Genomic DNA, 144179 nt, shown 5'->3' on the forward strand with positions numbered 1-144179 from the left:
AACATGTTCACTGCCAGAAGTATTTCCCTATAGGTGCAAGCAGAATAACGCGTCTCATGAAAAACTGAATAATCCCCTAAAGAAATTCAAAGGTGTGGTGCTTATGCTAAGAAAGTGAATGTAGGCGCCGGCCGTTGGATAATAGTACCTGTCGGTGGGAACGACACCTATGGGATCACTAGGATCCCGTCTACGATCGGCGGGCGCGGGGTCGTGAGAAGAGCAGGTTTAGGAGCTAGCACACAGATTGTTTACCCAGGTTCGAGCCGCGAGGATGCATAAAACCCTAGTCCTGCTTTGGTGGATGTATTGAGTGTTCTTGAGCTTTTTGAACTAGCTATGGTGGTTGTGCTGTTCCAAAAAGCTGAATCCCTCTCCTGGTCGTCTCGGGCCTCCTTTTATAGGAAAAAGGGGCTCCCATAGTGGCACACAGGAGGTGGAAAGACCTACATTGCACGAGCTTATCGCACGGCATTACGAGACAAAAGCGCATTAAATGCGCTACGTAGGTGTCCATTAGCTTTATCGGAGACGGGAACGAGGCCCATCCCGTCCGTCGCCGCTCCACCTAGCTTTGACACGTGCCCAGACCAGTGATGCATGCAGCTCCATGTAGGCAATCAGGCAGCTGAGGTGGTGCGGTGGTAGGGCCTTCATGAAGATCTGCATGCCGCCACGCAGGTGCTTGGTGATTTGGCCTGGAAGCTGCATGTTTCCACACAGGTGCCTGCCCAGCTGGTTGGGCTGGCAGCTGCATGCGAACGGCAGCGTAGTCTTGGCTGGTGCGGGCCTGGCAGTGGCCCTGTTGATGCCCTCGGCAAGGGGCTTGCCGGGGGCCCGGCAAGGGTCTTGCCATGGCGTTGCTGTCATCCCCGGCAAGGGTCTTGCCGGGGGTCTTGTGGATTTCCTTGGCTAGGACCCTGCCGAGGGTCGCCGTCTTCTGGTCCTCATCCGAACTCATATGTTTATGAGCTTGACGAAGATTTGCATGCCACCATAGAGGCGCCTCACGAGCCTTGGCTCCAACACAGTTGGTTAGGTTGGAGCTAGTGGGATCAAGGGTGGCTCACTCCGCTGGCATCGGGCAAGTTGCCTCGGCAAGGCTCTTGCCGGGGCTGCGGGGGGTCACCTTGGCAAGGACCTTGCAGAGGGAGTCCACCTCGTCCTCTTGCCCTCCCGCGCTTCTGGTCTTCGCGTCGCCTTGGTTGTCTTGTGCTTTAGCTTCTCTCCGGCTTCCCTCCTCTGCCATGCTAAGTGTGGCCACGGCGCCTGGCTCCGACTGCCCATGCACAAGTAAAGGGGTCAAAAGGGGAGCCCCTCACTACTAGGGAAAACCTTATACACAGAATCTTAGCAGCAGCACGGCATAAAAACAGGCACTGCTGCTAAGTAGTAGCAGCGCGGCTAAGGAAAGCACGCTACTCGTGCAAACTTAGTAGTAACGCGTGAGGCTTAAACCGCGCTGCTACAAAAATCCACCGATAGTACACAACGACATAAGTTTACCAGTAGCGCGGCACCAGGGAGCCCGCTGCTGCTAATGCCATAGTAGCAGCGCGCTTTTTTGTCACCTCGCTGCTGCTAATTTTGAAATTGTGCACAGGGTTGACCCGTTTAGCAGTAGCGCGTGACAGGAAAGCGTACTGTTGCTACGCTCTTAGCAGCAGCGCGCTTTCTCTCCCGCGCTACTGCTAAGACGCAGCACCCACCACCTTTTCCACCTCCCCGTCCCCATCTCCTCTCCTCCCTTTCCCCTACCTCCCACATCCTCCCTCTCTCACTCTTCTTCTTCCTCAATACTTCTCCCCCCATTACTCTCCCTCTTCTACCTACCTTTCTCTCTCTTCATTACTCCTAGCTATAACTACACCACCTCCATTAATTCATCTCCTTTCTCTTTTTCCTCCCCCCTCCACTAGTTGAAGTTGTCTCCTCCCAAATTAGCTAGCTAGGTAGATGTAGCATTTAGTTAAGTGACCTATTTGCCCCCTAACTAGATCTTTCTTTGTCAAGAAGAGCTTTCTACACTTTTGACCTCCCTACATCATCATCTCCACCGTGTGCTCGATCTCGAGATAGAGGTGTGATTAATATTTCATGCTTTTGCAAAATGGAAATATGTTTATGCATGTGTGTGTGATATTTTTATGGAAATTGTGTGTGTGGCATGAGTTGACGCCAAATTGTGCATTTGAGTTGCCTATGTTTTGCCGAAATGTCGATTTATTTTCGTTTCGGCGAATTCCGGGCAAACTCTAGATCTATATATGTCCTATTTTTAAGGAAGGTCATGCCGAATTTTTGTATGACTTTGATGAATGCATGCATTTTTATAATCAATTTGTTTATTATTACCGTGCAGAGTTGACGATGGTCAGTGGAACGATGGTGGACAGGTGGTTGCGGTTGGCGGTGCAGGACATGAAGGAAAATAACCTGACAGAGGTTTTATGTCCGTGTCGAAAATGCAAAGGAATAGTTTGGCTTGACCCCCATGTCGATGGTCGTGTCAAAGCGCACCTGCTCATGACTGGTTTCATGGATGGCTATACTCGGTGGATAACTGAAGATGAGGATGACGATGTTGAGGATGCCCACGGGGCAGGCAATGATGACACGGGGCAAGACGGAGAGATGATCGATAATGGCGGCGGGGAAGAGGCCGGACATGGCGGCGGAGAAGGGGCCGGACATGGCGGCGGAGAGAACGACATGGACTCCACGCAGCAGAGTTCGTCGGTACTAAGTTCAATCGTGCGGGACCCTCATGTTCAAGCATTGCTTCGCAAGGAGACGAGTACTGAGAGAGCTGCTTCTATAGAGGAGGCTAAGCTGGAGCAACTGGTGGTAGACTCGAACACTCCATTGTATGATGGTTGCAATCTTGAGGTGACCCTCTTGAGTTTCACGCTCCAACTGCTGAAGACGAAGGCTAAAAACAAATGGACCGACACTAGCCTCGATGAGCATCTCAAGTACCTAAAGGATGTTCTTCCCGAGGGTAATCTATGTCCTAGTAGTGTTGATGAGGCCAAGAAGATCGTGTTCCCTCTTGATCTGCCACACGTTAGATACCATGCATGCATCAACGATTGCATAATTTATCGGAAGGAGCACACGTAAAAAACAAGTTGTCCGTTGTGCAATGCTTCTCGATTCAAGAAGGCCGGGAAGAAATGTCCCCAGAAAGTGGTATGGTACTTACCGATCACTCCCCGTCTCCAGAGGTATTTTGTAGATCCCAAGGAAGCCAAGCTAATGCGCTGGCACGTGGAGAGGAGGAAGCCCGACGATGGAGATGATTCGAAGCTGAGACACGTCAAGGATGGAAGCCAGTGGAGAGCGTTGAACAGCTTCTATCGGTATTATGAATGTGATGCAAGGAACATCATGCTCGGCGCGTGTACCGATGACATGAATCCGTTTGGCAACCAGAGCACCAACCATAGCACATGGCCCATGTTTGTATGGATGTACAACCTCCCCCTGGTTGTGCATGAAATCGAAGTACATTCACATGAGCATGCTTATTCAAGGGCCGAAAAAAACTAGGAAATAATATTAATTTGTATCTGGGGCTACTTCAGGAGGAGTTAGACACGTTATGGAAAACACCAGCCAAGACATGGGACGCCAGCAAAGGCGAGTATTTCAACATGAGAGCCGAGCTGATCACGACAGTGCACGACTATCTTGGTTACGGATATGTGGCAGGCCAGGTGTGCCATGGATATTGCGAATGCACGCGGTGCATGGATGATACGACATCTTAGCAGCTAACGTCAAGGAAAGATGGCGGGTCTGGGAAAATCATGTACATGGGGCATCGAAGATGGCTCGAACAGGACAACCTGTGGTGAAACCGTGGAGATCTATTCAATGGTCACGCTGAGCATCGAGGACCTCCACGTAAGCGGAGCGGTGCCGAAATCGATGAGCTGTTGAAAAACTGGAAGGAGTGCCCCGCGCCGGGAAAGTGGTTAAAAAGGCACCTGAGCCACTTCTGAAGGTATGGAAGACAAGGTCTGTGTTCTGGGACTTGGAGTACTGGCACAAGCTCGATACACCTCATTGCCTTGATCAAATGCATATCTGTAAGAATGTCCTTGAGAGCTTGCTCGCAACACTGATGAACATGCCGGATAAGACCAAGGATGGGCCGAAGGCAAGAAAAGACTTGCAAGATTTGAAAATCAGGGAAGATCTGCACATGCCGCCCCGTAAAATGTCAGACGAGACAGAGACGGAGACAGAGGCACGGAAGAAGAATGGCAAGAAAATAAAGAATGAGGATTATTACCCCCCTTCATGCTTCACCTTAAGTCAGGCTGAGATCAATCAATTCTATAAGTGCCTTACCGGAGTCAAAGTTAGTTCCGGTTACTGTGGCAAGATAAGTAGATATCTAGACACGGACAAGAAAAGGTTCAGCGGGATGAAGTCTCATGACTGTCATGTGATGATGACGCAGATAATACCTGTTGCCCTTAGAGGGATAATGGAGAAGCACGTCTGTGACACGCTTATTGGTCTCTGCAACTTTTTCGACGTCATCTCTCGAAAGTCGATCAGTGTGAAGCAGCTTCGAAGGCTACAGGAAGAGATCGTTGTGATACTGAATGAGCTTGAGATGTACTTCTAGCCCGCGTTCTTTGACATGATGGTGCATCTGTGTGTCCATATTGTGGATGACATAATAGACATGGGGCCGTCATTCCTGCACAACATGATGCCGTTTAAGAGGATGAATGGGATCATCAAAGGATTCGTTCGTAACATGTCCTGTCCGGATGGAAGCATCGTCCAGGGCTATTTGACACAAGAGTGCATCTCTTTCTATGAGAATTTTCTATATGGCGCAGACCAGCCGCCTGGTGTTAGCGTTGGTTTGCCAGTTAACAAGCACGATGGGAGGCTCGACGAAGAAGGTCACTGCAACGGTCGCAGGGAACTGCACGTGGCATACTCAGATCGACGCAGCGACTTTGACAGAGAAAACTTGGTAGTGCTACAACACCTAGACACGGTAGATCCTTTCGTGGCACTGCACAAAGAAATTATCGCAAAGAAGTATCATGACCGGGGGGTATGTAGGACGGACGCTGAAGTTACTAGAGAGCACAACTCCACTTTCTTGCATTGGTTCAAAGAGCATATTATTGCTAATCCCCCGGAGGAGGGCTCTAAGGATGTATTGCTCATATACGCCTTAGCACATGGCCCCTCCCCCAGCCTCGTAACCTATCAGGCATATGATATCAACGGATACACGTTCTACACGGAGGCCAAAGATATGGTTAGTGATGAATATCAGAACTCAGGGGTGACGATGGAATGCATGACCGGCAGCGAGAACGGCGCAACTGAACGATTTTATGGAAGGGTCGAGGAGATCTGGGAGCTTGACTACTCTGGACTGCACAACACGACGATGTTCCGTGTCAGATGGGCTAAGAATGTCTAAAGAGAAAGCCGAATTTTCACTACCATGACTATACCCGACGCCAAGAGCGCTACTGTGAACGCTATCGCAAAAAATGAGCCATGGGTACACGCTAAGCGCGTGACACAATGCTTCTTCTTAACCGACCCATGCAATCCCAGTCATGTTGTCATGAGGAAAGGCAAAAGAAACATCATTGGAATGGATGGAGTCGCCAACGAGGAAGACTATGATCAGTACGGCAACCCAATGAGGGAAGATGACGATGATGATGAAGTATACGTCAAAAGAAGAATCAATACTACATTACCAAAGAAAAATCGTACTCCATGGAAAAGGCAAAGTCACAATGAGGGGCTCAATTATTCTTCGACGAACAAGAAGGGAAAGAAGCTGACTCAAAAACGAAAACGTCAGCGCTGAGGAATCGGTCAAATGATGTAATATATATATATATATATGTTCCTATTTTGTATACACACTTAATTAGCCATTATTATGCATGGGTCCAATGATGTAATATATATATGTTCCTATTTTGTATACACACTTAGCCATTATTATGCAAGGGTCCAATGATGTAATATATATGTTCCTATTATGCTGAGGAAAAGAAAAAAAAGGAAACTGGTTATAGCAGTAGCGCTTTAGTGAAAAAGAGCTACAACTAGTCAAGGTAGCAGTAGCAGTTTCTGCAGAAAATCGCTATAGCTGCTTGTAATAGTAGTAGCGCGTTTCGTGTAAACGCGCTACTGCTACGTCCACTTAACCCAAAATTCTCCCTCTCCCTGCTTCATCCCGCCTCTTTTCCCCCAAATCCCCACTCTCTCTTCCCCGGCCCCGTCGCACCGCCGCGCCCGCCCCCGACCTCGGCGCGCTCGCCCCCGACCCCGCCGCCCCCGACCCAGGCGCGCTCGCCCTCGGCGCCGACGCTCGCCCCCGACCCGTCGGCCCTCGCCTCCCTCCTCTGCTTCCTCCCCTCCCAACCTCGACCGTCATCGGGCCTACCTCCTCGCCTTGCACCCTCTGTGAACCACCCCCTCTCTCTCTCTCTGCTAGCTAGGGTTAATTTACTTAGGTTTTAGTTATGTTAATTAGGTTATCAATTTAGTTATGAATTTAGATAGGTTTCAAAATTTGCTGAATTTATATGAAAATTTGAACTGGACATGTGATATGTGGATATGTCATGTTTTGGACATGTCATGTTTTGGTAAATGATCCGAGTTGCCTATGTTACGCCGGAATGTTGATTCATTTCTGTTCTGGTGAATTTTAGGTGCTCGATATGTCCATTTTTTAGCAAAGGTCATGCCGAAATTGTCCTCGTGCCTTATCATCCAAAGTAAGTCAGTTTCGAACAACCCTTTCATACATTTCAATCATTCCTTCTCTCTCTATGGGGAATAATTTGAGGTGTCTTTTCCCCGCAGCAACGGGCGCGCCGTCCTTATCGTTCTTTATCCGCAAGTCTCCCACGCCGTGTATTTTGACCCTTCCAGAGACTACGAGAAAAAAGACTACACCCACATAATGAATATTCTAGATGATGCTCTCCAAGGCTTCAGCTTTAGAGGTGGCCACATGCAGATCAGGAAACAAAGGAACAAGAAGATGGGTTTCGCGCATAAAACTAACTTCTCCTGCATCCAAGTCCCAAAACCAAGCAAGAAGGATGGATTCTACATCCTCCATCTCATGATTCAGTTCAACACGAATCACCAAAAGCTTCGCATGAGAAGTAGAAATGATGATCATATCCAAAAGTGGCTAGAATCTCATGGAGAAGCGGATTATAAACTTAGAGATGACTTCTTTCGCATCCAGAGCGACATTGCGACGATCATCATGAAAGAAGTCGTCGATGAGAAGGGGGTATTCCACCACGGCCCTATATCGCGAGCTGACGTCCGAACTCGCATAGGCATGCAACGTCTAGACCTCACGCCATTCAAGAAGCTAGGGCCCATCCTCGATGATATGGAAGGATGGAACTTCTAGTGATTTATGATGCCGATGATGATGATATGTGTCGGTTGAACTTGTATACTATTTGTAGCGATGCAACTTGCTGATGTCCATGATCCCTGCCGAACTTGCGTAACGCTACTTTGTTAGTTTGCGTACGATGACCTGCGTACCTCTAGTTAATTAATTTGCATACTGTATGTTGCATCTAGTTGCTAACCCTTCCTTTTTCGGTGTTCTCTAGTATATTTTGTTGCATATATATGATTGTACATCCTCTTCATGAACATGCATCTCTAACAGGTACCTAGTTTCTTGATGGCGAGATGGAACTGCTATGTCGTGTACAAAGGGAAGGTTCCGGGGGTGTACAACGAGTGGCATGAGTGTCAGGCGCAAGTGAATGGGTTCTTGGACGCCAGCCATAAAGGCTTCAAAAGCAGACAAGAAGGAGAAGATAGTTACTTGAGGTTCACGCTAGCGCGAGAGAGGACTCGTAACCGCCATCTTATGTATTGCATAGTTCCGTTCTCACTCATAGTGATAGCTCTTCTTCCGTATACCTTTGTTTAGATGGATGACGCTGTAGTTGGAAGTATTCGAGACTTGCATGTATCGCTATTTTCGAGATGATGACAAGATACCACTTTGTGTTGGATGATGATTATGACGAGACTATTTGTATGTATATGCTATGATTACATTTGTGGTCTCGCAGGCATTTGTATGAGTATCATGATGACATTTGTATGTGCTAAAGATTCTTCTATAAAGCCTGTTCAAATACAAAACAAATATGCCGAAAAAAACAAAAAACAACTAAAATTAGCAGTAGCGAGTGGAGAAAAGTTAGCAGCAACGCGGTTGTAGCAGTAGCGCGCACAGGGGAAGCGCGCTATAGCTATTAGCAGCAGCGAGGTTCCTTTTAGCGCGCTGCTGCAACACTTGTGTAGCAGTAGCGCGGGTGGACCAGCGCTACTGCTATACGTTAGCTGTAGCGCCTTATTAGTAGCGCCGGCCCCTGCGCTACTAAAAGGCCGAAAACCCGCGCTGCCGCTAGGCTTTTCCCTAGTAGTGCCTACTTTTGTACACCGACAGGAGCCCCCGGGCCTGGGCCATACATAAGCGTGACGTGTTGTTGGGCTAGGCCTAGAACGGTGCGCGGGCAGGTGGGGCGGATTTTACCGTAGTAACTTCTCGTCCGCTGCGCTTCCCCACGACCCGCGTTGAACGTACGACGTGGAGGGTCGTGCGTGATGTGGGGGTCATGCGTGGGGCGGTTTTCGCATGCATGCGTCACATCGTGGTAAAGAGGTGGCTCGCGCCTTCCCCATAAAAGGAGGGAGGCGTAGAGGCACGGCCCATTTACTTGGCTGGACTCGGGTCATGGTCTTCAAGGCGCCTACTCCACACGATCACAGGGTGGGGAGCGGCCGCTTTGCCTGTCCCTTCAATGTTGCTCGCTCGCCATGTGTCCCTCATGCAGGTGGTAGGAGGTGGAGGCCGGAAACCGGGCCATCGCTGATTGGGGCAGCAGATCGGTCCTGATTCCCTGCGCCCCTGATGACCAGATTGGTCAAGTGGGGCGGCCGAGCCTCGACTCCGCCCCTTTATAAGAAGGGGAGGGGCGGAATTCCACATTCTTCCATCATCTGTCTCCTTCCATCTCTGCTTCTTTCTTCCATTCGTCATGGCGAGAGGAAGCATTGGCCCTTCGACGGTGGCGGTGAGGGTTGCTGCTCATCAGCGTGTTCCTCCTCCCCAAGAGCTCGTGGCGGCGGAACCGACCACAAGGGGAAGGGGAGGGGGAAAGGCCGAGGTCGTCGTGGCGCTCGGGGGAGAGGAGGATGGGGCGGCACATCGGCCTCACCTCCGCCAGCGATGCCTCCCCCGATGGAGCGCCACGGCGGGGACCAGCCGCACGAGTTCTTCATCAGGCTGCGCCGGCCACTGCGTCGCCACCTCCGTCTCCCTATCGCATTTGCTCGGGAGATGGAGCTCGATCCACCCCAGACCTTCTGGTTGCACATGAAGGGCTGCGGGAACGGCGGCACACGGGTCGATGTCGACTTCCCTGCTCCTCACGTCATGTACCTACGCCATGGATGGAAGACCTTCACACGCAACCACAGCTTGACGGCGGGGCTTGTCCTCTACTTCAAATTAATAGAGGGCAGCCTGCTTTGTGTCAAGGTCTTTGGAGATCTGGGAACTCGCCTGAAGTGCTGCGTGGAGAGCTCCTCCGACGATGAAGATTCCTCCTCGAGCGGGAGTGACGAGGAGGACAGGGACAGTGACGACGAGGGAGTCGAGCAGCAGGATGCCGACTTCGACTTCGACTGACCACGCCGCCGCTCCCTCGGCCACGCGCCTTGCCGAGGGCCATCCTCACCAAGCTCTCCATCGGGGTGCTCCCTGTTGTCTCCTTGGGCGGATGGCGTAGGAGGGTCAGTGAAGGCGAAGAAGGCAGTTGGTAGCCGTCAAATCGGAGTACGCGGGCACCGACGCCTTCGTCGCGTATTGCCGGCTCGCTGCCTCGTCTTCCAGCTCCTTTCCAAGCACCAAGATGTTCTCTTGGTGCCTTATGCTGCTCGTGCCTAGGAGCTCTTTTCGCCCTCCCGGTGCCTCGTTCCACCTTCTGTGGAGAGGGACAAGAGGTGGGCACCTTATCTCTTTTTAGTTTGTAAGCCTGCGGGCACTTATTAATTTTAAGACTTGTAATCCCCTTGCTCATGTTTTTAATCCTGTATGAACTATACCTGTATGGGATGTTTTTAATGAAAAAGGGTGCTTGCCGGGTTCTTTGTGTGTGAGCGAGGCCCATGCCAAGGATGAATCCTTGTTATCCTTAAGATAAACATTGTCGCCCGGCAACAGGCCTTGTCGTCTCCCCACTTCGGTCGACCATTCTCGTGCTCTTGGTGGAGGTAGGGGCGAAGTAGAGTTAGGCCCCTCGTTCATCTCCTCACCACCGCGACTACTACCAAATTCCGACCCAGGAGGTAGCTCTTGTGTACAGGAAAGGGGGAGCACGGTGGTTTTAAAAACATAAATGAGGTTTCACGTGTCCTAGTTATATACGGAAACACATAAAAGGGGGATGAAAGACTTATCTGAACCCGCAGCCCCCGGCAACCTTGGCTTGCCATGGTTGGATCCTTGTATCATCAGCCCCCGGCAGTCTTGGCCTACCGGGGCCGGAGCACTGGTTTGTCCTCTTTTTCCCAAGCGGCTCAACAGAAGTGTCTGTGTACCCTGCGAACCAAAGAGAATAGAAAGACGCACACTCGACCTCTAGGCTAGGGGTTAGTCGCTGCTAAGAACTATCAACCCTAACCGAGGGAAAGACTTAACCTAGCATGCAAGCTATAACTTAGGGCGCCAGTGCTTCATTTACTTATGCTCAGGCTCTGCGCCTGGCTTTGTACAGAGAGTTACATGCCTTGCCGGCAAGGCTCGTACAAAAGGTGGTTCCCTGGGAGGCCCGGCAATCGCGCCTTATGGGTAAAACTTGCGAAGATGTTCGATGTTCCAGGAATTGCTTACTGGGTCAGCATCTTTGGTCTCCAGGTGGCTGCGCTGGGCCTGGTGACTCGTATTACCCGATAAGGGCCTTCCCACTTTGGCCTCAACTTGTTGGAATTCTTGGCCGACTGAACGCGCCGAAGAACAAGGTCGCCTTCCTCAAAGCTTCGGGCATGAACCTTGCGGCTATGGTAGCGGCGCAAGGCTTGCTGGCAGTGTGCTGCTCTCACAGCCGCCCGAGGACGATCTTCCTCAAGGAGTGTTGCGTCATCTTGCCGCAATTGCTCTTGCTCAAGCTCGTCATAAGCGAGCACTCGAGGTGACCCATATATGAGTTACATGGGGAGACCTGCTTCTGCCACGTATACCAGGGCAAAGGGTGTCTGGCCTGTGGCTCCATTTGTCTTCGTTCTGATCGACCAAAGAAACGCCAGCAACTCATCAATCCAGCGTGCTTCTGCTTTTGTGCAGCTTGTCAAAAGTCTTTGTTCTCAGGCCTCGCAGTACTTCAGTATTTGCCCTCTCCGCCTGGCCATTGCTCCGTGGGTGTGCCACGGAAGCAAAACAGACCTTGCTGCTGAGGTCTCGGATGTACTGCATGAAGGCGTGGCTTGTGAACTGCATGCCGTTGTCGGTGATGACTCTGTTTGGCACACCAAAACGGCAGACTAGTCCCTTCAAGAACTTGACGGCTGACTGTGCTGTCACCTTCCCCACTTCTTTCACCTCCAGCCACTTTGTGAACTTGTCGATTGCAAATTACAAGTACTCAAAGCCCCCGACAGCACGGGGGAAGGGGCCTAGTATGTCGAGCCCCCAGACAGAAAACGGCCAGGAGAGAGGAATTGTTTGAAGGGCTTGAGCTGGTTGATGAAGCTTCTTTGAATGGAACTCGCATGCTTCACACCTGGTTACTAGTGCCGTCGCATCCTGGAGGGCGGTGGGCCAGAAGAAGCCTTGCCGGAATGCCTTGCCGGCAAGGGCCCTCGACCCTATGTGAGAGCCACATATGCCTCCATGTATCTCTACCAATAGCTCCAGTCCTTCCTCCCGGGGGATGCACTTCAATTTCAGACCATTCGGTCTTTTTCTGTACAGGACGTCATCGACGAACTGGTACAAGGCAGACCAACAGGCTACTATTTCCACTTCTTCCTGCTCCTCAGGAAGTTCCCCTGTTTGGAGGAAACAGACGGTATGTTGTGCCCATGCCGGAGCCTGGGGCTCGACGGCAAGGACCAAAGGCATCTCTTCCACCATGGGGGCAGCCGTCTCTACGGCCAGGGCTTGGCGCCCTGCCGCAGTGAGCTGCCCCTTGGTAGGCTCGGAATCCGCGGCAACACCCTTGCCGGTGGCCCATGGGGGCTCGGCGGGAAAGTTCTTGCCGGGGTCCAATTTCCTCCGCTTGTTCTCCTGTCGTTCCAAAGCTTGCTTCCTGACCCTCTGCTTGACGGGTCGCGCATGGGGACAGATAGCAAGGTGGTGCTCAATCACTTTCTTGGGAACGCCGGGGATGTCAGATGCTTGCCACACAAACACATCGACATTCGCCCGCAGGAAAGTGACGAGCGCGCATTCCTATTTGTTGTTGAGGGTGGAGCTTATGGTGAAAGCGCCTCCCGTGCCATCCTCCTTGACGAACACCCTCTTGGTCTCTGGTGGTGCAGCTCTGGATTTCTTGCTCTTCCCGGTAGAGCTCTCAGGCACGTCCTCGACGGTCGCACAGCACTCCGAAGAGGTGCGCTTGCCGGAGTGGGTGTGAGAGGTCTTGCCGGTCTTCTTCTCCCCCCCCCCCCCGGGGCCTCAACGGCAGGAGCAAGTGCCTTGGCGGCAGCTGCTGCAACTGCTTCTTGATAGAGTTGGTTAGCGCAGATCAGCGCATCCTTCTTGTCGGAGGGGACGGTGATGATGGTCATCGGCCCAGGCATCTTCATCGTATTGTAGGCGTAGTGCGAAGCCGCCATGAACTTGGCTAGTGCCAGGTGGCCGAGGTTCCTGTTGTAGGCCAAGGGGATCTCGGCCACATCGAAGACGATCCTTTCCGTCCTGTAGTTCAACTCACCACCAAACGTCACGGGAAATGTGACCTTCCCCTTCGGCTGGCTCCTTCCCGGACTGACCCCTTGAAACGTACCCATTTCCTCAAGGTCTTTGTCAGGAATTTGCAGCCTTTTGATCACTATGGGTGAGATCAAGTTCAGGCCGGCCCCGCCATCAACCAGCATCTTATTCACCTTGAGGTTGCGTATCGTTGGTGAGTTGTGCGGTCAGGGTGGTCCTCGGCGTCAAAGATGAGGGGCGTGCTGGACCACTTGAGTGGCTTCTGAGCATCGAACGATGGCTATGCTGCTGTAATCTCATGCGCCCACTGCTTGAGCTGGCGGTGAGAAGTGTGCAGCGAGGCGCAACCATCGACGCACATAGCCTCCGTAGCCTTCTGGAACTCATGCTCACCGGACTCGTCATCCTCGTCACGATCATCATCTTCTTGCTTCTTGTCGCGGCCTCGAGCGGGCCTCTCTTGCTGGTTATCCTTGCCGCGGCGACCTCCTTGGCCGCCACGCTTCTTGTCGGATCCTTCGGCACCATCCCGACCCTTCTCCTTGTCCCGCCTCTCATACTCGGCTTTTTGCTTTTCAGCAAGCAGCTCAACTTGTCGGCAGTTCTGGAGGTCGTGGCCCTTGGTGCGGTGGATCTTGCAGTACTGCTTGTCGGAGCCCCCTGGCTTGTCGGCAGCCGCCAAGGCTTGGCAAGCGGCGCACCCGGCAATCTCCTTGCCGGGGTCGTCTGCCTAGGCTTTCTTGGCGGCCGTGTTGTCGCCGGATCCCTCGACGGCAAGCATGGTCTTGTACTTGAGTTTCCTGTTGCGACGTCGGCCCTTCTTCGTCGGGGCGGCGGTGTCTTCGTCGGTAGAGTTGGTTTCCGCACCGGCGTCTTCGCCAGGGTACTTCCTTCCCTCTTCAGCCCAGGCGCATCTATCAGCCAAAATGTAAAGTTCAGCCACGTCCTTGACCTTGTTCATTGCCAGCTCTTCACGCATCTTGCGGTTACGCACATTCTGATGGAATGCACTGATCACGGCGGCAGGATGAACATCTGGGATGTTGTATTGCACTCGGCTGAACCTCGGTATGTACTTGCGCAGGTTTTCACCTTCCTTTTGGGGAATGATATGCAAATCACTTGCTTGGCCATGAGCTTGGTGGCCTCTAGTGAAGGCACCAATGAACTAGTGGCACAGATCTGACTTAGAAGAAATGGAATCCGCCGGCAAGTGCATCAACCAAGACATGACATTGGGTTTCAGGGCCAACGGGAAGTAATTGGCAAGCACCTTGTCGTCACGAGCTCCAGCGGCTTGCATCGCGATGGTGTAGATGCTGAGGAACTCTGATGGGTGGGCCTTGCCGTCGTACTTCTCGCCAGTGTTGGGCTTGAATGTGCGGTGGGACGGCCACTAGAACTTCCGCAGCCTACGGGTAAAGGCTGGGCAACCCACCTCGTAAGATAGGCCACCGGAGCCTCCCGGTGCTGGGTGGTCCATAGAGGGCCCTGCCCGCCTGTGTGACTGGTGGCGCATATCGCGCCGGCGCTCGATGGTGGTCCGAGCGTCTTCATGGGCTCGCTCCCGAAGAACCTGGCATTGGTTGCGACAGGTCCATGGGTCGGACGATGCTATGGAAATGTCATCACATGAATCATCACGACGGACCGACATCTGCGGTGCTTGGCGTGGAGGAGGAGGGTGCACCGTGGCTGCAGCGCCTCCGGCCCTTCCACCGCCGGCATGCAGTGGCTCAATGGAGCACCGGCCTGAGGGCCCCGCCGGCCGTGGCTCGTATTTATTGGCGATGCTGATGAGGCTCCTGATAGTGGCTCTCCACTCATCGAGTTTCTCCACGGCGGGAGGGAAGTCGAGGAGAAGCTGCGCGCGCGCCAAGTCTTTTGCTGGCGTGGGTGGCGGCGAAAGCTGCGCGGACCGTGGCACGCTTCGACTTCTAACCATGTTAGAAGGAGCTCTGTCATGGCCCAGTAGCTGTGCGCCGTCCTCGCCAGCACTTCGGCGGGCATGATGGCCTCCTTCGTCCCGCGGATGACGCACAGGAGTCTTCCCACGGCGGCGTCCAAGGTCACCGGTGTGGTGACGTTTCTCATCGCGCACAACCTGGGAAGAGCGCGCTATGGGCGCTGGAGTGGGCGTCTTGGAGGTCATCACGCCGCCCGCGGGTGGTACGGCGACGCCCCGGAGGGTCCCGCGCTGTCTGCGGGGGGCCCAGCTCTGTTTTTGGATTTCGCGGCCTGTGGCTCGTCGCCTTGCGCACGAACGATGCCGCTCGCCAGGCTTTGACTGCCAGAGCGATGTTTGTGCTCGCGGGTCGCGCCTCGGGTTCTATTCGCGACCGGCCTGCTGCTCGCCCGCACTAGTACGAGCCGTCCGGCTCCCGACGAACCGACCGCCGTGGCCACCTTCTTCTTGGGAGCCATGGCAACGAAGAACTGCTAGGCTAACTACTAGACCAGATTATCACAACTGCGGCTCCCCCTACCTGGCATGCCAAAGATGTCGGTAAGAACGACACCTATGGGATAACTGGGATCCCTTCTATGGTCAGCGGGCGCGGGGTCGTGAGAAGAGCAGGTTTAGGAGCTAGCACACATATTGTTTACCCAGGTTCGGGCCGCGAACATGCGTAAAACCCTAGTCCTGCTTCGGTGGATGTATTGAGTGTTCTTGAGATTTTTGAACTAGCTACGGTGGCTGTGCCGTTCCAAAAAGCCGAATACCTCTCCTGGTCGCCTCGGGCCTCCTTTTATAGGAAAAAGGGGCTGCCACGGTGGCACACAGGAGGTGGAAAGGCCTACAGTGCGCGAGCTTATTGCATGGCATTATGGGATAAAGCGCATTAAATGCACTATGTATGTGTCCATTAGCTTTATCGGGGACGGGAACGAGGCCCGTCCCGTCCGTCGCCGCTTCACCTCACTTCAACACACGCCCAGACTAGCGATGCATCCAGCTCCATGTAGGAAGGCAGACGGCTGAGGTGGTGCAGTGCTAGGGCCTTCATGAAGATCTGCATGCCGCCACGCAGTTGCTTGCTAATTTGGCCTGGAAGCTGCATGTTTCCATGCACGTGCCTGCCCAGCTGGTTGGGCTGGCAGTTGCATGCAAATGGCAGTGGAGTCTTGGCTGGTGCGGGCTTGGCAGTGGCCCTGCTGATGCCCTCGGCAAGGGTCTTGCCGGGGGCCCGACAAGGGTCTTGCCGTGGCATTGCTTTCATCCCCGGCAAGGGTCTTGTCGAGGGTCTTGTGGATTTCCTCGGCTAGGATCCTGCCGAGGGTCATCGTCTTCCGGTCCTCATCTGAACTCATATGTTTATGAGCTTGACGAAGATTTGCATGCCACCAGAGAGGCGCCTCCCGAGCCTTGGCTCCAACGCAGTTGATTTGGTTGGAGCCGGTGGGCTCAAGGGTGGCTCACTCCGCAGGCATCGGGCAAGTTGCCTCGGCAAGGCTCTTGCCGGGGTTGTGGGAGGCCACCTCGGCATGGACCTTGCCGAGGGAGTCCACCTTGCCCTCTTGCCCTCAAGTGCTTCTGGTCTTGGTGTCGCCTTGGTTTTCTTGTGCTTTGGATTATCACCGGCTTCCCTCCTCTGCCCTGCTAAGTGTGGCCGCGGCACGTGGCTCTGACTGCCCGTGCACAAGGGGTCCAAAGGGGGGCCCCTACTTTCTTACACCGACAGTACCTGATTCTCGGCGGCGTATGGGTATCGTTGGCATACTTCATAGCTAATTATCGTCGATGGTGCTCGTGTTGCGGTTGAGTTTGGGCTGGCTATCGCCATCACTAAAGCAGCTCCGGTGCTACGATTGTGGCGCCTGTCGACATACAAGAAAGCTCATCTATGGTTAGTGAACAGTTGCACGATAAAGAGAAAAACCGAAGGAGTACAAATCAGAATAACCTGATGAGGCTGCAACGTTGGTAAAGCAGGGCCGGTGGAGTTGAATATGGCGTCCGTGGAGCGGGTCCGGTGTAGTAGACATAGGGTTCAGCGGGCGGGTTGTACAGTGCTTTCGGTGAGGCGGATCTGTTGCGGCGAACGAGGGCTTGTATGAAGGGCCGGCGAAGGGACGGACAAGGGAGTCAGTGAAGGGCCTACACAGTGGTGGACGAGGGTACCCATTAAGCAGATCCAGTGCGGTGGACCATGATGGCGGTCAAGGAGATCTGGAGCGGTGGACAAGCCAGTCGCTGAAGCGGCTCCGGTGAAGTGATGAGTTGGCAGTTGGGGGTTCCAAGGTGCGGAAGGTAGATCCGTCGGGGTGGGAGGTCCACCGTTGCGGTGGAGGACTAGATTCGGTGGCTTGCCATGGTTGGGGGTCAAGGAGGGGAAGGGGAGGGGCTCTGGGGAAGAATGTTGGGGCAAAGAGGGGGAAACAATGGAGTTACCAAAGCAGCCCTTTTCCGTTCATGTGGCAGGGGTAAAACAGGAATATCGCAGGGCTAAACTGTCAGGCGCGAGATATTTCGATGTGAGCGGGAAGTTTGAATGCTTTTGGCGCCTGAAATTATATTCTGCTCTTGTACGGCCGACTATGATATCATGGCCGAGAATTTGTTTGTTTTTCACGCAAAAAAAGTGCAAGTTTTGAAAATCAATGTCTCCAACTTGAAACTTAGATTGTCCATTCAATTCAAATATGGATCATTGAGCTACTACAAGCAAATACCATCATACGGTCCAATTCAAATGAAATTCCAAATGTGTTTATCCTAAATATGATGACAAAAGCAAAAATGTGTATGTGTATGAATAAAGTGGATGATTATAAAGTTTGAACATACTCGTATGTGTATATCTCTAGGTTTGATATATGAATTGGAAATCATGAAATCCCGGCTTAAAAATGTACCTCAGTTTAAATGAATTACAAAAGCTAATGATGGACTCGAATTCCAAAATTCCAATCTTAGGTTTGTAATTCTGGTACATCAAGGTATATCATGCATGTTCAAAAGTATCGTTATCTCATAGTCCAAACTGTGAAAAAAATTGATCAACCATTAGTGCACACACTATTGACCATGTATATCTCAATTACGCTAAAGTCCCTCAAATATAGACACCTCACTCTTTATCTGAAGACACCCCCCCCCTCGTCGCCCCCCCACACACACAGAGAAGTCGTTCTCTCCCCCAAACACCAACACACGAGCACATTAACACCCCTCTCTCTTCTAAAGTCCAGACCCCAATATAGGTCTCTATCACTTTGTCTCTTGGGCATGCACATATCCCTTCCCCCACTCTCTAGCTATGTCTCCCGGCATCTCTCTTTCCCAAGCACACGCACTATGTAGAGTGTATCTTTCCCATACACACAAAACGTCGCCCCAAACATCTATCTCCCTAGTTATGTGGTTCTCGCACACTCACCTCACACACCACCCCCACTGCAAACAAGCACACTTTGTCTCCTTGTGCACCACTCTCCTATTTCTATCTCTCCCACATGCGGACCCGCCCCAGCTCCTCCCTGTATACATATATGTCGTGACTCATTCCATAGCTCCCTAATGTATCATCATTCTCGATCTCGCACATTGTTCTCTACACCATCTATTCTAGATCTCTCATGAAGTCCCTATGACACATACGATGACTCGCTTCCCTTGCGTCTCCGTACATAGGCCAATTTCAAACAACATCAACATTGTCTCCCTATCTATACGTCATTTATGGACACAAACGCCCCCTCTCTCGCCCCCTCTCTTCCTCTCTCTCATTATCCATCGCTAGCTCTCTCTCTCTCGCTCGCTCGCTCTCACACCCCTCTCCCAAACACACTTGATGTCTCTTCCAAATAGTCTGCTCCCCCCGCCAGCACCCATGCTATCCCCCTACTACACATGTGACACCATTCCCCCTTCCCTTATACTAGGTTTACATCATTAGTGATCTCTCTACTCCACATACACACACTCCCTCTCACACACAAACGCGCGCACAAACACACACAGACACGCACAAACACCCATTAATATGGATCCTCATCTCTCCCCATGTCCGGATGTGTATCTCACACACAAACTCTCTAATTATGTATATGTGTCTCCACGTTACACAACACAAAGCCCCATGTACATGTCTCTCTCTATCCTCCACACACATAGACACAAAGAATCTGTTATCATTGCCTCAGTCTCTAGACATATCACACACGCACATTGTCTCTCTCTCTCTCTCGCAAACACGCTCAACAAGGGTTTCCCCGTGAATAACTTACCGTCTATTCATCAATAGTCATGGCAGTACGGAGAACACGAGACGTGAAAAAGAATAAATCTACACGTTCTTAGACCACCTAGTATGACTACTAGGACTAGGGCAAGCCAAAAAGCGCCCCGCCATCACCCCCTCCTTATCGGCGATGGGAAAACCTTTATTTTACATTGTCGAGAAGTCATTGTGCTAAGGCCTCACATGTTGAGGTGTTGAATAGAATGTAGATGCTAGTTTACGGAAACAAGTATAGATAATACGTTTGTATCTCCATACTTATATTTCTTCTCTTATAAAAAACCGAGTTGGTGATGATGGTACGCGTGCCATTTTGCAATATAGACCGTCCGATCTATATCTGACGGGTGGAAATTAAACCAAAAGATACGCGCACCCCTCTCCACATTTGCAGACAAGGCCTTCCCTTGTTCATCCTTATCTCCAACAACCTCATTGTTGAGCAATTACGAAAGGAAGCCTCTGGAACAAACTGGCCTGGTGGTCGCCGCCGGCGTTATCAATCCCCATGCCTCCGCTCAGTCCGACCACTAATTACCACCACGCCCCACTCCTCTTCACCTTATCTCCTATTTATCAAGATATCATTAGTTTTTACACATGGGATTACTCCCACATGGGTTAATCACAACAAGTGTTTTATTAAAAAAATGCATCTTGATGTTTCGTGCAATGCACGAATCTTGCTAGTACTCCTACAGAAGACTAAGTTGTTGATGCTGGTGTGTCTGCCATCCGTCGTTTGTGACCATTAGATCTACATCTAACGACTACAAGGTAAGTTGTTGCCTTTTATCACCAACATCCCACTTGTCTACCAATTTGCATAAAAACCCATAATTAGTATCTTAAAACCAACCACATCCCTCTCTGGCCTCACCAAACCAGCCCAAGGAATATATTCTAATTGAAACATAATATATCTCTAGTGATATATGTATATCAAAATTAGAGTGTTTTGTATCAAGTTTATGAGTAAGTATTATTCTGATTATGATTCGTTGCAACACACATGAACATTGCTAGTATTTCCAACCATCCAATGTTTTTCCTAGTATTCCATAGTTTCGAGTTTTCCATCAAGATATTAGTCACTCATGGTTGATATTTACTTTCAATCATGTACACATATGCACTATGTAACTATCCTTGCTTATTGGGTTCCAAAGCTTAACTTTCACTCCTACTTACGATATGTAGAGTATTTAACAAAAAACTACCACTTTCAACCAGCCCTAGGAAGAATCTATTGTACAAAAAATAGCAAAAACATACCCAAAATTTCTTAATCCACGCAAAAACTACTACCTAGTACCGATTAGGTTAGTTTAAACCCATTTATGACAGGGTTGGCCCACACGTCTATGCTGACGAGGCAGCTTAAACCAACACATTTTGTTTGACCGTTGACATGAGGGAACCACATCTGACCTTCTATCCTGTTATCCCCCCTCAAATCATTATTTTTCCTGAACATTACTTCAAACAGTACTGATGTGTGTTCGTCGGTGGCACCGGTGATGAGCGAGTGGCCGCCGCTCCGCACTGGCCTCCGCACAGGTTGGCAGGCTGGCCCGAGCGTGACTCATGAGCGAGCAAGCTGCCGCTCTGGCCTTCGCTCGAGCCAGATGGCTGGCCTTAGCGCGGCACGCGCGAGCAAGCCACCGCGCTGCCGTGCCAATCTAGCTAGCAAACCTTGCAGACAAGCAGCTGGACGGAGCTATCTTGGCTAGCTAGCGGCCATGAGCGCCGGACGGAGCTGGCGTCCGGGCTGCCACAACATGGGCTCCGCACCGCCGGCGGTTTTGACCTCGCCTTCTGCCAACGGCGGTAGCTACGTCCCAAGGACGAGGATGACTAGGTAGATGGGCCGGAGGTAGGAGGTCACTTGGGATTTTTGTGCAGACTAACATGTAGGTCCCACAAGTCATAACGCCCGGTCGAATAGGAGGCGTTAACTTAATGGGCAACATGGGCCCGCTTTGGATACTCTAAGTCAGAGGTTAGAGTTAGATTCTAACCCTGAACTAATTCTAACCAAAGTGGTGTTTGGATGGCAGGGTTAGATTGACAACAAATGTATCCAAACAGGGCCATGGGTTGAAACGTGCCTATAACGGCACTTTGTAGAGTAGTCGTTTCTTGGTAGGGCTGGTTGGTAAGAGCATGTACAATGGTTGATAAGGTAGTCTTATCTTAAGTCTGCCAGGTATGCAAGTGGTAGTAGTTTCTTGGCATTATTAGTGGTTTCTTGCATTATTAGGGGTTTCTTGTAAGGAAGAATGTACTACTAGCGACAAAAGGCGATTCTAGGTTGCATTGTACTCCAACGAGTACTACTAGTGGTCGCACGTGTGTATACCTCGTTTTGTGGGTTCGATCCCGGCAGAATGCACGGGGGCCTTTTTTTAAATAGTAACTTCACTGCGAGCCAGTATTTTACACGGGTAGTTTGAGTTTTGAAGTTAAACGGATGTGCGGGACCACAATCTGGGTGCACTGGATAGCCTAGCCACGTGAACTGGTTTTCCTTCCCAGCATCTCGTGGCTCGCATGCTCACCCTAGCCGCACCTCGCTTGCAGCTTCCTCATCAGCTAGTAGCATATTTAAACTAGCACCTCCCAATTAAGCCCGAGAAGCCAAAAAAGCCTGGCGGGGCATTGGGAACTGTGCAATATGGCTCCGTACATAAATTGCTCTACTACTACTCTGTAGCTTGTGGTGTTGCACGCATGGACTTCACTCCATTATCGGCTCTACTATAAAATAAATTCCTCTTGACATATTTTTTTGAAACGGTGGCAAAAGCTTTGCTTCATCTCATTCATTATGAAGGAACTACTAACAAAGTTCGACGAGATCCATTACACCTCCACAAATGGAAGCGAAAAGCCTAGTCTCGCTATATCAAATAACTCAAATATTCTGCCCCCGCAGTAACCGTCGCTGATAAACAGGCTGCTAGTGTGTGCGTGAGAGGAGCGGCTGAGTAGGCCAACTACGTGAGAGGAGCGGCTGAATAGAGCACCGAGAGTACCCACTAGGCCACTACGCAGGTGTACTTTCCCTGCGTTGATAGTACAGCGATGGTTCTAGAGAACAGTAGTACCCTCCACTTCCAATTGTAGCTCCTTGGCCCTGAGATTTGAGAGTTCAAAACTGGCGCACCATACTAGAAGTACAGTACATCGCACTACTAGTTGAGAAAGTAGTACTAGTATTACTACAGTACGAGTACGTACTCCTCTGTCACATAATGTAAGACATTTTTTGACACTAGTTGGCGTGTACAAAAAATAGCAAAAACATACCCAAAATTTCTTAATCCATGCCAAAAACTACTAGCTAGTGCCAAAAATTTCTTACTAGTGTATTATTTACAGTATAATGCAATCCCATAAAGTCCCATAATGCCAGTACTAGTAGTAAATAATACCCTCACCCCTTTGCTAAGGAACGATCTATAGTTGGAAGGGATGAGGCCCTGTGGTTAATATGCTCTTATCTCCTCCTCGCCAGTCCCCCCCCCCAAAGAGAAGGCAGTTCGTCGCTGCTCCCATGGATTCGCCAGGCGGTTCTCCTCCTCGTCGGGGCTGGAAGACCTTGGACGACGATCATCTGGGAGAAATCGCACGCCGCTCCGACGTCCTCACCGCCTCAAGACTCGGTGCTTCCTGCACCAACTTTTTCAAGGCGGTGCTTAAAAAGGCTTGGGAAAAGGCCATGCTTGTTGGTCTTCCATGCGTCCTCGAGGAGAAGGTTCTTTTATGGGACAATCCTTCGAACAGTCCACCACTCCCTGGCCATGGTTGCACGTTGACTCCGCTAGAGTTGCCGATGTTGGGTGGTAGTCCGATTTTGTCTGATGAGCAGGTCAGTAATGGAGTTTGATCATGTAGTACTTAGTTATTCCATTTCCATCCCGTAATTTCTCCACTGCCCACCGTCTTTTATATAGGTCTGGGTCGGTGCCAACGAAGATTGGCTTGCATAACTCCGGCCGGATACCACCATCATTTTGCACAACATCCATAGCAGTGCGGCCGTTCCGGTAGACCCCTTCTCCACCATTGGGATCGGACTTCCGGATTGGCTGGGCTTGAATACCTATGATGATGCCTACATGAGATTGAAGAAGATAGCAATTGCGGACCCGCCGACAAAGCGACGTGGCTAAGACGATAACTATCTCATCGCGGTGTTCGACATAAGGATTGACATCAATGCAAGAGGCAGCAACGGCAGAGGCTCGCGCATGTTGGCGGCGGCAGATTTGTAACCCTACACATTCGAAGATGCCGTGCACCATCTAGGCCGCATCTTCACGGTGACAAGCCAGTGGACTTGTTTCATCTGGTTGCCATCCTACGGTATGGGAGATTACAAATGGAATGCACAAACCACCATTTGCATCACTAATGGTACTCCATTATTTTGCAGGGACCAGTCATCCCGCCATCAAAATAAGAACGCCGATCCTGGATGTGCATTTGCATCCGTGATTCGGTCTAACCTGGAACCTTGCAGCTGACTTTGGCATATTGGGATCAACTATCTTAGCAATCATTACCCATGGTACCACCGAAGTGCAACATGGTCACACAATCTACCACGATCGGACCTTCACCATCTACCCAGGTATTCCATTTTTTAACCCTCTCGCCTTCTCTTTCATTGTTGTACTAGTACTCTACTTACGTACTAGTAGGAGTACTTTTTACCTTGGAGGACGCGTATAGCTAGCTAGGCCCTTGAAGACTTGAACCCACTAGCTGCCACCATTTTTGTTTTTCCATGTCTTACTATCTCATCCATGTAGCCAAGAGTGGCTATATGTAATAAGTCGGTTATTATACTTCCTCCATACCGGAGTAGTACTATTTGCTGCACAGTATTACTGACCGCCATATTTGAGCAGAACATTATTATGCATGGACCTTGACTATGTACGTCACCATGTGTGCAGATCTGAGATGCCGCATGTACCAGATGAACGGCGCCGAGTTCGACCTCCATGATGCTACGTGGGTGCCGAGGAACACTCTTGGTGAGTACTCGCTTTTGATTGGGGACAGCTACCCCATTGTGAAGCAGATGCCAACTTCCGTGCACGACACGGAAGGCCTGCCGTTCATGAAGCATGGTTGTGTCTTCAGTGCGCACCGCTGGATGAACGACATGCCGGGACACACTATCCCTGATTTATGCCACTTCAGCTTGGATGAGTCTCCATCGTGTGGAAGTGGACTAGAAAGCTGCGACAATGATTCCCGTTGCCCACCGCTATGGATCGTGCCATCCATGAAGAACACCTGGGACTGGAACCTGGAGGAGGACATGTAGCCCATCAATAACGTGTAAGTGAAGTACGGTAAATTGTGAACGGTAGCGCTCTGAATATATGTAGACTAGTCATGCACAAATTTATCACATGAATTGGATATGAACTTGTGTGGCATACTCGCATTTGTCCTTTAGAATTCATTACTAGTAAATGTGTTATGTGTACGTGCAACTTGTGTGGTTGTTGCACGGCCTCCAACACGCTCTTTGAGAAAAAAAGTGGCACAGCTTTGGATATACGTGACGTGGCGGCATGATATAGTAGCATCGTTCGCTATAGTTGTAGTACACTCCTGGTAGGACAAAAATTCCTATAAAACCTTGCGCTTGGCTCTTTCCCCCTTCGGGAGGTTCAACAGTTTGTACTCGTGTGAACCTTGCACTTGGCTCTTTGCCTCTTCAGAAGGTCCAACAATGATGATACTACAATACAATATGCTTCTGGCAATCAGACACCGATTAAACTGCTGCACGTCCACCGCAAGGGCGAGGGAGAGGGCGTTGTAGTCAAAACCCTCTCCACGTCCTGCGAACCACCGCGCGCGTGGGCGAGGGAGAGGCGTAGTAAGCAAGCTTCTCCTCGTTCGGCGAGTTGACGGGACACATCAAAGCAGTACGGGTACTAGTCCATACTGCGTCCTTTCCAGTTAATATGCCTTGATTTGAAACGAGAAAATACACTAGCGGTCAATGTATGTAACAATACACTCTTTACAATCACTATATATAGTTTTGCAGTGATTATACAATCACTAGCTCATCGTAGAGCACCGTATTGCACCCTACTGGCCGGCCACATAGTCCACATGGCACTGTTGACTGGTTAAATTGTCACCTGGTTTCTAGGTCCCAACTGTCAGTTGGCAGAGCAAAGAAATCAGTTAGACAAAACTTTATGCAGGCGCGACAGGAGTCGAACCCTTGCGCGTGAACCACCCTTGCTGTGTATGTGAGTGCATGCACGTGTACTCCCTCGGTCTTCCAACAAAGAGTGTAGATCGGCTGAAAAACAAAGAGTGTAGTACATCTACACTTCCAATGCATTTAGCCTTTAATCTAAATCAATATTGGTTGACTAATGCACCAACTTGTGTCTACGTATAGGCTACATGTCTATCCTTAATTACAGCATGCAACGACCTTCATTTAATCTTCTTCTATCAATGCATGGTCACATGCACACATGAGTCTGCTACTTTTGGGCATTAATTATGCCCTAGTCAATGTGCAAATCTCTAAATGTACAGTCTTTAACGGCCGTAGGGAGTAGGTTGAGCACTTGAGCGTGAGAGTGTGTGTTGCGTCGTGTGTTGTGTGCCACATGGGTGCGTGAGTGTTGCGTGCGTCCATGTGTACGTGTGAGTGTTGCATGTTGCATGCATGCATGCATGGGGCTTACTCCCTCCCATTGACATGTTCATATTTCAAGCTTCCTCTATTCCCTCCATATGGTGATACTCCCCCTGTTCCCAAATATGGAGTAAAATCCTCCCTCTGTTCCCAAATACGGAGTAAAATCCTCTGTCGGCGTTCTGGTAATCGGGGTCCCCAGACTTGCCTGCCTGCGGCCCATGGCGTGGCTAAGCCATCAAGCCGTACGTCCCATCTTCATCAACAAGGCATCCAAGACCCTCGCGAGGGCCCAAGTCTCGTGAGGCGGACAACGCAAGACCTCCTCTGGAGTAGACTAGCCAGGCAGGCTCATGAGGTGCAGAGATATCAAGGTGGGGCAAACCTCACGTGGCCCTCGTGACGTGAGCCATGACGCACGACAGCAGGCGGGCGCCAGGCGGGCGCCAGCGCGCGCAACGTCCTTGTTTCCTCTTTGGTGCTAAGGAGGCCAGAGCAGGCGAAAGAGTACCGAGGCATCAGGCAAAGGTTGCTATATCAGTGCAACGAGAGCAAGACCAGGAGGACGGCAAGATGGAGGTCATCGCGGAGCCCAAGACGGCGTCACCACCAGAGCTTTTCGCAGGCGTAGACCACTTTTGTCAGGATAGCTCATACCCCTTCAAATTTTCCCGCCATTGTTTGCTCCCTTCCCACTCGATATTTGTGAAGAGGACCAGGGCCTATATAAGTAGAGCTAGCCACCACAGTAGGAGGGACAAGAAAACAGAGCCTCAGGCATCTCATCTTCGCTTGATCCAACCCGATCGAGAGCCTACTGACAAGAACACCTCAACCTCAGGAGGCCGTTCTTCCTTGTACTATTCATCATCAGCCCTAGAGGCAATCCACAACCACCACACTAGAGTATGGTATTACACCACAACGGTGGCCCAAACCAGTATAAACCTCGTGTCTTTTTGTGTTCCGAGTTCATCGAGTTCGTCCGCGAGATCTTAGCCATCTAGGGTGCAGATCGGAAGGAAGGAAAGACTTCGCGCGCACCCCAGTGTTCGAAACTTAATGGTTTGCGGGAACCCCACATCCGACATCCTCCCTCTGTTTCCAAATACTGTGTATTTGTCTTTCTAGAGATTTCAACAAGTGACTACGTATGAAGCAAAATGAGTGAAGTAAGCGTAGAGGCATAGGGATAATGTAGAAAGGAAGTCTTCGTGATCCATTATTCCCCATCTCGGTCAGAGAGAACTATTCAACTAGTCTTCGCAGTGAAGTGACAATACACGTAGCAGCAGATGGGACACTTAATTAATAAGCTGAACCAGCGTGTTGGTGTTACTAAATCAGCCTTACCCAGTACTGCCATCATGTTTGCCAGAAGAGCATGCTTCTGTCCTCCATTAACTGACATATGGGCCCTCTTGTGGTAGACCCACATGTCATCGGTGCAACTATTTACACTCCCAAGGACGGTATATCCTAGTAGTAGTAGTAGTAGAATTGTAGTTTAATGCACTTTCTTCCCAGTCTTCCACTCTTCTTCCTCCTCTCTTCTTCTTCCTCCTCTCGTCCCCATGGTCGGCTGCACATCATTTCCCCCCGCTCACTGCTCGCCCGCCCGCGTTATTTTCCTTGGTAGCTCGCGGTACCATATCCCCCCGCTCATTGCTCGGCCACACAAGGAGAAGTTTCTTTGCTCGCCCGCCCGAATCCACTTCCCCGCTGGCTTGTAGGCACCAAAAACCCCAATGGCAGAACTGACTGACAGGCAGAGCGGCGATTGGAATTCCCTCCCCGATGTTCTCTTCGAGAATATATGTAATCGTATGGACCTACTCAGCACCGTCCGTCAGGCCGCATGCTCGGTGTCTATGTACTGTCTACTTGTCTGCAACCATCCGGCTCTTTTCAAGACACCATGCTTGTTGATGCCCGATCCTCGTAGGTGGCCCAGAAGCCGACTTGACGATCCTACGGAGGTTGCCGTGGTAACCTTCGACTTGCTACCACTACCCGTCCACCTGTCCTTCATGCACGGCCACAACTGGGCGGGCATGAAGGCCAACTGGATCGTCCTCATCCACCAATACGGTAGTCCGTGGCATCTCATGGATATCTACACCCAGCGAGAGATCACCTTTCCATTGTTGGATACCACCGCCATCGAGCCTCGCGGCCCGTCGGACACTCCTGCCTACTACGCACGAGACGCGTCAAGCTTTTGGCTTGACCTCTGTTTGCTGAAAGTTGTAATCTGCAAAGTGCCCACACCGTCAGAAGACTACATGGATTACAAGCTCATTTCCTTGTTCGACATGGGATTATTCTATCTAGAATCCGGTCACCATGATTATGGCTCATCGTCAATCCTGTTGAGGCAACATTTCTGTCTGATGCTATAGTGCATGATGGCATCGTTTACATGGTCGACGCACAGATTGCCTGCCTATACTGGTGGAATCTATGATCGTGTAATTGTTCTATCTCATCTCATCTTTACCTTATGAATACGACTGCCTGTTCATTGTTACAAATTTAGAATAGATAGTATGTCTATAACCACATCATTGCTATATGTTCCTCTCATTTCCTAGTTTTTTATAACCACACATGTTATTGTTAGAGTTGATATGAGAACAATTGGCATATAATGATTGTTAGAATAGATATTGTGAGCATAACATCATGATTGCTATATGTTACTCTCATTTCCAAGATTTTATAACAACGCATGTTATTGCTTAGAGTTGATATGAGAACAGTAGTAGTAAGTGCTATGGTAGAATATGAGTAGGCTCTATCATAGTTGTTTTCCTCTCATTGTTACATGATGTTTGAACCATGACATATTGCTAGAATATGAAAGCAATTGGCTTATTTTTTTAACTTAGGGTATGATTATGACCACGGCATTGCAATTCTCTGTCTATGATATGTGTCACTGTTATAATAATCTTAATTCCACACATACTCTGAACATGATTGTTTATTTTTGTCCTTTTGGTCTCCTATTTGAATTGTTGCAGCAGACGCAAATGCGCTGGCCTTCATGATTCCAGGACCTGGAATCATACCAGTCGATGGGTGGTGGTTAATCACTCGTTCAGCTGACGGTGGTCATTTGATGCTCAATTGCATGTACCAAACTGACCAAACCATTACATCAAACCACATGCAGTACAATGCCTGGTGCGTTCGTGACATTGATGGCTATGGCTGCTTCGTGTTCGAGAAAGATCACAGCTCCGTTGGGCCAGGCGTATTCAACTGGAGGAGGGTTTACAACCTCGGCAACCACTCCATATTCCTCGGGCTCAATTATCCGATCATCCAACCAATCATCGATCATATCACCGGCGATGATTACCGTGCTGTGCAACTTCCATTCGCCAGGGGGGGCTGTGTTTACATATCATACCATGGGTTTCATGAATCACCATATCCAGAGATTCGTCGACACAGCTTGTTGCCAGATAATCTTCAGTGTGTGAAAGGCATCAAGCTTCCATGCGATGGATGGCTTTTGCAAACCTGACATGCGGCGAAGTGGTTCATGCCAACAGCAAATATGCACAACTTGATCCATACTGATATCTAGACTGAGACATGTATTTGAAGGGTTTCGTAGTAATTTCAAAAAATTTCCTACGCACACGCAAGATCATGGTGATGCATAGCAACGAGAGGGGAGAGTGTTGTCTACGTACCCACGCAGACCGACTGCGGAAGCGTTGACACAACATAGAGGAAGTAGTCGTACGTCATCACGATCCAACCGATCAAGCACCGAAACTATGGCGCCTCCGAGTTCGAGCACACGTTCAACTCGATGACGATCCCCGGATTCCGATCCAGCAAAGTGTCGGGGAAGAGTTCCGTTAGCACGACGGCGTGGTGACGATCTTGATGCACTACAGCAGCAGGGCTTTGCCTAGATTCCACTACAGTATTATCGAGGAATATGGTGGCTGGGGGCACCGCACACGGCTAAGGAATAGATCACGCGGGTCAACTTGTGTGTTTCTGGGGTGCCTCTGCCTCAGTATATAAAGGAGCCAAGGGGAGGGGGCCGCCGGCCAGGAGGAGGGCGCAGGAGGAGTCCTACTCCTCCCAGGAGTAGGACTCCCCCCCCCAATCCTAGTTGGACTAGGATTCCCCGAGGGGGAAAGAGAGAGAGGGGGGCCGGCCAGTTCTCCTAGTCCTAATAGGACTAGGGGAGGGGGGAGGCGCGCGGCCACCTTGGGCTGCCCCTTTCTCCTTTCCACTAAATCCCATTAAGGCCCATATGGCTCCCGGGGGGTTCCGGTAACCTCCCGGTACTCCGGTAAAATCCCGATTTCACCCGGAACACTTCCGATGTCCAAATATAGGCTTCCAATATATCAATCATTTTGTCTCGACCATTTCGAGACTCCTCGTCATGTCCGTGATCACATCCGGGACTCCGAACAACCTTCGGTACATCAAAATGCATAAACTCATAATACAACTGTCATTGTAACCTTAAGCGTGCGAACCCTACGGGTTCGAGAACAATGTAGACATGACCGAGACACGTCTCCGGTCAATAACCAATAGCGGGACCTGGATGCCCATATTGGCTCCTACATATTCTACGAAGATCTTTATCGGTCAGACCGCATAACAACATACGTTGTTCCCTTTGTCATCGGTATGTTACTTGCCCGAGATTCGATCGTCGGTATCCAATACCTAGTTCAATCTCGTTACCGGCAAGTCTCTTTACTAGTTCTGTAATACATCATCCCGCAACTAAATCATTAGTTGCAATGCTTGCAAGGCTTATGTGATGTGCATTACCGAAAGGGCCCAGAGATACCTCTCCGACAATCGGAGTGATAAAACCTAATCTCGAAATACGCCAACCCAACATGTACCTTTGGAGACACCTGTAGTACTCCTTTATAATCACCCAGTTATGTTGTGACGTTTGGTAGTACCCAAAGTGTTCCTGCGGTAAACGGGAGTTGCATAATCTCATAGTTACAGGAACATGTATAAGTCATGAAGAAAGCAATAGCAACATACTAAACGATCGGGTGCTAAGCTAATGGAATGGGTCCTGTCAATCAGATCATTCTCTTAATGATGTGATCCCGTTAATCAAATAACAACTCATTGTTCATGGTTAGGAAACATAACCATCTTTGATTAACGAGCTAGTCAAGTAGAGGCATACTAGTGACACTTTGTCTATGTATTCACACATGTATTATGTTTCCGGTTAATACAATTCTAGCATGAATAATAAACATTTATCATGATTATAAGGAAATAAATAATAACTTTATTATTGCCTCTAGGGCATATTTCCTTCAGTCTCCCACTTGCACTAGAGTCAATAATCTAGATTACACCGTAATGATTCTAACACCCATGGAGCCTTGGTGCTGATCATGTTTTGCTCGTGGAAGAGGCTTAGTCAACGGGTCCGCAACATTCAGATCCGTATGTATCTTGCAAATCTCTATGTCTCCCACCTAGACTAGATGCCGGATGGAATTGAAGCGTCTCTTGATGTGCTTGGTTCTCTTGTGAAATCTGGATTCCTTTGCCAAGGCAATTGCACCAGTATTGTCACAAAAGATTTTCATTGGACCCGATGCACTAGGTATGACACCTAGATCGGATATGAACTCCTTCATCCAGATTCCTTCGTTCGCTGCTTCCGAAGCAGCTATGTACTCTGCTTCACATGTAGATCCCGCTACGACGCTTTGTTTAGAACTGCACCAACTGACAAATCCACCGTTTAATGTAAACACGTATCCGGTTTGCGATTTAGAATCGTCCGGATCAGTGTCAAAGCTTGCATCAACGTAAACTTTTACGATGAGCTCTTTGTCACCTCCATATACGAGAAACATATCCTTAGTCCTTTTCAGGTATTTCAGGATGTTCTTGACCGCTGTCCAGTGATCCACTCCTGGATTACTTTGGTACCTCCCTGCTAGACTTATAGCAAGGCACACATCGGGTCTGGTACACAGCATTGCATACATGATAGATCCTATGGCTGATGCATAGGGAACATCTTTCATATTCTCTCTATCTTCTGCAGTGGTCGGGCATTGAGTCTTACTCAACTTCACACCTTGTAACACAGGCAAGAATCCTTTCTTTGCTTGATCCATTTTGAACTTCTTCAAAAAAATTTCAAGGTATGTTGTTTGTGAAAGTCCAATTAAGCGTCTTGATCTATCTCTATAGATCTTTATGCCTAATATGTAAGCAGCTTCACCGAGGTCTTTCATTGAAAAACTCTTATTCAAGTATCCCTTTATGCTATCCAGAAATTCTATATCATTTCCAATTAGTAATATGTCATCCACATATAATATCAGAAATGCTACAGAGCTCCCACTCACTTTCTTGTAAATACAGGCTTCTCCGAAAGTCTGTATAAAACCAAATGCTTTGATCACACTATCAAAGCGTTTATTCCAACTCCGAGAGGCTTGCACCAGTCCATAAATGGATCGCTGGAGCTTGCACACTTTGTTAGCTCCTTTTGGATCGACAAAACCTTCTGGTTGCATCATATACAACTCTTCTTCCAGAAATCCATTCAGGAATGCAGTTTTGACATCCATTTGCCAAATTTCATAATCATAAAATGCGGCAATTGCTAACATGATTCGGACAGACTTAAGCATCGCTACGGGCAAGAAGGTCTCATCGTAGTCAATCCCTTGAACTTGCCGAAAACCTTTTGCGACAAGTCCAGCTTTGTAGACAGTAATATTACCGTCAGCGTCAGTCTTCTTCTTGAAGATCCATTTATTCTTAATTGCTTGCCGATCATTGGGCAAGTCAACCAAAGTCCATACTTTGTTCTCATACATGGATCCCATCTCAGATTTCATGGCTTCAAGCCACTTTGCGGAATCTGGGCTCACCATCGCTTCTTCATAGTTCGTAGGTTCATCATGATCTAGTAGCATGACCTCCAGAACAGGATTACCGTGCCACTCTGGCGCGGATCTCACTCTGGTTGATCTACGAGGTTCAGTAGTATATTGATCTGAAGTTTCATGATCATTATCATTAGCTTCCTCACTAACTGGTGTAGGTGTCACTGGAACAGTTTTCTGTGATGTACTACTTTCCAGTAAGGGAGCAGGTATAGTTACCTCGTCAAGTTCTACTTTCCTCCCTCTCACTTCTTTCGAGAGAAACTCCTTCTCTAGAAAGTTTCCGAATTTAGCAACAAAATTCTTGCCTTCGGATCTGTGATAGAAGGTGTATCCAATAGTTTCCTTTGGATATCCTATGAAGACACATTTCTCCGATTTGGGTTCGAGCTTATCAGGTTGAAGCTTTTTCACATAAGCATCGCAGCCCCAAACTTTCAGAAACGACAACTTTTGTTTCTTGCCAAACCATAGTTCATAAGGCGTCGTCTCAACGGATTTTGATGGTGCCCTATTTAACGTGAATGCGGCCGTCTCTAGAGCGTATCCCCAAAACGATAGCGGTAAATCAGTAAGAGACATCATAGATCGCACCATATCTAGTAAAGTACGATTATGACGTTCGGACACACCATTATGCTGTGGTGTTCCGGGTGGCGTGAGTTGTGAAACTATTCCACAATTTTTCAAATGTACACCAAACTCGTAACTCAAATATTCTCCTCCACGATCAGATCGTAGAAACTTTATTTTCTTGTTACGATGATTTTCAACTTCACTCTGAAATTCCTTGAACTTTTCAAATGTTTCAGACTTATGTTTCATTAAGTAGATATACCCATATCTGCTTAAATCATCTGTGAAGGTGAGAAAATAACGATATCCGCCACGAGCCTCAATATTCATCGGACCACATACATCTGTATGTATGATTTCCAACAAATCTGTTGCTCTCTCCATAGTACCGGAGAACGGCGTTTTGGTCATCTTGCCCATGAGGCACGGTTCACAAGTACCAAGTGATTCATAATCAAGTGGTTCCAAAAGTCCATCAGAATGGATTTTCTTCATGCGCTTTACACCGATATGACCTAAAGGGCAGTGCCACAAATAAGTTACACTTTCATTATCAACTCTGCATCTTTTGGCTTCAACATTATGAATATGTGTGTTACTACTATCGAGATCCAACAAGAATAGACCACTTTTCAAGGGTGCATGACCATAAAAGATATTACTCATATAAATAGAACAACCATTATTCTCTGATTTAAATGAATAACCGTCTCGCATCAAACAAGATCCAGATATAATGTTCATGCTTAACGCTGGCACCAAATAACAATTATTTAGGTCTAATACTAATCCCGAAGGTAGATGTAGAGGTAGTGTGCCGACTGCGATCACATCGACTTTGGAACCGTTTCCCACGCGCATCGTCTCCTCGTCCTTAACCAATCTTCGCTTGATCCGTAGTCCCTGTTTCGAGTTGCAAATATTAGCAACAGAACCAGTATCAAATACCCAGGTGCTACTGCGAGCATTAGTAAGGTACACATCAATAACATGTATATCACATATACCTTTGTTCACCTTTCCATCCTTCTTATCCGCCAAATACTTGGGGCAGTTCCGCTTCCAGTGACCAGTCTGCTTGCAATAGAAGCACTCAGTTTCAGGCTTAGGTCCAGGTTTGGGTTTCTTCTCTTGAGCAGCAACTTGCTTGCCGTTCTTTTTGAAGTTCCCCTTCTTCTTCCCTTTGCCCTTTTTCTTGAAACTAGTGGTCTTGTTGACCATCAACACTTGATGCTCCTTCTTGATTTCTACCTCCGCAGCTTTCAGCATCGCGAAGAGCTCAGGAATAGTCTTGTTCATCCCTTGCATATTATAGTTCATCACGAAGCTCTTGTAGCTTGGTGGCATGATTGAAGAATTCTGTCAATGACTCTATCATCTGGAAGATTAACTCCCAATTGAATCAAGTGATTATTATACCCAGACATTTTGAGTATATGCTCACTGACAGAACTATTCTCCTCCATCTTGCAGCTATAGAACTTATTGGAGACTTCATATCTCTCAATCCGGGCATTTGCTTGAAATATTAACTTCAACTCCTGAAACATCTCATATGCTCCATGACGTTCAAAACGTCGTTGAAGTCCCGATTCTAAGCTGTAAAGCATGGCACACTGAACTATCGAGTAGTCATCAGCTTTGCTCTGCCAGACATTCATAACATCCGGCGTTGCTCCTGCAGCAGGCCTGGCACCCAGCGGTGCTTCCAGGACGTAATTCTTCTGTGCAGCAATGAGGATAATCCTCAAGTTACGGACCCAGTCCGTGTAATTGCTACCATCATCTTTCAACTTTGCTTTCTCAAGGAACGCATTAAAATTCAACGGAACAACAGCACAAGCCATCTATCTACAATCAAACATAAACAAGCAAGATACTAATCAGGTACTAAGTTTCATGATAAATTTAAGTTCAGTTAATCAAGTTAATTAAAGAACTCCCACTTAGATAGACATCCCTCTAATCCTCTAAGTGATTACGTGATCCAAATCAACTAAACCATAACCGATCATCACGTGAGATGGAGTAGTTTTCAATGGTGAACATCGTTATGTTGATTCACGCTCGACCTTTCGGTCTCTGTGTTCCGAGGCCATATCTGTATATGCTTGGCTCGTCAAGTATAACCTGAGTATTTCGCGTGTGCAACTATTTTGCACCCGTTGTATTTGAATGTAGAACCTATCACACCCGATCATCACGTGGTGTCTCAGCACGAAGAACTTTCGCAACGGTGCATACTCAGGGAGAACACTTCTTGATAATTTAGTGAGAGATCATGTTATAATGCTACCGTCAATCAAAGCAAGATAAGATGCATAAAAGGATAAACATCACATGCAATCAATATAAGTGATATGATATGGCCATCATCATCTTATGCTTGTGATCTCCATCTCCGAAGCACCGTCGTGATCACCATCATCACCGGTGTGACACCTTGATCTCCATCGTAGCATCGTTGTCGTCTCGCCAAGCTTATGCTTCCACGACTATCACTACCGCTTAGTAATAAAGTAAAGCATTACATCGCGATTTCATTGCATACAATAAAACGACAACCATAAGGCTCCTGCCAGTTGCCGATAACTCGGTTACAAAACATGATCATCTCATACAATAAAATTCAGCATCATGTCTTGACCATATCACATCACAACATGCCCTGCAAAAACAAGTTAGACGTCCTCTACTTTGTTGTTGCAAGTTTTACGTGGCTGCTACGGGCTTAAGCAAGAACCAATCTCACCTACGCATCAAAACCACAACGATAGTTTGTCAAATAGACTCCGTTTTAACCTTCGCAAGGACCCGGAGTAGCCACACTTGGTTCAACTAAAGTTGGAGAGACAGTCGCCCGTAAGCCACCTATGTGCAAAGCACGTCGGGGGAACCGGTCTCGCGTAAGCGTACGCGTAAGGTTGGTCCGGGTCGTCTCGTCCAACAATGCTGCCGAACCAAAGTATGACATGCTGGTAGGCAGTATGACTTATATCGCCCACAACTCACTTGTGTTCTACTCGTGCATATAACATCAACATAAATAACCTAGGCTCGGATGCCACTGAAGGGTTTAGTAGTAATTTCAAAAAAATTCCTACGCACACGCAAGATCATGGTGATGCATAGCAACGAGAGAGGAGAGTGTTGTCTATGTACCCACGCAGACCGACTGCGGAAGCGTTGACACAACGTAGAGGAAGTAGTCGTACGTCTTCACGATCCAGCCGATCAAGCACCGAAACTACGACGCCTCCGAGTTCGAGCACACGTTCAGCTCGATGACGATCCCCGGACTCCGATCCAGCAAAGTGTCGGGGAAGAGTTCCGTTAGCACGACGGCGTGGTGACGATCTTGATGCACTACAGCAGCAGGGCTTCGCCTAAACTCCGCTACAGTATTATCGAGGAATATGATGGCTGGGGGCACCGCACACGGCTAAGGAATAGATCACGTGGATCAACTTGTGTGTTTCTGGGGTGCCTCTGCCTCAGTATATAAAGGAGCCAAGGGGGAGGGGGCCGCCGGCCAGGAGGAGGGCACAGGAGGAGTCCTACTCCTCCCGGGAGTAGGACTCCCCCCCAATCCTAGTTGGACTAGGATTCCCTGAGGGGGAAAGAGAGAGAGGGGGGCCGGCCACCTCTCCTAGTCCTAATAGGACTAGGGGAGGGGGAGGCGCGCGGCCACCTTGGGCTGCCCCTTTCTCCTTTCCACTAAAGCCCATTAAGGCCTATATGGCTCCCGGGGGGTTCCGGTAACCTCCCTGTACTCCGGTAAAATCCCGATTTCACCCGGAACACTTCCGATGTCCAAATATAGGCTTCCAATATATCAATCTTTATGTCTCGACCATTTCGAGACTCCTCGTCATGTCCGTGATCACATCTGGGACTCCGAACAACCATTGGTACATCAAAATGCATAAACTCATAATACAACTGTCATCGTAACCTTAAGCGTGCGGACCCTACGGGTTCGAGAACAATGTAGACATGACCGAGACACGTCTCCGGTCAATAACCAATAGCGGGACCTGGATGCCCATATTGGCTCCTACATATTCTATGAAGATCTTTATCGGTCAGACCGCATAACAACATACGTTGTTCCCTTTGTCATCGGTATGTTACTTGCCCGAGATTCGATCGTCGGTATCCAATACCTAGTTAAATCTCGTTACCGGCAAGTCTCTTTACTCGTTCTGTAATACATCATCCCGCAACTAACTCATTAGTTGCAATGCTTGCAAGGCTTATGTGATGTGCATTACCGAGAGGGCCCAGAGATACCTCTCCGACAATCGGAGTGATAAAACCTAATCTCGAAATACGCCAACCCAACATGTACCTTTGGAGACACCTGTAGTACTCCTTTATAATCACCCAGTTACGTTGTGACGTTTGGTAGTACCCAAAGTGTTCCTCCGGTAAATGGGAGTTGCATAATCTCATAGTTACAGGAACATGTATAAGTCATGAAGAAAGCAATAGCAACATACTAAACGATCGGGTGCTAAGCTAATGGAGTGGGTCATGTCAATCAGATCATTCTCTTAATGATGTGATCCCGTTAATCAAATAACAACTCATTGTTCATGGTTAGGAAACATAACCATCTTTTATTAACGAGCTAGTCAAGTAGAGGCATACTAGTGACACTTTGTTTGTCTATGTATTCACACATGTATTATGTTTCCGGTTAATACAATTCTAGCATGAATAACAAACATTTATCATGATTATAAGGAAATAAATAATAACTTTATTATTGCCTCTAGGGCATATTTCCTTCAGTATTCTGCTGCTATAGCACGACCCTCTTTTGTTGGATATTATGTACTATTGTTAGTTTGAAGCACTCCTCTGGTTTGAAGGATAGATACCTTTCTGGGATCAAGTACATCCTAACTCACCTACGTCGGATGTACTGATAATGATGATGGAGGTGTTGTGAAGTATATATATATATATATATATCAATTAGGCTTCAAGTGCGTACTTGTTAGTTAAACCTATGGTTAAAATGTGACACTAAATGCGACTAGTAAGTAGTACAGTAGCAGTACTAGTATATGTCGGTCAAATTATTCATCATGTCCACACATTGAATTGACGTGACAACACGCTGCGCGTGGTGACACAAGAATCCCGGCTGCGTGTTCGGGTATTCTGGACTTCAGATTTGGAGTACCACTTATCTGTCGAAATTTTTCATCATTCACTTAAAACAGTCAATTGATCATACATTGAGTACCATATAACTAGAATTAACCGATGCAAGTTGAAGAAGGATTGGCCGGTGCTGTTGGCTGGTGTCAAGTTCGATCCCACGGATCAGGAGATGATCGAGCACCTTGAGGCCAAAGTGAGTGCTGACAGCGCGAGATCTCACCCTCTCATAGATTTGTTCATACGAACCATCGACAGCGAGCACAGCATATGCTACACCCATCCTGAGAAACTTCCAGGTAAGACACCGATCGGCCGTCTACCTGCAGAAACATATTCCTTTGTTTATAGCTCCATTTTTCTTTTTTAGACGTAGACTTGGTGAAGCAATTACAATTTGACAGTTAATAAAAAGTCAAACAAGTGACTACAACATGCCAAAGATGTTATGAAAATTCCAACTATGTACAATAAAACCTGTATTCGACAATACTTCAGGTATCACACTGAGTGGCCTAAGAAAGCATTTCTTCCAGCGCAATTCCAGGGAATTCAAAAGGGGCATGTGGACGCGTCGCAAGATACAGTCCGAGTGCGGCATGCACGCGATGTGCCACAACACCGGCAATACCTTGCGGTGATGGTCACCAGTCGGCAGACAGGCAGCAAAAAGGTTCTGGTGTTACACACCAACAAGAACTTCGACCAGCAGAGGACCGACTGGGTGATGCACCAGTACCACCTCGGGGACCTGGAGCAAGAGAAGGAGCGGGAGCTGGTCCTTTGCAAGATTTTCTACCAGACGAACACTAGGGCCAGGAGAAAAAAGATTATAAGTTAGTTTGGATTGGTACTTGTACTACCTTGTCGTCCGCAAGTTGGTATTGCTGTTAACGATCTTTTGGTATGAACTTGGCATTTGCTTCCAACCATCATGCCGAGGGTTGACGTGGATATAAAGCTGAATCATTTATTTCGAAACGAATTTTCTGGCACCTGATTTTTATTTGATGAGTAGCATAAGCACCTGCCGTTCGAATTTCGAGTTCTCCAAATTTTTAGAAACAAGTGCATGCACTTATTATCACGATGAAAAAACAATATCCCTGCTGCATCCCAGTTATCAGTCTGTACTTGCAGAATTCTCTCGTTTATTGAGCACGTATATTGTTTTTACAGGTCGAGCAAGTTTCAACTGGGCTGTAGACTGCCCAGGCTTGGTTTTGTTTTTAACAGGCCCAGCCCATGGCAACAACGGGGCACAAAGATCCAGCAGGTATCTACTGGCCTCTGGCCCGCCAGCATTAGTTATATTTTGTCTTACAACATCTGCAGGCAGTTTTTTTACTAAATCAAACATAGAGCCCAGTTCTATTTTCCTCTTGAAACGCATGTCCTACATCCGTTTTCTAATCTCTGCCTATAGTTTTACTAGTTCATATACACGTATCATCATATTGAAAATACATAAAATTCCCTTTTCATATTTACATCCTTATTTTTGTTGTTGTTTTCCCTCCCAGCACTGATTTTTTAACCATTGGTTTTCCCTTAAACCAACTCAATTGTCCCACGTCTTATTTGCTTACAAAAACAAAACGATTTTTTTTGGCAAATCGACAAGTTCTTAAAAAATGTTTATCATTTCGGGATTACAAAAGTTCGGACTCCACTGAAATATGCAAAATAAGGTTGAACTTTTTGACCGTGGTCCTGGGCAGAAAATGGATTGTAATAAAAAAATAGCAAATGGGCTCTATGTTGTCTGCCAAAGATTTGGAGGCTAACTTGTGGGCCTACTAAGTTCATGCGTACATAAGGTTTCCCAAAAAAGAAACTTAGTCAACAATCGACTATACCAGTGTCAGACCGTTAGATGTCAATCTAACGGCAATCGTGCTTCTTTAGTCTCGGATCTTCCTACCCCAGCCACCCAAACCAGTGCCGTCGAAACCGCCTGCTCCCGCCTCCCGTGGTCGGCTGTGTTGCCGGGCAGGCCTCACGGACCCATCATATACTCACATCCCTGGCCTGTCTATCCCTCTACTCACCCACACCTCTTGTTATTTTCCGGCGACGGCAGCCGAACCAGTCAAACCTCGTACTCTCCCCCGTGTGGGCAGCCACTATCGTATCTTCCCCGGCTCTGTGTCGTTCCCTTCATATGCCTCGCCGTCGTCCACCACCCTGGTGCTCTCGGCGCGGCGTGGTCAACATGGTCAACGAATGACATCCATGGGAAGTGGACTGTACGTGGAGAGGCTGACAGCTGGTTCCATGGTCGCACAAAAGGAAATGCCTCCTTATTACGAGCAAAATAATGATTCCTCCACCTAACATCTAGGACCCGCCGGAAGGGCCTCTGTATTCCGCGAAAAAAATGTTCCCTCCGCTGACAGGTCGGACCCACCAACTATATCTTCGCACGCAAGGAGGTGCCTCCTTATTGCGCACAAAAAATGAATACCCGCCTGCCAGCTGGGACCCACTATAGTGGGAGGCTGACTTGTGGGCCTACTAAGTTGACAGGGACGGAGGGCTTTGTGAACTTAGTCAATATATGAAAGATTCTAGCTCCAGTGACCGTACAATGTCCATCCAACGACCGTAGTGCTTCTTCAACCTCTGGTCTTCTTGCTCCAGTCGCCTATACTAGCGTCGGTCGTGCCGCGTGCTCCTGCCGCCCGTGGGTAGCTATGATGCTGTGGAGGCCTCACCGCCCGCTACTACTCCCACCGTTGGTCAGGCCATCCCTCTACTCACCCACACCCCCTGTTATTCTGCGGCGATGACAGCCTCACACCTGAACCGAACCAGTGAACCCTCGTACTCCTATCCGCGTGGGCATCCATTGCCGCGTCCTCCCTGGCTCCGTGTCGTCCCCTTCCTAGGCCTCGCCGTCGTCCACCGCCTTGATGCTCTCAGCATGGCGTGGTCAATGTGGTCAACGACCGACTTCCAACGGAAGAGTACTGTACGTGGAGAGGCTGACATCTGGGTCCACGGCAGCCGCAAGGAAGCGCCTCCTTATTACGCGCAAAATAATTATTCCTGCACCTGACAGCAGGGACCCACAGGACGAGACGCCGTATTTCGCGAAAAAAATGTTTCCCCCCTGACTGCTGGGACCCACCAGTTACATCTTCGCATGCAAGGAAGTGCGTCCGGGCAAAAAAACAATTCGCCCCCTGACTGCTGGGACCCACCAGCTATATCTTCGCATGCAAGGAAGTGTCTGACAGTCGGGACCCACCTGGTCGAAGCATACGTAGCATTGTCATTCTGGTCGCGAACGTGTACGTACATAGTGGTCGATGTAGAGAGCGCACATGTCATAGTAGAGGCACGCATGTAGCATGTACACATACGTACAACGGCCAGTGTGCAAGAAAGAAAATATGGCCACGTACGTACATACGGACGGGGTCTCGCGCCTACTCGCGCATACTTACGCCCAGGGCTCGTGTACATGGCTGGGTCAGAATGGAGAAACTGCGTCATCGTCATGTTCATGGGGAGCCAACCGGCTGGGTCGGAACGGAACGCGTCGTCATGTTCATCGGGAGGGCTTGGACGGAACAACCGATGGAAACCAGGCCTGGCGTACCGCTGAAGAGAGGAAACAGCCTTGTGTTCGACCGGCCACGGTTGAAACGGGACCCTGTTCATCGGGAGGGGTTTGGCGTACCGCAAAACGGAGGAAACGGACCTCCTACGGTCGAAACGGGGGTCCTATTCATCGGGAGGGGTGTGGCATACCGCAAAACGGAGGAAACGGACTTGTGTTGGAGCGCTATGGTCGAAACAGGGGTCCTGTTCATCGGGAGGGGTGTGGCGTACCACAAAACGGGACTCCACGGGATATTGTTCATCTCCATCGTCGACCCCCTCCAGCCTCCACGGGCTACTGTTCATCCACCGTCGACCTCCTCCAGCCTCTAGCTGCACAGTTCATCCAGCCTCCACCGCGCGCTACTCCACCGGCTACTGTTCAACCAGCCCTCTCCACGGGCTCCTGTTCAACCACCACTCCATGGGCTACTGTTCATTTAGCCCTCCACCATCTACTATTCACCCAGCCGTCCACGGGGTCCTGTTCATCCAGCCCCAACCGGCTCGATCAATCGGGGTCCTGCTCATCCAGAGGTAATACCACGGGGTCCTGTTCATCCACCCCCACCGGGAACTGTTCATCCAACCCCCAGCAACACTCACTGTTCATCTAGAGGCAGCATCGATCGACATCAGTTAGCAGTAGTAGAGAAGGAATCGCTCAATCGGGTTCAGCTAACAGCCATCGATCGATCACCCGGGTTCAGTAACGTGTAGCCTGCAGTGCAATTGCTCGGGTTCAGTAGGCGAACGCCTCGCTTGGGTTCAGTTAGAGCCCAACGCCTCGCACCCACGCGCGTGCGTGTACGAGAGAAACGTGCAAACCTCCGTGCATCGCTCGGCCCCGACCACCCACCGTAACCGGGAACAGCCCAATATTTTCGTCGCCCTCGCTTCTACCACGGTTTTTTCCATCATGGATGGCCCAAAGAATGTCATGCAGCTGCGTCTCCGGCCCGCCAAAGACGAAAAGCCCATTTTCTGTCATGATTTTTTGTCATAGAAGTTTGAGCCCACCACATCTATGATGATATCGGGTTTTGTCACAATTATCGTCATAGAAGTGTCATAAGTATGACAGAAAAAAATTCGTTCGGCCCAAAATGTCATGGATGTGTCTTTTTTTTGTAGTGTGTTAAGCATGGTTGGTTTGGTTAACTGTCTGATCTTCTATTAGGAGTATGTTATAATGTGCAATGTGGTGCTCAGTTAACATTTGGTTCATTTGTTGTGGTGTTTAGTTAACTGATTGGTTCAATTCTGCAATGTGATGTCTAATTGTCGTGGGTAGAATTTTGTATTGTTGTGCATGTGAGGAATAAATTGAATTTGGCTACACTTAATACATGAGAAACATATACAAGTGCTATATTTCCTAGTTCTTAATCATGCTTGGTTTGGATAAATGGGTTTTCCATGTGGCTTGAATTAAACTGATGAATATGCAATGTGCTTATTTTTCATCAACATATTTTACTGATAGCATGCGAACCCTTACTTAACCTGATGACTAATAGCACATTATTGTGCAATTACATGAACCATTCTAATATTTAGGTTTTTAAGAATTTGGTCTTGCACATGCAGGTCCTGCTACCAGAGGTTTTGACCCACTGTTCGACCCTTTTTTGCATATGGGGAAATGAGTTGTCCATGAATATCAATCAAGTCAAGAAACTCAAAAAGATTTCTAGGATAAAAGAAATTAGCGACAAAAAACAACAAAATCTTTGTCTGCGCAATGAAGAAGACATCAGTTCACAACAAGACGGTACTAACTATTATACCCTGACTTTTCTATTCCTTTGCTCCATTTCCAATATAGAGAAGATATTTATGCACATCCTTGTTTTCAAGCCTTTCCAAAGCAGTTCATTGATGATTAACTCTCAAACCACCTGTATGGTCAGGAGGCGAGGAAGGTTTTCATACAACACAACCACAGTTCAATATTGAAGTGTTTCTGAAGAGGACGAAGAATGGACGGTCAATCATCCATAGGCACTGGCCTAAAGATGCAAAGACCTTCAACATGAATGAAGGCTCAATATTCGCATTCCGCTTCAGCAATTTTCCAGATGAGATGCATCTGTCTATGTATCGTCTATGATGCTAATTTCGAAAGGTTCTAGATGTTGCATGTGAAACTTGGTGTTGCTGCTGTTGTGTAATGGGATAGCTGAGTGCTGAGGCTATATCATATTGTACTCAGATGTATTTCAATTATGAAATCCAGCTTCCTTGATATGGAAATGAAATATATTGTGTGCTTAATATGAATGTCAATTAGGTTAATAAATGGATTATTAATAATAAGGTAGTTAGCCTGTTAATTGGGTTTTCCTATTGCAAACGGTTATTGAGAAAACACTGTGGGCGATGACCTCAGGCAACACACAGTTTCAAGGAATAAACCGTGTTGGGTCAATGAACAATCACACACGACATTCTCTTGAAAATTGTATGCGTTAGGCCACCTTGCGCAAACGTTTTCCTTGGAGCGACTGTGTGGGATGTATATATGAACGGAAACATTTAGCGGGGACTGACTGTGTGGGATGTTCTTACGACCTGAAATGTTTTCACCTGTATAATTGTATTTTCAGCACTATTGTACGTATAACCGTATTTGCTCGCTTGCCGATCGCACACGACCTCATTTTGCCGACCGTGTGTGAAGGACCTCCCTATCATTATCCCCGTCAGTTTCTCGGTCGTGTGGGAAGGACCCTCCTATCGCAGTCACTCACTAGGTGACGGTTCCGAACACCGTCGCGGAAAGGAGTTAAAAACTATTTGTATAGCACCGATGCGTACTAGTGATGTGTCCATGCTGTGAGACCAATATGTTTGACAATTCCTTCTAATTTATTGCACATTGAATTAACTCGCACACAAGTGCACAAATATGATTTTTCAAACCTTTATGGTTAGTTGTTGCATGTACATGTTGTTCAAATTTGAATTACGGTCATTAAGTGGCTAGAAAATCACTTAAATGTCTTTAAAAGGTCAAAAGACCCCTGAAATTTTCCAAATTTTCACATGACAATTGTATTAGTGCACGTTAAATGTAGAAACAATTTGAAGGCCGTAAGGGGAACCTATCTCCTGTTCTTCATCAAACATGCATTGTTCCCTCTCGGAAACACGAGCCTTCTAGTGTGTTGCTTCGGTTTGTGAGGGGTGTGTGTCCAAACATTCGTCAAACATGCCAAAAATTTTACCACATCATCTTGGTGGCATGGAATTACATCAAGCAAGGTTTCATGTGTTTCTGATTTTTTTATTTTTTTGGAATTTAAATGCCATGGCACTCCATGCTTAATTGTGTCATAGCTGTTAGACCAATATGTTTTAAAATTCCTTCCAATTTACTACACATGGAATTAAATTGTACACAAGTACACAAATATGACTTTTCTAACCGTTATTGTTAGATATTGCAGGTACATGTAGTTCAAATTTGAATTACGGTCATTAAATAGCTAGAAAATCACTTAAATGTCTTAAAAGATCAATTGACCCCTAAAATTTTGCAAAATTTGACATGATAGTTCTATTAGTACTACAAATTATCTTGTACATATAAAACATCATCCATTGCCACTTTACTCCAAATTCGTCTTTCACGGCTAATAAAAAATATCCACAACATCACACACAATTTTTTTGTAGGAACCATGTTCGATAAAAATTTCTGGGTCAATTTAAGTCTTCCTCCGTAAGCTTCGCCAGCTCGTCTAATCTAGTGCCGGCAACCCCCGAATCCACAAATCTCGAACCCCATTCCCACACTCCCTTCTTGCAAAGATGACACCATGGAAACGCTTCGTGAAGGCCCGTACCATGGTTGCGTCCTCCCCGAGCGCCACCTACACCGAGAGTGCTGCTACATCCGCATTGAGCGCGGCCACATCCGCCGAGAGGGCGTTTGTGGCAGCCGACAGGGCAGCTGCAGTGATACGTCTCCAACGTATCTATAATTTTTGATTGCTCCATGCTATTATATTATCTATTTTGGATGTTAATGGGCTTTATTTTACACATCTATATCATTTTTGGGACTAACCTACTAACCGGAGGCCCAGCCCAAATTGTTGTTTTTTTGCCTATTTTAGAGTTTCGTCGAAAAGGAATATCAAACGGAGTCCAAACAGAATGAAACCTTCGAGAACGTGATTTTCTCAACAAACGTGATCCAGGAGACTTGGAGTGGGCGTCAAGAAATAATCGAGGAGGACACGAGCCAGGGGCGCGCCTACCCCCTGGGCGCGCCCTCCACCCTCGTGGCCCCTCGTTGCTCCACCGACATACTTCTTCCTCCTATATATATCCATGTACCCCCAAACATCCAGGAGCACCACGAAAACCTAATTCCACCACCGCAACCTTCTGTACTCGAGAGATCCAATTTTGGGGCCTTTCCCGGAGCTCCGCCAGAGGGGGCATTGATCACGGAGGGCCTCTACATCAACTCCATGGCCTCTCCGATGATGTGTGAATAGTTTAATTTAGAACTACGGGTCCATAGTTATTAGCTAGATGGCTTCTTCTCCCTCTTTGTATCTCAATACAAAGTTCTCCTCCATCTTCTTGGAGATCTATTCGATGTAATCTTCTTTTGCGGTGTGTTTGTCGAGATCCGATGAATTGTGGGTTTATGATCAAGTTTATCTATGAACAATATTTGAATCTCCTCTGAATTCTTTTATGTATGATTGGTTTATCTTTGCAAGTCTCCTCGAATTATCAGTTTGGTTTGGCCTACTAGATTGATCTTTCTTGCAATGGGAGAAGTGCTTAGCTTTGGGTTCAATCTTGCGGTGCTCGATCCCAGTGACAGAAAGGGAAACGACACGAATTGTATTGTTGCCATCGAGGATAAAAAGATGGGGTTTATATCATATTGCATGAGTTTATCCCTCTACATCATGTCATCTTACTTAAAGCATTACTCTGTTCTTATGAACTTAATACTCTAGATGCATGTTCGATAGTGGTCGATGTGTGGAGTAATAGTAGTAGATGCAGAATCGTTTCGGTCTACTTGTCGCGGACATGATGCCTATATACATGATCATACCTAGATATTCTCATAACTATGCACAATTATATCAATTGCTCGACAGTAATTCGTCATATGCTCTTGAGAGAAGCCACTAGTGAAACCTATGGCCCCCGGGTCTATCTTTCGTCATATTAATCTTCCAACACTTAGCTATTTCTATTTCCGTTTATTTTACTTCGCATCTTTATTTCTATTTAGCATAAAAATACCAAAAATATTATCTTATCATATCTATCACATCTCACTCTCGTAAGTGACCATGAAGGGATTGACAAACCCTTTATCGTGTTGGTTGTGAGGTTCTTAGTTGTTTGTGTAGGTGCGTGGGACTCGAGCGTGATGTCCTACTGGATTAATACCTTGGTTCTCAAAAATTGAGGGAAATACTTACGCTACTTTACCGCATCACCCTTTCCTCTTCAAGGGAAAACCAACGCAGTGCTCAAGAGGTAGCATGCAGTAGCAGAGACGGCTGCAGCTGCTGCTGCGACGACGGCTGCAAACATCGAGAGCGCTCGAGTTGCCATCCGTACCACCGATGTCGCCCTGGCCCGGGTCGAGGCCATCAATACCAAGATCAAGGACGCACAAGCCAAGATATTCCAGGACCCTTAGAATCCAGCATGCAACCCACGTATGAAAAGGTGGCGGTGGCCATGGAGCACCTGCTTCCTCATGAGATCGCCGAGCGGGAGCTCGAGATGCAGGAGGCGCCGGACATCGAGGAGCGCCGGGAGGAGGAGTTTCGCGTGGCCAAGGTCGAGGTAGAGAAGAGTCTGTCCATCGAGGAATCAGCGGTGGAGTACCAACGCGAGCTCTGGCGCAACCACTACTATGAGTACTACAACCTTGAGGATGGGATTGAGGAAGAGGACGAGGATGAGGAGCAGGGGGGACGTGGAGTCCACCAACGTCGGCATTTCGCCAGGACAAGTCAGCGACGTCTCATCTCACACCAGCGATGCATACGCTGGCGCGGTGGTGGATTTGTTAAAACTATGTGTACATAGGCTTTGTTTTTAATGCTGGTCTTTTGTTAGAGCAATGTTTAGGTCAACTGGCTATGTTTATTTACTAAAATTGCTTGATTCAGTAAGTGTGGTATGTGTGCCGTATGCTCTTATGTGTGCCTAAATTAGGAAGCGATGTTAAATTATGCAATGGCGTACCCATGGAAATTTTCACCAAAATTTGAATTATCAAACACATCACATGCACATAAAGCAGAAGAATCATTTGCGATGCACACAATCGTTCAAAGTGATTGGTGTCCGGCGGCACCGTACACAAAGTTTCCCTCCACATTTCCAAATTTTTGGCCTACTGCCAAAATATCTACCCCGCCCTTCCCCACCCCCTTTTCTCCCCGACCACAAGTCACATTTCCCCTGTTTCCTCCTCCTTCCTTCCTAAGCTATAGCCTCTTCCTGGCTCGCTTCCTCGCTCTTGCCGTCTCGCATCCTACCGTCGGGGTCGCCGTGGTCTTCTTCAATGACCTCTCTAGCGATTCCTCCTCCGATGATGACTCCTTCACCACCTGGTTATGCCTCTCTTCTCTCTCGGGCTATGACTTGGAATGAAGGATTTTAACCCAGCGGTCGATTTGAGTCATTTCTTCAACTTGTGGCTCCCTAGCACAATTAATTGCAACGAACGGAGCGGAGTGGCTGAAGATCTATCTATTCGTTGTCACCAGCAATCTCCATGCATGAAGCTAGTTGCGTTTGAATCTGTGGACAGTGGGAGGAAGTTTCTGGCATGTGTAGAGAAGGTTAGACCCTCTTTCGTTGTTACAAATCATTTATGATGTGATTCATACACTGTCACGGTCCCAACCCATTCATACCACACCTTCAATGAAACGCATCCTAAGACAGTGTCACAGTTTGTACCTAGTATATAAAAATATTGCCATCTCATCAGCGGTGCCATTAGAAAAATATTTGGCACCGCTTTAGCAGTTTATGCAGCCAACTTTGGTCCACAACCGAGCAGCCAAGCAGTAAAATACTAAATCTTTATGGCACGAAGGAACTGGGCATCGGAGCAACTAGGTGCTCTGGAGTCCGGGTCCCTAATTTTTTCCGCTGCATCGGCTCGCCAGTGCAGGGCACCAATGTGAGATGTAGTAAAAGTTGTCTTTACACCAGTTTTGGCATACATAGTGGACGACATTAGTGCTATTAGTTCGTTGTTACTAAATTTGTGCATGTACACACCTGTTTGTATCAATTTGTTGTCATCCAAACAATGTCGCTATGCTGTTGCAATTATATTTACCTTCCTCATAAAATGTTCAATTTGTTATTTATAGTACATGAGTAAGAACTTGTAGCGTTGTTGTAGTTAAATATAGCTTCTGATGTTTCAGAATTTGGTTGTTATCTCAATAGCAATTAATTCATTTGCACATTGATCTTTTTGAGAAGATATGTCATAATTACCAGTTTCTTTAGTTTTTCAAAATAAGTATTGGTGATTTTCTATGTTGCCATAAACCCATTTCCCCTACAATTGTTACTGATCTAGTTTGAAATATTATGGGATGAAAAGAAGTGTTCTTACTTGGAGTGGGTTGATCAAGAGCGGCCATAGTCTTTGAAGATGTGCCTAGCAAAGCGCTGGAGCATGTATGAGGAAGAGAACAGAGGTAGGCTTAGAGAAAGTGTTGGCAACGCTGAAGAATATTTGAAGATGCGGGATAAAAAGAGGAAGGTGGAGAATGAGCTCAGATTTTTTAAATCATACTTTGCTAAGATGGTGTTGGCGAAGGAGGAGACACTTTCCCAGTTCGACAGTGCAAAACAGGTTCTTACTGAACTGAAAGCAGAGGTGGATAAGACGTGCGTGGATGATCTCGATTAGGGAAATGTATATATTGTTATAATATTTTTCTGATGAAGTTGAACTAGCTATATGTTGTACTGTGCTGTTTTCAGGTAGCTATCATACTGTGATGTTAAAATATATTTATGTGCCTGATATGAAATTGGCAAACAGCTGTCTGATATGAAATGTGAATTTGCGTAATACTAGAATTATTAATGGTAAACTAATAAACCTGTTAAATAGGTCATGGGACTTTCCAAACGGTTCTAGCAGTAAAAACGCTTGTGATGGATAGCCCAATACCATACAATTTTCTTCATCAAATCGTGTGTGATGTAGTTGATAAAAGCAAAAGGTTAAACAAGGCAGAGCGTGTGTGATAGTTACACCTTTCACACACGAGCCTATACATAAAACTTTGTGGGATGTACATACGAACAGAAACGTTTTCCCTGGATTGACTGTGTGGGGTGTACATAAGAACGGAAACGTATTCCTTGGATTGATTGTCCGTGATATACATATGAACTGAAATATTTTTCTGGGATTCACCGTGTGGGATGTACATACGAATGGAAACGATCGGGTTTGATGCCTTGCCCAGTCACACATGAGCTCATTTTTCCCCAGCTTGTGTGCCAGGAGGGCTTATCGCCGACGGTTTTTGGGTCGTGTGGGAAGGACTCCCCAATCGCCCACACTCACTTGGCGACGGTTCCAAATGCCGTCGCGGCAAGGGTTTAAAAACCGTTTGTATAGCACCGATGTGTACTAGTGTCTCACCCTTCCACCATTGCTAGCCTCTCTAGTACCGTGCAACTTTCGCCGGTACCAAAAACCCACCATATACCTTCCTCAAAACAGCCACCATACCTACCTATTATGGCATTTCCATGGCCATTCCGAGATATATTGCCATGCAACTTTCCACCATTCTGTTTATTATGACAGACATCATCATTGTCATATTGCTTTGCATGATCTTGTAGTTGAGATCGTAATTACATGTCGCTCTTGAGTCATTGCACATCCCGATGCACCGCCGGAGGCATTCATATAGAGTCATATTTTGTTCTAAGTATCGAATTCTTGAGTTGTAAGTAAATAAAAGTTTGATGATCTTCATTATTAGAGCATTGTCCCATGTGAGGAAAGGATGATGGAGACTATGATTCCCCCACAAGTCAGGACGAGACTCCGGACGAAAAATAAAATAAAAAAAGAGGCCAAAAATGAGAGAAGGACCAAATAAAAAAATGAGACAAAAGAGAGAAGGGGAAATGTTACTATCCTTTTACCACACTTGTGCTTCAAAGTAGCACCATGATCTTCATGATAGAGAGTCTCCTATATTGTCACGTTCATATACTAGTGGGAATTTTTCATTATAGAACTTGTCTTGTATTTTCCAATGATGGGCTTCCTCAAATTGCCCTAGGTATTCGTGAGCAAGCAAGTTGGATGCACACCCACTTAGTTTCTTTTTTGAGCTCTCATAAACTTATAGCTCTAGTGCATCCGTTGCATGGTAATCCCTACTCACTCATATTGATATCTATCGATGGGCATCTCCCTAGCCCGTGGATACGCCTAGTTGATGTGAGACTATCTCCTTCTTTTTGTCTTCTCCACAACCACCTTCTATTCCACCTATAGTGCTATGTCCATGGCTCACGCTCGTGTATTGCGTGAAATTTGAAAAGGTTTGAGAACATCAAAAGTATGAAACAATTGCTTGGCTTGACATCGGGGTCGTGCATAATTTAAATATTTTTTGGGATGAAAATGGAGCATAGCCATACTATATGATTTTGTAGGAATAAGCTTTCTCTGTCCATTTTATTTTGAGAAGAAATAATTGCCTTGTTAGTATGCTTGAAGTATTATTGTTTTTATGTCAATATTAAACTATTGTTTTGAACCTTATGGATCTGAATATTCATTCCACAATAAAGAAGTATTACGTGGATAAATATGGTAGGTAGCATTCCACATCAAATATTCTGTTTTTCTCATTTTGATGCCGCTTGAAGCTATGTCGGTATTTCCCCAAAGAGGAAGGGATGATGTAGCACAGCGGCGGTATGTATTTCCCTCGGATATGAAACCAAGGTTATAAAACCAGTAGGAGATCCAAGCAACACAACGTAAACAACACCTACACACAAATAACAACTACTCGCAAGCCGACGTGTAAAAGGGTTTGTCAATCCCTTTCGGGTAGCGGCGCCCCAAGATAGGCAAACTGACATGAGATAAATTGCAGTAGATTGATAGATCGAATGCCAAATAAAATAAATAAGAATAAATTTCAGAAAGGTATTTTTGTATTTTTGGGATTAATAGATCTGAAAATAAAAGCAAAGGAAAGTAGATCGCAAAGGCAAATAATATGAAAAAGAGACCCGGTGGTCGTAGGTTTCACTAGTGGCTTCTCTCGAGAAAAATAACAAACGATGGGTGAACAAATTACTGTTGGGCAATTGATAGAGCTTAAAATACTCATGACGATATCCAGGCAATGATCATTACATAGGCATCACGTCCAAGATTAGTAGACCGACTCCTGCCTGCATCTACTACTATTACTCCACAAATCAACCACTATCCAGCATGCATCTTGTGTATTAAGTTCATGGAGAAACGGAGTAATGCAATAAGAACGATGACATGATGTAGACAAGATCTATCTATGTAGAGATAGACCTCATTGTTTTATCCGTAGTAGCAACGATACATACGTGTCGGTTCCCCATCTGTCACTAGGATCAAGCACCATAAGATCGAACCCACTACAAAGCACCTGATCTTCCCATTCCAAGATAAATAGATCAAGTTGGCCAAACAAATCCCAAGTATTGGAGAATAAATACGAGTCTATAAGAGATCATGCATAAAAGAGATCAAAGAAACTGAAATACTTTCATGGATATAAAAAGATAGATCTAATCATAAACTCAAAGTTCATCGATCCCAACAAACACACCACAAAAGAGTTACATCATATGGATCTCGAAGAGACCATTGTATTGAGAATCAGGAGAGAGAGGAAGCCATCTAGCTACTAACAACGGACCTGAAGGTCTACAAATAACTACTCACGCATCATCGGAGAGGCACCAATGGAGGTGGTGAACCCCATCCGAGATGGTGTCTAGATTGGATCTGGTGGTTCTGGACTCTGCAGCGGCTGGATCAATATTTCGTCGACTCCCCTAGGGTTTTGGGAATATTGGGGTATTTATAGAGCAAAGAGACTGTCCGGGGGGCACCCGAGGTAGGCACAACCTACCAGGGCGCGCGTGGGCCTCCTAGCATGCCCTGGTGTGTTGTCCTCTCCTCGGAGCACCCCCCCAGGCGCAGCCAGGTCCCATTATGTGTCTTCTGTTCCTTAAAAAATCTCCGTAAAGTTTCATGGCATTTGGACTCCATTTGATATTGATTTTCTGCGATGTAAAAAACATGGAAAAAATAGCAACTGGCACTTGGCACTATGTCAATAGGTTAGTACCAAAAATGATATAAATTGACTATAAAATGATTATAAAACATCCAAGATTCATAATATAACACCATGGAACAATCAAAAATTATGGATACGTTGGAGACGTATCAGCATCCCCAAGCTTAACTCCTACTCGTCCTCGAGTAGGTAAGTGATAAAAATAGAATTTTTGATGTGGAATGTTGCCTAACATGTCATATCATATTCTTTTCTTTATACCATGGACATTTGGACTTTTATATTGTTAAAAGCAATAGGCTATTTTTGACATGATAATTTAAATACTCAAGCATATCAACAAGCAACCATGTATTTCAAAATATCAATGCTAAAATAAGCTATCCCTAGCCCATCATGCTCAACCATTGATCCATTCATGAAACACACTCGCATATTAACTACACGCAATATTCAAGTACGATCATATTTGCCTCCTAGTTGGTGCTTTTATAAGAGAAGATGGAGACTCACATTAAAAAATAGAAATTGCATAAAGTAAAAGAAAGACCCTTCGCAGAGGGAAGCAAGGATTTGTAGAGGTGCCAGAGCTCAAAGCGAAAAATTAGAGATAAAACATTTTGGGAGGTGTATCCATCCCACCAACGAAAATGACTTAAGAGTTCCCAACACTTTCCATGCTTAGATATATCATAGGCGGTTCCCAAACAAAAAATAAAGTTTATTCCTTTTTCCACCATACTTTCACTTTCCATGGCTAGCCGTATCCACGGTTGCCTTCCATACCAACACTTTCCAAGGAATTTATTATTTGACAACATAAAGTAAATTCATTTTTCATTTCGGGACTGGGCATCCCTAATACCTTTTCCTTACTCTCGTGCAATAACAAGTGAAAACACTCATCATGAGAATAACACATCTAGCATGGAAAATATTAGCCACCCCTCTGCCAGGACCCCAATCCTAAGTCACACCGATCTAGCATATAACGCATCATATCGCTTTGTAGCCTCACACACGGTATCCCCACGGGTGCCACCTTACTTGGCCCATGACCGTTTGCGCCTTCTGGCTCACATATACGATAGTGTCGCTAGCATCCATATGACAGAGAACTCAGACCGACATGTCTATCGTAAACCCAAGGTGGCACTAACTTACAGGGACAGGCATACATGACCTAGCAATGAACGTGTCTGTCGATCATCAACGTATGAACCCAAGTCGTAGCAAGCTACAAGGACTTAAAGGAACAACACGTGACATTTCCCCGAAGGGACAGACACAGGAATGAAGAAGGACACATGTCGGCCAGCCTAAGGGTTTCGGAGCAGTACCAAGCTACCATGGCTTAGTGGAAGCACTAGGAGACATTTCCCCATAAGAAAGGCTACCAAGAATAAACAACTAGATTGTCGGATCCCACACATACCAAGCATTTCAATAACATACACACAATATGCTCGATATGACATGGCATCACAACAAAACTCTATGATTCAAAGTATTTATTCATTAGGCTCCGAAGAGCCGGATATTACAAACATGGGTCTGATGACCCAGCATTCAAGTCATACAAGCAACAAGCATAGGAGGAAGCATAAACATGTATGAGTACAAACATCTGAAAAGAGAGAAGGCTAGTAAGCCTATCTATCTACAAGACCCTCCAAAGGGTACAAGATCGTAGATGAGGTAACAAGCTAAATGTCGAAGTCCACGCAGAACAACTAGTGAGACTGAAGTCTCTCTGCAAAAACATAAATTAAGTAGACGTGAGTACAAATGTACCCAGCAAGACTTACATCAGAACTAGCTACATATGCGTTTGTATCAACAAAGGGGGTGGTGGAGTTTAACTATAGCAAGCCAGCTTTGACTCGGTGGCTATCCTGTACTACGACTGCTGGTAATTCTTTTGAGGTGGCGCACACGAGTCCACATATTCACCATATCAATACACCACTATGGATCCGCTCCCATCTCCATACGAGAAGGCCATCCATAGCACTCACGCTTATCTTGTGCATTTTAGAGTATACACTTACACTTGTCTATGGACTACATGATCAACCAAGTAATCCTTTACCGAGGACGTGGTTATTCGAATAGATGATATTAACCCTGCTGGGGTGTACTTCTTCACACATGCTCTCTCCACTTACCGCCATGTACACATCATGTATCTCGGCAACCTTCAAGGGGAAGCCTGGCGAGGGTGTCGGCCACGACCTGACTAACCACACAAGTCCCTAGTCCAGGTTTATTGCCAATTCAGGTTCCATATGCAGGGAGTCCGACCGAGGATTCCACTACGGCCCCGAACGATGTTTGCATGGTTCCCGAGGCACAAAACGGGCGTCCCGGTACACCGTGCCATGTGCCTACCGCATCACAGCCCACCCCTCGGGTCAGCACTGTGCACGGCCTCCATCAGACTACAAACACCAGAAACTACTTGTAACTCCTAGACAGAGGACAGGGGCGGTTAATAAGTCGAGAGGGTCCATTGGTTTTGGGCCCAACATGTGGTAGTAGATGATCTTAAATCACATACACAGATCTCAGTTCCTATGGATGGTTCCAATGAAACAACCCACCATGTACTCCTACATGGCCTCTCATCGATACCTTTACCAAAACGTGTTCACACACAGTAGGACATGTTCATCACCATTCCAATTCATCCCCGATGAATTGGACTTGACTCAACTCTAAGTAGTACCAGGTATGACAAACAAGCATGAATGAGTAGGCACATCAGGGCTCAAACAACTCCCACTCATGCTAGTGGGTTTCATCTATTTACTGTGGCAATGACAGGTCATGTAGAGGAAAGGGGTTTAACTACCGCAGCATGTAGCAGTTGAATCGTTGTTGTCCTAATGCAGTAAAAGAGAGGAGGAGTGAGAGAATGGGATTGTATCGGAATGAACAAGGGGGTTTTGCTTCCCTCGCACTTCTGAAGATAGTTATAGCTCTTCATAGGTATCATCGATCACATCGTCGAAGCAACGTCTACTGAGAGGGGACAATCACCGGTAACAGAGAGGAAACACAATCAATGCAATGTTACAATATGATGCATTAATGTGACTTGGCAATATGCTGTGATTTGAGCTAATGCAGCTAGCAATGATTTAATTGGAGTTGGTTTGAGCACTAGATTCAAATTCAAACTCCACATAAGACATTTCAAATGCCATTAGTTCAAAATGTCTTATACAGGAACTTTAAGTTGTTCAAATATGCATAAAAAGGCCATAACCACATTCTTTGGATTTTTTTGATAATCTTTCATATATAAATTATTTCATTATCAGCTACGATTCTTTTTCTATGAATTTTAGAAGTTTTAGGCATTTCCTAAAATAAATGAATCATTTCTGATTTATTTAAAACTCCAGAAAACAATTACTGCGTCAGCATTACGTCAGGCTGAGGTCAGCAGGTCAACTGACCAGGTCCAGGTCAAACCTGACGTGGGGGTCCTACCTGTCATTGACATTGTGGCTAAACAGTGATTAATTAAACCTAACAAAACTAATTAAGAGTCACTTGGGCCCATTGTCAGTGGCCTAATGTTAAACCAACGAGGTAATTAGCCTAAGCTAATCACTGACACATCAGTAGTCGCCGGAGTTAGGCCGGCGATGACCAAAAATGTGGCGGAGGTCATCCGGATTTCGCTACGGCCCACGGTTTGAGGCGGGGTTTGGCTCGTTGGAATGCCCGCAGTGCGGCACGTCCAACGTTGGTTGTGGTCGGAGCTGAGGTGCTCTGTAGCGGCAGTGGCAACGATAAGTGCGGTGGCCGGAGTTCGGCCAACAGCGGTTTGGGCAATGCGGGGCACGGAAGGAGCCGTGGATGGTCGTGTTCGACTCGCGGGAGTGCGGTGAGTGCAGCCGTGAGCTCGGACGCGAGCTTGCGCGGCCGTAGCCATGGTGGCGACATGGGCAGCGGCAGGGAGAACTCGGGTTCGATAGTGGGCTAGCTAGGGTGCGCTATCTAAGAAGAGGACATGGGGAAAGCAATGAGGCTCAGTGGGGTGCAGAGGAGAAGGTTAGCGGGCTCGGGGACGCGTCGGAGAGGGAGCATGGTCGCCGGCGATCTCGGTGACCCGAGGAGGAAGAAGATGTCGGGGACGGCACACTTGGGCTCTTCTCATCGCGTGGCTCGCTGGAGACGGCGTATGGGTCGACGGTGGAGCTCGAGGTCAGGTCGGAGAGGCACGGGGAGGCTGTGGTCGCGGTGGTGCTCTTCGGCGGTCTCGGCGCCCATGGACAGAGAGAAGGGAGGGAGCAGAGGAGGGGATGAGGAAGAGCGACGGGGAGAGGGACCGGGGTGGCGCGTGGCGGCTCCTGGAGCCTCTGCTGCGTCGGCAGAAGGAGGAGGTGGCTTCGCGCGTGGACGCGCGCAGCGAGCACGCGCCCCTCATCCTCCTGGCGGGAGGTTAGGGATGACCGACTGCTGCTGGTGGGCTGGGCCGCCAGGTGGCTGGACTGCCAGGTGGGCTGCACAGGAGGTAAGCCCGGGTAGGTTTCCTTTCTCTCTCTCTCTCTCTCTCTTTTCTTTTTGTTTCGGTTTTACTATTTCTTTTATTCTGTTTTGAATTAGTAAAAATACTAATTCCTTTTTAAAACTTCTGAGACAAATTGTGGACACTATTTGTATTCTTCCAAAAGCTCACAACTGATTCCAGAATACTTGGAGCATTTAATATATTTATAGAATTCAAATGCCCCAATTCAAACATAATATGGATTAATTCAAAAATCCATAAATGTCCAAGAAATATTCTCATCATTTTTGGCAGAGGTTTTCACCTTTATCAGAAATTATGAACATTTGCAAAGGCATTTGGGGTTCATTGAAAAAGATTTTATTTGAACCTATTTGAGTTCTTTCTGGTGCTAGGGTTTGATCAATCCCCATTTCAACTTTAACAAATTGAAACATGATGCATGATGCTAATGCAAAGATAGGCAGGGTTAAAGCTAGGGTTGTGACACCCTCACAGCTCCGCGAGCGAAACAAACACACAAAAGATAAGTTTATTTTGAAAATTAGAGATGGCACATACAAATTTGCTTAGAATGGCAAAAGAATACTGCATATAGGTAGATATAGCGGGCTCATGTGGCAAAACTGGTTTAAAGGTTTTTGGATGCACAAGTAGAGATCATACTTCGTGCAAAATGAAGGCTAGCAAAAGATTAACAAGCGACCAACCAAGAAATGAATAATCTCATAAGCGAGCATTAAGCATAATTAACACCGAATAATGCACCACGAGTAGGATATAATTTCATTGCGTAACTATTAACTTTCATGCTTGCATAGGGAATCACAAACCTTAACACCAATATTCTTACTAAAGCATGATTACTCATCAACATAACTCACATATCACATCATCATATCTCAAAACTATTACTAAGAATCAAGTTTATTTTGTCAAACGATCTTCATGAAAGCTTTTATAATATCCTTCTTGGATATCTATCACTTTGGGACTAATTTTCATGTGTTGCTTTTCATAAGCTCAAACAAATATAAGTGAAGATCATGAGCATAATATTTCTTTCTCTCAACTTAATTAAAGTGAAGCAAGTGAGATTTCTTGAAAATTTTACTAACTCTCAAATAAATATAAGTGAAGTAAGAGAGCATTTCTTCAAAAATACTAAGCACACCGTGCTCAAAAAGATATAAGTGAAGCACTAGAAGAAGTCCATAGCTCATAAAAATTTAAGTGAAGCAAAGAGAGCAATTCTAACAAGTCATGACATAATTTTGGATCTCTCAAATAGGTGTGTCCAGCAAGGGATCAATACTTAAAACACAAAATAAAACAAGGAAAGAATCATATCATACAAGACGCTCCAACAAAACACATAGTATGTGACGAATAAAAATATAGCTTCGAGTAAAATACCGATGGTCGTTAGAAGAAAGAGGGGATGCCGGGGCATCCCCAAGCTTAGTTTCTTACTCTCTTTTGGATAATAGCGGGGGATGTCGGGGCATCCCCAAGCTTAGGCTCTTCTTACTCCTTATTCCTTCACCCATCGTAAGATAACCCAAAACTTGAAAACTTCAATCACACAAAACTCAACAAAACCATCGTGAGATCCGTTAGTATAAGAAAATAAATCACTACTATCAGTGTTGTATCAAACCAATTAATATTTTGTTCTTGCATTATATCTACTATATTCCAACTTATCTATGGCAAAAACTCATCAAAGAAAACCATAGAGCCATCAAAATAAGCACACAACGCAAAGAAAACAGAATCTGTCAAAACAGAACAGTATGTAGCAATCTGACTATTTCAAATACTTCTTTAACTCCAAAAATTCTGAAAATTTGAGGACAACCTAAGCAATTTGTATGTTGATCTACTACAAAAGGAGTGGCTATTCTATCGCTCTCTGGTTAAAAATGAGAATATTATCGCGAGCGCACAAGTTTCTATTTTTTCAGCAAGATCAAAGAACTAACACCCAAGAAGATCCTAAAGGCTTTACTTGGCACAAACACTAATTAAAACACAAAAAACACAATCAAAACAGCAGCATAATTGTGCTAACACTCAAGAATAGGAAGCAAAAATCAAAAATAAATTTTATTCATTGGCTTGCCTCCCAACAAGCGCTATAGTTTTACGCCCTTAGCAAGGCATAAAGCAAGGATCTATGTTTTGTCATCTTTGGTTTGAGATCCATAAGATGCTCTCATGATTGATTCATAAGGTGGCCTAATTCTTGTTCTAGGAAAGTGTTCCTCACCCTTCCTCAAAGGAAATTGGAACTCAATATTGCCTTCTTTCATATTAATCACGACACCGATAGTGCATAAAAACGGTCTACCAAGAATAATTGGATAAGACGGATTGCAATCAATAACAAGAAAAATAAAATCTATGGGCACATAATTCCTATTTGCAAGAATAAGAACATCATTAATTATTCTTATAGGCTTTTTAATATTAGAATTCGCCAAGTGCAAATTTAAAGAGCATTCTTCAAAATCGGTAAGACCAAGCACATCACATAAAGATTTCAGAATGGTAGAAACACTAGCACCCAAGTCACACAAAGCAAAACACTCATAATTTTTAATCTTGACTTTGATAGTAGGTTCCCATTCATCATGCAATTTTCTAGGAATTGAAATTTCTAACTCCAACTTTTCTTCTAAAGCTTTCATCATAGCATCAACAATATGTTTAGTAAAAGTTTTATTTTGTTCATAGGCATGGGGTGAATTTATCATGGATTGCAACAAAGAAATACAATCAATCAAAGAGCAACTATCATAGTTAAAGGTCTTTGTAATCCAAAAGAGTGGGCACATCACTAGCTAAAGTTTTGACCTCTTCAAACCCAATTTTATCAATTTTCTCAACAAGATTTTCACCCTCCGAAATATTGGGACGCCTTCTAGCTAAAGTTGACTCTTCTCCAGTCCCTTTTTCATCAATCTTAACTTTACTAAACAAGGAATCAATAGAAGAAACACCAATCATTTGAAGTTCTTCATCATTTTTATCTTCTAATGAGATTGGTTTAGAGGCCACTTGATTTAGTAAGGTGGCTTGTGCATCGGACATTTTTCCTAGCAAACTTTCAGCAAAAGCATACTTAGATTGGAGATTGCAAACTTCTCTACTAATATCATCAAGTTGTTTTCTGATAGCATCCAGCACAACAGAATTCTCCTTAAGTTCTTCCCTAAAATACTTGTTATGCTCAAATTGTGTAGTCATATACTCCTTAGTACTTTTCTCAATTTCAACCAAACTATTGGGGTAAGGAACAACATAATATTTTCTTTGAGGCATCATGACTACGCAAACAAGAACACACACAAAAACAGATCCGGCAAGAAAACAGCAAACGGAAAAAGAGGGGGCAAATAAAACGACAAATTTTTGTGAAGTGGGCGAGAGGAAAAAGAGAGGCAAATGGCAAATAATGTAAACTGCGAGGAGATGAGATTTGTTATTAGGAACTTGGTATATGTTGAAGATCCTCCCTGGCAATGGCGCCAGAAATTCCTTTTGATGTCGGTTGAAGCTACGTTGGTATTTCCCTAGAGAGGAAGGGATGATGCAGCACAGCGGCGTTAGGTATTTCCCTCAGATATGAAACCAAGGTTATCGAACCAGTAGGAGAACCAAGAAACACAATGTAAATAGCACCTGCACACAAATAACAACTACTCGCAACCCGACGTGTAGAAGGGGCTGTCAATCCCTTTCGGGTAGCGGCGCCCAAGATAGGCAAACGGATGTGAGATAAATTGTAGTAGATTGGTAGAGAACGCCAAATAAAATAAATAACAATAAATTGTAGCAAGGTATTTTTGTATTTTTGGGATTAATAGATCTGAAAATAAAAGCAAAGGAAAGTAGACCGCAAAGGCAAATAATATGAAAAGGAGACCCAGGGGTCACAGGTTTCACTAGTGGCTTCTATCGAGAAAAATAGCAAACGGTGGGCGAACAAATTACTATTGGGCAATTGATAGAGCTTCAAATAATCATGACGATATCCAGGCAACCATCATTACATAGGCATCACGTACAAGATTAGTAGACCGACTCCTGCCTGCATCTACTACTATTACTCCACACATCGACCACTATCTAGCATGCATCTATTGTATTAAGTTCATGGAGAAACGGAGTAATGCAATAAGAATGATGACATGACGTAGCAACGATACATACGTGTTGGTTCCCCTTCTGTTACTGGGATCAAGCACCGTAAGATCGAACCCACTACAAAGCACCTCTTCCCATAGCAAGATAAATAGATCAAGTTGGCCAAACAAAACCCAAATATCGGATAAGAAATATGAGGCTATAAGAGATCATGAATAAACGAGATCAAAGAAACTCAAATACTTTCATGGATATAAAAAGATAGATTTGATCATAAACTCAAAGTTCATCGATCCCAACAAACACACCGCAAAAGAGTTACATCGTATGGATCTCCAAGAGAACATTGTATTGAGAATCAAGAGAGAGAGAGAGAGGAAGTCGTCTAGATACTAACTACGGACCCAAAGGTCTACAAAGAACTACTCACACATCATCGAGCAGGCACTAATGTAGGTGGTGAACCCCATCCGAGATACTGTCTTGATTGGATCTAGTGGTTCTGGTCTCTGTGGCGGCTGGACCAATATTTTGTCGACTCCCCTAGGGTTTTGGGAATATTGGGGTATTTATAGAGCAAAGAGGCGGTCCAGGGGGCACCCGAGGTGGGCACAACCCACCAAGTCGCGTTTGGGCCTCCTGCCGTGCCTGGTGGGTTGTGCTCTCCTTGGATCAGCCCCCAAGTCACAGCCAGGGCCCATTACGTGTCTTCTGGTCGGAAAAAAATCTTCGTAAAGTTTCGTGGCATTTGGACTCCGTTTGATATTGATTTTCTGTGATGTAAAAAACATGGGAAAACAGCAACTGGCACTTGGCACTATGTCAATAGGTTAGTACCAAAAAATGATATAAAATGATTATAAAACATCAAAGATTGATAATATAACAGCATGGAACAATCAAAAATTATGGATACGTTGGTGACGTATCACATTTCCCTACTCAAGGACGAGCAGGAATTAAGCTTGGGGATGCTTGATACGTCTCCAACATATCTATAATTTTTGATTGTTCCCTGCTATTATATTATCTGTTTTGGATGTTTTATATGCATTGATATGCTATTTTATATTACTTTTGGCACTAACCTATTAACCTAGAGCCCAGTGCTAGTTCCTGTTTTTCCCTGTTTTCGACTTTCGCAGAAAAGGAATACCAAACAGAGTCCAAACGGAATAAAACCTTCGCGATGATTTTTCTTGGACCAGAAGACAACCTGGAGACTTGGAGATGAAGTCGGAGGAGCCACGAGGCGGCCACAAGGACGAAGGGTGCGCCTACGAGGTAGGGCATGCCCCACACCCTTGTGGGCCCCTCGTGCACCTCCTGGCCTAATTCTTTCACCTATATATACTCTTATATCCCGAAACCACCAGACCAAGCCATGAAACACTTCTCCACCGCCGCAACCTTCTGCACCTGTGAGATCCCATCTAGGGACCTTTTCTAGCGTCTTGCTGGCGGGGGATTCAATCACGGAGGGCTTCTACATCAATTCTATTTCCCTTCCGATGAAGTGTGAGTAGTTTACCTCAGACCTACGGGTGCATATATAGCTACTAGCTAGATGGCTTCTTATCTCTCTTTGATTCTGAATACGATGTTCTCCTCGATGTTCTTGGAGATCTATTCGATGTAATACTCTTTTGCAGTGTGTTTGCCGAGATCCAATGAATTGTGGATTTATGATCAGCTTATCTATGAATATTATTTGAATCTCCTACGAATTCTTTTATGCATGATTTCATATCTTTGTAATTATCTTCGAACTATCGATTTGGTTTGGCTAACTAGATTGTTTTTTCTTGCAATGGGAGAAGTGCTTAGCTTGGGGTTCAATCTTGCAGTGTCCTTTCCCAGTGACAGTAGGGGCAGCAAGGCACGTATTGTATTGTTGCCATCAAGGATAAAAAAAGATGGGGTTTTCATCATATTGCTTGAGTTAATTCCTCTACATCATGCCATCTTTCTTAATGTGTTACTCTGTTCTTTGTGAACTTAATACTCTAGATGCATGCTGGATAGCGGTCAATGTGTGGAGTAATAGTAGTAGATGCATAATCGTCTTGGTCTACTTGACACGGACGTGATGCCTATATTCATGATCATTGCCTTAGATATCGTCATAATTTTGCGCTTTTCTATCAATTGCTCGGTAGTAATTTGTTCACCCACTGTATTATTTGCTACCTTGAGAGAAGCCTCTAGTGAAACCTGTGGCACCTCGGGTCTATTTTCCATCATATAAGTTCTATTTTCCATCATATTAGTTTCCAGTCTACTATTTTGCAATCTTTTACTTTCCGATCTATAAATGAAAAATACCAAAAATATTTAGTTTAATGTTTATCTATCTCTATCAGATCTCACTTTTGCAAGTAATCGTGAAGGGATTGACAACCCCTTTATCGTGTTGGGTGCAAGTTGTTGTTTGTCTCCTACTAGATTGATACCTTGGTTCTCAAACTAAGGGAAATACTTATCTCTACTTTGCTGCAACACCCTTTCCTCTTCAAGGAAAAAACAAACACAAGCTCAAGAAGTAGCACACAACAGCTGTCTGTTCTGTAGCGGCGGCCTTAGCCTTGATGGAGGCCACCCACGACCATGTCAAGGCCGCCCACGCCTAGCTCGTGGCGGTCACTACACAAATCGAACGAAGCTTCTCCAACAACGGTCGGCAACCCACGGCTGGAGAGTTGGCAATCGCCAGGAGCGTTTGAGCAACCATCCGTTCCTCCACAACATACCTTGCCACGACGGAGCCTGTCCAAGCCCAGATCGCGGCCGCCCACGCCCAGCTCATGGCGGCCTTTTTTCCAAAGATATGGCGGACGTGGATGGCGAGATGCTTGCCGAGTATGGTGCGATGGATGCCATGGAGCCCCTTCCCCAGGAGACCGTCGGGCGCGAGCTGGACATGGAGGAGGTGGCAGAGATTGACGAGCACCAGCCGTAGTAGTACTCTTTGTTTTGTTTAATTAAGAGTGTCGGTCTTTAATTTGTTACAGTAATGTTTAGGTCAGCTAGCTTTGTTTAATTGGTGAACTTGTTCGATTAAGAAGTGTGGGTGTGCTGTAGTCTCCTTTGTGTACCCAAATTATGCAATGACATGGATGACCACTGTAACCAGAGAAATTCAAACAAAAATTGCTGGTTAGAAGACACTGGAGGTCACCAAATGATGATAATCTTTGTGTTATATGTAATGCATATGTCCATGAAGATAGAGCACACTTGTTTTTTCAGTGTAACTTCCGCTGCAGGGTGTGGAATTATCTCCAGATTGATTGGACACAAGGGTCTGATATCCAACAATGTATATTTCATGCCAAATCCAGCTTTGGGCATCCTTTCTTCTTTGAGGTGATGCTCACAGTAGCATGGAACATCTGGATCTTAAGGAATGGGAGGACCTTCAGAGGGGAGCAAGCTCGTTTTGGCACATGGAAATGTAAATTTTTGTTCATGATATTCTTTTGTTAGCTCATAGGCTTAGTGATAGCATTATAAGACAACTCATAGCTTGGGTCAATGCCCTTTTGTAAGTATAGGTAAGTCTAAGGTAGGTCTTTTTTCTTGAACTTTGGCACTCTCTCAGTGCTTGTATAATGTTGGCGTGTTTGATCTTCTTTTAAAATAATAAAGGGATGCGGGGTTTTACCTGACAGTAAGTATTCAAAAGAAATCGAACCAAATTTTTTGACGTTCAAACTCATCACACACGGGTTAAGCTATATGAATCGTTTGTGATGTTCACATACCGTACACAGTGCTGAATAAGGTACAGTTCCTGATGACACTTTGCGCGCCAGTTTTTTCACTGAATCGATTCAAAATTTTTGGTTCCGCAGAAATGTCTAACTCCTTGCCCCCTCCTCCTTACCAAAAGCCACATTTCCCTGTTTCCGCCTTCCTTTCCATGTTGAAACCTTCACTCCTTGCTTGCAGCGTCGTCTCCTCGCCGGTGACCCTCCTTCATGCTGCTCGGCCTTGTCTATCCAGGCAGGTAATCCACAACCGACCCCCATCCTCCTCCTCCTTCCACATCCCACATGTCCCGACTACCAGCGCAACACCTTCCACCCAAATCACCGACCCCTCCACCAAATAAGCTCCACCCTAAGCCATGGTGCATGCAGTATAGGCAGGAGCTCAAGGAGCATTTGGCAGCGGAGAAGCAAATCGCGGCCGCACGCGTGGGCAAGGTCATGATGGCTGCCATTCGTGTCGACCCCCAGATCTTGGAGGAGCACCTTGGCATTTTCTAGCTGCGTCGGTTAAGCATGCTCAGTTTACCCGTTTCATGTGCTGCTCCTGCCTTTCCTTAACAAATTCTAGTGAATTATGCTATCTAATTTTACCATGCAATCTGTTGCTCTAGTGTATATGTTCTATATGTCGTGCAATGTGGTGCTCACTTATTAAATGTTTGGTTAATTAGTTGTCATATTTAGTTAACTATTTGGTTCAAATCTGCAAATGTGATGTTCAATTTCTTAGGCTGCAATTTTGTGTTGTCTTCCATGTGAGAAATAAATTAAATTTATCTTTACAAAATACATGATAAACTAATACAATTGCTATATTTCCAAGTTGTCAAGCATGCTTGGTTTGGTTAACTGTCTGATCTTCTAGTATGTTATACATTGTGCATTGTGGCGCTTAGTTAATGTTTGGTTCATTTGTTGTGGTGTTTAGTTAACTGTTTGGTTCAATTCTACAATGCGATGTTCAATTGTTGTGGGTGCATTCTATTATTATATACCATGTGAGAAATAAATCAAATTTGGTTGTACTAAATACATGAGAAACAAATACAATTGCCATATTTCCATGTTGTTAGGCATGCTTGGTTTTTTTAACTGTCTGATCTTCTATTAGGAGTATGTTATATTGTGCAATGTGGTGCTCAATTAATGTTTGGTTCATTTGTTGTGGTGTTTAGTTAATTGTTTGGTTCAATTCTACAATGCGATGTTCAATTGTTGTGGGTGCATTCTGTAATTGTATACCATGTGAGAAATAAATTGAATTTAGTTGTACTAAATACATGAGAAACAAATACAATTGAGATATTTCCAAGTTGTTAAGCATGCTTGGTTTGGTTAACTGTCTGATCTTCTATTAGGAGTATGTTACATTGTGCAATGTGGTGCTCTGTTAATGTTTGGTTCATTTGTTGTGGTGTTTAGTTAACTGCTTCGTTCGATTCTGCAATGCGATGTCCAATTATCGTGGGTAGAATTTTATATTGTTGTGCATGTGAGGAATAAATCGAATATGGTTGCACTTAATACATGAGAAACATATACAACTATTATATTTCCTAATTCTTAATCATGCTTGGTTTGGATAAATGGGTTTCCATGTGGCTTGAATTAATCTGATGAATCTGCAATGTTCTTATTTTCATCAACTTATTTTACTGATAGAATGCGAACCCTCACTTAACCTGATTACTAACTACCTTATATGTGTCGCAGGGAAACAATGGGAAGCACTAAGGTTTACAATCGAGGTTAGCACATGCATGGTCCTTTGTCTAATAGCACATTATTGTGCAATGGCAGGAACCATTCTAATATTGAGGTTTTTAACAATTTGGTCTTGCACATGTAGGTCCTGGTATCATAGGTTTTGACACACTGTTCGACCCTTATTGCATATGGGGAAATGAGTTGTCTAGGAATATCAGTCAAGTCAATAAACTCGGAAAGATTGTTAGGATAAAGGAATTAGCAACAAAAAACAACAAGATCTTTGTCTGCACAATGAAGAAGACATCAGTTCACTACAAGATGCTACTAACTATTATACCTTGCCTTTTTTTATTCCTTTGTCCCATTTACAATATAGAGAAGATATTTATGCACATCCTTGTTTTCAGGCCTTTCCAAAGCAGTTCACTAATGATTACCTCTCAAACCACCTCTATGGTCAGGAGGCGAGGAAGGTTTTCATACAACACCCATCGTTCAATATTGAAGTGTTCTTGAAGAGGATGAAGGATGGACGGTCAATCATCCACATGCACTGGCCTAAAGTTGCAAAGACCTTCAACATCAATGATGGCTCAATATTCGCCTTCCACTTCAACAGTTTTCCAGATGCGATGCATTTGTCTTTGTACCGTCTATGATGCTAATTTCGGAAGGTTCTAGATGTTGCATGTGAAACTTGGTGTTGGTGCAGTTGTGTAATGGGGTAGATAAGTGCTGAAGCTATATGATGTTGTACTTTGATGTATTTCAATTATGAGATACTACTTCCTTAATATGGAACTGAAATATATTGTGCGCTTATTATGAAATGTCAATTAGATTAATAAATGGATTATTAATAATAGGGCAATTAGCCTGCTAATGGCCAATTAGCTTGCTAATTGGGTTTTTCTATTGCAAACGGTTATTGAGAAAACACTGTGGGCGATGACCTCAGGAAATGCACATAGTTTCTAGGAATAAACTGTGTTGGATCAATGAACAATCACACACGACATTGTTTTGAAAATTGTTTGCGTTAGGCCACCTTGCGCAAATGTTTGCCACATAAAAAATGTCTGTGATGGACAACCTTTGCCACCCAGTTTCTTCTACGCACCGTGTGTGTTGCATTTAATGGGGAAAATTGTTAATATTTTGTGCAATGGCAACTCTATCACAAACGATAAAATTGTTAATATTTTGTGCAATGGCAACTCTATCACAAACGATAAAATTGTTAATATTTTGTGCAATGGCAACTCTATCACAAACGATTTAATGGGGAAAATTGTGTGTGATGTAACTGCGAACGGAAACGTTTTCCTTGGAGCGACTGTGTGCGATGTATATATGAACGGAAACGAACTTCTTGGATTAACTGTGTGGGATGTACATACTAACAGAAACGTATTCCTTGGATTGACTACGTGGAATGTACAAACAAATGGAAATGTTTAGCAGGGACTGACTATGTGGGATGTACTTACGACCGGAAATGATTTTGCATGTATAATTGTAATTTTTTAGCACTACTGTACGTATAACCATATTTGATCGCTCGCTGGTCGCACACAACCTCATTTCGCCGAGAGTGTGTGCCAGGAGGGCATATCCCCGACGGTTTCTGGATCATGTGCGAAGGACCCCCCGATCGTAGTCACTCACTAGGCAACGGTTCATAACACCTTCGCCGAAAGGGGTTAAAAACCATTTGTATAGCACCTCGTTGTACTAGTGAATGCCATCATCATTCCCTTCCTCGAAGATAAGTGTGATGTACCTCCTACTCACCAATACCTTCGTGCAAAGCTTTCACTTTTATCCTAGGAAGGAACCACCCATTGTAGAATTTAACCTTTATGATGTACCCAAGGAAATGACACTATATGATTTTTGCAATGTTTGCAAAATACCTTATGAGGTCAGTCACAGTGATCCACGTCCTAGAGACATGGAGGAATTTCTCTTTAAAACTATTGTGGGGGAAGACAGAGGAGTGTCAGAAGCGAGAGTGGCTAGTCTACATTTTCCCTTTTTACATTACTATGCATTATTTGTCGGGAGATGTTTGACTGGTTGATGGGAGATTGGAACGCTAAGTGCTCCTAACCTTGCTATTTTGGGCCATGCTTTATATGCTGATAGAACTTTTAGTTTGGGTGCTACGGATGCTCGACGGTTACATACAAACCGTTCAAAGGGTGTTATTTATGGTGGTATCTATGCCTCCTGCCTCGCTGCACATTTTGAGATCCCTATTAGACATGATGAGGCAGAGGAGATGCTACTACCTACTAAATATTTAGACTATGCTAGTATGGTGGCGCATCATTTTATTGACAATGATAAGCACATTCGACTTCGTTACAACTTAGTATTTAGCCAGGGGACTCATGACATTATTACTTTGCCTGCACCTTCTTTATTCGATCTTTATTCAGGCAGGTACACTATTATGTCCGAGGACATCTATGCATACTGGGGTCTGACACAACACCTAGTACTTGAGCCATATTTGGAGCCTTTTTATTAGTGGAAGCCACAGGAGCACTCCAACTAGTGGAACCCTCAGGACCCCCCGTACTATCTAGGGGAGGGTTACTTCGAGCCTTGGCCATAGACCAACCTAGGCCAAAAGCCTAAGCTTGGGGGAGTACGTATTTCTCACCGAGATTGCATTCATGTTCACACATTCATTCCAGTTGTCTGTGTTCATCCATTTTCATTATATAGTCCATGTTAGTTTTATTTTGCTTTCTTCTCATGTGTTTTAAAAAATTGTGAAAATCCAAAAATATTTCTCGCTTCTTTTTGGTTTTTCTTTCTAGTTTAAATTAGTAGTAGTATTAAAAGAAAACCCAAAAAATCCCATTCTTCTTTTGCTTGTTGGGAGCTTTCCCTTGTATACAGTTTTTCTCATTTTCGTTTTTTATTTTGTTGTGCTTCCTTCAGAGAAAACAAAAACTCCTAAAATGTTTCAGTGTTTATTTGAAATTCTTTTCTTTTCTTTGGGTCGTCGTAAGGAGAAGACCATGATGAAAATGTTGAGAGGCTCTCATATGCATTATTGTTGATCTAACAAAGAGCCCAAATTACCTTGTCTTCTCCTTTGAATAAATGTTTGCAGATTCCATCTTATTACATGGCACGTGCACTCTTATTATTATTCACATCATTCGGTCGTGCAAGTTAAAGGAAATAATGATGAAATTTAATGAATTGATTGAGGTGAAGAAAAGCTGGTATGAACTCAACCTATTTTGTTTTTGTAAATATGATTAGCTCGTCGTTCTTGATTCAGCCTATTATGAATAAACATGTTTGCAATGAGAATTAGAGATCATAGTTACTCGTGCCATGCTTAAATAGCTAGGAATGGATAATGGTTTATCTTGTGTGTCAACATGCATTTAAAATGGTTATGATGTAGTATGATAGGATGGTATCCTCCTCTGAATGATTCAAGTCGCTTGACATGGCGCATGTTCACGCATGTAGTTGAATCAGAACCAACATAGCCTCCACGATATTTATGTTCATGGTGATTTATATCCTACTCATACTTGTACCCAATATTGATTAATCTCAATCCATGTTTATGACTGTCGTCGCTCTCTAGTTGGTTGCTCCTCAATCTATTTGCTGCACTTCACTTGTACTAAGCAGGAATACTGCTTGTGCATCCACTTCCTTAAACCCAAAGTATTCCAAGTACATTTGCATGTGCCAAACTCTAAATCTTTAAATAATAATATGTTTTGTATGCCCGAATCACTCGTGAAGCGATAGGGGCGGTCATTATCTTCCATGCTAGGTGGATTATTCTCATGTTGAGTGTTTATTCGCTTTTCATTCATGAAAAAGTGGCTGGTAATCGGGATGCCCATTCCTATGATCAAAATCACAATCAAAATATAATAATGAAACAAAACTCCCCCACATTGTTGTTGGTATGGAGGGCACCCGAGGATTCGGCTAGCCATGCGTTGTGTTTGTTGGTGGAGGGGGAGTAAAAACTTTACCTTTTGTTTGGGAACCGCCTATAATGTGTCTTGCATGGACGATGTTGGCAACTCTTGATCGCTACGTTGACAATGAAAGCATGCCTCCCAAAATTATATCCATCTCTATTTTAAAATCTTTGAGCTCCGGCACCTCAGCAAATCCCTGCTTCCCTCTACGAAGGTTCTATCTATTTACTTTTATTGCTGAGTCATTATCTTCTTATTAAAGCACCGGCTGGAGATAAATTGGTTGTTTATATGCTTTGTGTTTAGTTGATGTTTAGTATGAGTGTGACTGGATCTCTTTTACCATGAATTACTATGTCTAGTCAGTGATTGAACTTCAGAGGTGCTCTGCATTTATGTTTTGTGGTCTCAGAAAGGGCTAGCGAGATACCATTATGTCATATTACACTACGAGGGAAAACCTTATACACGGAAGCTTACCAGTAGCATTGGTCAAAAAAATACGCTACTGGTACCTACCAGTAGCACGGTGTATACAAGCCCGCTACTACTATATATGTAGCAGTAGCGCAGCCCAGAAAAAAAAGCGCTACTACTATAACTGCCACACCATTTCTGGCAGGCTGGGTATAGTAGTAGCGCTAGTCCGCAGTCAACGCTACTGCTATTGGTCTTAGGATTAGCGCTCTGCCTGACACCGCGCTACTGCTATGGGTGCCTGTCGGTGTCAAAACCGGCGGTTCTCGGGTAGGGGGTCCCGAACTGTGTATCAAGGCTGGATGGTAACAGGAGGCAGGGGACATGATGTTTTACCCAAGTTCGGGCTCTCTCGATGGAGGTAAAACCCTACGTCCTGCTTGATTAATATTAATGATAAGGGTAGTACCAGAGTAGATCTACCATGAGATCGGAGAGGCTAAACCCTAGAAGCTAGCCTATGGTATGATTGTATGTTGTGATTGTTGTCCTACGGACTAAAACCCTTCGGTTTATATAGACACCAGAGAGGGTTAGGGTTACACAAGGTCGGTTACAAAGGAGGAGATATCCATATATGTATTGCCTAGCTTGCCTTCCACGCCAATAGAGTCCCATCCGGACACGAGACGAAGTCTTCAATCTTGTATCTTCATAGTCTAATAGTCCAGCCAATGGAGATAGTCCGGCTGTCCAGAGACCCCCTAATCTAGGAATCCCTCAGTAGCCCCTGAACCAGGCTTCAATGACGACGAGTCCGGCGCACTGTATTGTCTTTGGCACTGCAAGGCGGGTTCCTTCTCCGAATACATCACAGAAGAATTTGAATACGAGGATAGTGTCCGACCCTGCAAAATAAGTTCCACATTCCATCATAGAGAGAATAATATTTCCGCAGATCTAATTTGCTGGCTTGTTTTGGCAGCATGACGCTATGTCATGGCCCAGTGATTATTCGAACCATTTCCTTTAACCAGCCCCGCACATAACGCGAGGCAGTTTTTCGACACGTCTTGTCAAAGCAGAGATCGTGTCCCCTTATTACGGGATTCTCATCAATACGGGCGTGGGTAACCCAACCGCACTATCAATTGCGGCTCTTGGGGGATAAGCGAGTTTTACTAGGCAAGTGGGGACGCTTAGCTTCGTCCTCCCATATAAAGGGATAAGGATTTACCTTACTACCCATGCCTTCTTCCTCCCTTGCCCATCCGTTTTCGCACACTCGAGCTCTAGCACCCAAGTCCGCACTTCCACCTCAACCTTCTCCAACCATGTCCGGAGCGGGAGGCAAGTGGATGGTCTCCTCCGTCACGGAGGGAGACATCAAGAAACTGAGGAGAGCCGGATACCTGCCCGACGACATCGCGCACCGGCTCCCAGATGAGGGGCAGCTCATCCCCACCCCCAGGCCCCATGAGAGGGTAGTATTCCTCACCCATTTCCTCCGTGGACTGGGATTCCCTCTACATCCATTCATCCGGGGTCTCATGTTCTATTACGGCCTGGATTTCCACGATCTAGCCCCGAAATTCGTCCACAACATCTCGGCGTTTATCGTCGTGTGCGAGGCCTTCCTCCGCATCAAGCCCCACTTCGGCTTATGGCTGAAGACCTTCAATGTCAAGCCAAAGGTGGTGGGCGGCCGCCAGGCGGAGTGCGGAGGCGCCATGGTGGGCAAGATGCCCAACATAACATGGCTCGAGGGCTCCTTTGTGGAAACCATAAAGGGGTGGCAATCGGGGTGGTTCTATATCACCGAGCCGCGCGACCCTGCATGGGCAGCAGCCCCCGAGTTCCGATCTAGCATCCCCACACGGCTCACCTCCTGGAAAGAGAAGGGTCTGTCCTGGGATAGTTCGAAAGAGCTGACCGGACTCCAAACATGTATTCAAAACATGGTGGACAAGAAGCTCAAGCTTGTCAACATAGTCCAAGTTATGTTCATCCGCCGGATACTCCCGTGCCAACAACGGGAGTTCAACTTGTGGGAGTTCAATCCGGCGCAGCACCGAACTCTGAACAGGCTCTTCGACATGACTCATGAAGACGCCTGGAGGGTGCTGTTCAAAAGTGCCGAGGTCCCCCCCCTATTACTGAGGATCGCGGATTTAGCGCGAAGCGCCAAGCCAGTGCGGTAAGCTGCTTTACCTTTCACAGGATACTTCTTTTTTTATATAGATTGACTCTATGCGGTATCTAAACTCCCGTACCTTTGGCAGGACTGGCAGAAGATGGCCGGACAGATCGACTGTCCGGCTCCTTTGCCCGAAGGCCCCGCAGACGCTCTTCTGGCGAAGATGCTGACTCCGGCCCCTTATAAGGTGCCGGAGAAGACCAAGAAGGCCAAGGGAACCCGAAAGAGTTCCCGACGCCAGGCGTCGTCGGACTCACCGTCCGATGACTCTGCGGCGCACTCTTCCCCCGAAGACAAGGAAGAAGAAGAAGAAGAAGATGCTCCCCCACCGACTGGGGGAGACAAGAAAAGGAAGGCCGCCCCAACTGGGGAGGTCGGAGGGTCCAAGAAGGGAAGGACTCTCCTTCCGGACAGTTCCACCGCCGCCGACGAAGGCGAAGACGAGTGGTTGCCCAGGGTCAAGCCCCCGGGGAGATCGTAAGTATTCGGATACCAGAGTAACTCATAGGATTCCTTTGTCGCACTTCTTTCCCTAATCGCCGAACATAATTATGCAGGCCGCCACGAGCCAATATCGAGGTATCATCGGAGGACTCCCTGGGCTCGTCGGACATGGATAGCGATCCAGTCCCGACCGCCACTTCCCCTCATCCTGCCGACAATGCTGAGGTGTTGTCTCAAGAGGCACCGGATCGAGGGGAGACAGTCTCGGAGGTGCCTCAAGGCGACCTTCCGGACTCCGGGAGCCAAGGGGACGGGGCCCCCGAGAGCCCCGAGTTCGGCCCTCCGCCGAACACCGCGCCGGACCCTCCAGTGGTTCCGGGCTTGGGCAGGCGGCCTCCTTCTAAGAGGGGCAAGACGCATGTGCCGGTGACCTCCGTCCATCCAGAGGCGCCGGACAATCTGCTGGAAGTGCTTCGCAGCGCTTCCATCAACGAGGAGCACCGCACTATCATGAGTGCGGTGATCCGGAAGGTTCAGTCCGCCAAGAGCGGATTGACTGAAGCCTGTGCCAGCCTTCTAACTAGCTTCGAGGTAAGTGTTTTAAAATGTAGTAGAAATATTACCGCGTAGACAGTACCCCTGATGCTTTGTTCGGTGTTCACAAAGAAAAGCCGAACAAAGGATCAAATAATATCGCAGGAGTCTAATATAAGTGTGTCAATATGCATATGCAGGCTTCGCTGTTGGCGTCCGCCGCACTGACTGCGGAGGTTGCTGTACTGAAGCAGGACCTCAGGGGGTCCAGGAAATAGCTCGGCCTTGCCAAGAGGTAGCTCGAGAAGAACAAGGGTAAGTAATACCCTGTCAACAGAAATGTATATAAAAAAGGACGCGATTGCAAAATGATAGTATCATTGTATGTTTGCCAGGGGCCACGACCGAGGTGGCGACCCTAAAGCAAGCGCTAACCGAGGCCGAAGATAAAGCGGCCAAGGAGCGCACCGAGCGAGAGAAGCACAAGGCTCAGATGGGCGAGGTGCAGCAAGAGCTCCAGGCTCTCGTGGCGAAGCACGAGGCGTTGGAGCTTGACTCAAAGACGCGGGAGTCTGAGCTTGCCGCGCCCTCGAGAGTGTAAAAAGAGCCAAGGCCGAAGCCCAAAAGGCCCTCCAAGAGATCGACACGATGAAGAAGATAGCGGCGGGTAAGGTTTTATATATGCAAAGCAAGCATGTAAAAGTAAATTACCGATTACTTACCCGGAACCGGAGCTCTTTAGGAGCATTTGCAGATTTGCCCCACAGTGTGTCCGATGCCGCACAATTTTACCAGGCCGAGGATGGAAGCTCGACGGAGAAGTTGTTCTGGTCTTAGTATGTTGAGGCCGAACATCCGGTGCCAATGAGCGACCAGCTAAAACAGATGGTCGAGCTACATAAGGCGGCCGATCAGGCCATGAAGAGCTTAATAGTTCGGCTATGGCCGGGGACGCCCTTCTGAACTGCTTCTTCGGCGTGGTGAGGCGGCTTGTGGATGCCTGCTCACGGCTGGAGGTCGTCAAGCGATCTGTCTGCATTGAGGGTGCACGCCGGGCTTTCGCCCGTGTGAAATTGCAGTGGGTCAAGCTAGACACCGTGAAGCTGATCAAGGAGGGGCTGCCGGAGGGCAAGGAGCACCGCCACCCCGAGATGTACTACGAGGGTGTTCTGCCGGGTGCCCGTCTCATCGCGGACGAGTATTCAAAATATGTAATATTTGAGTAAATTTGCTCGTTTTATCCTGTATTTATGAAAACATGTTACATATGCGCTATGCAACGCTTGTTTGAATTTAAAATATTACCTTCTGTTTGGCTGTTTATCCAATCTGAGAGATGGCTAGTCCTCGGCTTCTGCCCCCATGCCACGAGTGCTGGGGTGTTCGGGATAAACCTGAGCACTCTTGTTCCCATATTTGGGTCCTTCGAGGGAGGTGCTCAGCACAACGGACAAGGCAACCGGACTAATAATGCTTTATCACTCTCACTTAGCCATAGAATTCTATAATTTTAAATTTCGGCGAAGCCCCTGGTATTCGGAAGGCCGAATTCGGGGCGTGATACATGCCTGTAAGCCGGACAGGGCCGGCCCCTCGCCCTATGCGGCATAAGACTTTAGGGACTCAAAAAACCTCGCCGAACAGCGACCAGTCTCTCGCCTTATCATGACAGTTAGTTTTAGCTTTCTCTACTGAGGTGCTAAGCCCGGTAGAATCGGGGCACAATCACAGTAGTTCTCCTAGCGCTACCTTAGCCGATAGAGCGGAACGTAAGGTACCAAAACATAGGTGCCGGGCCAACCCAACATTTGACCAAAGACATGATTCCGAGCTGATGCATATAATGCTATAAGTTCGGGGTGCCGCACTTGTGAAAGTGTTCGGACTTTTCACACCATATTGTGGGGTACGTGAGCCCCTGGTGTATTGGCCGTACCAAAGTGTACGGTTGCAAGGCGTCGTTAATGAACACACACACACACACATATAACAAAAATGCAATAATAGTCGTAAGGTCATGCATTGTTTATTAAAAAAATTGCGTTAAAGCAGAGTGATACAGATAGTGTGATAAGCAAAGAGTAGGACTAAGTCCCTTCCAAGGGCAAGCTGAGGAATGATATTAAATTGAATATTTCACTCGTTACTGTAGTCAACCTAGGAATTCCGTGGTATGGCGTAGCTGTCTGCCTCCTTGGTTGCTGCATCATGTGTTGGGCAATAGTGCTGCCGGACAGTGTTTCCAGAGATTATGGTCCTGAAAGAAAAAGAAAAATAACCAAACGGGAAGCCCCTAGTGCGGTTTAGGCCGCGTTTTGGGGCGTGCCGCGGTTGTGCCCCCCTCCCCACCTGTGCCCATGGTATTTTTAATGCGTAATTATGTACGCGCGACACAAATATCGCTGTTGGGCTGGGATTGGGGTGGCCGCCGTATTGCTACGCGAGCTCAGATCGCACTAGGTGGTCTATTTGCCGATTGCCCCGAGCGCGCTTGAAGGTGTCCGGGTTGTGAAGCGCCGAACTGGTTGATTGCCTTGAGAGGCTGCTTTGCGTTTCTGGTGCGAGGGCTGCGGTGTGCTCCTCTGTTCGGAGAGAGAGCGCTCTGTGTTTCCGTTGACTGTAATAACTCCGTGAGGTCCTGGCATCTTAAGCTTGAGGTATGCATAATGCGGTACCGCATTGAATCTAGCAAATGCAGTTCGCCCGAGCAGCGCGAGATAACCACTGCAGAACGAGACTATATCGAAGATTAACTCTTCGCTTCGGAAGTTATCCGGGGATCCGAAGACCACTTCCAATGTAATTCAGCCTTTGCAATGGGCCTCTACACCTGGAATGACGCCCTTAAAGGTCGTTTTTGTGGGTTTGATCCTTGACGGGTTTATACCCATTTTGCGCACTGTGTCCTGATAAAGCAGGTTCAGGCTGCTGCCGCCGTCCATAAGGAATCGAGTGAGGTGAAATCCGTCGATGATTGGGTCTAGGACCAGTGCGGCGAATCCGCCATGACGGATACTAGTGGGATGGTCCCTGCGATCGAAGGTGATCGGACAGGAGGACCAAGGGTTGAACTTTGGGGCGACTGGCTCCAACGCGTAGACATCCGTGAGGGCACGCTTCCGCTCCCTCTTGGGGATGTGGGTTGCGTATATCATGTTCACTGTCCACACTTGTGGGGGAAACCTCTTCTGTACTCCAGTGTGCGGGTGCCAGGGCTCCTCCTCGTCATCGCTATGCGGCCCCTTGTCCTTGTTTTCGGCAATTAACTTGCTGGTCTGCTTGAACACCCAACAATCCCTGTTGGTGTGGTTGGCTAGCTTGTCTGGGGTGCCGTGTATTTGACACGAGCGATCGAGTATACGGTCCAAGCTGGACAGACCCGGCGTAATTTGTTTGAATGGCTTTTTCCGCTGACCGGGTTTAGAGCCTTTGAATCCGGCATTGACTGCTGTATCCTCAGTATTTTCGCTGTTAATGCAGCGCTTATGCTTGTTGCGACGTGACCTGCTATTGCCGTCCTTGGTATCTGAGGTACCATGGTTCTTTGATATGTTATTACTGCGAGCCAGCCAGCTATCTTCTCCCGCACAAAAGCGGGTCATGAGCGTCGTGAGAGCTGCCATAGATTTCAGCTTTTCCTGACCAAGGTGCCGGGCTAGCCACTCGTCTCGGATGTTGTGCTTGAAAGCCGCTAAGGCCTCCGCATCCGGACAGTCGATGATTTGATTTTTCTTTGTAAGGAACCGAGTCCAGAATTGCCTGGCCGACTCTTCTGGTTGCTGAATTATGTGACTCAAATCATCGGCGTCTGGTGGTCGCACATAAGTGCCCTGAAAGTTGTCGAGGAATGCGGCTTCCAGATCTTCCCAACAGCTAATGCAGTCCGCTGGCAAGCTGTTAAGCCAATGCCGCGCTGGTCCTTTGAGCTTTAGTGGGAGGTATTTGATGGCGTGTAAGTCATCTCCGCGGGCCATGTGAATGTGGAGGAGGAAGTCCTCAATCCATACTGCGGGATGTGTTGTGCCGTCGTATGATTCAATATTTAAAGGTTTGAAACCTTCTGGGAATTTATGTTCCATTACTTCATCTGTGAAGCATAAGGGGTGTGCGGCGCCTCTGTATTGGGCTATATCGCGACGCAGCTCGAATGGGTCTTGCCCGCTGTGTTCGGCCCGGCCGGATTTGCTTTTACTGTATCCGGCGTGACGTTTGTCGTCTCGCAGAGTGGTGCGCCCTCGTGATCCATAGATCGATCTTGAATGCTTTTCCTTGTCCTCCAATATGTCTCGCAGGTCTAGCGTATCTCCCCATGCCTTTTTATTTGAATGGCATTGGGGTGGAGGCTGAGCTTTTGGCTGGAATGCCTCTCTATCGCGGCCATGAGGTGGCCGATCAGCCATATCATACGCTTCTTCCTCCAGTCGGGGTAGTAACCTGCGCCTTGGGTAACTCTTGGAGGGGCCCTCGAGTTTATATTCCTCGACCGCGAGGACTTCAGTCCATTTGTCAGCTAGCAGATCTTGATCAGCTTGAAGCTACTGCTGCTCTTTCTTCAGGCTATTTGCCGTGGCCATAAGCCGGCGCTGGAAGCGCTCTTGTTCGACGGGGTCCTCTGGGACGGCGAATTCGTCGTCGCCGAGGCTTGCCTCGTCTTCGGAGGAGGGGATGTAATTGTCATCCTCCTCCTCTCCGTCTGCCGCTTTCTTAGGAGAGCTGGCTCATTCATTCTCCTGCTCTAAATCTTGCTAGAGGGGATTGTTGTTGTCTTCGGCACTATCCGGAGTGTTATTATCTCATGTGCCGGTATCACCACTTTTGCTTTGGCGGGACTTAGAGCCGCGCCACTGACGTTGGCGTTTGGGTTGCTTCTTGGAGGGGTCATCCTCCGCTATCCCGTCGCCATTGCCTTCTTTGGGTGTATCCACCATGTATATGTCATATGACGAGGTGGCTTTCCAGTGCCCTATAGGTGCTGGTTCATGTTCGTCTCCTACATCATCGTCCATACGGTCAATGTCTTCGGAGTCGAAGTCAAGCATGTCGGTTAAATCATCGACAGTGGCTACGAAGTGGGTGGTGGATGGGCGTCGAATTTCTTCGTCGTCCGCATCCCAATCCTGTTGGCCATAATCCGGCGAGGGCTCTCCTGACAAAGAGAGAGACCTTAGTGAATTCAGAATGTCGCCGAGGGGCGAGTGCTGAAAGATATCCGCGGCGGTAAATTCCATGATCGGCGCCCAATCGGATTCGATTGGCAGGGGCGGGGGCGGTTCGGAGTCAGAAAAAGAGTCCGGCACCTTGGAGTCACGGGCTGTGCAGAGGGTAATGCTGATGTTTGGCTCGATCGCCGTTGAGACTGCAGCCCCTGAGGCGGTGTCTAACCACCCGTCCTCGATTGGCGCAGTTGGCTCCGAACTAAGGGTCGGAGCTGATGCGGGTGCGGCCTCTGGGGTACTGTTCGGTGGCAGAGCTAGGTCATACCCATCGCGACAGTGCGGCACGCCCGGCTGTGGCTCGAATCCATCGAAGATAAAGTCTCCGCGGATGTCGGCCGTGTAGTTCAAACTTCCAAATCCGACCTGATTGCCAGGGGCGTAGCTTTCAATGTGCTCCAGATGGCCAAGCGAATTAGCCCGCAGTGCAAAGCCGCCGAATACGAAGATCTTTCCGGGGAGAAAAGTCTCACCCTGGACCGTATCGCTATCGATGATGGTAGGAGCCATCAAGCCTAACGGCGATGACACAGAGGAACTCTCAATGAAAGCACCAATGTTGGTGTCAAAACCGGCGGATCTCGGGTAGAGGGTCTCGAACTGTGCGTCAAGGCCGGATGGTAACAGGAGGCAGGGGACATGATGTTTTACCCAGGTTCGGGCCCTCTCGATGGAGGTAAAACCCTACGTCTTGCTTGATTAATATTGATGATATGGGTAGTACAAGAGTAGATCTACTACGAGATCGGAGAAGCTAAACCCTAGAAGCTAGCCTATGGTATGATTGTATGTTGTGATTGTTGTCCTACGGACTAAAACCCTTCGGTTTATATAGACACCGGAGAGGGTTAGGGTTACACAAGTTCGGTTACAAAGGAGGAGATATCCATATACGTATTGCCTAGCTTGCCTTCCACGCCATGTAGAGTCCCATCCGGACACGAGATGAAGTCTTCAATCTTGTATCTTCATAGTCTAATAGTCCGGCCAATGGAGATAGTCTGGCTGTCCGGAGACCCCCTAATCCAGGACTCCCTCAGTGCCCTATCCCCAAATTTTCCTCCGCTGCACCCGACCATCTTCTTCCTCCCCTCACTCCCTGCTGCCTCACTCCTCCGCCGCCGCCACATTGTCGTCCCCACCGCAATGTTGCCGCCGTCCTCCCTCCTCCTTCCTCGGTATGTCATCCTCCCTCCTCTCCCAACTCCTCCCACCGCTCCCTCCTCCTCCGTCCAAGGGCCCTCCTCCTCCTCCACCAAGCCCTCCTACCTCCTCTCCTCCGGCCAAGCCCTCCACCGCTAGCGATCCTCCCACACCTCCCTCCTCTCCCCCCTCCTCTCTCCTCCCTCCTCCCACCCCCTCCCTCCTCCCCATCCTCCTCTCTCCTCCCTCCTCCTCTCTCCTCCCTCCTCCCTCCTCCGATCCTCCTCCCTCCCCCACCCCCTACTCCCTCCCTCATCTCTCCTCACTCTGTTCTTGCGTAGAGTAGATTTTTTCGTAAATTAGTAAAAATTCAAACTAGCTAGGTTAACTAGGTTGGCTAGCTAGGTTAACTAGTTTAATTAGGTTAATTATCTAGGTTAACTAACTAGGTTATTTATAGTAAGTTATTAATAGAACTAGTTTATTTATAGTTAGTGCATAATAGAACTAGTTTATTTATAGTAAGTGGTTAATATATATTTTTATGAAGAAATCAAGTATTTGCCCCTGTCTCATCCTCGCAGTTGTCCCCATCATCGACTGTCGGTGTCAAAACCGGTGGATCTTGGGTAGGGGGTCCCAAACTATGCGTCTAAGGTCGATGGTAACAGGAGACAGGGGACACAATGTTTTACCCAGGTTCGGGCCCTCTTTATGGAGGTAATACCCTACGTCCTGCTTGATTGATCTTGATGAATATGAGTATTAAAAGAGTTGATCTACCACAAGATCGTAATGGCTAAACCCTAGAGGTCTAGCTTGTATGGCTATGATAATGTCTGTCCTCCTGACTAAATCCTCCGGTTTATATAGCCACCAGGAGGATCTAGGGTTACACAAGGTCGGTTACAAAGAAAGGAATCTACATATTTAGTCGCCAAGCTTGCCTTCCACGCCAAGGAGAGTCCCATCCAGACATGGGTGTAGACTTCGATCTTCGTATCTTCACAGCCCATCAGTCCGGCCCATGGCTAACTAGACGGACGCCCAAGGACCCCTTAATCCAGGACTCCCTCAGTAGCCCCTGAACCTGGCTTCAATGACAAGGTATCCAGAGCGTAGGATTGTCTTCGGCATTGCAAGGCGGGTTCCTCCTTCCGAACTTCACAATAGTCTTCGGGCGTATCGACGTGTCCGGACCTGTAACACACACCACACACAACTGCAGAGAGAAAATAATTTTACACGCGTCCAATCTGCTGACAACTTTTCGTAACATGACATCACGTCTGTCCGGTCATAATTTCGAACCATTTTTCGTCTGTCACTCCATGTTTCGAGACGCGGTTTCCATTGGCACGTCTTGTCAAACCGGAGATCGTGTCCCCTTATTACGGGATTCTCATCAATACAGGCGTGGGTAACCCAACTGTGCCATTTACACAGCCCTCGGGGGTAGGCGAATTTTAAGGCGAGTGGGGAGGCGTCCAATTACTGCCTTTATAAGGAGATAAGAATCCCTTTTATTCACCCATGCCTTCTCTCTTCCTCTGCCCTTCCATTCTTGAGCTCCAGTGCCCAAGTTCTCATCTTCTCCATCTCGAGCAAGCACTCAACCATGTCCGTATCCGGAGGTCAAGGCAAGTGGATGGGACCGAGGAGGACATCGCCGAGCTTCGGGCGGCCGGGTACCTGGCGAAGGGAATCGCCCACCGCCTTCCGGCCTAAGGACAAATCGTTCCCACGCCGAAGCCCAACGAGAGGGTAGTATTCATCCCTCATTTCCTCCGCAGGTTAGGGTTTCCACTCCACCCCTTCGTCCGCGGTCTGATGTTCTACTACGGTATAGACTTCCATGATCTATCCCCGAACTCCCTCCTCAACATCTCGGCGTTCATCCTCGTGTGTGAAGCCTTCCTCCACATCCACCCCCACTTCAGGCTGTGGCTCAAGGTCTTCAATGTGAAGCCGAAGGTGGTGGATGGCCAGCACACGGAGTGCGAAGGCGCCATGGTGAGCAAGATGGCCAATGTCTCCTGGCCGAAAGGCACTTTCATGGAGACTGTAAAAGAATGGCAGAAACATTGGTTCTATATCACAGAACCCCGCGGCACCACCTGGGCCGCAACTGCCAAATTCAACTATGGCGCTCCCATGCGACTCACCTCCTGGGTCAAGAAGGGCCCGAACTGGTGTTCGCCAGACGAGCTGACAGCACTGCAAACGCGCATTCAAAGCATGGTGGATAGAGATATCAAACTCGTCGATATAATCCAGGTGATGCTAGTTCGCCGGATTCTTCCATGCTGATACGTCTCCAACGTATCTATAATTTTTTATTGTTCCATGCTATATTATATCCTGTTTTGGACATTATTGGGCTTTATTATACACTTTATATTATTTTTGGGACTAACCTATTAACCGGAGGCCTAGCCTAGAATTGTTGTTTTTTCCTATTTTAGGGTATCGCAGAAAAAGAATATCAAACGGAGTCCAAACGGAATGAAACCTTTGGGAACGTGATTTTTGGAACGAACATGATCCAAAGAACTCCAACCCTACGTCAAGCAATCAACCAGGAGGGCACGAGGTAGGGGGGCGCGCCTACCCCCCCCCCCAGGCGCGCCCTCCACCCTCGTGGGTCCCACATTGCTCCACCGACATACTCCTTCCTCCTATATATACCTATGTACCCCCAAACTACCAGATACGGAGCCAAAACCCTAATTCCACCGCCGTAACTTTCTGTATCCACGAGATCCCCTCTTGGGGCCTTCTCTGGAGCTCCGCCGGAGGGGGCATCGACCACGAAGGGCTTCTACATCAACACCATAGCCCCTCCGATGAAGTGTGAGTAGTTTACTTCAAACCTACGGGTGCACAATTATTAGCTAGATGGCTTCTTCTCGCTTTTTGGATCTCAATACAATGTTCTCCCCCTCTCTTGTGGAGATCTATTCGATGTAATCTTCTTTTGCGGTGTGTTTGTTGAGATCGATGAATTGTGGGTTTATGATCAAGTTTATCTTGAACAATATTTGAATCTTCTCTGAATTCTTTTATGTATGATTGGTTATCTTTGCAAGTCTCTTCGAATTGTCAGTTGGGTTTGGCCTACTAGATTGATCTTTCTTGCAATGGGAGAAGTGCTTAGCGTTGGGTTCAATCTTGCGGTGTCCTTTCCCAGTGACAGTAGGGGCAGCAAGGCACGTATTGTATTGTTGCCATCGAGGATAACAAGATGGGGTTTATATCATATGGCATGAGTTTATCCCTCTACATCATGTCATCTTGCTTAAAGCGTTACTCTGATCTCTTGAACTTAATACTCTAGATGCATAATGGATAGCGGTCGATGTGTCGAGTAATAGTAGATGCAGGCAGGAGTCGGTCTACTTGTCTTGGACGTGAGGCATATATACATGATCATACCTAGATATTCTCATAACTATGCTCAATTCTTTCAATTGATCAACAGTAATTTGTTCACCCACCGTAATACTTATGCTCTCGAGAGAAGCCTCTAGTGAAACCTATGGCCCCCGGGTCTATTTTCCATCATATTAATCTTCCAATACTTAGTTATTTCCTTTGTCATTTATTTTACTTGCATCTTTATTTCTCTTTTTCATAAAAATACCAAAAATATTATCTTATCATATCTATCAGATCTCACTCTCGTAGGTGACCGTGAAGGGATTGACAACCCCTTTATCGCGTTGGTTGCGAGGTGTTTATTTGTTTGTGTAGGTGCGAGGGACTCGTGTGTGGCCTTCTACTGGATTGATACCTTGGTTCTCAAAAACTGAGGGAAATACTTACGCTGCTCTACTGCATCACCCTTTCCTCTTCAAGAGAAAACCAACGCAATGCTCAAGAGGTAGCAAGAAGGATTTCTGGCGCCTTTGCCGGGGAGTCTACGCAAAAGTCAACATACCAAGTACCCATCACAAACCCTTATCTCCCGCATTACATTATTTGCCATTTGCCTCTCGTTTTCCTCTCCCCCCACTTCACCCTTGCCGTTTTATTCGCCCTCTCTCTCTCTCCATCCTCCCTCTCTTTCTCTATTTGCCTCTTTTTGCCCGTTTCTTGTTTGCTTGTGTGTCGGATTGCTTGCTTGTCACGATGGCTCTATCTAGATTTGGTGATCTTCACCTTAAAAGGTTAGAAGAGATCGAGAGCAACGTCAGGAGTTTTATGGTCTTACAATTTGAGCATAATAATTTCTTTATAAATGAGCATAAAGAACAAAAAAGCTTATGGGTTATATGAATAAAGAGCTCAATGATATGTCTAAAGAATTTGATGGTTTGAAATCTCAGATTTCTCATCTTGAGAAGTTAATAGCTGAGGTTTCGGATAAGCAAGCCACCTTAGTTAATAAGATGGCCGCTAAGACAGAAATTATTTTGGAAGATAAAGATGAAGATCTAAAAGTTATTGATGTGTCCCCTATTAAATCTTTGTTTTGCAATACGAATCTTGATAATGATGGGACTGAATATGATACACCTTTACCTAGAAGCTGTTCCAAAAATTCGGAGTCTTTAGATCTTGATGCTAAAATTGTTAAAAGTGGTATTGAAGAAGTCAAAACTTTAAATATTAATGAACCCACTATTTTGGATTTCAAGGAATTTAATTATGATAATTGCACTTTGATAGATTGTATTTCCTTGTTGCAATCCGTGCTAAATTCTCCTCATGCTTATAGTCAAAATAAAGCCTTTACCAAACATATCGTTGATGCTTTGATGCAATCTTATGAAGAAAAACTTGAGTTGGAAGTTTCTATCCCTAAAAAACTTTATGATGAGTGGGAACCTACTATTAAAATTAATATTAAAGAACATGAATGCTATGCTTTGTGTGATTTGGGTGCTAGTGTTTCCACGATTCCAAAGACTTTGTGTGATTTGCTAGGTTTCCGTGATTTTGATGATTGCTCTTTAAACTTGCACCTTGCGGATTCCACTATTAAGAAACCTATGGGGAAAATTAATGATGTTCTTATTGTTGCAAATAGGAATTATGTGCCCGTGGATTTTATTGTTCTTGACATAGATGGCAATCCTTCATGTCCTATTATTCTTGGTAGCCCTTTCCTTAGAACGATTGGTGCAATTATTGATATGAAGGAAGGGAATATTAGATTCCAATTTCCGTTAAGGAAAGGCATGGAACACTTACCTAGAAAGAAAATTAAATTACCTTATGAATCTATCATGATAGCCACTTATGGATTGCCTTCCAAAGATGGAAATACGTAGATCTATCCTTGCTTTCATGCCTAGCTAGGGGCGTTAAACGATAGCTCTTGTTGGGAGGCAACCCAATTTTATTTTTATTACTTGCTTTTTGCTCCTGCTTAGTAATAAATAATTTATCTAGCCTCTGTTTTTGTTGTGCTTTTTGTGTTTAATTAGTGTTTGTGCCAAGTAGAACTGTTGGGAAGACTTGGGGAATGTCTTTTCAATCATGCTGTAAAAAGACAGAAACTTTCGCGCTCACGAGAACTGCTTCCATTTTTATTTGGACAGTGCTATTTAGTTAACTCCTTTTGCATATGATTAATAGATAAATTCCTCACGTCCAGAAATTTATTTTAGAATTTTTGGGGTTCCAGATCTTGTGTTAGCTAGAGATTACTACAGACTGTTCTGTTTTTGATAGATTCTGTTTTCCGTGTGTTGTTTGCTTATTTTGATGAATCTATGGCTAGTAAAATAGTTTATAAACCAGATAGAAGTTGGAATACAGTAGGTTTAACACCAATATAAATAAAGAATTAGTTCATTACAGTACCTTGAAGTGGTGTTTTGTTTTCTTTCGCTAACGGAGCTCACGAGATTTTCTACTTTAAGTTTTGTGTTGTGAAGTTTTCAAGTTTTGGGTAAAGATTTGATGGATTATGGAACAAGGAGTGGAAAGCGCCTAAGATTGGGGATTCCCATGGCACCCCCAAAATAATCTAAGGACACCTAAAAGCCAAAGCTTGGGCATGCCCCGGAAGGCATCCCCTCTTTCGTCTACTTCTATCGGTAACTTTACTTGGAGCTATATTTTTATTTACCACATGATATGTGTTTTGCTTGGAGAGTCTTGTATTATTTAAGTCTTTATTTGTTACTTTTCCACAATCATCCTTGCTGCAGACACCTTTTTGAGAGAGACACACATGATTCAGAAATTGTTAGAATACTCTATGTGCTTCACTTATATCTTTTGAGTTATATAGTTTTTGCTCCAGTGCTTCACTTATATCTTTTAGAGCACGATTGTGGATTTGTTTGATAGAAAATTTTTGTTCTCTCATGTTTCACTTAGATTATTTTGAGAGTCCTACAAAACTGCATGGTAATTTGCTTTAATTATTTTAGGCATTCAAGATTAATAAAAAAATTCTTATGCGTGTGTTGAATACTGTGAGAAGTTTGGAACTTGATAATTATGTTGAGATATGGAGATGGTGATATTACAGTCGTGCTAGTTGAGTAGTTGTGAATTTGAGAAATGCTTGTGTTGAAGCTTGTGATTCCCGTAGCATGCATGTATGGTGAACCGTTATGTTAAAAAGTCGGAGCATGATGTATTTATTGATTGTCCTCCTTATGAGTGGCGGTCAGGGACGAGCGATGGTCTTTTCCTACCAATCTATCCCCCTAGGAGCATGCTCGTAGTACTTTGCTTCGATAACTAATAGATTTTTGCAATAAGTATGTGAGTTCTTTATGACTAATGTTGAGTCCATGGATTATATGCACTCTCACCCTTCCACCATTGCTAGCCTCTCTAATACCGTGCACCTTTCGCCGGTATCATACACCCACCATATACCTTCCTCAAAACAGCCACCATACCTACCTATCATGGCATTTCCATAGCCATTCCGAGATATATTGCCATGCAACTTTCCACCGTTCCATTTACTATGACACGCTCCATCATTTTCATATTCAAGGTTGTTAGAATCGCGATTCTGTTATACGATTCTACGACTTTACGATCCAAACTTACCCATCAGATTCTATGATTTTAGTTCATAAAATCTACGTTTCTACGATCCTGGTAGCGAAGATTCTATGATTTACGATTCTACCATCAGAGCTCCGATCTGATTCAAAATCGCGATTCTGACAACCATGGTCATATTGCTTCGCATGATCATGTAGTTGACATTTTAGTTGTGGCAAAGCCACCATTCATAATTCTTTCATATAAATCACTCATCCATCATTTCTATCCTAGTATACCGCCGGAGGCATTCATATAGAGTCATACTTTGTTCTAGTATCAAGTTGTAATCATTGAGTTGTAAATAAATAGAAGTGTGATGATCATCATTCATAGAGTATTGTCCCAATAAAAAAGGAGAAAGGCCAAATAAAAAAAGAGAAGGCCCAAAAAAAGAGGAATAAATAAATAAATAAAAAGGGGCAATACTACTATCCCTTTTCCACACTTGTGCTTCAAAGTAGCACCATGATCTTCATGGTAGAGAGTCTCCTATGCTATCACTTTCATATACTAGTGGGAATTTTTCATTATAGAACTTGGCTTGTATATTCCAACGATGGGCTTGCTCAAAATGCCCTAGGTCTTCGTGAACAAGCAAGTTGGATGCACACCCACTTAGTTCATTTTGTTGAGCTTTCATATACTTATAGCTCTAGTGCATCCGTTGCATGGCAATCCCCACTCACTCACATTGATATCTATTAATGGGCATCTCCATAGCCCGCTAATACGCCTAGTTGATGTGAGACTATCTTCTGCCTTTTTGTCTTCTCCACAACCACCATTATATTCCACATATAGTGTTATGTCCATGGCTCACGCTCATGTATTACGTGAAGATTGAAAAAGTTTGAGAACACCAAAAGTAAGAAACAATTGCTTGGCTTGTCATTGGGGTTGTGCATGATTTAAATACTTTGTGTGGTGAAGATAGAGCATAGCTAGACTATATGATTTTGTAGGGATAACTTTCTTTGGCCATGTTATTTTGAAGGGACATAATTGCTTAGTTAGTATGCTCGAAGTATTATTATTTCTATGTAAATATTGAACTTTTGTCTTGACTCTTTCGGATCTGAATATTCATACCACAATTAAGAGAATTACATTGAAATTAGGCAAAGTAGAATTCCACATCAAAAATTCTGTTTTTATCATCTACCTACTCCAGGACGAGCAAGCTTGGGGATGCTTCATACATCTCCAACGTATCTATATTTTTTGACTGTTCCAAGCTATATTACATCCTGTTTTGGACATTATTGGCCTTTATTATACACTTTTATATTATTTTTCAGACTAACCTATTAACCGGAGGCCCAGCCCACAATTGCTGTTTTTTGCCTATTTTAGGGTTTCGCAGAAAAAGAATATCAAACGGAGTCCAAACGGAATGAAACCTTCGGGAAAGTGATTTTTGGAACGAACATGATCCAGAGGACTTGGACCCTATGTCAAGCAATCAACCAGGAAGGCACGAGGTAGGGGGCGCGCCTACCCCCCCCCCAAGGCGCGCCCTCCACCCTCGTGGGGCCCACGTTGCTCCACCGACGTACTCCTTCCTCCCATATATACCTACGTACCCCCAAACTACCAGATACGGAGCCAAAACCCTAATTCCACCGCCGCAACTTTCTGTATCCACGAGATCCCATCTTGGGGCCTTTCCCGGAGCTCCATCAGAAGGGGTATCAATCACGGAGGGCTTCTACATCAATACCATAGCCCCTCCGATGAAGTGTGAGGAGTTTACTTTAGACCTATGGGTCCATAGTTATTAGCTAGATGGCTTCTTCTCTATTTTTAGATCTCAATACAAAGTTCTCCCCCTCTCTTGTGGAGATCTATTCGATGTAATCTTCTTTTGCGGTGTGTTTGTTGATATCGATGAATTGTGGGTTTATGATCAAGTTTATCTATGAACAATATCTGAATCTTCTCTGAATTCTTTTATGTATGATTGGTTATCTTAGCAAGTCTCTTTGAATTATCAGTTTGCTTTGGCCTACTAGATTGATCTTTCTTGCAATGGGAGAAGTGCTTAGCTTTGGGTTCAATCTTGCGGTGTCCTTTCCCAGTGACAGTAGGGGCAGCAAGGCACGTATTGTATTGTTGCCATCGAGGATAACAAGATGGGGTTTATATCATATTGCATGAGTTTATCCCTCAACATCATGTCATCTTGCTTAAAGTGTTACTATGTTCTCTTGAACTTAATAATCTAGATGCATGCTGGATAGCGGTCGATGTGTGCAGTAATAGTAGTAGATGCAGGCAGGAGTCGGTCTACTTGTATTGGACGTGATGCCTATATACATGATCATACCTAGATATTCTCATAACTATGCTCAATTCTGTCAATTGCTCAACAGTAATTTGTTAACCCACCGTAATACTTATGCTCTCGAGAGAAGCCTCTAGTGAAACCTATGCCCCCCGGGTGTATTTTCCATCATATTAATCTTCCAATACTTAGTTATTTCCTTCTCCATTTATTTTACTTGCATCTTTATTTCTCTTTATCATAAAAATACCAAAAATATTATCTTATCATATCTATCAGATCTCACTCTCGTAGGTGACCGTGAAGGGATTGACAACCCCTTTATCGCGTTGGTTGCGAGGAGTTTATTTGTTTGTGTAGGTGCGAGGGACTCGTGCGTGGCCGCCTACTGGATTGATACCTTGGTTCTCAAAAACTGAGGGAAATACTTACGCTGCTCTGATGCATCACCCTTTCCTCTTCGAGGGAAAACCAACGCAGCGCTCAAGAGGTAGTACATGCCAAAGCCGAAGCCGCCCTCTATGGGAGTTCAATCCTAAGAAGCACCATACCCTGAAGAGGCTCTTCGAAACCACTCACGAAGATGCCTGGAGGTTGCTTTTTAAGGGCAACAAAACACCGCCGGCCACACATTCGGACCGCAGGCATGACATCGACCACCTCGCCAACGAGGTATATCATTCTTACTGCATCCCTTACTTGCTTGTTTCAAGGATGATTTCTAAGCTTTTATCGTCATCGATTCTTCAGGACTGGATGGAGAGGGCAAAGCGGATCCAATGTCCGGCCCTGCTGCTTGAAGAACTAGCCATCCCGTGTTTAGCGAAGCTAGTATCGGCGCCCTACAAGGCGCCGGAGAAGAAGGCCACGGGGAAGGCCAAGGGGGTCCAGAGTGGCCCCCGCCGCAAGGGTGCTTCGGACGCAACGTCCGAAGACAAGACTCCTTCCTCCGCCGCCGAAGACGACGACGATGAGGTGGAGGAGGACAACAACCCTTCCCCTGATGAGGGGAAGAAGAAGAGGGCAGCCTCCACCATTCTGGAGGCGGAGGCACCCAAGAAGGGGAAAGGTCCACTCGTGGGCAGCTCCGCATGGGACGTCGAAAGTAGTCCAGAGCAATGCCCCCGCACTAAGCCGCGGGCCGCATCGTAAGTGCTAAGACATACATCCGCCCATGAAGTTTCTCCTCGTTGTATTGATATGATCGGTTATGTTATTGTAGTCTGTCCCGCAACAGCTCCCCGCGATCCTCGTTAGGAGGCTCGCTGGATTCCAAGGCGATGGCTAGCGATTCACCGCAAGCTGCTCACTCCCCCCAAGCCAAGGATGATGCGGAGGTGCTGTCCTGAAGGACTGTTCCAGGCGGGGGAGAGGCTCAGGAGGCGCCAGAAGGCGAAACCCCAGTCGCCGGACACCAAGGGGAATCAATCCCCTTAGAGACTGGTGGGTAGGGCCGTATTCAGTTCGGACCTCAACCAGACTCAATTTCGGAGACCGATGCGGCTCCGGAATCCGACACGCAACCTCCTTCAAAAGAAGGGGGATGCCTATTCCACCGGTGACCCCTGTCCAACCAGGGGCACCGGATAATCTGCTGGAGGCGCCGCGAGGCGCTTCTATTGTGGACGAGCACCGTGTCCTTATGGGCAAGGTAATTGAAAGGGTTCAGTCCGCCAAGAGTGGACTTACCGAAGCCTGCAGTAGCCTGCTGACAGGTTTTGAGGTAAGCGACGCAGAAAAGAGAAAATCCCAATGTAGACAGTAGCCCCTAAGACATTGTCCGGTGTTCGGAAAGAAAAAGCCAGACAAAGGATCAATCTCCTATTGCAGGAAACTAACTAAATTTTTTTGAAATGTAAACACATGCGTCGCTGTTGGCTGCAGCCTCGCATACTGCCGAAGTCTCCGGACTTAAATAGAAACGGGCGAAGGCCGAGGAAGAGCTGGGGCAGGTGAAGAGGCAGCTCCAGGAAAAACAATGTAAGTAATAACCTCTTATGTATTCGAAAAAAGGAAAATGATATGCAATGACCGAAATGCCATGGCGTGTATAGAGGCGACGACCATGGTCGAGGCCCTGAAACAGGCCCTGGTTGAAGCCGAAGGGAAGACTGTCAAGGAGCAGACCGCTCGGAAGAAGCTCAAGGCCCGGGTCAATGAGGTCCAACAGGAGCTCGAGGATGCGGTGAAGAAGTGCGAGGCCTTGGACCACGATGCGTCGGTTCAAGAGACCGAACTCATCAAGGCTCGCCAGAGTGTGGAAGCATGAAGAATGTGGAGGGTAAGGCATTCAATATGCAAAGCAAGAATGTGAAGATGAAATATCGTTTACTAACCCGGATTTAGAGTTCTCCAGGGGCTTTTACTGCTTTGCCACGCATTATGGCTGACGCCGCAGAATTCTTTCGAGCCGAAGAAGAGAGCTCCGGGGAAGATGTTCTGGTCGCAATATCTTGCGCCAGAACATCCGGTGTCCTTCAGCGATCAGCTAAAACAGCTGGTTGAGCTGCACAGGGTGGCCGAACTGGCCATGAAGGACTTAATAATCCGGTTGTGGCCAGCCAAAACTATTCCCGGTAGTTACTTCGGCCTCATGAAGCGACTAATGGATGCATGTCCTTAGCTATACGTCGTCAAGCGGTATGTCTGCATCGAGGGCGCACGTCTGGCCTTCTCCTATTGCAAGGTCTGGTGGGTGAAGCTTGACGCTGTCAAACTAGCGACCGGGGGGCCGACGGAGGGCATGGAGCACCGCACACCCGAGCGATACTTCAGCGATGTCTTGGAGGGGTCCCGCATTGTTGCCGATCATTGTGCGAAAGACACTATCTTTGAATGAATGTATTCGAGCTCCCTCTACCTTGTATGATAAAACAAAGTGATTGTGCAATATAATGCATGTTATGTTTTTAAATTTTTACTTCCTGTGCGGCCGTGTTGTATGAAATCTGAGGGTTAACTAGTCGTCGGCTTCTGCCCCCATGTAGGTAGTACGGGGGTGTTCGGGATGGAATCTAAACAATCTTGATCCAATTAGATGGTCCTTGAAGGATTCGTTTAGCGCAACGAACCAGGCAACCAGACGATGCGGTTGTAACACCCTCACTTAGCCATAGGAGTTCGACAATAAAAACATGGGCGCAACCCCTAGTATCTGAACTAGAGTGCTATGAGCATCTGATCGGGAAGTACCAATCCTTCTCTTAATGCGGAAGAAATCTCCAACGATTTGTAACCTCCGAACAGCTCACCGGCCCTCGCCGCATCATGACAGTCAGTTTTCGGCTTTCTCTACTGACTTGCTCCTTTGGATAAACCAAGGCACAATCGCAGTAGTTCTCCCTTTACTACCTTAGCCGATATAGCGGAACGTAAGGTAGGAAGCACACGAGCCGGGCAACCCAACTATTGACCAAAGACATGATTCGGAGCCAATGCATATAATGCTAAATTCGGGGTGCCGAACTATACTTATAAAAAGTGTTCAGACTTTTGTTGTCGTAAGGTGCTATGAAGCCCTGGCAAACATCAAACTTTCCAAAGTGTGGGGGTGCTACCTGATAGGGGTATCCACAGGGGAGCTAAAAAAGAGGAAGAAAACAGAAAAGGTACAAAGGTAAAAAGTTGGGGTCCTAAAGCTCCAGCCGCAAACTGTTCTCATTGTATTTTAATTAGTACGTCAAGGCACATTGATACAGGTAGTGTGATAAGCCACTGGCTATTTGACATGCTGAAACCAAGGGAGAGCTACATGCGGGTCCTGAAAAATAGGTAGAGTTATCGTTAACTGAATCACCTTAAAAGTCCCCATATGTCTGCGTTCTCGCCGTCTTGGTGTGTTTATCCTTCAAGACGGCCGATGACCTACCCACCAGATGGGGCCTGTGGGATTGAGACCAGCAAAGGAAACAAGTAAAAGTGAAAGTATGTGTGTATCCGATGTTAGTTGAGTCGTACTATGGACCACAAGCTAGTTATGCCTCCATCAATGCCCATGGGATTTTAAGTGCGTAGTTATGTACGCGCGGCATGAATGCTGCCACCTTATCGGGACTGACACAGAGGCCCGATTGCTAGTCGAGCTCCTGACGACTCGAGCTCTCCTACTGCAGAGTAGTTCGGACCTTCTTAACGGTGTCCGTGGGCTCGACAGCCGAATTAAGGTTCTGCTTGAGAAGGCCTCTCTGTACTTCTACTGCTAAGGCAGTTGTGTGCTCTTCTGTACGGAGGGAGCGTTCCGTATTTCCATTCACCGTTATGACGCCACGCGGATCGAGCATCTTGAGCTTGAGGTAAGCATAGTGTGGTATTGCGTTGAATCAAGCAAACGCAGTTCGTTCGAGCAGTGCGTGATAGCAGCTGCGGAATGGGACGATATCAAAGATTAACTCCTCGCTTCGGAAGTTGTCCGGAGATCCAAAGACAACCTCTAGTGTGATTGAGCCTGTACAGTGGGCTTCTACACTGGGTATGACTCCTTTGAAGGTAGTCCTGGCGGGCTTGATCCGTGATGGGTTAATGCCCATTTTTCGCGATGTATCCTGATAGAGAAGATTGAGGCTGCTGCCTCCGTCCATAAGGACGCGAGTCAGGTGGAACCCATCAATTACTAGGTCTAGGACCAGTGCGTCTGAACCACCATGATGGATACTGGTCGGATGATCCCGCGATCAAAATTGATCGGGCATGACGACCATGGATTAAATTTTGGGGTGACTAGGTCTATCGTGTAAACGTCCCTGAACGCGCGCTTGCGCTCCCTCTTGGGGATGTGGGTAGCGTATATCATGTTCACTATTTTGACCTGAGGGGGGAACTTATTTTGTCCCCCTGTGTTCGGTTGCCAGGGATCTTCGTCATCATCTTCACTTTGCGATCCCTTTTCCCTTTTCTCGGTGCTTAATTTGCCTGGCTGTTTAAAAACCCAGCAATCTCTATTTGTATGGTTGTGTGGTTTGTCAGGGGTGCCATGAATCTGGCACGAATGATCAAGTATGCGGTCCAAGCTGGGTGGGCCCGAATTGTTCTTTTGGAATGGCTTCTTCCGCTGACCGGACTTAGAGCCACTGAATCCGGTGTTGACCGTCGTATCCTCGGTGTTATCACTGTTGTTTCGACGCTTGTATCTGTTGCGTCGAGACTTGTCCTTGTTATTTTTAACTTCAGGGGTGCCGGCGTCGCCTGCATTGTTTTTGCTACGGGCCAACCAACTATCCTCGCCCGCACAAAAGCGGGTCATGAGTGTCGTGAGGGCTGCCATGGATTTTGGCTTTTCTTGGCTGAGGTGGCGAGTGAGCCATTCGTCGTGGATGCTGTGTTTGAAGGCTGCTAGGGCTTCGGCATCTGGACAATCGATGATTTGGTTCTTTTTAGTTAAGAACCTAGTCCAAAATTTCCTGGCGGACTCTCCAGGTGATTGAACTATGTGGCTTAAGTCATCGGCGTCTGGTGGCTGGACATATGTACCTTGGAAGTTGTCAAGGAAGGCTTCTTCCAAGTCCTCCCAGCTGCCGATAGAATTTTCACGCGGGATGTTTAACCAGTGCCGAGCTGGTCCCTTGAGTTTTAAAGGGAGGTATTTGATGGCGTGGAGGTCATCGCCGCGGACCATATGAATGTGGAGAATGAAGTCTTCGAACCACACCGCAGGGTCCGTGGTTCCATCGTATGATTCTATATTCACAGGTTTGAACCCTTCTGGGAACTCATGATCGATGACCTCATCAGTGAAGCAATGATGGTGTGCGGTGCCTCTATATCGGGCCGTATCATGGCGTAGCTCTGATGGATTCCGTCTGCAGTTTTCAGTCCGCGCATGACTAAGTTTGTCATGTCCGAATAGGTGGCCGTTGTCATGTCTCGAGGCACGTCCTCGAGATCCGTAGATTGATCTGGTATGTCCTGCTTTATTGTTCAGGTTTTGCCGAAGGTCATATGTATGGCCGTGGGCTAATTTACCCCTACCTGTGCGATGAGGCGGGGCGGGCTGGTGTTCGGCGTGAGTTGTCGTTTTGTCCCGACCACATGGTGGTCGGTCAGCCGCATTGTACGATGGTGGTATGTATTCCGGCGCCTCCTCGTCAAACTAAGGTAGCAATTTGCGCTTTGGGTAACTTTCGGTTGGGCGCTTGAGGCCGTATTCTTCGGCTTCTAGGACATTGGTCCATTTATCATTGAGGAGATCTTGATCAGCTTGAAGCTGTTGTTTCTTCTTTTTAGGCTCCTTGCAGTGCCTATGAGATGGCGCTTGAAGCGCTCCTGCTCCAGAGATTCGACAGACACGATAAATCGTCAGTACCGAGGCTCACCTCATCCTCGGAGAGCGGAAGATAGCTTCCGTCCTCTGAGTCTTCCTGCGTGGCCTGTTTACCAAGGCTAACCGGCCCATCTTCATGTTCATCTTTTTCATTAGCTGTTTCAATGGGGTCTTCGTTGTCTTCAGCACCTTCTGGAGTATGATCTTCTCCTGTGCCGGTGTTGCTGTCTTTACTGCGGTGTGACTTAGAGCGGCGCCGCTGACGCTGGCGCTTGGATTGTATTTCGGAAGGTTTATCCTGTCACGACCGGTTTTCCAATAAAAATATTTATTGAGAAACCAATCTTTTGAGTCCAGTATGAGAAAAATTCTCCTTACCGGTAGACAAATTCTTGATACAATATGCCAGTAGCATAAAATATATTACAGGGTCGAGCTACGGGTGCTCAACCAAATTATTACAAGCACGCCAATAATTATACATAATGGCGGACATGACACAGTGGTGTGGAGGCATACTACTGACTCGAGGATAGGGCGGTGGTGGAAAAACACAGCGGGGAGCGAGATACATGACTCTAAAACTGGCATCTCATCGAGCGTCGAGGTGAGGCTCGATGAACTTATTTGGTAGCGGAAGCGGATATAATACAGTGACCAAATCCAGGGTCGCACGAGACTGACTGGGATTCCTCTAGGCGTCGGACTCGCTATCGAACTCTTCATCCATGAGATCGCCTTCGTCAGCATCTGGCCAAATCAACAAGCCAGTGAGTACTTTGAAAGTACTCGCAAGACAGTTCGGACGTAAGATATAACAAATGCATGCATGAATGTGTCATGATTAATTCACCAATGTACATTCAAAAATTAGCATAACGAAGTAAGTAAAAGGGAAACGGCGGTAGTCCGCCTGAAATCCCAACAAAACATAAATGAAAACCGATCGGGTGTCTGAAGCGACGCCTCGAAAGGTGAACACGACACCACATAAAGGGCTTTAAAAGAAATGCCACAGTCAGACGTCGGGGCGACATCACAGAAAGGGCTTTAAAAGAAATGCCACAGTCGGACGTCGGGGCGACATCACAGAAAGGGCTTTAAAAGAAATGCCACAGTCGGGCGTCTTAGCGACACCACATAAAGGGCTTTAAAAGAAATGCCACAGTCGGACGTCGGGGCGACATCACAGAAAGGGCTTTTATCGAAAGTAAAATATAACAATGCCACAGTCGAACGTCTGAGCGACATCGCAGAAAGGGCTTTTATTCACAAGTAAATAATACTCATAATCAACATTCAATTCATGAAAATAAACGGGTTAGTCCATCCACAGGAATAATCATTTAGCCGGAATTAGCACTCATACGATTCACCGGAGTCTCTGTCATCAAAATTGGCACTTGTCAGGATAAGATGATACTGAACTTGGACATAGAATAGATGATTCAAGGAATATATGACTCTGCAGAGTTTGTACAAAATTTCCCACAGCCAACGGATTACCGTAGTCACGAAGGACTAGTTCTGTTTACGGTTTTTCGGAAGAAAACACAGCTAACCAGTACACACCCATCCTACCTCTCGATGCTAGGAATCACCCTAGGCATCGTCCAAGAAAAACTTTTGAGACGGGGAGATCACAATCTCGAAGAGCATGGGATCAATTTTATATACGCGCGCTCTAAGGGGTGCCCCCCTCTCGGTCCCAACCGGAAACACCCATGCCCCCTGACCGGATGACTGGCTTTAATCCAGGGCCATGGAACCATCATCACGGCCTCTCCTTTTGGTGTGTACCAGGAAGCGGTTTGCAACTTACTAAGCCATATTCCTTGCGGAAAACATGTGGTAGTACAGGGAAGGAAATGGGAGGAAATGGACCGATACGGTTTGACACTGTAGTCATATAGCCTGGCATAAGACTGGCATGCTACAACACTGCCATCTTACCCATCCTCATGCCAACACATGGCCATTCATACTCACATCCATCCACTTATGGATCATCGAACTCACTTACCTCAACAATGCATGGAAATAACGTTCCTCGGTATTCTCAACAACATGCCATGAGACTACTAAATGCAAAACATGCCAAGACACTCGTCATATCAAAAGTTCAAACATGCTTGCCTGGTTCGGAGTAGTCGGAGCCTAGCTCGGTGAAGTTTGCGGTTCCGTCACCTCCTTCGGTATCTCCGTGATCAGGGCACCTTCCCGCGTCGGTTGGTGGTGGTGGTGGTCGCCGGCGAGTACCACGTCGACGGCGAGCTTTGCTCCGGCGGACGGCGGCTCGGGTGGTCGAGGGACTCGGCGGAGAGAGCGGAGCGAATCGTGGTGGAGGCTGAGGCGGATTGGGGCGGCCGGAGTTGGGGGAGGAGACCTCCTCGAGGTCCTCCGGGTGGCTTGGCAGAGCATTGGTGAGGTGTAGAGGTGGTGCGTGCTCGAGGGTGATCTCGGGGGCCCTTTTTATAGGCGGCCCGAGGCGGTGGCCATGAACGGGGGTCTCCGGTGAAGGTTACGGCGGCGCAGGGCTTGGTCGGGGGTAATTAGGACGTTGGGCGTCATCGTGGAGGTCCACGGTTCCGTTTAGGTGCTAATCGAGCTGGGAATTGGTGCTATGGGCGAATTCGATAGAACGGGGCGGCGCGGGCCCGTCGGCGGCAGGGAGCACGTCCCGTGCTTGCTGGGCCACGGTGACGGTGCCACGGGCGTGCGCTAGCATGCATGAGGCCACGCGGAGAGCGGAGAAATGTTGGGCGGGGCCGAACGGCGTTGAGCCGCCGTTCTTGTTCCCTGTCGGCTGTAATGGGGTTTCGGCCGCCGCAAGACACGCCGGTGCGGGCGGCCAGGGGCGCCACCGACGCCGGGAAGACGCCAAGCGCGCGTGCGGGGGTGCTGGCCAGGGAGAAGAAGCTGCGTGCAACGCGCCAAGCGCACAGTCAACGCGTGAGTGAAGCTGACGGACGAAAAACGACACTGAAGTCTGAATTTTCTGAATTTCCAAAGGAACAGTGCAGCTCAGGTGTTCGACAGAATGTTTTTCGCCTCTGGGGATTTTTCCTTGAGCTGATTTTTGGTGGAGTGGCTACTCATTGCTCCAGTAGGCTGCCTGAATTTTGGTGGAATTTTTGGAGAAGTGTAGATATGAATTTCACCAAATTTGGCAAATCTGGTCCAAACTTGCAGAGACTGAATTTTGAAAATTTTGAAAAGAGAAGGAGTGGATCAAGATGGTTCTGGGTTGTGGATGCTAAGGACAATCCAGAGGAGTTGGTTTTAGGTCAAAACTCAAATGCAATAGGGTACTTGCTTTGAAAATCCCTCAGGCTCCAAATAATTTGCAGAAATGATTTGAGGGGAAAAATAATCAGAATAAAATCCAAAACTTGCTTGGATGAGTTGGGACAGAGAACTTAGGTTGATTACAAGGAGGAGGGGAGGTTTTGGAAGGGTTTTACCATATGGGCAAAATACAAAATCATGGGTGGTTTCCAAAGTATGAAAATCCCAAATTTTCATAGAGTTTCTTTTTAAAAGAAAAAGATAAAACTCCCAAAATAATTTGAGAGGGAACCAACAGAAAGGGGTTTCAAAAGATCAAACACCATAGTTTTGAAAGAATAAAATCCTTGCCAAGGAAAAGGAAGTTTTAAGAGGAAGGATTTTCTGGAAAAGAAATTTCAAATGTCCTAAAAAAAATTTCAACAAAGTTTTTTTTTGATGAAAACCAATTAAAATTTTTGGAGTGTCACCAGATTTCAGCTGATCCTTAAATAAGTGTGGATGCTCTGTCCGAAGAAAATCCTCTCTTTCCCAAGTTGCTTCACTTTCGGTGTGATTGCTCCACTGAACTCTGAAAAACTTGATGGTTTTCTGTCGGGTCCTCCTTTCAGACTCCTCTAATATTTTTACTGGGCGTTCCCGATAAGTGAGGTCTGGCTGCACGTCAATGTTCTCATGGGATACTTGCTTCTCTGGTTTGCTTACGCACTTCCTTAATTGAGAGACGTGGAACACGTCGTGAATGTCGGACAAGTCTTCGTTTAAGTCTAGCTGGTAGGCTACAGTGCCTCTTCATGCCACTATGCAGAATGGTCCAATGAATCTTGGTGCTAACTTCCCTTTAATCTTAAACCGTTGTAGTCCCCTCATAGGTGATAATCGTAGGTACACAAATTCACCGGGTTCAAAATTGACCCCACGATGTTTCTAATCGTAATAACTCTTCTGTCGGCTTTGAGCGGTCTTGAGTCGGTCCCTGACTAGCTTGACTTTTTCCTCGGCTTCTTTGAGCATGTCTGGGCCGAAGATACGGCTGTCTCCGGTCTCTGACCAATTTAGCGGGGTACGACACCACCGTCCGTATAGGGCTTCAAAAGGTGTCATTCGCAGGCTGGCCTGGTAGCTGTTGTTGTAAGCGAACTCGGCATACGGCAGACTTTCTTCCCAACTGGTTCCATAGGTGAGGACACATGCTCTTAGCATGTCTTCTAAAATTTGGTTTACGCGTTCAGTCTGTCCATCAGTCTGGGGATGGTAGGCTGTACTGAAGGCCAATTGAGTTCCCAGAGCCTGTTGTAAATGATCCCAGAATCTCGAGACAAATTGAGTGCCTCGGTCTGATATTATAGTCTTCGGGACTCCATGCAGACAAACTATACGGGAGAGATAAATCCTGGCAAGCTTCTGAGTGTTGTAGGTTGTCTTTACTGGAATGAAATGTGCCACCTTGGTTAATCTATCGGTGATGACCCATATGGCATCATTCCTGTGTCGTGACCGAGGTAGTCCGACAATAAAATCCATCCCTATTTCATCCCATTTCCACTCAGGTATTTTGTTTGGTTGCAGTAGTCCGGCTGGTTTTTGATGCTCAACTTTTATGCATTGACAAGAATCGCAACATGCAACGAATGTGGCTATGTCCCTCTTCATACCGTGCCACCAAAATCTTTCCTGAATATCCTTATACATTTTGGTTCCTCCAGGGTGGATTGAATATGGAGTGGTGTGTGCTTCAGCTAGGATTTGCTGTTTGAGGTCCTCTATGTTTGGCACACAGAGTCTGTCTCCGTACCGTAATATTCCATCATCGCCTATGACAAATTCCGAGGCCTTGCCCATACTCACCTTTCTTTTAATTCCTTTAATGCTGGGGTGACCAGGCTGAGCTTCTTTAATTCTCTCCACAAGGTCGGGCTTTATTTCCAAGTTTGATATGGTGTCTTCCGCGATCATTAACAAGTTGAGTTTGGCAAATTCTTGTTGGAATTCAGGCCTCAAGCTTTGCAGACTATTTTCGTCGGAGCTGGGGTTCCGACTAAGAGCATCAGCCACTACATTTGCTTTCCCTGGATGATAGTGGATACCAACATCATAATCCTTTACCAATTCCAACCAGCGTCGTTGCCGTAAGTTTAGTTCTGGCTGTGTGAAAATATATTTGAGACTTTTATGGTCCGTGTATATTTCACATCGATTCCCAAGTATGAAATGTCTCCATTCCTTAAGTGCATGAATGACTGCTGCCATTTCTAAGTCATGAGTGGGATAATTCTCCTCATGCTTGCGGAGTTGTCGTGAAGCGTATGCGACAACCTTGCCTTCTTGCATCAACACGCACCCGAGACCTTTTCGGGATGCATCACAATACACCTCAAAGTTTTTGTGTATGTTTGGCACAATTAATACCGGTGCTGTGGTCAATTTCCGTTTTAACTCTTGGAAACTTTTTTCGCAGGCTTCTGTCCATTCAAACTTCTTGTCCTTCTTGAGCAACTGCGTCATTGGCTTGGCTAAGGTGGAGAATCCTTCAATAAATCTGCGGTAATATCCCGCCATTCCCAAGAAACTTCGTACGTCCGTTACGCTGGCAGGTGCCTTCCAGTCAAGTATGCCCTGACTTTCTCCGGGTCCACTGCGATACCGTCTTGGGTTAGCACGTGGCCAAGAAAGCCTACTTGTCTTAGCCAAAATTCGCACTTGCTGAACTTGGCATACAATTGATGTCTCCTGAGTTCTCCTAGCACAATCCTGAGATGTTCTGCGTGCTCTTCTGGTGTTTTGGAGTATATCAGAATATCATCGATAAATACCACAACGAACTTGTCCATAAATTTCATAAATACTTTGTTCATGAGGTGAACAAAATATGCGAGGGCGTTTGTTAATCCAAAAGGCATAACCGTGAACTCATATAGTCCATATCTGGAGGTGAAGGCTGTTTTGGGGATATCTTCTGTTCGCACTTTTAATTGATGGTATCCTGACCTTAAGTCATTCTTTGAGAATACCTTGGCCTGAGCGAGCTGATCAAATAAATCATTTATTCATGGCATCGGGTATTTGTTCTTGACTGTGACCATGTCAAGTGCTCGATAGTCTATGCACAATCTTAGTGTTCCATCCTTCTTTTTGGCAAATAAAATTGGTGACCCCCAAGGTGAGGAGCTGGCTCGAATGTATCCCTTGTCCAGTAATTCCTTTATTTGTTTCTTCAACTCAATCAATTCGGATGGTGCCATTCTGTATGGTTTCTTGTATATGGGGGTGGTTCCTGGTGCTAGCTCAATGCTGAATTCTATTTCTCGATCTAGTGGCATGCCTGGTAGTTCTTCGGGAAATACATCTGGAAATTCACATACCACTGGAACCTTGCTTAACTCAGAAACGTCCACCTTATTCAATCTCATCTGCCGGGGTGTTTTTCTTTCTTTGGCTGATACTTTTATTGTCTTCCCGTGGTGGTGCGTGAGAATTACGGTCCGGTTGAAACAGTCAATAAAACCTTTGTTGGTGGTTAACCAGTCCATCCCTAGGATGACATCGAGTCCTTTATTTTCCAACACAATAAGATTGGCGTAAAATTTCAATCCTTCGAACTCAATAACCACATTCTGGCAGTAACTTTGAGTAACTTGCTGAATCCCAGGGGACTTGATGATCATGGATTTTTCCAAGGGAAACATCGAAAAATTATTTTGCAAAGCAAAACTTTTCGAAATGAATGAGTGAGAAGCTCCAGAATCAAACAAAACCGCTGCAGGTATTGTGTTGACAGGAAACGTACCGAGTACGATATCCGGAGCGTTTTGTGCTTCCTCTTTGGTTACGTGGTTTAGATGAACCTTCCTGTGGTTGTTGTTGGGGTTGAAATTGTTGCGCTTGGGCGCTGAATTATTTCCACCATTGTTTGGCTTTGGGGTCGAGTTCCTTGGCTTGGGGCACTGTTTGGCGTAGTGCCCTTATTCTCCACAAGCGTAGCAAGTAATGCCTGGGCGATATGTGAACTCTTTGTCCCTTGCTTGGTAATTCTTGGTTGGGCGAGAGATGTTTGTCGTAGGTTTGTGTGTGCCACCTTTCTGAAAATCTGTCCTGCTTCGGTGGTTGCGCGCAAGAATAGTCTGGTCTCTTTTTCGCTTGCGCAAATCCTCCAAGCTACGTCTCTCATTTTCTAGAGTGACAGCTTTGTCCACTAGTGTCTTAAAATCTGGAAAAGTGTGAACGACCAGTTGGCATTTAAGCGCGGGCGTCAGACCGTCAAGGAATTTCTCCATCCTCTTGCTTTCAGTCATACGTTCTTCATTGGCGTAGCGGGACAATAGATTAAATTGACTGTGGTATTCTGACACTATCATGTTCCTTTGTTTGAGGTCATCGAACTCTCTCTTCTTGATTTTCATAATACTCTTGGGAATGTGTGCAACATGGAAACCTTCCTTGAAATCATCCCAGGTTATATCATTTTCGTTGGGGTGCATGTGCAGAAAGTTCTCCCACCATGATGCAGCTGCTCCTGTGAGATAGTGCGGAGCATATAATACTTTCTCGAGATCTAAACATTTTGCAATAATTAATTTTCTCTCCATATCTCGAAGCCAATCCTCGGCCTCAAGAGGTTTGTCAGTATGAGAAAATGTTTGGGGACGTGTCTTCTGTAGCTCAGATAACTTGGAATGCTGCTGATACTGTCCATGGTGATTTCCCATGTTGATGACTTGGTTCATCATTTCCTGATGTTGTTGCTGACTCTGCTCATAAAGGCGGCACATTTGTGAAAGTGCCGATTCATTGCCCTGTTGGCTTGACTGTCCTTGTGTGAAATTGTTGCTGGGTTGTGTATCATAATTTTCCTCTGGTGGAGTTGGCATGGATCGAGTCCAAGGACGAGACATTTTTCACTCTGGGGACATATTTTGTAAAAATCCATAAGAAACGCGAAAAGAGTCGCAAAAACAATTCCAGAAATGCATAAAGTTGGCAGATAAAATTAAATAACCAAGCTTACTCAAAAAAACAAATCGAGTTGCGCACGGAGAAGGACTGCTCATTACATATCTTACACGCGAGCGGTAATTATACAATACGTCACTTAGGATATGCGTACATAATCCTGACATGTTATTTAGGCTAGTGCACTTCTCCAGATCCTACATGATGCGCAAACAGGCTACTTCTCACAACCTATGTACATATAAACATATCATACAAAGCGGTACATTGCACGGCGGCTAAGCGTACTCAGGCGGAGATGTTGACGACCTCCTTTGCCCTGCCGAGGGTGAGGCATAGTGAGGCTGGAGACTCGACTTCCTCCTCGCTAATAGGCTCCATACGTGTAGTGTTGTGCTGAGTGGATGGAGCGGTTGCCAGGGGCGGAACAACACGAACAGGAGTGGGCGCGCAGGGTGGTGCAGTGCGTGCTGGAGTGGGCGCAATAACTTGGTGGAACTCTTCGGTGGTAGGCAGGCGACGAGTAGGTGCATAAGATGCTGAGGACGAGACCCAAGTCAGTGGCGGTGCGGTGGGTAGGAGCTCCCTCCTGTTGGCAGCACAGCCATGAACTGAGTCCATGCGGGCAGCCACGAAGTCGTACACCAGGTTGTCGAAGGCTGCCTCCAGGGCCCGGAGATACTCAATAAGCATCTCAAAAGCCTCGTCTCGTTCTCCTCTGGGGCAGGAGAATGCGTAGTGACAGGTGTAAGGCACATGGCATGGAAGATAACGGTAACGACGAGTCTTCATCACGGGGAGGACATCCCTGAGACGAGCTATCGCCTCGCGGGCTGCCATCTGCATAGCATGCTTCTCCGTAGGCATGGCTCTTCCCAAGAACCGGAAGCGGCGTAACTCACCACGCCCTCCCTTGAACTGCACCGCGACCTGGTGCATGGTCAGACTGTCGTTGACTCGGTGCTGGCAGAGTGTGAAGACAGGGCGCACAGATGGCCCCATCGTGACCTGAACGATGAAGGAAAGAAGCTTGACGAACCCATCGGGCACGTTGGCGAAGGTCTGAGACTCGCAGCTGTTGTCGGCCATCTACAAAAGTAGGCAAAAATTCTGCATGGTCAGAACATAAATTTATGCTGACTAACAGAAAATGACTACAATTAAGAAAATAAGAAAAAGGCTCAAACATGCTAATAACCAATTAGCGATCGCTCCTAGTGGCTTCCTACAGTCAGCCTGGCTCTGGTACCAAGCTTGTCACGACCGGTTTTCCAATAAAAATATTTATTGAGAAACCAATCTTTCGAGTCCAGTATGAGAAAAATTCTCCTTACCGGTAGACAAATTCTTGATACAATATGCCAGTAGCATAAAATCTATTACAGGGTCGAGCTACGGGTGCTCAACCAAATTATTACAAGCACGCCAATAATTATACATAATGGCGGACATGACACAGTGGTGTGGAGGCATACTACTGACTCGAGGATAGGGCGGTGGTGGAAAAACACAGCGGGGAGCGAGATACATGACTCTAAAACTGGCATCTCATCGAGCGTCGAGGTGAGGCTCGATGAATTTATTTGGTAGCGGAAGCGGATATAATACAGTGACCAAATCCAGGGTCGCACGAGACTGACTGGGATTCCTCTAGGCGTCGGACTCGCTATCGAACTCTTCATCCATGAGATCGCCTTCGTCAGCATCTGGCCAAATCAACAAGCCAGTGAGTACTTTGAAAGTACTTGCAAGACAGTTCGGACGTAAGATATAACAAATGCATGCATGAATGTGTCATGATTAATTCACCAATGTACATTCAAAAATTAGCATAACGAAGTAAGTAAAAGGGAAACGGCGGTAGTCCGCCTGAAATCCCAACAAAACATAAATGAAAACCGATCGGGTGTCTGAAGCGACGCCTCGAAAGGTGAACACGACACCACATAAAGGGATTTAAAAGAAATGCCACAGTCGGACGTCGGGGCGACATCACAGAAAGGGCTTTAAAAGAAATGCCACAGTCGGGCGTCTTAGCGACACCACATAAAGGGCTTTAAAAGAAATGCCACAGTCGGACGTCGGGGCGACATCATAGAAAGGGCTTTAAAAGAAATGCCACAGTCGGGCGTCTTAGCGACACCACATAAAGGGCTTTAAAAGAAATGCCACAGTCGGACGTCGGGGCGACATCACAGAAAGGGCTTTTATCGAAAGTAAAATATAACAATGCCACAGTCGGACGTCTGAGCGACATCGCAGAAAGGGCTTTTATTCACAAGTAAATAATACTCATAATCAACATTCAATTCATGAAAATAAACGGGTTAGTCCATCCACAGGAATAATCATTTAGCCGGAATTAGCACTCATACGATTCACCGGAGTCTCTGTCATCAAAATTGGCACTTGTCAGGATAAGATGATACTGAACTTGGACATAGAATAGATGATTCAAGGAATATATGACTCTAGAGAGTTTGTACAAAATTTCCCACAGTCAACGGATTTCCGTAGTCACGAAGGACTAGTTCCGTTTACGGTTTTTCGGAAGAAAACACAGCTAACCAGTACACACCCATCCTACCTCTCGATGCTAGGAATCACCCTAGGCATCGTCCAAGAAAAACTTTTGAGACGGGGAGATCACAATCTCGAATAGCATGGGATCAATTTTATATACGCGCGCTCTAAGGGGTGCCCCCCTCTCGGTCCCAACCGGAAACACCCATGCCCCCTGACCGGATGACTGGCTTTAATCCAGGGCCATGGAACCATCATCACGGCCTCTCCTTTTGGTGTGTACCAGGAAGCGGTTTGCAACTTACTAAGCCATATTCCTTGCGGAAAACATGTGGTAGTACAGGGAAGGAAATGGGAGGAAATGGACCGATACGGTTTGACACTGTAGTCATATAGCCTGGCATAAGACTAGCATGCTACAACACTGCCATCTTACCCATCCTCATGCCAACACATGGCCATTCATACTCACATCCATCCACTTATGGATCATCGAACTCACTTACCTCAACAATGCATGGAAATAACGTTCATCGGTATGCTCAACAACATGCCATGAGACTACTAAATGCAAAACATGCCAAGACACTCGTCATATCAAAAGTTCAAACATGCTTGCCTGGTTTGGAGTAGTCGGAGCCTAGCTCGGTGAAGTTTGCGGTTCCGTCACCTCCTTCGGTATCTCCGTGATCAGGGCACCTTCCCGCGTCGGTTGGTGGTGGTGGTGGTCGCCGGCGAGTACCACGTCGACGACGATCTTTGCTTCGGCGGACGGCGGCTCGGGTGGTCGAGGGACTCGTCGGAGAGAGCGGAGCGAATCGTGGTGGAGGCCGAGGCAGATCGGGGCGGCCGGAGTTGGGGGAGGAGACGTCCTCGAGGTCCTCCGGGTGGCTTGGCAGAGCTTTGGTGAGGTGTAGAGGTGGTGCGTGCTCGAGGGTGAGCTCGGGGGCCCTTTTTATAGGCGGCCCGAGGCGGTGGCCGTGAACGGGGGTCTCCGGTGAAGGTTACGGCGGCGCAGGGCTTGGTCGGGGGTAATTAGGACATTGGGCGTCATCGTGGAGGTCCACGGTTCCGTTTAGGTGCTAATCGAGCTGGGATTTGGTGCTATGGGCGAATTCGACAGAACGGGGCGGCGCGGGCCCGTCGGCGGCAGGGAGCACGTCCCGTGCTTGCCGGGCCACGGTGACGGTGCCACGGGCGTGCGCTAGCATGCATGAGGCCACGCGGAGAGCGGAGAAACGTTGGGTGGCGCCGAACGGCGTTGAGCCGCCGTTCTTGTTCCCTGTCGGCTGTAACGGGGTTTCGGCCGCCGCAAGACACGCCGGCGCGGGCGGCCAGGGGCGCCACCGATGCCGGGAAGACGCCAAGCGCGCGTGCGGGGGTGCTGGCCAGGGAGAAGAAGCCGCGTGCAACGCGCCAAGCGCACAGTCAACGCGTGAGTGAAGCTGACGGACGAAAAACGACACTGAAGGCTGAATTTTCTGAATTTGCAAAGGAACAGTGCAGCTCAGGTGTTCGACAGAATGTTTTTGGCCTCTGGGGATTTTTCCTTGAGCTGATTTTTGGTGGAGTGGCTACTCATTGCTCTAGTAGGCTGCCTGAATTTTGGTGGAATTTTTGGAGAAGTGTAGATATGAATTTCACCAAATTTGGCAAATCTGGTCCAAACTTGCAGAGACTGAATTTTGAAAAATTTGAAAAGAGAAGGAGTGGATCAAGATGGTTCTGGGTTGTGGATGCTAAGGACAATCCAGAGGAGTTGGTTTTAGGTCAAAACTCAAATGCAATAGGGTACTTGCTTTGAAAATCCCTCAGGCTCCAAATAATTTGCAGAAATGATTTGAGGGGAAAAATAATCAGAATAAAATCTAAAACTTGCTTGGATGAGTTGGGACAGAGAACTTAGGTTGATTACAAGGAGGAGGGAAGGTTTTGGAAGGGTTTTACCATATGGGCAAAATACAAAATCATGGGTGGTTTCCAAAGTATGAAAATCCCAAATTTTCATAGAGTTTCTTTTCAAAAGAAAAAGATAAAACTCCCAAAATAATTTGAGAGGGAACCAACAGAAAGGGGTTTCAAAAGATCAAACACCATAGTTTTGAAAGAATAAAATCCTTGCCAAGGAAAAGGAAGTTTTAAGAGGAAGGATTTTCTGGAAAAGAAATTTCAAATGTCCTAAAAAAAATTTCAACAAAGTTTTTTTTCTGATGAAAACCAATTAAAATTTTTGGAGTGTCACATATCCTCAGCTGGATCTTCCTTGTCATCGCCGTTGTTTTCCTTTGGTGCATCCACCATGTATACATCATACGACGAAGTGGCCATCCAGCGTCTGGTGAACGGCGGGTTCTGGGCCTCTTCTTCTCTGGCATCGTCGTCCATACCATCGATGTCCTCAGAGTCATAATCAAGTGTGTTGGTTAAATCCTCGACCGTGGCTATGAAGTGGGTGTCGGGTGGGAAGCAAAATTCATCAGCCCCTAGTTCGAACCGAATATAGTTCGTCTGTGAGTCCTCCGCCAAGGACAGGATCTTTAATGAGTTTAGCATGTCGCCCAAAGGCGAGTGCTGGAAGATGTCCGCGGCGCTGAATTCGAAGATCGATAAATGATCAAGTTCGGCGTCCACGGGCTCACATTGTTCGGAACTTGCGGCCGGAAACGAGTCCGGAGTTCTGGTGGCACGGGTATCGTGCGAGATCAAGTCTATGTGCGGCTCCAACGCCATGGAATCTGTGGCCTCCGTGGTGGGGTCGATCCTCCTGTCCTCGGATGGCGCAGTCTGCTCTGGATCTAAGGCCAGAGCAGTTATGGGAGCTGTCCCCTGGATGCATTCCGATGACATATTTAGGTCATGTCTCTCGGGGAGGCCAGGAGTGGTAGCCGCGGTCTCGAATCCGGCGAAGATCAAGTCCCCACGGATGTCTATGACGTAGTTCAAGCTCCCAAATCTGACCTGCTGGCTAGGGGCGTAGCTTTCGATCTGCTCCAGATGGCCAAGCGAGTTGGCTCGCAGAGCGAAACCGCCGAACACAAAGATCTGTCCGGGGAGAAAAACTCCACCTTGGGCAGCATCGTTGTAGATGCCACTACAACAAGAACCCCCATTTAGCAATGCATCAATGCGTTGTCGTTTGTCCATATAAGCGTTGGTAAGGTCTACACCAATGAATTCATGTGTTGTCGTTGGTGGCATTGCTAACGTCTTCAACAACATATATAGATCCATTGGAAACCTGCAAAATAATGCGTTGCAAGGCAACAATAGATTCATACAACGCTTCTATGCATTGGTGCTTGCGAAATAGAATAACCACCATATATAATCCTGTAGCGACCCGACCCGAATGGATCAAGTATCTGTGCTTAGGTGTCATCCCTGGATCAGTATGCTGACACACACAGTACTCGAAGGATTTATAACAGAGGTAAATCATATGTATAAAGTAACGTAAATACTATTACCTCAATCCAAATAGCGGAAGCAACAAGGTTGTGGATTCCCATCAACACCAACGGCAAAATTGAGTGTAGAAATCGTAACCCTAACGTATCACTTACTCGTCGTAAGAAACCTGCAACATAAGACGTTGCAGCCCGAAACGGGTCAGTACATTGAATGTACTGGCAAATTCACACCATAGAGAATGACGAACAATGGCTATCACTACATGCATATTTGGCTGGTGGAAAAGCTCTATGGTTATAAGGTTTTGCGTAAAGCCAATTTTTCCCTACTACAAAGGAATAAATTTATTTAACTATCATGGTGGTTGTGAAACATTGAGAATGGTTGACAGCATTCTCAATCCCAATTAAAAATAATTAAAACCCAACAATATTTATTTAAAGTAACGTGATGAGATCAACAAGATAATTCAAGAACTAGATACTCAAGATGTCCATAACCGGGGACACGGCTAATCATGATTAGTTTGTACACTCTGCAGAGGTTTGCGCACTTTTCCCCACATGACTCGATCGCCTCCGTTTGTTTTCTCGCACTACAAGGTGTTTGAGAAACGAATGACCGAGACATAGTCTTTCAGAAGCGCTAGCACCTTACATATGGGGTAGACCGTACCACCTACAACCCCTACATCTGCTAGTCCACCCCGTAAGAGTTCGCACATCTTAGTCAACTATGCCAGAGCCCATAGTAGCATGTGGCTACACACGGAAGTTTCTAGCATGAAAGATCTTATGATCCCTTTGAGCCTGGGTGGCGGTCCAAAAAAAACAGGCAAGTCCTGATAGACATCAGGTGCCTCAATCCACCCAGATGTGTGTTTAAGTTGCCACCTTAGATAAACCATTAAAATTATCAATCTCACATCTGTCATGGATATCACTCACCCAATCCACGTCTACTAGCATAGCATGGCATAATAAGCAAACGTAGAAGTAACTCCCAAGGGTTTCATAATAATACAGGTGATAGGTACTACCTCATCTACTTCCCATCCCACAATTTAATTAGATCCTAATCATGCAATGTGTGAGGATTGATCTAATGCAATAAAACATGGGTTGTAGAAAAGGTATGATCAACGTGTGAACTTGCCTGCAATGTAGATGAAGATGATTCGCACTGAAAATCTCTTGATAGATCTACTCGTCACACTCCGGTCAATCTATCGTAAGCAAGCAATAGTAACCACACAATAAGTACTCATCTAAAGCACAAGCAAAATTCGAACGAAAGAACGAACCAGATAGTTCAACTTAAGAACTCCGGTTGCAAAGAAAGAACGAACCGAACAAAGAAACAGAAAACAAACGGCGGAAGAAAACAACTCGGTTCTAGCAAGTTGAAACTAGGTCAAATTTTACCGGGGCAAAACTTGTTTAAGTTGATTAGACGAAACGGCGGTTTTGAAACGAAACTCCAGGCGCTTGAATCACCTGATTCCGATAAACGAGCGGGAAGATAAACTAGAACGAAGATCGGATCTGAGATCACGATCGCGGAAAAGACGCGGAATAAATCTGACGAGAAAGAAAAACGAAGAACGGTTAAACGAACGGACGTCGTTAACCGGGGAAGAATCGGTGATCACGTTCGTTGAGACGAACGGTCCGAAAGAAGAATGAAAACCGATCTAGGGTTTTCAGAAAAGAAACCGAAAAAGAAAACGGAAAACCGATCTAGGGTTTCGGAAAAGAAACCGAAACGAAGAATCGGAGAGAAAAACCGGAAAAGAAAACCGGAACGGTTTCTTTTAAAAGAACCGAACCGCGGGGAAGAAAAAGAGAGGTGCGGGGCTACCTCCGGCGAGGCGGGGCGAACGGTGGCGACGGCGGCGTGACGTAAGGCGGCGGCGGCGTGGGCAAGGTGCGGCGGCGCGGGTGTGGGGTGGCGCGGCGGTGTAGGGCGCGGCTTGGGGAGGAGAGGGGGTTTGGGTTTTTGGTGTGAGGGGAGGGGGGGTCTATGGGGGTATTTATATAGGAGAGGGGAGAGATTACTTGGGGGAGGGGACAAGAAATAGAGTAGGAATAGGAAAACGAAACAAAGGAAAGGGGAGGGGCTAACCGGCCTAGAATCCTAAAAGGATTCGGCCTGAGGCAAGAGCCGAGGCGGTGGCCTGGCTGCCTGGCGCTGGCTGCGCGCGTGGCTGGGGGCTGGGGGGCGGGGGCCGGCTGGCTGGGCCTTTGGCCCGGCTGGCCTGGCAGGAAAGTTTATTTCTTTTTTTTATATAAATAGTTCCGCGCAGAAAAACACAGAAAAGAAAATCTAAACGAGCTCCAAAAATTCTAAAGTAAATTTTCTCCGACTCCTAAAAATGAGCCGAACAAAATGAACTTTTCTCCGGACCTAAAATGCAATTTTTGAAAACGCGCATTTTTCCCTATCCAATAAAAGGCGAATAAACTCCGGCAAAACCAAAATTTGACTTATTCATTAAATCTTCATTTTTTCCTAAATTTGGGAAAGTCATATTATTCCCTCTCTTATATATTTTGACACCGGAAAAATAATTGAAGATGAAATAAATAAATCAAATGATCCTCTTTTCAAATTCGAGAAAACTCTCAAATATGAAAATAACGAAATCTCCAACTCTCTCCGAAGGTCCTTGAGTTGCGTGAAATTTCTAGGATCGACCAAAATGCAATAAAATAAGATATGCATGATGATCTGTTGTATAACATTCCAAATTGAAAATTTGGGATGTTACAAACCTACCACCCTTAAAAGGAATCTCGTCCTCGAGATTCGGAGAGGCTAGCAAGAAAAGGTTAGGGTTTGGGGTCTTCTCAAAATCCATCGATCATCACACGGTGTCTGGGGTGCTACCACCCTTAGAATCATTGTTACGGTTCCATCATAACTCATATACTCCATCCTTATTCTTGACGGTGCCGTCTTCTCAGATCGTAAGGAAAATTCCTTCTCTAGGCTCTTCAGGTAGTGGCATAACCTTTTACTCAATTCTTCTGTCATTTCCTCTTAGTAAGGTTATTCCGAGATTGGGTCTTCTTAGCTGACGGGTCTAGGGCCAAAACTAAACAACTATCGATATCTCATGGTGGTCAACAATTTATGGTTTCTCCTGCAGGAAATGGGTCTTGGTTGATCCTCACCGTATATCCTACGGTTGGCACAACTGCCGTGTACAAGGGAAAAATACTTATACCATTCTAAGGTTTAAACAAGGTTTAAAATCGCCGTCTCTCTACTATAGGTAAGTCACTCAGATTTACCATCCCATATAGCAAGGCAAATAATAAGAGTAAGTCGGTATGGTGATCAATCCATCCCGCACCCAAATCATTACCATGTACACAGTTTAGAGAATCTCGCATACTAACACTTGGTCATTCCTCACAAGCATTGCAGAATTTCTCTTGTCGACGAACTAAGTTCGGAATAATCCATTGATTCTGCAAGCCAGACAAACATCTATCGTTCCTTCACAACTCTCAGGTTTTGCGTAAACTCCTATAAAATCGTCTGTTGACAAAGATATATCCACTTCCAGGATTTTTTCCTTCAGCAAGAGTGTGCTTGCTTCTTGGCAGGTCCTGGGGCCTGTGGGTTATGGCACATCTCATCACTTGTAGTCCTTGAACTCATCATCGGGCAACTGATCATTATTTCAACTTCCAACTTCCTAGTATTCTTAATTCCATCCAATCGTACTATCTTCCTTCCTTCTATTGGCACCAAACTAGGATATGATTACTCGGACTTGTCATGGGGTTGCCATTGTTCCATATTACCAACATCATACCTCCTTTATATCCAATAGTACTTCATCTGTTCATCCTCGTGGGATTTCCCACATACCAAGGTAAAAACCTATACTTATGGAGTCCATATTCCACTTTGTGGAACATCATTATCCTTTCCGCGGTTAAGCGTCCTTACAGGGGAATATTGGCCATCTCTGCATGGCACTTCTTTAACTGGGAAACGTGAAACACATCTTGAACTCCTGATAGTTCTTCGGGTAACTCAAACTTGTTGGCCACTTCTCCCATACGCTCCAAGAGTCGGTACGGTCCTACAAATCTCGGGGCTAACTTTACCTTAACTCCAATTTGTTTAACTCCTCGCAGAGGGAACACATGAAGACATGCTCTGTCTCCAATTTCATAGACTACCTCCTTGAGTCTTTGAGTCTACATAACTCTTCTGTCTGGACTGAGCTACCTTCAGTCTATCTCGAATCAACTTAACATTCTCTTCTGACTCCTTGATCACTTTTGGTCCAAACAACTGATGGTCTCCATCTTCATCCCACACACTCTTGGGGTATCACAAATATCGGGACTAAACTCGTATTCCTCTTGTCCGAAATCCACTCAGGGGAGTATCCTTATTGTTTCCAAGGTCAACGGTTCTTATGGGGTACTACCACCCTTAAAATGTTCCAATATTTTATAGACCATATTTCTCTTATCCTCAAAAGGGTCAAAATCCTTCTTCATAGAGTAACAACTCATAAAATCCATATCAGTACCAACGATGCTACTTTATTCATTCTCAAATGTTTACAATCTCTCGCTTCTCCATTACATGTCTCAACTCAACACCTCAATATAAAAGAAAATGTTCTCACTTCTACTACTTTTGTTGCAAACTCAACTATCTAGCACAAGTTTCCTTCCCCTTGGGGCATTCTCTGGCAAAGTGCCCTGCTTCATTACAACTAAAACATATTACTTCTGACAAGTATCGAGGTTTCCTTTTTGGGCATTTGTTGAGGTAGTGCCCTGACTCCTTGCACCTGTAACAGGTGATACGACTCAGGTTCTTCCTGGAATCCAATCTGTTTCTCTTCCTGGACCTTTCCATGCCATTCATGGCTTCTATTTCCTGTGGGTCATATTCTACTTCCTCTGTCGGGAATTCTACTAGATCCCCATTCAAACAATTTTGGGAGATGTGTCCTTCTTCTCCACATGAATAGCATGACTTGGTGCAGGGTTTAATTGGTTCTTCTTTAGGTGTGTCCTCCACCTCTTCCTTCATCACAGTTTCTTCTAAAATTTCCATGAGGGCTCCTTTCATTACTTCTTTCTTCTGCTGGATGGTTCTTTGTACCATGGGGTAAATGTGACACTGAGCAGGGTAGTGGGTAGTCCCTTCACACAAGAAACAAGTGATCTGCCTAGTTGGGCATTCTTCAGCTGGGTGACTTCCTTCACAATTAGGGCATTCATCCTTGTGTTCTTTATGGTCGTGTCCGATTTCTCCACACATCTTGCATGCACAAGGTTTCTTCATGTCTTTTCCATAAGGCTTCAACTTCTGGGACACAAACTGAGACTTTAGCAAAGTCAACTTAAATTCTTTCCAAGTGGTTACTCCTTGCCATCCATTGATGGTTTGGTACATCCTCCACCAAGTAGCAGCACCTCTTTCAAAGCATTAAAGAGCATGCTGGGCCATATCCTTTCCGACTATATGATCCTCCATGTTCTGAATCCATCGGTCTGTCTCCAATTGACTCATTGGTCCCGAAAATATAAGCTCATCTCCATTCATCCTCTATTGGGTCCATGGGTTTTGGGGTGAGATAAGAGAGATAGAGAGGGATGCACACAATACAAACAAAAGTTTTTGAAAAGACAGATTTTATTGTGGCTGTTGGAAAAACAACAAACAAATGACAGCTCACAAACATGGCATCTAACGTAGGTATATAACAGGGGTTTGGTCTTCTAAAGGTCAATAAATCTTCAACGTCTCCAAACTCTTCAAGCCTTGTTCATGCCTCCAATGGCTTCTTCCGAGCATGCTTGTCTTTCTCAAGTTCTTTTGCCAGATCAATCTCTGTTGGCGTGAAATCTCTTGTGACATCCTTTAATATTCCAGAGTTGCATGTCAAACTTCTGGTTTCAACATTGGCATGAACCATGGTACTACTGCCCTTCAGTTCCTGATGAATCTCCTGTATCACGAGGTTTTAGCTCCTCCAGCTTGGCTACTTTCATCTTCAGGATCCTGAGTTCCTCATGAAATACTTCCTTGTCTAATACGACTTCCTAGAGCTCCATTTTAAACTTCTTGATGTACTACTCCAGATCCTGGTGATAAACCGGCTAAGTTTAAAACTTCATCTTGCTGATAGGTGCCATCAGCCTTCTACCATTTAATCCTTCCATGCATATGCATGCTTAACTCAGCACGGTGACAATAGCATAAGCGGGCGATAACCTCATGGATAGCCGTGGTTGTTCTCTTGTCATTTCCATGAGCTATTTCTCCATAGTTGATATCTCCTGCCTTAGGGTTTTCCTTGACAAATCCTTGAGTTCTTAACTCTACATGCTCCGATCTTTCACCAACACACCTTGATCTCGGGTATTGACAACTTCCATAATCTGTTAAGTTCCATCAGGGTAGCCTTCCTAGGTCATACAGATCTGGGAATTCTTCAGAGCCTTCAAATTCTACTTGTCTTCGGTCTTCAGCCGTTGTAGTTTCCATTATCATACTGTATGGTAAAATCCTCTTCATTCCGAATGGTCTCGGTTGTCCGATATCTTGTACATCTTGGAGTGGTCTCATCAGTCGAATCTTTGTGTGGTCAAAAGGGGAAAAGGGATATGGTCTCACTAAAAAGAATTTTTTTGAATAAGCTCAGAAGAGAAGAGAGGTAAAAGATCTTTTTGAAAGGGAAAGTTGTAGAGAAAAGTCTTTGCAATGGGCTTGCCAGTTTCTAGGGTCACGTCCTACAGTCAACATGTGCTCTGATACCATCTTGTAGCGACCCGACCCAAATGGATCAAGTCTCCCTGCTTAGGTGTCATCCCTGGATCAGTATGCTGACACACACAGTACTCGAAGGATTTATAACAGAGGTAAATCACATGTATAAAGTAACGTAAATACTATTACCTCAATCCAAATAGCGGAAGCAACAAGGTTGTGGATTCCCATCAACACCAATGGCAAAGTTGAGTGTAGAAATCGTAACCCTAACGTATCACTTACTCGTCGTAAGAAACCTGCAACATAAGACGTTGCAGCCCGAAACGGGTCAGTACATTGAATGTACTGGCAAATTCACACCATAGAGAATGATGAACAATGGCTATCACTACATGCATATTTGGCTGGTGGAAAAGCTCTATGGTTATAAGGTTTTGCGTAAAGCCAATTTTTCCCTACTACAAAGGAATAAATTTATTTAACTATCATGGTGGTTGTGAAACATTGAGAATGGTTGACAGCATTCTCAATCCCAATTAAAAATAATTAAAACCCAACAATATTTATTTAAAGTAACGTGATGAGATCAACAAGATAATTCAAGAACTAGATACTCAAGATGTCCATAACCGGGGACACGGCTAATCATGATTAGTTTGTACACTCTGCAGAGGTTTGCGCACTTTTCCCCACATGACTCGATCGCCTCCGTTTGTTTTCTCGCACTACAAGGTGTTTGAGAAACGAATGACCGAGACGTAGTCTTTCAGAAGCGCTAGGACCTTACATGTGGGGTAGACCATACCACCTACAACCCCTACATATGCTAGTCCACCCCGTAAGAGTTCGCACAACTTAGTCAACTATGCCAGAGCCTATAGTAGCATGTGGCTGCACACGGAAGTTTCTAGCATGAAAGATCTTATGATCCCTTTGAGGCTGGGTGGCGGTCCAAAAAAAATAGGCAAGTCCTGATAGACATCAGGTACCTCAATCCACCCAGATGTGTGTTTAAGTTGCCACCTTAGATAAACCATTAAAATTGTCAATCTCACATCTGTCATGGATATCACTCACCAAATCCACGTCTACTAGCATAACATGGCATAATAAGCAAACGTAGAAGTAACTCCCAAGGGTTTCATAATAATACAGGTGATAGGTGCTACCTCATCTACTTCCCATCCCACAATTTAATTAGATCCTAATCATGCAATGTGTGAGGATTGATCTAATGCAATAAAACATGGGTTGTAGAAAAGGAATGATCAACGTGTGAACTTGCCTGCAATGTAGATGAAGATGATTCGCACTCAAAATCTCTTGATAGATCTACTCGTCACACTCCGGTCAATCTATCGTAAGCAAGCAATAGTAACCACACAATAAGTACTCATCTAAAGCACAAGCAAAACTCAAACGAAAGAACGAACCAGATAGTTCAACTTAAGAACTCCGGTTGCAAAGAAAGAACGAACCGAACAAAGAAACGGAAAACAAACGGCGGAAGAAAACAACTCGGTTCTAGCAAGTTGAAACTAGGTCAAATTTTACCGGGGCAAAACTTGTTTAAGTTGATTAGACGGAACGGTGGTTTCGAAACGAAACTCCAGGCTCTTGAATCTCCTGATTCCCATAAACGAGCGAGAAGATAAACTAGAACGAAGATCGGATCTGAGATTACGATCGCGGAAAAGACGCGGAATAAATCTGACGAGAAACAAAAACGAAGAACGGTTAAACGAACGGACGTCGTTAACCGGGGAAGAATCGGTGATCACGTTCGTTGAGACGAACGGTCCGAAAGAAGAATGAAAACCGATCTAGGGTTTTCAGAAAAGAAACCGAAAAAGAAAACAGAAAACCGATCTAGGGTTTCGGAAAAGAAACCAAAACGAAGAATCGGAGAGAAATACCGTAAAAGAAAACCGGAACGGTTTCTTTTAAAAGAACCGAACCGCGGGGAAGAAAAAGAAAGGCGCGGGGCTACCTCCGGCGAGGCGGGGCGAACGGTGGCGACGGCGGCGTGGGCAAGGTGCGGCGGCGCGGGTGTGGGGTGGCGCGGCGGTGTAGGGCGCGGCTTGGGGAGGAGAGGGGGTTTGGGTTTTTGGTGTGAGGGGAGGGGGGGTCTATGTGGGTATTTATATAGGAGAGGGGAGAGATTACTTGGGGGAGGGGACAAGAAATAGAGTAGGAATAGGAAAACGAAACAAAGGAAAGGGGAGGGGCTAACCGGCCTAGAATCCTAAAAGGATTCGGCCTGAGGCAAGAGGCGAGGCGGCGGCCTGGCTGCCTGGCGCTGGCTGCGCGCGCGGCTGGGGGCTGGGGGCGGTGGCTGGCTGGCTGGGCCTTTGGCCCGGCTGGCCTGGCGGGAAAGTTTTTTTCTTTTTTTTAATAAATAGTTCCGCGCAGAAAAACACAGAAAAGAAAATCTAAACGAGCTCCAAAAATTCTAAAGTAAATTTTCTCCGACTCCTAAAAATGAGACGAACAAAATGAACTTTTCTCCAGACCTAAAATGCAATTTTTGAAAATGCGCATTTTTCCCTATCCAATAAAATGCGAATAAACTTCGGCAAAACCAAAATTTGACTTATTCATTAAATCTTCATTTTTTCCTAAATTTCGGAAAGTCATATTATTCCCTCTCTTATATATTTTGACACCGGAAAAATAATTGAAGATGAAATAAATAAATCGAATGATCCTCTTTTCAAATTCGAGAAAACTCTCAAATATGAAAATAACGAAATCTCCAACTCTCTCCGAAGGTCCTTGAGTTGCGTGAAATTTCTAGGATCGACCAAAATGCAAGGAAATAAGATATGCATGATGATCTAATGTATAACATTCCAAATTGAAAATTTGGGATGTTACAAATCCGTTTATAACAGCATGTTGTTCCAATGGCAGTACAAGGTACACCCTTCCTGATACACCTCCGTTCTTAAATAGAAGACACCCTCTGTTCTTAAATATAAGACGTTTTGGCAGTTTAAACTATCAAAACATCTTACATTTAGAACAGAGGTAGTATAACTTTATTAAAAACCGATGGAGTAGAAATGAAACTGATATATTGATTTAATGGAACAATCTGTTACATTACATTGCAAGTATCATCAATTAGGAGTACATCACTTAGAAAAAAATAGAATACAAATTTCTAAACAGTCATATAACTGTCTTCTTTCTCCTCCAAGTACCAAGAATCGGCATATATTCTTCAAAGGATCCAAGTAATCATCTAGTATTGAAATTCTCAACCTAAAAAGAAAAATCATAATGCTATTAGGCATAAATTCAAAATCACCAAGTGTGCAAGAAAAGATCGGGGGCATAAGCTATGTATAACTGATAAATAACTTAATAGGTGTACATATTAGAACACTGATCATGTTTGACCAATCGGGTGTACCTGCACAATGTGAACAAGCATCAATATGCATTCACTACTAACAGTTATCCAAAGCTTATATTATATCAACGATGAGAAGAATTCAGCTAAATGAATAATTATTTGTCATTACATACCCAGTTTTAAGAAACACTACCCATGTGCCTTTACTGTCAATGTGGCATATCATATAATCAATTGAATTTCATCTTTGGTCACTACTCAGCTCCCTAAATCATGTACTCCCTCCGTACCAAAATACTTGTTGTGGTTTTAGTTCAAATTTTTGAACTAAAAAAACCACGACAAGTATTCCGGAACGGAGGGAGTATCATTTGTCATGTCACTGAATAACTAAATACCAATATAAATCTACAAAATATGGGACTGGACAAAAGTTAAGACCAGAAAATATAGACATATATGGGCACACTTAAATAAAAAAGACTCGATGGACCAGTTAGTGTAAAATTTAAAGCTATGGAATAAATAAGAGTGCTACGTCATGAGAAGATGTGGAAACGGACACCTTAGTGGCCTGAACAAGGGGACGATATTCAAGGAAGCGACTGGGTTGCCTCACATTCTGCGATCAGGTAGTAAGCCATACATATCCATCTGCCCCTGAAGCTGCACGACATTAAAGCAAGTTAATTCCTTACACAATCTGCCAAAATAATAAAGATTTCAACATAATCTTATATGTTTACGCGTCTATCGTCAACAGTTTGAATCTTGACCTGTAATGTAGGACAGTTTCTTGTAAACATCACGGTTATTGCATAAACTAAGAATAAAGCATGTGAGACTGGGTATCTCCATTGTCAGTCTGCTCCACATTGGTCAGCTCTTGTCTCTATGTGGACTACAAGTCTACAACCCTACTTTTTAAACTTATTCATGGCTCCCACTTAAATTGAACCTGTTTACACGATGAGGCATCATTCTTGAACACCACGAATTCCAGTTGGATCAAACTAAAAACACATAAGTACAAATCACATAGTTAGTACCTACCAGAAATACATACAAGATTGTCAAACAATAATACAATAGCAAAAGTCCGTGCTTGGAGTTACATCAGCAAGGGAGTGTGCCACTTCAAGGATATTCATGATTTGATCATATAAAATCTAGTCCCTCCGTTCCAAATTACTCGTCGCAGAAATGGATGTATCTAGAACTAAAATACATCTAGATACATCCATACCTGCGACAACTAATTCGGAACGGATGGAGTAGTAATCATGTTATATGATGGCGTACCTCAGGTGGAGCACAGGCGGCCAGCGCTGAAATCCTACTTTCCTTTTCTCAAAAATATTTTCTCTGCAATTTGAAGCGAGACACATAAAGCAAACAATTGTAAGGAAAAGGGACCATGGAATCAATAAGGAGCTAGATGGTTCCATGATTTTTACTGACCACATTAATTATATGTGTATTGAGTATTTTTTGCAATAGAGCACAAAAGAGAATCTGATCAAGAGAAAGTTTAGAGAAGAGATAACAAGTAGTTGGCTCAGTTCACAATTTTCAAACATACAAATCATCTTCTATTTATTTTCTTTGGGAATGCAGATCATCTTCTATCTACTGTATTAGTACTAAATAGTGGAAAAATGAGTAGCAGTAGCAATAGCAATCAGCGACAAAAGCAATAGAAGACAATGGTGGTTGCAAACAATCAGTGTCATGAAGGGTTGTAATATCCATCAGCACGCACACACATCAGGCACATGCACGCGAGCCAGGAATCGGAACAGGACCATGAAGGGCACCAAAATAAATATAAAAGGAGCCACATCGCCACCACCGAAGGCTTTGCGAGCCGCAGGAACCACCAACAGAGGTGGGATCCCATTGGTAATTGAGGAATGCCGACGAGGCTCCAGCCCAAGCTCCTCCTACCTCGAACCTGTCTCCACTACCAGCCAGCACCGAGAGAAGGGAGCAGCACCCTACATTGCAAATTGTTTCAGATCCAACCTACAATCCTGATTGACCATCGACACAAGGTAGTCAAGGTGGAGCAGCACCGTCATGCCCAAGCCGATAGCAGCGCATGCTGAGACGCTGGGTGGTGGCCCTCCAAACCAGAGGCGTGGGAGCTGCGCCGGGCACCGGCAACGTGTGGTGATTATGGTTGCCATAGAGACGCGTGCAGGGACGCAGAGGGCGTCGCCACCGTGGAATATATGAGGAGAGTACTGGGAGGTTGGGGTGCTGGCCTATGACCTACGACGCGATACATCGCCGGATCTAGCCGGAATCCGAGGTGGTAGCCGCTGGTCATGGAAGTCGGGAGAGAGAGAGAGGAATCTTGGGAGATAGATGGCGGATAGAAATTTTTTGTTGCGTGATATTTGGGTGGAGCAGGCATCGATGGAGGTACCGGTTAGCTCGAAGTGCGGGAGGTGGGATGTGGGAGGTGGGACAAACAACACATCTTTTAAAATCGTTGGTACACATCCGTTGGTATAGGGAGGTTTTTGTTGTAGTGTCGTTGAAGGACCATTGAACCTCTTGATGACGGAACAGTGGAACTCTCAATGAAAGTACTAATGTCGGTGTCAAAACCGGTGGATCTCGGGTAGGAGGTCCCGAAATGTGCGTCTAAGGTCGATGGTAACAGGAGACAGGGGACACAATGTTTTACCCAGGTTCGGGCCCTCTTTATGGAGGTAATACCCTACATCTTGCTTGATTGATCTTGATGAATATGAGTATTCCAAGAGTTGATCTACCACGAGATTGTAATGGCTAAATCCTAGAGGTCTAGCTTGTATGGCTATGATAATGTCTATCCTCCGGAGTAAGTCCTCCGGTTTATATAGACACCGGGAGGATCTGGGGTTACACAAGGTTGGGTACAAAGAAAGAAATCTTCATATTTAGTCGCCAAGCTTGCCTTCCACGCCAAGGAGAGTCCCATCCGGACACGGGTGTAGTCTTCGATCTTCGTATCTTCACACCCCATCAGTCCGGCCCATGGCTAACAGGCCGGATGCCCGAGGACCCCTTAATCCAGGACTCCCTCATAGACCCCTTAAGATCTCTAGGTGAGAATTGCCAAATGATAATGTGTTGTAAATGTCGATGATGAAAATGTTAGTGCTAGTTGCCATGTCATCGATGTCGATGATGATGCATTCTGAATATAGAGGGTGTCTTGGTGTTCTTGTTTGGAATGTGCCTCCGTGTGGCCTATGTTTTTCCGTAATGTTGATTCGTTTCTGTCCCGGCAAATTTTAGGCTCTTGATATGTCATGTCTTTAGAAAAGGTTATGCCGAATTTTTTCATGAATTTTAGCATGACTTGTGCTACAATGTAGGGCATATCGAGTGCTTGTGATTTGCCAGAACGGGAACTCAATGATATTTCGGCAAAACATAGGGCATTTTTTCTATATGGAATGAGTTGACTTTAGGTTTGTTTTGGCTCCTTGTGTGTCTTTCAGTGAGGGAGAGTGTCCATCATATATATATTTGAGAGAGGAAGAATGTCGACTGTTGTCGTGGGGGTCGTTTCTCCTTCTTCTCTTTGTGCTAGACCTTTGTTATGCACTAGGGGGAGAAGGAGTAGCGACCATCATCAACGGTCGAAAAATCGGTGAGGGAGTGTCCACCATATATCAGAGAAGAAGAATGCCAACTGTTGTAATGCGTGTCGCTTCTCCTTCTTTTCCTTGTGCTAGATATTTGTAATGCACTAGGGAAAGGAGGAGTAGCGACCATCATCGATGGTCGCAATATCAGAGAGGGAATGGTAACCATATAGGTGAGATGAGAGTTTAGGAAGGAAGACTCGACAGCCCTAAAGTCAACCCGTTGCATATTGAGTAATAGTGATATGTGTGTTGAGTTTCCTGGTAGTTGACTTTGATCGATTTTCAATTAATGTTTCAACTATGAACATAGGAAATGTCTGACAATGAAAGGGAATTCGTTATGTGTGAATACTGCGAAGATGAGCGCGGCCTCTGCGACAGGCCTCACCTAGTTGGTGGTAAGCGCTTCGAAGTGGATACAGTAAGTCAGAACGACAAGTCTTTTTTGTAATTAAACATGACTTCTGCTTCTTTTGCTTCAACTTATAATTTTAATTTTTTACAATTCTACTAGCATATCCCCTGCCATGCAAGAATGTATGTCTTGCATAAGATTGGTTTCAGTACTATGAAAAGTATGGAGGTAAAGAGAGTTCACTTGAGGACCGAGCATGGTTATATACTTTTGCCGTAAAATTATACAATGCAGACACCTACTCCTATTTTGAATGCAAAAATTGAAGAGCACTGTGCAAGGCTTATGAATTTGAGCCTAATATGGTTATCACCTTTGATATTCGTCCGGAAGATGAAATTGAAGGTAATATCGACATCTGGGTCGATGTGCAGACACCTCCAGTTCTACCATTATGTGAGTTTATCAACCATATTTATCAACTAATCTATATTGTATATTTAAAAATAGTTGAAAACTAATTTCTATTGACAACTTATTTCCATTCAAGCAAACCTATCCAGCGCTTGGTAGACAGCACCTACTACTGTCCCGGGGCTGAACTAAACTGCGAGGAGATAGGTCATTATGTTTTTATGGCTTGAGGATCTTGATACTGTCAAGACAGGTTATTTTCCTGGACTTCGAGATATTAGTACTCAAAACGTGCGACCACTAGTGTGCGTATTGAACTACGGTCACATCTATTTAGGAAAGATGGTAAGATTTTTACTATTTGTCCTCAGTACATATTTTGCATACATTATTTTCTAAGCTAAACTTCATTGCTAAGTATGTTACTATGATGTTCTTCAATAGGGACTCCTGATAAGTGTTGTGCCTCGTTGGATCGAGCCTAAAGGTCGCATGACAATGGTTAGCTTATAGCCAAGATATCCTGCATTGCACATGAGTGCATTCATCATTTCTCGAAGCGAGCAAGTCTTAATAGTCAAATACTGGAGCAAAATTGTGAAGGATCGCAGCAGAGAAGTACTAGTCGGCAACAATCAGAAGCGCAACCCACAATTAGGAGACAGGTTCATCTGCATGCTCCAATATGATGAAGCAGGAGTGCTACACATGTTTTATGCTATTTTACCTGAGAGAGAGAGAGAGCAGCAGGAGTGATTAGCTAGCTAGAATGAGTTTGAAGATGATGATGTGCTACACTATGACTATGATGATTAAATAGCTAGTGTTGGTGGTAATGACTCTGATGATTACTATTAGCTAGTGTTGGTGGTAATTACTATGATGATTATTAGCTAGTGTTGTTGATGATGATATGATGCAAGAGTTTTTATATTAATATGATGATGATGTTGATCACGGTAATCATTATGATTTGTTATTATGATCATGATTAGTTATTATATCATTAGTGGAAGGAATGCGGATTAGATTCATGTGGATGGATCAAAAGTGACCAAAAGTTGAATTAGTAGGATCGTCGTCCTAATTCAACTTTTGATTCATCCAAATGAATCTAAACCATGTTTCTTCCTCACAATGATATATTAATTCATCATGGACGTAATGATATACCTCTTAATTGGTACTGTATCAAAATTTGTATAACGGTGTATAAATATACTAAAAATGAAAAATGAAAAACAGAATAGTAGTAGCGCTGGACAGGAAAAACACTACTACTAGTTAGATTAGTAGTAGCGCTTGTACGGAGAGCGCTACTGCTAAGTAGCTATAACAGTAGCGCGGGAAGGAACGCGCTACTACTAAGTGTTAGCTGTAGCGCCATATCAGTAGCGCGGTACCCCGCGCTACTGATAGCCCTCAGACCCACGCTACTGCTAGGCTTTTTCCTAGTAGTGTTATATCATGATTGTTTTCAAAAAAAAGTGTTGTCATCCGAGATATCTTATTATTGCTCACTAGTTGGTTATCCTATTGATATGAATAATGTGATACCTAAGTGTTATCGTGAATATGGTTAGTTCATAATCTTTGCTGAAAACCTGAACATTGGACAGCTGTTTGCAACAAGATCAAACATACTTTGTAATAGTTTTTCTTTGTCACTTTCAGTTTGTGAACTGAATTTCTTGAGGAGAAGCAATGAGTTAAGCTTGGGGGAGTTGATATGTCTCCACCGCATCTACCTTTCCAAACACTTATGCTCTTGGTTTGGACTCTAATTGGCATGATTTGAATGAAAGTAACCCAGGCTGAAGCTGTTTTCAGCAGAATTGCCATTGTGTTGTTTTTGTGCAGAAATCAAAGTTCTCGGATTGACCAAAAAATTTACGGAGAATACTTATGGAATATATAAAAATATTGGTGGAAGAATATGTTGGGGAACGTAGCATAAATTCAAAATTTTCCTACGTGTCACCAAGATCTATCTATGGAGTCATCTAGCAACGAGGGAGGAGTGGATCTACATACCCTTGTAGATCGCGCGCGGAAGCGTTCAAGAGAACGGGCTTGATGGAGTCGTACTCGTCGTGATCCAAATCACCGATGATCCTAGCGCCGAATGGACGGCACCTCCGCGTTCAACACACGTACGGAGTAGCGACGTCTCCTCCTTCTTGATCCAGCAAGGGGGGAGGAGAGGTTGATGGAGATCTAGCAGCACGACGGCGTGGTGGTGGAAGTAGCGGGATTCCAATAGGGCTTCGCCAAGCGCTGCGGGAGGAGGGAGATGTGTCATGGGAGGGAGAGGGAGGCGCCAGGGCTTAGGTTGAGAGGCCCTCCTTTCCCCACTATATATAGGGAGCCTAGGGAGGGGGGCGCCGGCCCTAGGAGATCCAATCTCCTAGGGGGGCGGCGGCCAAGGGAGGACTCCCTCCTCCCCAAGGCACCTAGGGGTGCCTTCCCCCTTTAGGACTCTTCCCCTTTTTCTATCTCTAGGCGCATGGGCCTCTTGGGGCTGGTGCCCTTGGCCCATATAGGCCAAGGCGCACCCCCTACAGCCCATGTGGCCCCCCGGGGCAGGTGGCCCCACCCAGTGGACCCTCGGGACCCTTCCGGTGGTCCCGGTACAATATCGGTGACCCTGAAACTTGTCCCGATGGCCGAAATAGCACTTCCTATATATAATTCTTTACCTCCGGACCATTCCGGAACTCCTCGTGACGTCCAGGATCTCATCCGGGACTCCGAACAACTTTCGGGTTACCGCATACTAATATCTCTATAACCCTAGCATCACCGAACCTTAAGTGTGTAGACCCTACGGGTTCGGGAGACATGCAGACATGACCGAGATGACTCTCCGGTCAATAACCAACAGCGGGATCTGGATACCCATGTTGGCTCCCACATGTTCCAGGATGATCTCATTGAATGAACCACGATGTCAAGGACTTAATCAATCTCGTATACAATTCCCTTTGTCTAGCGGTACGATACTTGCCCGAGATTCGATCGTCGGTATCCCGATACCTTGTTCAATCTCGTTACCGGCAAGTCTCTTTACTCGTTTCGTAACACATCATCCCGTGATCAACTCCTTGATCACATTGTGCACATTATGATAATGTCCTACCGAGTGGGCCCAGAGATACCTCTCCGTCACACGGAGTGACAAATCCCAGTCTCGATTCGTGCCAACCCAACAGACACTTTCGGAGATACCCGTAGTGCACCTTTATAGTCACCCAGTTAAGTTGTGACGTTTGGCACACCCAAAGCACTCCTACGGTATCCGGGAGTTGCACAATATCATGCTCTAAGGAAATGATACTTGACATTAGAAAAGCTTTAGCATACGAACTACATGATCTTTGTGCTAGGCTTAGGATTGGGTCTTGTCCATCACATCATTCTCCTAATGATGTGATCCCGTTATCAATGACATCCAATGTCCATGGTCAGGAAACCATAACCATCTATTGATCAACGAGCTAGTTAACTAGAGGCTTACTAGGGACATGGTGTTGTCTATGTATCCACACATGTATCTGAGTTTCCTATCAATACAATTCAAGCATGGATAATAAACGATTATCATGAACAAGGAAATATAATAATAACTAATTTATTATTGCCTCTAGGGCATATTTCCAACAGAATATACCAAAGGGGGGGCACCCAGGAGACACAAGCTCAGGGGGCGCGCCCACCCCGCCAGGGCACGCCCTGTGAGCTTGTGGTCTCCCTGGACCTCCGGCAACCCTAACTCCAACTCCATATATACCTATTCGCCAAGAAAAAAATTGGAGAGAAGGATTCATCGCGTTTTACGATACGAAGTCGCCACCACCTCCTATTCTTCATCAGGAGGACTGATCTGGAATCCCTTTGGGGCTCCAGAGGGTGGGATCTGTTGCCATCATCATCATCAACCTTCCTTCACTGCCAATTTCATGATGCTCACCACCGGGAGTGAGTAATTCCTTCGTAGGTTTGCTGGACTATGATGGGTTGGATGAGATTTATCATGTAATCGAGTTAGTATTCTTAGGGCTTGATCCCTAGTATCGACTATGTTCTGAGATTGATGTTGCTATGACACTACTAGGGAAAACCTTATACACAGAATCTTAGCAGCAGCGCGGCAGAAAAAGAGGAGCTGCTGCTAATTAGCAGCAGCGAGGTTATGAAAAGCGTGCTACCGATGTAATTTTAGCAGTAGCGCGTCATGTCTAAACTGCACTGCTACAAAAATCCACCGGCAGAACACAACGACCTAAGTTTACCAGCAGCGCGGCGTCGCGAAGCGCGCTACTGCTAATGCAATAGTAGTAGCGCGCTTTTTAGTCACGCCGCTGCTGCTAATTTTGAAATTGTCCACACAGTTGGCTCGTTTAGCAGTAGCGCGTGGTGGGAAAACGCAATGCTGCTACGCTCTTAGCAGCAGCGCATTTTTCCTCCCGCGCTACTGCTAAGACGCAGGACCCACCACCTTTCTCCACCTCCCCTCTCCTCACCTCTCCTCCCTTTCCCCTACCTCCCACATCCTCCCTCTCTCACTCTTCCTCTTCCTCAATACTTCTCCCCCATTACTCTCCCTCTTCAACCTACCTTTCTCTCTCTTCATTACACCTAGCTGACTGCACCACCTCCATTAATGCATCTCCTTTCTCTTTTTCCTTCCCCCTCCACTAGTTGAAGTTGTCTCCTACCAAATTAGCTAGCTAGGTAGATGTAGCATTTAGTTAAGTGACCTATTTGCCCCTAACTAGATCTTTCTTTGTCAATAAGAGCTTTGTGCACTTTTGATCTCCGTAAATCATCGTCTCCACCGTGTGCTCAATCTCGAGATAAAGGTGATTAAAATTTCATGCTTTTGCAAAATGGAAATATGTGTATGTGTGTGTGATATGATAATTGGGCAATATGATGGAAATTGTGTGTGTGGCATGTGTTGATGCCAAATTGTGCTTTTGAGTTGCCTATGTTTTGCCAAAATGTTGATTTATTTCCGTTTCGGCGAATTCCAGGCAAACTCTCTAGATCTACATATGTCGTATTTTTAGGGAAGATCATGCTGAATTTTTTTATGACTTTGATGCATGCATGCATTTTTATAAACAATTTGTTTATTATTACCGTGCAGACGTTCGTGATGGTCAGTGGAACGATGGTGGACAGGTGGTTGCGGTCGTAGGTGCAGGACATGAAAGAAAACAACCGGACAGATGTTTTATGTCCGTGTCGAAAATGCAAAGGAATAGTTTGGCTCGGCCCCTATGACGATGGTCGTGTTGAAGCGCACGTGCTCATGACTGGTTTCATGGATGGCTATACTCGGTGGATAATTGAAGATGAGGATGACGATGTTGAGGACGCTGATGGGGCAGGCAATGATGACACGGGGCAAGACGAAGAGATGATTGATAATGGCGGCGGGGAAGAGGCCGGACATGGTGGCGGAGAAGGGGCCAGACATGGCGGAGTAGAATGGGCCGGACATGGCGGCGGAGAGAATGTGCACTCCACGCAGCAGAGTTCGTCGGTACTAAGTTCAATAGTGCGGGACCCTCATGTTCAAGTACTGCTTCGCAAGGAGACGAGTACTGAGAGAGTTGCTTCTAGAGAGGAGGCTAAGATGAAGCAACTGGTCGTAGACTCAAACACTCCATTGTATGATGGTTGCAATCCTGAGGTGACCCGCTTGAGTTTCACGCTCCAACTCCTAAAGACGAAGGCTAAAAACAAATAGACCGACACTAGCCTCGATGAGCATCTCAAGTACCTAAAGGATGTTCTTCCCGCGGGGAATCTATGTCCTACTAGTGTTGATGAGGCCAAGAAGATTGTGTGCCCTCTTGATCTGCCGCATGTTAGATACCATGCATGCATCAACAGTTGCATAATTTATCAGAAGGAGCACGCGGAGAAAACAAGCTGTCCGGTGTGCAATGCTTCTCGATACAAGAAGGCCGGGAAGAAATGTCCCCAGAAAGTTGTATGATACTTACCGATCACTCCCATCTCCAGCGGTATTTCGTAGATCCCAAGGAAGCAAAGCTAATGCGCTGGCACGCGGAGAGGAAGAAGCCCGACGATGGAGATGATCCGAAGCTAAGACACGTCAAGGATGGAAGCCAGTGGAGAGCGTTGAACAGCTTCTATCGGTATTTTGAATGTGATGCAAGGAACATCGTGCTCGGTGCGTGTACCGATGGCATGAATCCGTTTGGCAACCAGAGCACCAACCATAGCACATGGCCCAAGTTTGTATGGATGTACCACCTCCCCCTGGTTGTGCATGAAGTCGAAGTACCAGGAAATGATATCAATTTGTATCTGGGGCTACTTCAAGAGGAGTTAGACACTTTATGGAAAACACCGGCCAAGACATGGGACGCCAGCAAAGGCGAGTATTTCTACATGAGAGCCGCGCTGATCACGACGGTGCACGATTATCTTTGTTACAGATATGTCGCAAGACAGGTGTGCCATGGATATTGCGGATGCACGCGGTGCATGGATGATACGACGTCTTAGTAGCTAATGTTAAGGAAAGATGGAGGGTCCGGGAAAATCATGTACATGGGGCATCGAAGATGGCTCGAACAGGACGACCCGTGGAGAAACCATGGAGATCTATTCAATGGTCACGCTGAGCATCGAGGACCTCCACGTAAGTGGAGCGGTGCCGAAATCGATGAGCTATTGAAAAACGGAGCCATGGGTACACGCTAAGCACGTGACGCAATGCTTCTTCACAGCCGACCCATGCAATCCCAGCCGTGTTGTCATGAGGAGAGGCAAAAGGAACATCATTGGAATGGATGGAGTCGCCTACGAGGAAGACTATGATCAGTACGGCAACCCAATGAGGGAAGATGATGATGATGATGATGATGATGAAGTATACGTCAAAAGAAGAATCAATACTACATTACCTAAGAAAAATCGTACTCCATGGAAAAGGAAAACACACAATGAGGGGCTCAATTATTCTTCAATGAACAAGAAGGGAAAGAAGCTGACTCAAAAACGAAAATGTTAATGCTGAGGAACTATATGTTATCGGTCAGATGATGTAATATATATGTTCCTATTTTGTATACACACTTAGTTAGCTGCTCTCGGAAAAAAAGTGAGAGAAAATAAAGGAAAATAAACGTGAAAACTGTTACTGGTTATAGCAGCAACGCGTTTTTCAGAAAAGAGCTATAGCTAGTCAAGGTAGCAGTAGCGGTTTCTACATGATACCGCTATAGCTACCTCGAGTAGCTATAGCATGTTTTGCCTAAACGCCCTACTACTATGCCCACTTAACCCCAAAAATCCCCACTCCTCTCTTCATCCCGCCTCTTTTCCCCCAAATCCCCACACTCTCTCTTCCCCCGTCGCGTCGCTGGAGCCCTCGCCGCGCCTCTGCGCTCGCCCCTGACCACGACGCCGACCGACCCCAGCGCCGTCTCCAGCCCCCAACCCCGACCCCGGCGCTCGCCCACGGCCCCGACCCCGACGCTCGCCCACGGCCCCGCGGCCCCGACCCCGGCTCCAGCCCCGGCGCTCGACCCCGACCCCGACCCCTCCCAACCTCGGCTGTCGTTGGGCCTGCACCCTCTGTAAGCCCCCCACCTCTCCTCCTCTCTTTGGTAGCTAGGTTTTTTGGTTAATTTAGTTAGGTTTTAGTTAGGGCAGATGGTTAATTAGGCTATATATGTCGACATGTGATGTTTTGGACATGTCATATTTGGAAATTTGGACATGTCATTTGGACATGATGATTATGTGCAGGGTAAATGATCCGAGTGGCCTATGTTACGCCGAAATGTTGATTCATTTCCGTTCCTATGAATTTCAAGCGCTTGATATTTCCATTTTTTTAGCAAAGGTCATGCCGAAATTTTCCATGAATTTTGGCATGATTTGTGCTAGATAGTAGGCATATCAAGTGCTCGGAAACGACATTCCGGCAAACATGGATTTCTTTTTTCTGTCATTTATCATTTTTTTATAATGTTAGAATTAAATGAGGAGACTTAATCATAGGAAACATGTCGAACAATGAAGAAACTGGGCCTTCTGACCAAGATGCATGCGAGATGGATTATGAGGGTGAACAAGAGTACCTCGACTATTTGACTGCTAAGAAAATGCAAAGTCAAGGTTTGCAGGTCGGCCTCGATGGTGGTACTGATGCCAACATCGACACCGACGGCTCCGGCACCGATGGTGGCGCCGAGACCGGCGGGGAAGGTATCGACGAGGTAGATACCAGCGGGGAAGGTACCGGCGCCGATGCCGCTACCGAAAATAAGAAGCAGAAGAAGCAGAGGATACGAAAACCTAACAAACTAGGGATTAGACGGCTGGTGATCACAAAGATGGCACCTGGCAAGTTTGAGCCATTAGAGCCGGAAGAACCTCGCAAGTGCTATGGGAACCAAGTAGGATGCATCCTACGGGAATGCGCTAGCATCAACGACGATGACTTAAGGAGTAAAGAACATTTGACGTAGTTCCTCCCGACGAAGTTGCATAAGAGATTCAAGTTCCCCGACCGGGATGATAACATAGAAGGACCGTGGGATGATCCGAAGATGAAAAAGATTAACAATCATGCCATGGGCATGTTCAGCAATGATTTGGCCTCCTGGAAAGGGAGGGTGAAACGAGCTATTGAGGCTGAGGAACCCTGTCCAAGATTCTCGGATTGCAAAAAATCTCTCTTCATGAAACCCTCACAAGAAACGCCTGAAGATGCCGCCTCAACACATGCTCAACTAGCCGAGGGTTGTATAGTGCTTAGCCCGGGAACACTGGGGCAGGGGTTAAGGAAGGGTCGGGAAGGTGTGCCCAAGAAAAAGGAGAGGAAGAGATCGGGGAAGATAGCTGCCTACAAACAAGCCAGAGCACATAGCAGCGAGATGATGGAAGGTGTGGCCATGTTCCATCTCACGGGTGAGCCGATGCTACCGTCGAAACCGCTGGAGGCACTATCAGGGGATCTCAAGAGACTACACGACCATGTCCTATCGACTGAGAAAAGCCTACTAGCCTCGAAGGATCCAGGATATCCGACATACCCGGCTCGTGTGCCTGAGGGGAAGTGCTATGTCAGCACATGGCCCGCGAAGGTGTTCTGCCTGCGGTTTGACCATATATTTGAGATGTTTCTGACATGGCGGCTCGATTTTACAATCGTCTGCCTTTTTGCGCTACATATGAGCTCCATCATGAAGAGAGAAGAAGTCTTGCAAATCTGTGTGGCGGATCCGTACTACATGCATGAGTCTTTCTTGACTCTTGGCGACTTTGAGCGTGAAACTGCTAGGGACTACCTCCAAAACTTCATGGTTTAAAATAAGGACCAGGAAATTGTCCTCCTGCCTTATCATCCAAAGTAAGTCAGTTCCGGACAACCCTTTCGTACATTTCAATCATTCCTTCTCGCTCATATGGAGAATAATTTGAGGTGTCTTTTCCCCGCAGCAACGGGCGCGCCGTGCTTATCGTTCTTTACCCGCGAGTCTCCCACGCCGTGTATTTCAACCCTTCCTGAGACTACGAGAAGAAGGACTACACCCACATAATGAATATTCTAGATGATGATCTCCAAGGCTTTAACATTAGAGGTGGCCACATGGAGATCAGGAAACAAAGGAACAAGAAGATGGGTTTCACGCATAAAACTAACTTCTGCTGCATCCATGTCCCAAAACCAAGTGCTACCTCTTGAGCACTGCGCTGGTTTTCCCTTGAAGAGGAAAGGGTGATGCAGCAGAGCAGCGTAAGTATTTCCCTCAGTTTTTTGAGAACCAAGGTATCAATCCAGTAGGAGGCCACGCACGAGACCCTCGCACCTACACCAACAAATAAACTCCTCGCAACCAACGCGATAAAGGGGTTGTCAATCCCTTCACGGTCACCTACGAGAGTGAGATCTGATAGATATGATAAGATAATATTTTTGGTGTTTTTATGATAAAGAGAAATAAAGATGCAAGTAAAATAAATGGAAAAGGAAATAACTAAGTATTGGAAGATTAATATGATGGAAAATAGACCCGGGGCCATATGTTTCACTACAGGCGTCTCTCAAGAGCATAAGTATTACGGTGTGTGAACAAATTACTGTTGAAAAATTGACAGAATTAAGCATAGTTATGAGAATATCTAGGTATGATCATGTATATAGCCATCACGTCCAAGACAAGTAGACCGACTCCTGCCTGCATCTACTACTATTACTCCACACATTGACCGCTATCCAGCATGCATCTAGAGTATTAAGTTCAAGAGAACAGAGTAACGCTTTAAGCAAGATGACATGATGTAGATGGATAAACTCATGCAATATGATATAAACCCCATCTTGTTATCCTCGATGGCAATAATAAAATATGATCCTTGCTGCCCCTACTGTCACTGGGAAAGGACACCGCAAGATTGAACCCAAAGCTAAGCACTTCTCCCATTACAAGAAAGATCAATCTAGTAGGCCAAACCAAACTGATAATTCGAAGAGACTTGCAAAGATAACCAATCATACATAAAATAATTCAGAGAAGATTCAAATATTGTTCATAGATAAACTTGATCATAAACCCACAATTCATCGGTCTCAACAAACACATCGCAAAAGAAGATTACATCGAATAGATCTCCACAAGAGAGGGGGAGAACTTTGTGTTGAGATCCAAAAAGAGAGAGGAAGCCATCTAGCTAATAACTATGGACCCGTAGGTCTGAAGTAAACTACTCACACTTCATCGGAGGGGCTATGGTGTTGATGTAGAAGCCCTCCGTGATCGGTGTCCCCTCCGGCGGAGCTCAGGAAAAGGCCCCAAGATGGGATCTCGTGGATACAGAAAGTTACGGTGGTGGATTAGGGTTTTGGCTCTGTATCTGGTAGTATGGGGGTACATAGGTATATATAGGAGGAAGGAGTACGTCGGTGGAGCAACATGGGCCCCACGAGGGTGGAGGGCGCGCTTGGGGGGGGGGGGGGGGGTAGGCGCGCCCCCTACCTCGTGCCTTCCTGGTTGATTGCTTGACGTAGGGTCCAAGTCCTCTGGATCATGTTTGTTTCGAAAATCACGTTCCCGAAGGTTTCATTCCGTTTGGACTCTGTTTGATATTCTTTTTCCGTGAAACCCTAAAATAGGCAAAAAAACAGCAATTCTAGGTTGGGCCTCCGGTTAATAGGTTAGTCCCAAAAATAGTATAAAAGTGTATAATAAAGCCCAATAATGTCGAAAATGGGATATAATATAGCATGGAACAATCAAAAATTATAGATACGTTGGAGACGTATCAAGCATCCTCAAGCTTAATTCCTGCTCGTCCTCGAGTAGGTAAATGATAAAAACATAATTTTTGATGTGGAATGCTACTTGGCATAATTTCGATGTAATTCTCTTAATTGTGCTATGAATATTCAGATCCGAAAGATTCAAGACAAAAGTTCAATATTGACATAGAAATAATAATACTTTGAGCATACTAACTAAGCAATTATGTCTCTTCAAAATAACATGGACAAAGAGAGTTATCCCTACAAAATCATATAGTCTGGCTATGCTCCATCTTCACCGCACAAAGTATTTAAATCATGCACAACCCTGATGACAAGCCAAGCAATTGTTTCATACTTTTGGTGTTCTCAAACTTTTTGTATCTTCACGCAATACATGAGCGTGAGCAATGGACGTAGCACTATATGTGGAATAGAATGGTGGTTGTGGAGAAGACAAAAAGGGAGAAGATAGTCTCACATCAACTAGGCGTATCAACGGGCTATGGAGATGCCCATTAATAGATATCAATGTGAGTGAGTAGGGATTGCCATGCAATGGATGCACTAGAGCTATAAGTATATGAAAGCTCAACAAAAAGAACTAAGTGGGTGTGCATCCAACTTGCTTGCTCATGAAGACCTAGGGCATTTTGAGGAAGCCCGTCGTTGGAATATACAAGCCAAGTTCTATAATGAAAAATTCCCACTAGTATATGAAAGTGATAGCATAGGAGACTCTCTATCATGAAGATCATGGTGCTACTTTGAAGCACAAGTGTGGAAAAAGGATAGTAGTATTGCCCCTTTTTATTTATTTATTTATTTATTTATTTTTGGACTTCTTTTTTTGTCCTTTCTCTTTTTTTCTCTTTTTTTATTGGCACAATACTCTATGAATGATGGTCATCACACTTCTATTTATTTACAACTCAATGATTACAACTCGATACTAGAACAAAGTATGACTATATGAATGCCTCCGGCAGTATACCGGGATAGCAATGATGCATGAGTGAATTATATGAAAGAATTATGAACGGTGGCTTTGCCACAACTAAAATGTCAACTACATGATCATGCGAAGCAATATGACAATGATGGAGTGTGTCATAATAAGCGGAATGGTGGAAAGTTGCATGGCAATATATCTCGGAATGGCTATGGAAATGCCATGATAGGTAGGTATATGGTGGGTGTATGATGCCGGCGAAAGGTGCGCGGTATTAGAGAGGCTAGCAATGGTGGAAGGGTGAGAGTGTGTATAATCCATGGACTCAACATTAGTAATAAAGAACTCATATACTTATTGCAAAAATCTATTAGTTATCAAAGCAAAGTACTACGAGCATGCTCCTAGGGGGATAGATTGGTAGGAAAAGACCATCGCTCGTCCCCGACCGCCACTCATAAGGAGGACAATCAATAAATACATCATGCTCCGACTTCTTAACATAACGGTTCACCATACGTGCATGCTACGGGAATCACAAACTTCAACACAAGCATTTCTCAAATTCACAACTACTCAACTAGCACGACTCTAATATCACCATCTCCATATCTCAAAACAATTATCAAGTTTCAAACTTCTCATAGTATTCAACACACTCATAAGAATTTTTTTTATTAATCTTGAATGCCTAAAATAATTAAAGCAAATTACCATGCTGTTTTGTAGGACTCTCAAAATAATCTAAGTGAAGCATGAGAGAACAAAAATTTCAATAAAAAATTCCACCATCGTGCTCTAAAAGATATAAGTCAAGCACTAGAGCAAAAACTATATAACTCAAAAGATATAAGTGAAGCACATAGAGTATTCTAACAATTTCTGAATCATGTGTGTCTCTCTAAAAAAGGTGTGTGCAGCAAGGACGATTGTGGAAAACTAACAAATAAATACTCGAATAATACAAGATGCTCCAAGAAAAACACATATCATGTGGTAAATAAAAATATAGCTCCAAGTAAAGTTACCGATAGAAGTAGACGAAAGAGGGGATGCCTTCCGGGGCATCCCCAAGCTTTGGCTTTTAGGTGTCCTTAGATTATCTTGGGGGTGCCATGGGCATCCCCAAGCTTAGGCTCTTGCTACTCCTTGTTCCATAATCCATCAAATATTTTACCCAAAACTTGAAAACTTCACAACACAAAACTTAAAGTAGAAAATCTCGTGAGCTCCGTTAGCGAAAGAAAACAAAAAACCACTTCAAGGTACTGTAATGAACTCATTATTTATTTATATTGGTTTTAAACCTACTGTATTCCAACTTATCTATGGTTTATAAACTATTTTACTAGCCATAGATTCATTACAATAAGCAAACAACACACGAAAAACAGAATTTGTCAAAAACAGAACAGTCTGTAGTAATCTGTAGCTAACGCAAGATCTGGAACCCCAAAAATTCTAAAATAAATTGCTGGACGTGAGGAATTTATCTATTAATCATTTTCAAAAATAATTAACTAAATATCACTTTCCAAATAAAAATGGCAGCACTTCTCGTGAGCACTAAAGTTTCTGTTTTTTACAGCAAGATTAAAAAGACTTTCCCCAAGTCTTCCCAACGGTTCTACTTGGCACAAACACTAATTAAACAAAAAAACACAACCAAAACATAGGATAGATAAATTATTTATTACTAAACAGGAACAAAAGGCAAGGAATAAAAATAAAATTGGGTTGCCTCCCAATAAGCGCTATCGTTTAACGCCCTTAGCTAGGCATGAAAGCAAGGATAGATCTAGGTATTGCCATCTTTGGAAGGCAGTCCATAAGTGGCTCTCATAATAGATTAATAAGTTAATTTAATTTTATTTCTAGGGAAGTGTTCCATTCCTTTCCTTAACGGAAATTGGAATCTAATATTCCCTTCCTTCATATCAATAACTGCACCAATCATTCTAAGGAATGGTCTACCAAGAATAATAGGACATGAAGGATTGCAATCTATGTCAAGAACAATAAAATCCACGGGCACATAATTCCTATTTGCAACAATAAGAACATCATTAATTCTTCCCATAGGTTTCTTAATAGTGGAATCTGCAAGGTGTAAGTTTAAAGAGCAATCATCAAAATCACGGAAACCTAGCAAATCACACAAAGTCTTTGGAATCATGGAAACACTAGCACCCAAATCACACAAAGCATAGCATTCATGATCTTTAATCTTATTTTTAATAGTAGGTTCCCACTCATCATAAAGTTTTCTAGGGATAGAAACTTCCAACTCAAGTTTTTCTTCATAAGATTGCATCAAAGCATCAACGATATGTTTGGTAAAGGCTTTATTTTGACTATAAGCACGAGGAGAATTTAGCACGGATTGCAACAAGGAAATACAATCTATCAAATATCAATTATCATAATTAAATTCCTTGAAATCCAAAATAGTGGGTTCATTAATATTTAAAGTTTTGACTTCTTCAATCCCACTTTTAACAATTTTAGCATCAAGATCTAAAGACTCCGAATTTTTGGAACGCCTTCTAGGTAAAGGTGGATCATATTCAGTACCATCATTATGTAGATTCATATTTCAAAACAAAGATTTAATAGGGGACATATCAATAACTTTTAGATCTTCATCTTTATTATCATGGAAACTAGAAGAACACGCTTTTATAAAGCAATCTTTCTTAGCACGCATCCTAGCGGTTCTTTCTTTGCACTCATCAATGGAAATTCTCATGGCTTTGAGAGACTCATTGATATCATGCTTAGGAGGAATCGATCTATGTTTCAAAGAATCAATATCAAGAGAAATTCTATCAATCTTAATCAATTTTTCTTCAACCAAAGCATTAAAATTCTTTTGCGAGGTAATAAATTCTTTAATATTAGATTCAAAATCAGAGGGTATCTTATTAAAATTTCCATAAGAATTGTTGTAGGAATTACCATAATTATTAGAGGAATTACTAGGATATGGCCTAGGATTAAAGTTTCCTCTATACGCGTTGTTACCAAAATTATTCCTACCAACAAAATTCACATCCGAAGATTCATTATTATTCTCAATCAAATTAGACAAAGGCATATCATTAGGATCAGAACAAACACTTTTATTAGCAAATAATTTCATAAGTTCATCCATCTTACCACTCAAAACATTAATTTCTTCTATCGCATGCACTTTCTTATTAGTAGATCTTTCAGTGTGCCATTGAGAATAATTAACCATAATATTATCTAGGAGGTTAATAGCTTCTCCTAAAGTGATTTCCATAAAAGTGCCTCCCGTGGCCGAATCTAAAAGATTTCTAGAAGCAAAATTCAATCCGACATAAATTTTTTGTATAATCATGCACAAATTCAAACCATGTGTAGGGAAATTACGTATCATTAGTTTCATCCTCTCCCAAGCTTGTGCAACATGTTCATGATCAAGTTGCTTAAAATTCATAATATCGTTTCTAAGAGAGATGATCTTCGCGGGAGGAAAATACTTAGAGATAAAAGCATCTTTGCACTTATTCCACGAATCAGTACTATTTTTAGGCAAAGACGAAAACCAAGCTTTAGCACGATCTCTAAGCGAAAAAGGAAATAGCTTCAATTTAACAATATCATTGTCCACATCTTTCTTATTTTGCATATCACACAGATCAACAAAGTTGTTTAGATGGGTAGCGGCATATTCACTAGGAAGGCCGGAAAATGGATCTTTCATGACAAGATTCAGCAAAGCAGCATTTATTTCACAAGATTCAGCATCGGTAAGAGGAGCAATCGGAGTACTAATAAAATCATTGTTGTTAGTATTGGTAAAGTCACACAATTTGGTATTATCTTGATCCATCTTGACAAGCAAGCAATCCGACACACAAGCAAGCAAGAAACGGGCAAAAAGAGGCAAATAGAGAAAGAGAGGGAGGATGGAGAGAGAGAGAGAATGTAACAGCAAGGGTGAAGTGGGGGAGAGGAAAATGAGAGGCAAATGGCAAATAATGTAATGCGGGAGATAAGGGTTTGTGTTGGGTACTTGGTATGTTAACTTTTGCGTAGACTCCCCGGCAACGGCGCCAGAAATCCTTCTTGCTACCTCTTGAGCACTCTGTTGGTTTTCCCTTGAAGAGGAAAGGGTGATGCAGCAGAGCAGCGTAAGTATTTCCCTCAGTTTTTGAGAACCAAGGTATCAATCCAGTAGGAAGCCATGCACGAGTCGCTCGCACCTACACAAACAAATAAACTCCTCGCAACTAACGCAATAAAGGGGTTGCCAATCCCTTCACGTTCACCTATGAGAGTGAGATCTGATAGATATGATAAGATAATATTTTTGGTATTTTTATGATAAAGAGAAATAAAGATGCAAGTAAAATAAATGGCAAACGAAATAACTAAGTATTGGAAGATTAATATGATGGAAAATAGACCCGGGCCATAGGTTTCACTAGAGGCTTCTCTCGAGAGCATAAGTATTATGGTGGGTGAACAAACTACTGTTGAGCAATTGACATAATTGAGCATAGTTATGAGAATATCTAGGTATGATCATGTATATAGGCATCACGTCCAAGACAAGTAGACCGACTCCTGCCTGCATCTACTACTATTACTCCACACATCAACCGCTATCCAGCATGCATCTAGAGTATTAAGTTCAAGAGAACAAAGTAACGCTTTAAGCAAGATGACATGATGTAGAGGGATAAACTCATGCAATATGATATAAACCCCATATTGTTATCCTCAATGGAAACAATACAATACGTGCCTTGCTGCCCCTACTGTCACTGGGAAAGGACACCGTAAGATTGAACCCAAAGCTAAGCACTTCTCCCATTGCAAGAAAGATCAATCTAGTAGGCCAAACCAAACTGATAATTCAAAGAGACTTGCAAAGATAACCAATCATACATAAAATAATTCAGAGAAGATTCAAATATTGTTCATAGATAAACTTGATCATAAACCCACAATTTATCGGTCTCAACAAACACACCGCAAAAGAAGATTACATCAAATAGATCTCCACAAGAGAGGGGGAGAACTTTGTATTGAGATCCAAAAAGAGAGAAAAAGCCATCTAGCTAATAACTATGGACTCATAGGTCTGAAGTAAACTACTCACACTTCATCGGAGGGGCTATGGTGTTGATGTAGAAGCCCTCCGTGATCGATGCCCCCTTCGGCGGAGCTCCAAAAAAGGCCCCAAGATGGGATCTCATGGATACAGAAAGTTACGGTGGTTGAATTAGGTTTTTGGCTCCGTATCTGATAGTTTGGGGGTACGTAGGTATATATAGGAGGAAGGACTACGTCGGTGGAGCAACATGGGCCCCACGAGGGTGGAGGGCGCGCCTGGCGGGGTAGGCGCGTCCCCCTACCTCGTGCGTTCCTGGTTGATTGCTCAACGTAGGGTCCAAGTCCTCTGGATCATATTCGTTTCAAAAATCTTGTTCCCGAAGGTCTCATTCCGTTTGGACTCCATTTGATATTCTTTTTTGCGAAACCCTAAAATAGGAAAAAAACAGCAATTCTGGGTTGGGCCTCCGGTTAATAGGTTAGTCCCAAAAATAATATAAAAGTGTATAATATAGCCCAATAATGTCCAAAACAGGATATAATATAGCATGGAACAATCAAAAATTATAGATACGTTGGAGACGTATCACCAAGCAAGAAGGATGGATTCTACATCCTCCATCTCATGATTGAGTTCAACATGGATCACCAAAAGCTTCGCATGACAAGAAGAAATGATGAACATATCCACAAGTGGCTAGAATCTCATGGAGAACCGGATTATAAACTTAGAGATGAATTCTTTCGCATCAAAAGGGACATTGAGACGATCATCATGAAAGAAGTCGTCGATGAGAATGGGATGTTCCACCACGGCCCTATATCGTGAGCTGACGTCCGAACTCGCATAGGCATGCAACGTCGAGAACTCACGTCGTTCAAGAAGCTAGGGTCCATCC

This window comes from Triticum urartu, chromosome 2A (assembly GCF_056163025.1).
Source record: "Triticum urartu cultivar PI428250 chromosome 2A, HENAU_Tu73, whole genome shotgun sequence".
Lineage (NCBI taxonomy): Eukaryota > Viridiplantae > Streptophyta > Magnoliopsida > Poales > Poaceae > Triticum > Triticum urartu.